The 136,932-nt window shown below is 43.6% G+C and overlaps 7 protein-coding genes across 9 annotated transcripts; 4 read left to right on the forward strand and 3 right to left on the reverse strand.

Moving 5' to 3' along the window:
- Positions 1-5,219: 5,219 nt before the first annotated feature.
- LOC142950667 (N-acylneuraminate cytidylyltransferase-like) lies at positions 5,220-10,522 on the forward strand. The gene is made up of 8 exons (XM_076092225.1): positions 5,220-5,450; positions 5,951-6,093; positions 6,263-6,418; positions 8,161-8,297; positions 8,456-8,550; positions 8,921-9,092; positions 9,180-9,345; positions 9,848-10,522. Exons 1-8 carry the CDS (start codon positions 5,227-5,229, stop codon positions 10,060-10,062), a joined length of 1,308 nt encoding a protein of 435 aa, XP_075948340.1. The 5' UTR covers positions 5,220-5,226; the 3' UTR covers positions 10,063-10,522.
- Positions 10,523-16,759: 6,237 nt separating this feature from the next.
- On the forward strand, positions 16,760-22,611 carry LOC142950670 (N-acylneuraminate cytidylyltransferase-like). The gene is made up of 8 exons (XM_076092229.1): positions 16,760-16,991; positions 17,492-17,634; positions 17,804-17,959; positions 20,250-20,359; positions 20,524-20,639; positions 21,010-21,181; positions 21,269-21,434; positions 21,937-22,611. The coding sequence occupies exons 1-8, from the start codon at positions 16,768-16,770 to the stop codon at positions 22,149-22,151; spliced, it is 1,302 nt and encodes a 433-aa protein (XP_075948344.1). The 5' UTR covers positions 16,760-16,767; the 3' UTR covers positions 22,152-22,611.
- A 1,790-nt stretch (positions 22,612-24,401) lies between these two features.
- LOC142950802 (N-acylneuraminate cytidylyltransferase-like) lies at positions 24,402-30,528 on the forward strand. Its single transcript, XM_076092400.1, has 8 exons — positions 24,402-24,663; positions 25,164-25,306; positions 25,465-25,620; positions 27,679-27,815; positions 27,936-28,030; positions 28,621-28,792; positions 28,880-29,045; positions 29,897-30,528. The coding sequence occupies exons 1-8, from the start codon at positions 24,440-24,442 to the stop codon at positions 30,109-30,111; spliced, it is 1,308 nt and encodes a 435-aa protein (XP_075948515.1). The 5' UTR covers positions 24,402-24,439; the 3' UTR covers positions 30,112-30,528.
- Positions 30,529-31,052: 524 nt separating this feature from the next.
- Positions 31,053-38,363, reverse strand: LOC142950801 (E3 ubiquitin-protein ligase TRIM21). The gene is made up of 14 exons (XM_076092399.1): positions 38,223-38,363; positions 37,374-37,620; positions 35,797-35,999; positions 35,521-35,625; positions 34,852-34,947; positions 34,087-34,320; positions 33,860-34,007; positions 33,701-33,748; positions 33,426-33,452; positions 33,276-33,340; positions 32,826-32,936; positions 32,391-32,509; positions 31,433-31,529; positions 31,053-31,344 (listed from the first exon to the last, which is right to left on the reverse strand). Exons 1-14 carry the CDS (start codon positions 38,361-38,363, stop codon positions 31,192-31,194), a joined length of 1,794 nt encoding a protein of 597 aa, XP_075948514.1. The 3' UTR covers positions 31,053-31,191.
- Positions 38,364-44,695: 6,332 nt separating this feature from the next.
- On the reverse strand, positions 44,696-51,545 carry LOC142950671 (circularly permutated Ras protein 1). Of its 2 annotated transcripts, XM_076092231.1 has the most exons (18): positions 51,494-51,545; positions 51,270-51,335; positions 49,999-50,154; positions 49,831-49,914; positions 49,673-49,758; positions 49,216-49,413; positions 48,995-49,039; positions 48,803-48,892; positions 48,377-48,528; positions 48,189-48,270; positions 47,952-48,079; positions 47,779-47,863; positions 47,229-47,335; positions 46,449-46,561; positions 46,251-46,362; positions 45,677-45,817; positions 45,225-45,318; positions 44,696-45,076 (listed from the first exon to the last, which is right to left on the reverse strand). In XM_076092231.1, the coding sequence occupies exons 1-18, from the start codon at positions 51,543-51,545 to the stop codon at positions 44,993-44,995; spliced, it is 1,875 nt and encodes a 624-aa protein (XP_075948346.1). In that variant the 3' UTR covers positions 44,696-44,992. The 2 variants fall into 2 exon arrangements, with proteins under 2 accessions (XP_075948346.1, XP_075948345.1); XM_076092230.1 differs by having other exon boundaries at positions 49,831-50,154.
- A 2,136-nt stretch (positions 51,546-53,681) lies between these two features.
- tkfc (triokinase/FMN cyclase) lies at positions 53,682-60,287 on the reverse strand. The gene is made up of 17 exons (XM_076092404.1): positions 60,224-60,287; positions 59,189-59,378; positions 58,496-58,600; positions 58,220-58,407; positions 57,663-57,741; positions 57,484-57,573; positions 57,240-57,274; positions 57,059-57,143; positions 56,877-56,966; positions 56,652-56,768; positions 55,844-55,963; positions 55,353-55,490; positions 55,150-55,256; positions 54,952-55,058; positions 54,810-54,843; positions 54,575-54,667; positions 53,682-54,482 (listed from the first exon to the last, which is right to left on the reverse strand). Exons 1-17 carry the CDS (start codon positions 60,227-60,229, stop codon positions 54,324-54,326), a joined length of 1,743 nt encoding a protein of 580 aa, XP_075948519.1. The 5' UTR covers positions 60,230-60,287; the 3' UTR covers positions 53,682-54,323.
- Positions 60,288-60,608: 321 nt separating this feature from the next.
- Positions 60,609-121,664, forward strand: exoc6b (exocyst complex component 6B). Of its 2 annotated transcripts, none has more exons than XM_076092403.1 (22): positions 60,609-60,947; positions 66,278-66,443; positions 66,572-66,619; positions 66,716-66,806; positions 66,929-66,974; positions 67,868-68,072; positions 74,887-75,063; positions 77,011-77,079; positions 80,752-80,835; positions 81,119-81,165; positions 82,317-82,437; positions 82,528-82,599; positions 83,219-83,316; positions 84,137-84,242; positions 84,477-84,586; positions 88,936-89,047; positions 89,248-89,382; positions 89,512-89,700; positions 98,458-98,599; positions 101,967-102,040; positions 109,966-110,059; positions 118,383-118,495. In XM_076092403.1, exons 1-21 carry the CDS (start codon positions 60,760-60,762, stop codon positions 110,056-110,058), a joined length of 2,373 nt encoding a protein of 790 aa, XP_075948518.1. In that variant the 5' UTR covers positions 60,609-60,759; the 3' UTR covers position 110,059; positions 118,383-118,495. The 2 variants fall into 2 exon arrangements, with proteins under 2 accessions (XP_075948518.1, XP_075948517.1); XM_076092402.1 differs by lacking the exon at positions 109,966-110,059 and adding an exon at positions 119,729-121,664 and having other exon boundaries at positions 60,625-60,947.
- The last annotated feature ends 15,268 nt before the right edge of the window (positions 121,665-136,932 follow it).

Here is a 136,932-nt window from a genome sequence, read left to right on the forward strand (position 1 = left end):
ATATATTTATATGGTACATAGGTAAATGTTATCTTAGTTCCTCTGTCCTTTGTTGTCTTTAATGTCCTTGTTTTTATATTGTTCTTGTTTATTGTATATTCCATGTATGTAAGTTGAGAGCAATGTGTAAACCGGAGTCAAATTCCATGTAGACTTACGCATACATGGCCAATAAAGCCGATCCTGATTGAATAAACAGCTGGAAGTATGACGTGAATACTGTGTAAACACCACGGATCAGATGTAAAGACACGGATACAAAGAGCACTGATCTACGGCATAAATCACCGCTCTTTGTATCCGTGTTTTAAAATTAATATTTGACTTTCGATCATCTTCAGTTTAATTTCCCTCTCACTCATTAGCAACAGTAGTTGACTACATGCAGTTTAAAATTCATTTATCCATGTACACAGTCAGATGAATTGTATTGATTGCATTGTTTGATGCAATACAGTTCGTGATATAGTTTAATCAAAGTCATGTTTGCGTTCACATAAATGTTGCTGTTCGCACTGATATTTGTTTGTCCACTGTATTGTGCTGATTTAGTGAACGCAGAGTGTAGCCGGTAAGGACACGCAAAGTAAGTGTTCACCCGTTCTACCACTAGATGGCAGTATAAGTGTATTTAAACCATAGATTTAGTCATATTTACCTGTGCTTTCGTTAATTATCTAGGTTATTGATACAGATGTATTTAATGCTGATTATTTCATCTGATATTTCATGTTTATGGTTCATTTGCATTAGTTGTATACATCATGTAGAGACAGAGGAGGAGCTTAAACTATTTCAAGTCCGTCTCTTAAAGGCGCAGATCCGTGATGCTGATTCAGCACAAAATTAAAAGAAAAAAAATCAGCTAATGCTAAACAAATGCCTGTTCAGCAAGCTGAGCCACACACTTTCCCCTTCCCACAATCACAACAGCAACAGTATTATCAGCCACCGTCTGCACAAACACAGCAATGGCGGCAGCCTCAGAGGGGCTATCAAAGACCATCTCAGGGCTTTAGAGGGAAAGGCAGGGGAAGATATATGTCAAATCAGCAAGGGGGAAGACCAGGAGGCCCAGGAGGTCAGGGGTGTTACATCTGTGGAGACCCAGGCCATTGGGTTCGTGATTGCCCACAGGGCCCCTCCCAACAGCAGTGTGGCCCAGTGCCACACTGGGCCCCGCCCAGAGGGGGAGGTCCACCACCGCCAGCCCAACAGCAGCCCAGCCTGCCTCAAGGGGCGGTGCCCACTCAGGCCTGGCAGAGCAACCACTAGGGGTGCCCAAGCAACCCCAACGCTCCACAAAGTGGGTTGAGCGACCCCATGTTAAGGTGTACTGTTTTACATACACCTGTTGACATGATGGTTGACTGTGGGGCGAGATACTCTACGATGACAAAGACTTTGCCAAAAATGACAATGTCCACTACAGCAGTATCGCCTCTCTTGACCCAGGTGGGCACTCAGACTTTTCACAAGGCATTTTCTCCCTTTTCCAGCTTTGGAAGCCCTGGGTTGCACAGCGTGCTCCATATGCTCCTCCAGCTGATCCCCTCCATGTCACCCTGAATTACTTACGCCTGACGATTTGTACACAGAGGCTTTTGAATCTGAACTTGCAGGAGGTGTTTGGCACATAGCATCACCTTGTTTGTTTGTGGGAAGAGAGGGTGTTGTTGCTGCAGTTACCTTAACAGAAGAACAGCTAAAATGGTATGAATTATCAGAAGACAGCTCCCCTCACGTCTCTCTGGCTCTGCATGAAGCCAGGCATGAAGCCAGGCAATTGGGCCCAATGACTAAAGGACTGTCTCAGTTGACAGATTAGCAGCCTACTCAGTGCCCTGCCATCATGTTTTCACCTTCAGATAACAGCTGGAAAATAACACATCACACACGTGACACAGTTGTTTTGCCACAAACCACATTGGATCGGTGTCATGGTTTCACTGAAACCATGTTTGCATCGCGTCCTGATTCTCTTGTCCTGACCCACCTCCCCTACGGATGTGGGTCACCGCACACACTCATCGGTTTCATTTGCACTCGAGGCGAATATGCAGCCTATTTGGAGGACACAGTATCCTCTCAAACCTGAAGCGGAAGCAGGTATTAAAGACACGATTGATGGCCTATTCAAAGCAGGTGTTTTGGTTCCTTGCCATTCACCGTGGAACACACCGATTCTCCCTGTCCCAAAACCTAACACTGATAAATACAGAATGGTTCATGACTTAAGGCTGATCACCACACAGTCTATGTCCGTGCCCAACCCTTACACTGCTCTCTCATCATTGTCTCCTGCTCAGTCACATTTCACTGTCACTGACCTCGCAAATGCGTTTTTCTGTCTTCCACCTGACCCAGCCTTACAAGAGGTATTTGCATTTACTTTCCAGGGACAGCAGTACACGTACACCAGACGGCCACAAGGCTTGGTTCTCTCGCCAGGACTGTTTAACCAACATTTGAAACATGACTTGTCAACTCTTGAACTTCCTGAGGACGTATTGTTAATTCAATATGTGGACGACTTACTGATTGCTGCTCCATCAGCAGAGACATGCATGAGTGCAAGCCACCAGGTGCTCGCACGATTGGCTGCCTGCGGGTTTAAAGTAAGCAAAACCAAGGTTCAACTCTGCAGACAGGTTGTTGCCTTCTTAGGCCGAGAAGTTGCTCAAAACTCTTCTGGCCTCTCTAGTGCTCATAAAACATCAATCCTGCACCACTCAAAACCTACCACAGTAAAAGACATGCTCACTGTTCTAGGCCTGACAGGCTACAGCAGACACTACATCGCAGCATACACAGACAGAACAGCTCCGTTACTCCTTGTCCGATGCTGTCTCACTCTCTGTGCCAGACTACACATTGCCTTTCTATTTGGATGTTTCTGAAAAAGCAGGCATTGTCAATGCCGCCTTATCTCAGAAAAAAGAGGGGGGTAGAGACGTACTAATGTACTACAGTGTAACGAACATAATGCTAAACCAACAGTAAAACCAACCATGGGCAGCTATCCAGTTCCTACAGCGCCATGGCAAGAGATACTGATCGATCCTAGAGACATGGGACAAGAACAACGAGTTGGGGGTTACAGGTTCATGTTAGTAATAGTCGACTGTTTCTCAAAGTGGGTGGAGGCAGTCCCCACTAAAAAAGAGGACGCCGCATCAGTAATAAAGTATTTAATAAATCAACATATCCCGAGGCATGGACTCCCTATGAGGATAAGATCAGATAATGGTACACATTTTTCAAGCAAGGACCTAAAAAAGGTAGAGGCTGCGTTAAACATAAGGCACTCTTACGGTTCAGTGTATCACCCACAGTCTCAGGGGAAGGTGGAGAGAGCAAACAGAACTCTCAAGGACAAGATGGCAGGTTTCTCTCCCCATGAATTAGTAACAGGAAGAAGGATGCCAGGACCGGCATCCAGTGGCCCTCTGAAAGAGCCTGTAGAGCTATCGTGTATAGAGGGTAAAGTATGATGCACTAACAACATTGGTAGCTTCCCTCTCTCAACAGGCGCAGAACCTAAATAAGATAACAGCCGTGGCCAGGGCTCCGGCAAGTATAGTGAGTTGCAGTAGTCCAGGCGGGAGATGACAAGAGCCTGGATGAGCACCTGCGCCGTCTCGTCAGTGGGTACTTCTCAAGTCTCTTAATTGTCGTTTCCTCGCTCCTCGATCGAGGATGGAGGAGGGACCTCGGAGGAGCCACGAGCGAGGAACCAGGAGAACAGACTTCCAGGAAGTCTTTTAACGGCCAACACGCCCCCTCATTGACTGACTGACTGGAGTTTAACACCAGAGTGAAGACGGATCACAGATTAAACTCAAGCTTTATATTTGATTAGGTTTCTGATTCAACATCTGGTTTAAATAAATGTTCATTGTAGTCTGAACAACAAAACGACCACAAACAACTTTCTTCATTTATTAGAAAGATTTGTGTTTTCATGATCTGATATTTCCCTCAATAACTTTTATTATGAATACAATTAAAGTCAGAGAGAGCTGGAGGGATGAAACACTTTTTACATCATTCCTGAGTGATGAGTTTTATCATTTAAGAGAAACAATAATCATATTCTGGGTTATTTAATAATGACGCCACAGTCACAATTTCAAAACGTACAGACACAAATTATTCGTAAATAAGACGATCGCATTCCGCCGGTAGAAATGGATCCTGTGCTTATAAACAGAACACAGAACACAGTTTAACAGACTACAGAGAGAAACACCTCTACAGTGGTGATTACTGTGTGTCTTTATTAGTTATTAGTATTATTAGTTACTGTTATTAAGTACAGTGATCATGTGAACAGACACAAACTTATCAAAAGTCTCTCCAGCTGTTAAAGCCGACTGACAGCTGATCCAGCTGTGATCAGCTGATCCTCCGTCATCAGAAACAGACGTCGCTTCACGTGACGCAACTGAAGAAAGGACGTCTCATGTTACTTAAAACATATCTCCTCGTTCCTCTCTCCTCGCATGGTTTCCTCCATGCATCCCTGGTGGGCGGGACTAAGACGCAAGGAAAGGACGCAAGTGAGGGAAACGGGGATGCAGTTAAGAGACTTGAGAAGTAGAGGAAGGGGAGAATCCTCCTGATGTTGTAGAGCAGGAACCTGCAGGAGCGTGTAAAACATATCATTAAAAATAAGTGTAGGAAGTGTAGGAAATTGCTCCTGTAGCTGTGCCTACGGTGTAGAAATAATATAGAATCTGAATTGTAAGTCGCTTTGGATAAAAGCGTCTGCTTAATGACTGTAATGTAATGTAAGTGTCACAATAAGTGGAGGATACTATTTTCTGTGACCAGTCTGCAATAATCAACATCCAATTAAAATCTGAATTCTGTCTCATGTGAAACTTCTTTGACCATGGTTGTACTTATTGTGATGAACTTTCATAATGATCAGAATACGAAAAAAAGCAAATGACACTGACACTGATGGCGATGTTTATCACTAAAAAAGAAGAAGACGTGGATTCAGCAAACTTTATCTGCTGCTCCATTTTAATCATGACACATATTGTGTGTTCTCTTGGAGGCGCTACATTTAGCGAAACACCGCAACTGCTTTTTCCGGTTTGCCTGGTTCAGAGAACTGTCTGTACTACTGTTTCACGGACTCACCGTGTCAGGTCAGATACTACCGTGTATGAGTGGCGCTCCACGAACATTATTTTTAAGTGAAATTGAGTCGTTATGGCTTCCAGGAAAAGATGCCCAGCGGGTGAAAACGGCGAGAAGGACGGATCGCAACCCGAACGCAAGCACCTGAGAGCGGACGGGAAGCGACACGTAGCTGCCTTGATTCTGGCGAGGGGAGGAAGCAAAGGGATCCCCCTAAAAAACATCAAAATGTTAGCCGGGGTCCCGCTCCTCGGATGGGTGCTCAGGGCTGCTGTGGACTCCGACATGTTCGACAGGTAGATACAATTATTGCAGGATATGATATTGACACAATGACCTTTAAACACTGCACATGACTTACTTATATGCGTATGTATTTGTAAATGTTCTTGTTATGGAATGTTATTTGGACAATATAAGCTTTTTATTTAACGAGGATTTAAGGTTTATGATGGAGTAATTTTCACCTTTTTTGACATTTAATGAACCGAATGATTATTTGAGATAGATTCATGTTGTTTTCCTTCTGTACTTTATTTATAATGGCCTCATTAATAAAGGCGACCTACACTAAATGTGTTGCATCTTAAATGATAAACTTTACAAGAAAATAGTTTGAGTTGAACCTTTTATTTTCCTTCACGACTTAAATTAATCTGTAGAAGAAAAAGATTAAAGATGAGAAGGAAAAACAAGTAAGACAAAGCGTCAAAACATGAGTTAGACAGAAAATACATATTGAAGTAATCACATATGAAGAGATTATTACAATGACGGCACACTTTCATTTCCTCAGTGTTTGGGTTTCGACTGACCATGACGAGATCGAGCAGGTGGCAAAATCCTGGGGCGCCCAGGTGCACCGCAGGAGCCTTGAAGTCTCCAAAGACTCTTCCTCGTCCCTGGAAACCATTCAAGAGTTTATGAGGCTCAACCCAGGTATGTCCCCAGACACCAGGATGTGCAACCTGTTGTGCCACATCAGGCCCGGGTGGTGTAATAATACCGCCACGACGTGTTTGATCAGTGACAAGGTCCCTCAGAGCGGACACAAAGCAGCTGTGTGATTATAGTGAATTTGTGATTATAGTGAATTTGTTTTTCACAGAGATAGATGTGGTGTGCAACATCCAGGCTACCTCCCCGTGTCTCCACCCGTTCCATTTGACGGAGGCCCTGAAGATGATCACGCAGCAGGGCTTTGATTCCATCTTCTCCGTGGTCAGGAGACACCAGTTCCGCTGGCAGGAGGTCAAGAAAGGATGTAAGCCAACAACAATATCCACATTTCTTCAACAGCACAACACTTCATCTGCAAACTCTTGTGGTTGCAAAAAGAAGTCTGATTGTGTAGAAGTCTGTGAGAAAATGACTCTACTTCTCTCTTGATTTATTACCTCAGTAAACATTGTAAACATGAGTTTATGGTCTCAATCTCTAGTTCCAAGTCTTCTTCAATACAGCATGATATTCATTTAGTAAATGATGGTCCATTTAGAGTCAAACAGACCATAAAGCAGGGGATGCTTTTCAGAGTCAAAGTGTGTTATTTCTTTCTTTATTCACAGTGACAGTGTTTTGGAAGCAGCACCTCCACAAACATTCTTGTCATTGTGGTGGAAGGGAGTTTTATGTCACTGAGCAATCCGTTGACCATGTCACTCATATGTGGCATGTCTCCAACTTGTTATTCAAGTTTTGCTTGTTTGATTCACCGTCATGATACGTCTAAAAGAAAATTGTAGACACCAGGCGTGTCTCCAAGATAAGATAAGACAATCCTTCATTTGTCCCTCAGCGGGGACATTTGCTGGATCACAGCAGCAAAGTGAGCGGTGCACCAAGAGACATCAGTAGAAAACAAAGTACAATAAATAATCAAACAGTAAAGGCATAATAAATAAGTAAACTGTTAAAAAAAAGAACTTCAAATACAATATAGTCAGCTTGAGTTGAATACACACATAAAAAGGTAACTCCTAACCAGTAAAACCCATTGTTGGGACTTCACCATGTGGTTGGAACAAAGGGAGTTGGGCTTATATGGTTCAACAGCCCGATTTGGGTTAAAATCACACCAAGCCCCACCAGACGTTAAATCTCACCTACGTGTGATTTTTGGTTCAAACTCAACACTAAAGTCCCATTGGACGAGGGCCACAGCACCACAGGGGGCTCCCTGTGGCATCACTGAGATTATAAAAATCTGCGTTACCTCCGGCCCTGTGCCATCCCACGCAATTCGATTCGCATGAAAGGGGACGCGCACAACGTTGTTGCTGTTAAGAAAACCTAGGAATAGTTCTACATTCGCTGGACGAACAATAGACTGTTTTGGACCTCGAAAGAGAAGCGGACCACTTTAACCTGCAGAAGGAAGAAGCCCATTCTTCAGAGGCAAATGTCGACTTTAACAGGAAGAGAACTTGTACTTCTCTTCCTGTTAAAGTCGACATTTGCAGGTCGTCAGGAAGAAAAAATCCATTCACAGTAACACATCGACTGCTACAAAGCCATCTCAGAGTAAGAGGCTTGTGTCTGGGCAGAGATAGGTCATAGTGTGTTTGTCACCTTGTTTTGTTTTGTTCTAAGTTACTGTACTGTGTCGTGTTATTGTGTATGTTTACGGACTTCAGAGTTCCATGCTGCTGTAATAGTGTTGTGGTTAGATCAGTCACCGCGAGAAAGGTTGGGAACTGTAACTATCAGTTAACAGACCAAAACTGCGGCTGGACGAATCGGGTTTCTGTGTGATGGAGAAACAGTTCCTGTATTTTACTGCGGCGGCTTTGTTTTGAGTGTTCCTCTTTTCTCTTCTTCTCTTTGCCTTTTTGTTTAACTGCTGTCATTGTATTTATGTAAATATAAATCTACGCATTTGGGATCATTTTTATAGAGAACTATTCTACAAGTTCTCACATTGCTTTTGCATTTTGCAACATATTAACATCCCCATGTATTGTCGAACAGACCTTTTTTTTAACCCTTACCCTGCCTCCCTTCTAGCTGGGGAGGTTACCAAGGCGTTCAACCTGGACCCGGCCCACCGTCCGCGCCGTCAGGACTGGGATGGAGAGCTGTGTGAGAACGGCTCGTTTTACATCTACCTCAAAGAGGCCATGGTGAATACGGCACTTGTGCAGGTAACTGACATGTAACCAATGTTGGATTTAATACCAGTAATACAGCCCACGGAAAATATCTCTTCCGTGAGGCTGTGCGAAAAAGCTGTAACTTACCTTCTTCCACAATTTGATTTCATACGGTTTAATGTTGCAAGTTTCTGTTTCGGTCTCTCCAGGGCGGTAAGGTAGCGTACTACGAGATGCTGCCAGAGTTCAGCGTGGACATCGATGTGGACATCGACTGGCCTGTGGCGGAACAGAGGGTTCTCCGGTGAGGGTTGGCAGATTGGACGATGATATTGGTCATCAATGTTTGTGGTCTTTTTATTTTGCCAATTTAATGGTCTGCCTCTTTGAGAATTCAACTTGTTAAATAACTATCCTCTTAAGTGCAATTCACAAATAGAAACTATCAAAATAAACGTTGCACACAGCATCTTTACTGTACAGAAAAGGATTAGTGGTGGAGGGAGGATCAGAAAAAGGGGACGGATATTGTAATTTCACACCCCAGTTATCTTCATACAGTCTTGCATAGATTTTACAAGGTATACTTGCTATGTCGTCTTTCAGCGAAAAGTCAGACCTGAGTCGATCATTTGTCTTCCCACTCTTTATCCAATCCGTGCTTCTTTCTTCAGGTATGGCTACTTCGGTCGGACCACGCCAGAGGTGGTTCGTCTGATGTTCTGCAATGTTTCCGGATGTTTAACGGAAGGAAGGATCTTCCTGTCCAAGTCCGGAGAGGAGATGGTGTCTATTAATATCAGAGACACCACGGGCATCCGCATGCTGCAGAAAGAAGCAATGGAGGTTGGAACTAGTCTAAACTCTAAAAAGCACCAGTGAGTTGGCTTATGTCATGTGGCCACACACTACCTTCTGTCTTGGCTCCACCAGGTTGTGCTGTTGACGTCCAAGTTGGACTCCGTGACCCAGTCGTTGGCTGACAAACTAGCCGAGAGGACGGGCTGCAAGGTCATCTCGGTGGGAGAGGAGCCCCTGAATGATCTGAGGCCGATGGTGGAGCAGAGGAAGCTGGGTTGGAAGGATGTGGCGTACATGGGTAAAGCCTTTTAAAGTATTTTTAAGAATGTAGTGTTGCGCTCTATCCATGACAAACCATGTCGAGATTAAACGCCACTTCAATCTCAAAGAATATCTCAGCTTTTTTTGTAAATTTATGACTTCATAATGTTGTACATTTGTGACTTTATAATCTTCCAAATTGGCATGTTCTTTATTGTACATTTACCACTTTAATCTCGGATAATATCCAAGTTTATTTTCATATCTTTACTACTTAAGTGCTCTGAATATTGCCCCTAACCCCCGGCTCTGTAATCATTATTTTTAACCTACAGTGGCTCTAATACATCGTCGTAGCTAAAAATGGTTTAGTAATCCAAAAATATTTCAGCAGAAACTTTAATTTCTTGGATTGCAAACATAAACCAGTGCCACCTCGTGGTGTGGATTTATTTTGATCCTCATGCAACAAGCCTTAATTCATAATCGGTCTTTATATTCACATGTGATGTTTATTTCTCCGTCTTGCCTCCTCTCAGGTAGCGACACACAGGATATCAGCTGTCTGAACCTGGCCGGTTTAAGTGCAGTGCCTGGAGACGCTCCGGTGGTCGTCATCAATGCTGCAAAGTACACCTGCCACAGTGCCGGGGGAATGGGAGCCGTGAGGGAGTTTGCGGAGCACATTCTCCTGCAAAAAGAAAAAGCAAAGTCGCAGATGGAGCAGCAGCGCATCGACCGCAAAAACTTTTAATTCTGAATGTGAATCAATAGAAAAGGCCCCCGGGTGTAGTTCAGGCACATATAACTAATCAAACATAAACATAAAAATATTTCAGTATCTGAGATACAACTCTGATTTTAGAGTTAGAAGTCAAATAATTAACCCTGTTTCCACATCAAGGTTTGCTCTCTTCTTGGCTTCAAAAAGTAAGATTATTATGCATGGTCTTTAGACGTTTTACGAAAATGAATTTAACCAAACATTTCACAGATTATACCTTTACCTTAAAAGAACAGTTTTCTTTACAGGACTTGTACAAAGTCAATAAAGTAATCCCTGAATATGAGATAATTATCTATCTATCCATATTATTAATTTTGTATCTGTAAAATCTCATTGGGCAACTTCTGCTTCTGTACAAACCAACGGGTTGAATACTCCATGAAAATGTGACTATTACTTTAACAGGGTTTGCAATTGTTTGTCATGATCTGCTTATTATTTGATGAATCAATAAACAGTTTAGGCTTTAAAATGTCTTAAAAAATTGACTTGACAATGTTGATTTTAAAAGAAGATCCAGGAGTGGTGCACGGTGACTGAATGAACGGTATTCCGCCAGGGCTGTCGGAGTAGTTCAGGCAGATGAGCTACCCTCCTCCTTCCTTCCTCCTCTTTTCTTTTACAACCCATTTCCTAACTGTCATTACATCGTCTTTAACCGCCTTTTCTTTTGTTTAAAACAGGTTTTGGATGTTGTATTTGCATAGAAAGATCTGTAAGCGAGAGAGAGAGAAAGCCTCAAACATCAATGTGTGACTTTTGTTTCCTCCATGAATCAGCACGCAGAGATTTAAGAGAGAGAGAGAGAGAGAGAGAGAGAGAGAGAGAGAGAGAGAGAGCGAGAGAGAGAGAGAGAGAGAGAGAGAGAGAGAGAGAGAGAGAGACCGGTCCAACCTGATGGACACCTTCATCTCTTCTCTGGTCTCTTCCAACATTACTATTATTTATCTGTCGCTCTCCCTCACACCATGTCTCCATATTAAAGGAACAAACATATGCGTTAACTACAGGTGACAATGCATATTTTAGATCCTCATTAGATTGAATTCAACTTTATTGTCACTGCACAAAGCACAGTGACAATACAGTTTGGCATCTAACCATGCAGTGCAAAGAAATACACAGAATAACGAGTAATATGTAAGCAGTTAGGGGGACAAGATGTATGCAGTAAATGACTAAATATATAGTGCAGGTATAAGTACAAGAATGGAAATATAGTGAGATAATATATAAAGATCAGTGCAGACCCATCACACCCTGGACACAAGCTGTTCCACCTCCTCCCCTCTGGTAGGCGCTACAGAGCTCTGTACACCAAAACCACCAGACACAGGGACAGCTCATCAGACACACTGCACCTCCATTCGCACTATTACCACCACACTAACATCCCAAATCCACTGTCATTGTTCTTTATGTTCATGAAATATTCTTCGATATATATTTATATGGTACATAGGTAAATGTTATCTTAGTTCCTCTGTCCTTTGTTGTCTTTAATGTCCTTGTTTTTATATTGTTCTTGTTTATTGTATATTCCATGTATGTAAGTTGAGAGCAATGTGTAAACCGGAGTCAAATTCCATGTAGACTTACGCATACATGGCCAATAAAGCCGATCCTGATTGAATAAACAGCTGGAAGTATGACGTGAATACTGTGTAAACACCACGGATCAGATGTAAAGACACGGATACAAAGAGCACTGATCTACGGCATAAATCACCGCTCTTTGTATCCGTGTTTTAAAATTAATATTTGACTTTCGATCATCTTCAGTTTAATTTCCCTCTCACTCATTAGCAACAGTAGTTGACTACATGCAGTTTAAAATTCATTTATCCATGTACACAGTCAGATGAATTGTATTGATTGCATTGTTTGATGCAATACAGTTCGTGATATAGTTTAATCAAAGTCATGTTTGCGTTCACATAAATGTTGCTGTTCGCACTGATATTTGTTTGTCCACTGTATTGTGCTGATTTAGTGAACGCAGAGTGTAGCCGGTAAGGACACGCAAAGTAAGTGTTCACCCGTTCTACCACTAGATGGCAGTATAAGTGTATTTAAACCATAGATTTAGTCATATTTACCTGTGCTTTCGTTAATTATCTAGGTTATTGATACAGATGTATTTAATGCTGATTATTTCATCTGATATTTCATGTTTATGGTTCATTTGCATTAGTTGTATACATCATGTAGAGACAGAGGAGGAGCTTAAACTATTTCAAGTCCGTCTCTTAAAGGCGCAGATCCGTGATGCTGATTCAGCACAAAATTAAAAGAAAAAAAATCAGCTAATGCTAAACAAATGCCTGTTCAGCAAGCTGAGCCACACACTTTCCCCTTCCCACAATCACAACAGCAACAGTATTATCAGCCACCGTCTGCACAAACACAGCAATGGCGGCAGCCTCAGAGGGGCTATCAAAGACCATCTCAGGGCTTTAGAGGGAAAGGCAGGGGAAGATATATGTCAAATCAGCAAGGGGGAAGACCAGGAGGCCCAGGAGGTCAGGGGTGTTACATCTGTGGAGACCCAGGCCATTGGGTTCGTGATTGCCCACAGGGCCCCTCCCAACAGCAGTGTGGCCCAGTGCCACACTGGGCCCCGCCCAGAGGGGGAGGTCCACCACCGCCAGCCCAACAGCAGCCCAGCCTGCCTCACAGGGGCGGTGCCCACTCAGGCCTGGCAGAGCAACCACTAGGGGTGCCCAAGCAACCCCAACGCTCCACAAAGTGGGTTGAGCGACCCCATGTTAAGGTGTACTGTTTTACATACACCTGTTGACATGATGGTTGACTGTGGGGCGAGATACTCTACGATGACAAAGACTTTGCCAAAAATGACAATGTCCACTACAGCAGTATCGCCTCTCTTGACCCAGGTGGGCACTCAGACTTTTCACAAGGCATTTTCTCCCTTTTCCAGCTTTGGAAGCCCTGGGTTGCACAGCGTGCTCCATATGCTCCTCCAGCTGATCCCCTCCATGTCACCCTGAATTACTTACGCCTGACGATTTGTACACAGAGGCTTTTGAATCTGAACTTGCAGGAGGTGTTTGGCACATAGCATCACCTTGTTTGTTTGTGGGAAGAGAGGGTGTTGTTACTGCAGTTACCTTAACAGAAGAACAGCTAAAATGGTATGAATTATCAGAAGACAGCTCCCCTCACGTCTCTCTGGCTCTGCATGAAGCCAGGCATGAAGCCAGGCAATTGGGCCCAATGACTAAAGGACTGTCTCAGTTGACAGATTAGCAGCCTACTCAGTGCCCTGCCATCATGTTTTCACCTTCAGATAACAGCTGGAAAATAACACATCACACACATGACACAGTTGTTTTGCCACAAACCACATTGGATCGGTGTCATGGTTTCACTGAAACCATGTTTGCATCGCGTCCTGATTCTCTTGTCCTGACCCACCTCCCCTACGGATGTGGGTCACCGCACACACTCATCGGTTTCATTTGCACTCGAGGCAAATATGCAGCCTATTTGGAGGACACAGTATCCTCTCAAACCTGAAGCGGAAGCAGGTATTAAAGACACGATTGATGGCCTATTCAAAGCAGGTGTTTTGGTTCCTTGCCATTCACCGTGGAACACACCGATTCTCCCTGTCCCAAAACCTAACACTGATAAATACAGAATGGTTCATGACTTAAGGCTGATCACCACACAGTCTATGTCCGTGCCCAACCCTTACACTGCTCTCTCATCATTGTCTCCTGCTCAGTCACATTTCACTGTCATTGACCTCGCAAATGCATTTTTCTGTCTTCCACCTGACCCAGCCTTACAAGAGGTATTTGCATTTACTTTCCAGGGACAGCAGTACACGTACACCAGACTGACACAAGGTTTGGTTCTCTCGCCAGGACTGTTTAACCGACATTTGAAACATGACTTGTCAACTCTTGAACTTCCTGAGGACGTATTGTTAATTCAATATGTGGACGACTTACTGATTGCTGCTCCATCAGCAGAGACATGCATGAGTGCAAGCCACCAGGTGCTCGCACGATTGGCTGCCTGCGGGTTTAAAGTAAGCAAAACTAAGGTTCAACTCTGCAGACAGGTTGTTGCCTTCTTAGGCCGAGAAGTTGCTCAAAACTCTTCTGGCCTCTCTAGTGCTCATAAAACATCAATCCTGCACCACTCAAAACCTACCACAGTAAAAGACATGCTCACTGTTCTAGGCCTGACAGGCTACAGCAGACACTACATCGCAGCATACACAGACAGAACAGCTCCGTTACTCCTTGTCCGATGCTGTCTCACTCTCTGTGCCAGACTACACATTGCCTTTCTATTTGGATGTTTCTGAAAAAGCAGGCATTGTCAATGCCGCCTTATCTCAGAAAAAAGAGGGGGGTAGAGACGTACTAATGTACTACAGTGTAACGAACATAATGCTAAACCAACAGTAAAACCAACCATGGGCAGCTATCCAGTTCCTACAGCGCCATGGCAAGAGATACTGATCGATCCTAGAGACATGGGACAAGAACAACGAGTTGGGGGTTACAGGTTCATGTTAGTAATAGTCGACTGTTTCTCAAAGTGGGTGGAGGCAGTCCCCACTAAAAAAGAGGACGCCGCATCAGTAATAAAGTATTTAATAAATCAACATATCCCGAGGCATGGACTCCCTATGAGGATAAGATCAGATAATGGTACACATTTTTCAAGCAAGGACCTAAAAAAGGTAGAGGCTGCGTTAAACATAAGGCACTCTTACGGTTCAGTGTATCACCCACAGTCTCAGGGGAAGGTGGAGAGAGCAAACAGAACTCTCAAGGACAAGATGGCAGGTTTCTCTCCCCATGAATTAGTAACAGGAAGAAGGATGCCAGGACCGGCATCCAGTGGCCCTCTGAAAGAGCCTGTAGAGCTATCGTGTATAGAGGGTAAAGTATGATGCACTAACAACATTGGTAGCTTCCCTCTCTCAACAGGCGCAGAACCTAAATAAGATAACAGCCGTGGCCAGGGCTCCGGCAAGTATAGTGAGTTGCAGTAGTCCAGGCGGGAGATGACAAGAGCCTGGATGAGCACCTGCGCCGTCTCGTCAGTGGGTACTTCTCAAGTCTCTTAATTGTCGTTTCCTCGCTCCTCGATCGAGGATGGAGGAGGGACCTCGGAGGAGCCACGAGCGAGGAACCAGGAGAACAGACTTCCAGGAAGTCTTTTAACGGCCAACACGCCCCCTCATTGACTGACTGACTGGAGTTTAACACCAGAGTGAAGACGGATCACAGATTAAACTCAAGCTTTATATTTGATTAGGTTTCTGATTCAACATCTGGTTTAAATAAATGTTCATTGTAGTCTGAACAACAAAACGACCACAAACAACTTTCTTCATTTATTAGAAAGATTTGTGTTTTCATGATCTGATATTTCCCTCAATAACTTTTATTATGAATACAATTAAAGTCAGAGAGAGCTGGAGGGATGAAACACTTTTTACATCATTCCTGAGTGTTTGATGAGTTTTATCATTTAAGAGAAACAATAATCATATTCTGGGTTATTTAATAATGACGCCACAGTCACAATTTCAAAACGTACAGACACAAATTATTCGTAAATAAGACGATCGCATTCCGCCGGTAGAAATGGATCCTGTGCTTATAAACAGAACACAGAACACAGTTTAACAGACTACAGAGAGAAACACCTCTACAGTGGTGATTACTGTGTGTCTTTATTAGTTATTAGTATTATTAGTTACTGTTATTAAGTACAGTGATCATGTGAACAGACACAAACTTATCAAAAGTCTCTCCAGCTGTTAAAGCCGACTGACAGCTGATCCAGCTGTGATCAGCTGATCCTCCGTCATCAGAAACAGACGTCGCTTCACGTGACGCAACTGAAGAAAGGACGTCTCATGTTACTTAAAACATATCTCCTCGTTCCTCTCTCCTCGCATGGTTTCCTCCATGCATCCCTGGTGGGCGGGACTAAGACGCAAGGAAAGGACGCAAGTGAGGGAAACGGGGATGCAGTTAAGAGACTTGAGAAGTAGAGGAAGGGGAGAATCCTCCTGATGTTGTAGAGCAGGAACCTGCAGGAGCGTGTAAAACATATCATTAAAAATAAGTGTAGGAAGTGTAGGAAATTGCTCCTGTAGCTGTGCCTACGGTGTAGAAATAATATAGAATCTGAATTGTAAGTCGCTTTGGATAAAAGCGTCTGCTTAATGACTGTAATGTAATGTAAGTGTCACAATAAGTGGAGGATACTATTTTCTGTGACCAGTCTGCAATAATCAACATCCAATTAAAATCTGAATTCTGTCTCATGTGAAACTTCTTTGACCATGGTTGTACTTATTGTGATGAACTTTCATAATGATCAGAATACGAAAAAAAGCAAATGACACTGACACTGATGGCGATGTTTATCACTAAAAAAGAAGAAGACGTGGATTCAGCAAACTTTATCTGCTGCTCCATTTTAATCATGACACATATTGTGTGTTCTCTTGGAGGCGCTACATTTAGCGAAACACCGCAACTGCTTTTTCCGGTTTGCCTGGTTCAGAGAACTGTCTGTACTACTGTTTCACGGACTCACCGTGTCAGGTCAGATACTACCGTGTATGAGTGGCGCTCCACGAACATTATTTTTAAGTGAAATTGAGTCGTTATGGCTTCCAGGAAAAGATGCCCAGCGGGTGAAAACGGCGAGAAGGACGGATCGCAACCCGAACGCAAGCACCTGAGAGCGGACGGGAAGCGACACGTAGCTGCCTTGATTCTGGCGAGGGGAGGAAGCAAAGGGATCCCCCTAAAAAACATCAAAATGTTAGCCGGGGTCCCGCTCCTCGGATGGGTGCTCAGGGCTGCTGTGGACTCCGACATGTTCGACAGGTAGATACAATTATTGCAGGATATGATATTGACACAATGACCTTTAAACACTGCACATGACTTACTTATATGCGTATGTATTTGTAAATGTTCTTGTTATGGAATGTTATTTGGACAATATAAGCTTTTTATTTAACGAGGATTTAAGGTTTATGATGGAGTAATTTTCACCTTTTTTGACATTTAATGAACCGAATGATTATTTGAGATAGATTCATGTTGTTTTCCTTCTGTACTTTATTTATAATGGCCTCATTAATAAAGGCGACCTACACTAAATGTGTTGCATCTTAAATGATAAACTTTACAAGAAAATAGTTTGAGTTGAACCTTTTATTTTCCTTCACGACTTAAATTAATCTGTAGAAGAAAAAGATTAAAGATGAGAAGGAAAAACAAGTAAGACAAAGCGTCAAAACATGAGTTAGACAGAAAATACATATTGAAGTAATCACATATGAAGAGATTATTACAATGACGGCACACTTTCATTTCCTCAGTGTTTGGGTTTCGACTGACCATGACGAGATCGAGCAGGTGGCAAAATCCTGGGGCGCCCAGGTGCACCGCAGGAGCCTTGAAGTCTCCAAAGACTCTTCCTCGTCCCTGGAAACCATTCAAGAGTTTATGAGGCTCAACCCAGGTATGTCCCCAGACACCAGGATGTGCAACCTGTTGTGCCACATCAGGCCCGGGTGGTGTAATAATACCGCCACGACGTGTTTGATCAGTGACAAGGTCCCTCAGAGCGGACAAAAAGCAGCTGTGTGATTATAGTGAATTTGTGATTATAGTGAATTTGTTTTTCACAGAGATAGATGTGGTGTGCAACATCCAGGCTACCTCCCCGTGTCTCCACCCGTTCCATTTGACGGAGGCCCTGAAGATGATCACGCAGCAGGGCTTTGATTCCATCTTCTCCGTGGTCAGGAGACACCAGTTCCGCTGGCAGGAGGTCAAGAAAGGATGTAAGCCAACAACAATATCCACATTTCTTCAACAGCACAACACTTCATCTGCAAACTCTTGTGGTTGCAAAAAGAAGTCTGATTGTGTAGAAGTCTGTGAGAAAATGACTCTACTTCTCTCTTGATTTATTACCTCAGTAAACATTGTAAACATGAGTTTATGGTCTCAATCTCTAGTTCCAAGTCTTCTTCAATACAGCATGATATTCATTTAGTAAATGATGGTCCATTTAGAGTCAAACAGACCATAAAGCAGGGGATGCTTTTCAGAGTCAAAGTGTGTTATTTCTTTCTTTATTCACAGTGACAGTGTTTTGGAAGCAGCACCTCCACAAACATTCTTGTCATTGTGGTGGAAGGGAGTTTTATGTCACTGAGCAATCCGTTGACCATGTCACTCATATGTGGCATGTCTCCAACTTGTTATTCAAGTTTTGCTTGTTGGATTCACCGTCATGATACGTCTAAAAGAAAGTTGTCGACACCAGGCGTGTCTACAAGATAAGATGATCCTTCATTTGTCCCTGTTGTTGTTCATTTGCTGTTCAATTGATGTTCATTTGCATTCATATTTGCATACCAGAGACGTTGAAGTGAACGATTCGAGAAGTTGTGGTTGTACTGGAAAGGGAAAAAGAAGTGAAAAAATATATATAAGTAAATGTTGGATTACAATTTTTGCAGCTGTCATTGTATTTATGTTAACATCCGTCTACACAAGTGAAAATTTAAACTCATCGTATTCTACGAGTTCTCACATCGCTCTTGCAAAACGCTCTGGCCAAAACGCAGAACTCACAGTCCACAAACCAACCTTTCAGAGTCGAAGTGTCTTTCTTTCTTTATTCACAGTGACAGTGTTTTGGAAGCAGCACCTCCACAAACATTCTTGTCATTGTGGTGGAAGGGAGTTTTATGTCACTGAGCAATCCGTTGACCATGTCACTCATATGTGGCATGTCTCCAACTTGTTATTCAAGTTTTGCTTGTTTGATTCACCGTCATGATACGTCTAAAAGAAAATTGTAGACACCAGGCGTGTCTCCAAGATAAGATAAGACAATCCTTCATTTGTCCCTCAGCGGGGACATTTGCTGGATCACAGCAGCAAAGTGAGCGGTGCACCAAGAGACATCAGTAGAAAACAAAGTACAATAAATAATCAAACAGTAAAGGCATAATAAATAAGTAAACTGTTAAAAAAAAGAACTTCAAATACAATATAGTCAGCTTGAGTTGAATACACACATAAAAAGGTAACTCCTAACCAGTAAAACCCATTGTTGGGACTTCACCATGTGGTTGGAACAAAGGGAGTTGGGCTTATATGGTTCAACAGCCCGATTTGGGTTAAAATCACACCAAGCCCCACCAGACGTTAAATCTCACCTACGTGTGATTTTTGGTTCAAACTCAACACTAAAGTCCCATTGGACGAGGGCCACAGCACCACAGGGGGCTCCCTGTGGCATCACTGAGATTATAAAAATCTGCGTTACCTCCGGCCCTGTGCCATCCCACGCAATTCGATTCGCATGAAAGGGGACGCGCACAACGTTGTTGCTGTTAAGAAAACCTAGGAATAGTTCTACATTCGCTGGACGAACAATAGACTGTTTTGGACCTCGAAAGAGAAGCGGACCACTTTAACCTGCAGAAGGAAGAAGCCCATTCTTCAGAGGCAAATGTCGACTTTAACAGGAAGAGAACTTGTACTTCTCTTCCTGTTAAAGTCGACATTTGCAGGTCGTCAGGAAGAAAAAATCCATTCACAGTAACACATCGACTGCTACAAAGCCATCTCAGAGTAAGAGGCTTGTGTCTGGGCAGAGATAGGTCATAGTGTGTTTGTCACCTTGTTTTGTTTTGTTCTAAGTTACTGTACTGTGTCGTGTTATTGTGTATGTTTACGGACTTCAGAGTTCCATGCTGCTGTAATAGTGTTGTGGTTAGATCAGTCACCGCGAGAAAGGTTGGGAACTGTAACTATCAGTTAACAGACCAAAACTGCGGCTGGACGAATCGGGTTTCTGTGTGATGGAGAAACAGTTCCTGTATTTTACTGCGGCGGCTTTGTTTTGAGTGTTCCTCTTTTCTCTTCTTCTCTTTGCCTTTTTGTTTAACTGCTGTCATTGTATTTATGTAAATATAAATCTACGCATTTGGGATCATTTTTATAGAGAACTATTCTACAAGTTCTCACATTGCTTTTGCATTTTGCAACATATTAACATCCCCATGTATTGTCGAACAGACCTTTTTTTTAACCCTTACCCTGCCTCCCTTCTAGCTGGGGAGGTTACCAAGGCGTTCAACCTGGACCCGGCCCACCGTCCGCGCCGCCAGGACTGGGATGGAGAGCTGTGTGAGAACGGCTCGTTTTACATCTACCTCAAAGAGGCCATGGTGAATACGGCACTTGTGCAGGTAACTGACATGTAACCAATGTTGGATTTAATACCAGTAATACAGCCCACGGAAAATATCTCTTCCGTGAGGCTGTGCGAAAAAGCTGTAACTTACCTTCTTCCACAATTTGATTTCATACGGTTTAATGTTGCAAGTTTCTGTTTCGGTCTCTCCAGGGCGGTAAGGTAGCGTACTACGAGATGCTGCCAGAGTTCAGCGTGGACATCGATGTGGACATCGACTGGCCTGTGGCGGAACAGAGGGTTCTCCGGTGAGGGTTGGCAGATTGGACGATGATATTGGTCATCAATGTTTGTGGTCTTTTTATTTTGCCAATTTAATGGTCTGCCTCTTTGAGAATTCAACTTGTTAAATAACTATCCTCTTAAGTGCAATTCACAAATAGAAACTATCAAAATAAACGTTGCACACAGCATCTTTACTGTACAGAAAAGGATTAGTGGTGGAGGGAGGATCAGGAAAAGGGGACGGATATTGTAATTTCACACCCCAGTTATCTTCATACAGTCTTGCATAGATTTTACAAGGTATACTTGCTATGTCGTCTTTCAGCGAAAAGTCAGACCTGAGTCGATCATTTGTCTTCCCACTCTTTATCCAATCCGTGCTTCTTTCTTCAGGTATGGCTACTTCGGTCGGACCACGCCAGAGGTGGTTCGTCTGATGTTCTGCAATGTTTCCGGATGTTTAACGGAAGGAAGGATCTTCCTGTCCAAGTCCGGAGAGGAGATGGTGTCTATTAATACCAGAGACACCACGGGCATCCGCATGCTGCAGAAAGAAGAAATAGAGGTTGGAACTAGTCTAAACTCTAAAAAGCACCAGTGAGTTGGCTTATGTCATGTGGCCACACACTACCTTCTGTCTTGGCTCCACCAGGTTGTGCTGTTGACGTCCAAGTTGGACTCCGTGACCCAGTCGTTGGCTGACAAACTAGCCGAGAGGACGGGCTGCAAGGTCATCTCGGTGGGAGAGGAGCCCCTGAATGATCTGAGGCCGATGGTGGAGCAGAGGAAGCTGGGTTGGAAGGATGTGGCGTACATGGGTAAAGCCTTTTAAAGTATTTTTAAGAATGTAGTGTTGCGCTCTATCCATGACAAACCATGTCGAGATTAAACGCCACTTCAATCTCAAAGAATATCTCAGCTTTTTTTGTAAATTTATGACTTCATAATGTTGTACATTTGTGACTTTATAATCTTCCAAATTAGCACGTTCTTTCTTGTACATTTACCACTTTAATCTCGGATAATATCCAAGTTTATTTTCATATCTTTACTACTTAAGTGCTCTGAATATTGCCCCTAACCCCCGGCTCTGTAATCATTATTTTTAACCTACAGTGGCTCTAATACATCGTCGTAGCTAAAAATGGTTTAGTAATCCAAAAATATTTCAGCAGAAACTTTAATTTCTTGGATTGCAAACATAAACCAGTGCCACCTCGTGGTGTGGATTTATTTTGATCCTCATGCAACAAGCCTTAATTCATAATCGGTCTTTATATTCACATGTGATGTTTATTTCTCCGTCTTGCCTCCTCTCAGGTAGCGACACACAGGATATCAGCTGTCTGAACCTGGCCGGTTTAAGTGCAGTGCCTGGAGACGCTCCGGTGGTCGTCATCAATGCTGCAAAGTACACCTGCCACAGTGCCGGGGGAATGGGAGCCGTGAGGGAGTTTGCGGAGCACATTCTCCTGCAAAAAGAAAAAGCAAAGTCGCAGATGGAGCAGCAGCGCATCGACCGCAAAAACTTTTAATTCTGAATGTGAATCAATAGAAAAGGCCCCCGGGTGTAGTTCAGGCACATATAACTAATCAAACATAAACATAAAAATATTTCAGTATCTGAGATACAACTCTGATTTTAGAGTTAGAAGTCAAATAATTAACCCTGTTTCCACATCAAGGTTTGCTCTCTTCTTGGCTTCAAAAAGTAAGATTATTATGCATGGTCTTTAGACGTTTTACGAAAATGAATTTAACCAAACATTTCACAGATTATACCTTTACCTTAAAAGAACAGTTTTCTTTACAGGACTTGTACAAAGTCAATAAAGTAATCCCTGAATATGAGATAATTATCTATCTATCCATATTATTAATTTTGTATCTGTAAAATCTCATTGGGCAACTTCTGCTTCTGTACAAACCAACGGGTTGAATACTCCATGAAAATGTGACTATTACTTTAACAGGGTTTGCAATTGTTTGTCATGATCTGCTTATTATTTGATGAATCAATAAACAGTTTAGGCTTTAAAATGTCTTAAAAAATTGACTTGACAATGTAGATTTTAAAAGAAGATCCAGGAGTGGTGCACGGTGACTGAATGAACGGTATTCCGCCAGGGCTGTCGGAGTAGTTCAGGCAGATGAGCTACCCTCCTCCTTCCTTCCTCCTCTTTTCTTTTACAACCCATTTCCTAACTGTCATTACATCGTCTTTAACCGCCTTTTCTTTTGTTTAAAACAGGTTTTGGATGTTGTATTTGCATAGAAAGATCTGTAAGCGAGAGAGAGAGAAAGCCTCAAACATCAATGTGTGACTTTTGTTTCCTCCATGAATCAGCACGCAGAGATTTAAGAGAGAGAGAGAGAGAGAGAGAGAGAGAGAGAGAGAGAGAGAGAGAGAGAGAGAGAGAGACCGGTCCAACCTGATGGACACCTTCATCTCTTCTCTGGTCTCTTCCAACATTACTATTATTTATCTGTCGCTCTCCCTCACACCATGTCTCCATATTAAAGGAACAAAAAGACGTGTTAACTTCAGGTGACAATGCATATTTTGGTGCCCTGTCACCTCATTAGATTGGATTCAACTTTATTGTCACTGCACAGAGTACATATATACATATATTTATTCATTTATAACTATCATAACGTGTTCAAAATAAAACACATCATTAAAAATAGGTGTAGGAAGTGTCACAATAAGTGGAGGATACTATTTTCTGTGACCAGTCTGCAATAATCAATTAGTTAATCAATCCACATCCAATTAAAATCTGAAGTAGTAGTAGTAGTAATAGTAGTAGTATTGTTATTCTTGTTATTCTTGTTATTCTTCTTCTTCTTCTTATTATTATTATTATTATTTCTATTAATGTATTATTAACAACAGCAATACTACCACAACTAATAATACTTGTGATATTATTGATATAGCACAATAACATAACTGAAGCATACAGAAGACTATTAGTTTGCTAATAGTTGAATAATAATGCAATTAATATGAAGCACAATAAACGACTTTATTGAATTATATTTATATTCATTGTGTTGGAAATTAAAGTAAAAAAATAAAATTAAAATGTTCTACAACAATACTAACTGTTCGTAGAATAAACAGTGAGTATTAGTAAAAAAAAAAAATGTATTATGAATAAAATAATAATAAAATTACAATGGCTTCTCTCCGGAGAAATAGGTGGCGGTAGTGAGCTCCTAAGTAGCAACCACAATTAAAGACCAGAAGAAGAAGTCCAGACTTTCAGCCCAATGCGTCTGTGGTTGTCGTAGTTACTACAGCTGTTGAACATTATGAAAAGAACGCGTAGCTGTCCTCGTGAACGCCTAATTGTTTAGTATTTTTTTATTACAAGGGTAAAACATACCTAATTATTCTACGGAGGCTTATTTTAAGGTTACATTTAGAGCAAAAAGTTTATTTCTAATAAAGTTTCTTCATCGGCCTTTTTAGGTTTTTAGAGAACGTTTGCGAACTATCAGCCATTTTAAAAATAGAAACAATGTTGCCTTCTTATTTTTCTTACCAAAATGATTCGAGTTTGTGTCATATGTTTTATTTTATTTTTACGTTTAGTACACACGTAACCCATAAACAGGCTCCAACGACGAGTATATATATATATATATATTATCTAACCATATTAAATACATCAAAATAAATTGTTTTGACATAGAAATAAAAATAAAAAAAGCAGTTGGGCATTCACGAGGACAGCTATGTGTTCTCTGCAAGAGGCGCTTGATGTAGCGAAACACCGAACTGCTTCTTCCGGTTTAGCGAAATTGAGTCGTTATGGCTTCCAGGAAAAGATGCCCAGCGGGTGAAAACGGCGAGAAGGACGGATCGCAACCCGAACACAAGCACCTGAGAGCGGACGGGAAGCGACACGTAGCTGCCTTGATTCTGGCGAGGGGAGGAAGCAAAGGGATCCCCCTAAAAAACATCAAAATGTTAGCCGGGGTCCCGCTCCTCGGATGGGTGCTCAGGGCTGCTGTGGACTCCGACATGTTCGACAGGTAGATACAATTATTGCAGGATATGATATTGACACAATGACCTTTAAACACTGCACATGACTTACTTATATGCGTATGTATTTGTAAATTTTCTTGTTATGGAATGTTATTTGGACAATATAAGCTTTTTATTTAACGAGGATTTAAGGTTTATGATGGAGTAATTTTCACCTTTTTTGACATTTAATGAACCGAATGATTATTTGAGATAGATTCATGTTGTTTTCCTTCTGTACTTTATTTATAATGGCCTCATTAATAAAGGCGACCTACACTAAATGTGTTGCATCTTAAATGATAAACTTTACAAGAAAATAGTTTGAGTTGAACCTTTTATTTTCCTTCACGACTTAAATTAATCTGTAGAAGAAAAAGATTAAAGATGAGAAGGAAAAACAAGTAAGACAAAGCGTCAAAACATGAGTTAGACAGAAAATACATATTGAAGTAATCACATATGAAGAGATTATTACAATGACGGCACACTTTCATTTCCTCAGTATTTGGGTTTCGACTGACCATGACGAGATCGAGCAGGTGGCAAAATCCTGGGGCGCCCAGGTGCACCGCAGGAGCCTTGAAGTCTCCAAAGACTCTTCCTCGTCCCTGGAAACCATTCAAGAGTTTATGAGGCTCAACCCAGGTATGTCCCCCAACACCAGGATGTGCAACCTGTTGTGCCACATCAGGCCCGGGTGGTGTAATAATACCGCCACGACGTGTTTGATCAGTGACAAGGTCCCTCAGAGCGGACAAAAAGCAGCTGTGTGATCATAGCGCACGTGAATTTGTTTTTCACAGAGATAGATGTGATGTGCAACATCCAGGCTACCTCCCCGTGTCTCCACCCGTTCCATTTGACGGAGGCCCTGAAGATGATCACGCAGCAGGGCTTTGATTCCGTCTTCTCCGTGGTCAGGAGACACCAGTTCCGCTGGCAGGAGGTCAAGAAAGGATGTAAGCCAACAACAATATCCACATTTCTTCAACAGCACAACACTTCATCTGCAAACTCACTTTACCTCTTTTTTACAAACAAATACTTGTGGTGGATACCACGCATCCAAAACGTCCCAAAGAGTTTTACAACGGCGTAGAAAGGCGTAAGGGACCAAAAATAGTGTACAAACATAACACAGGCTATACCTGGTTCCTAGAATGGGATTAAAACAGGCGGCAACCTCCGGCTTTCAAGAATGAAGCCAATGCAGAAGTGTCTTAAACGTGCATTCTCTCTAGTGTCCACCAGGGGGCGACTCCTCTGGTTGTATAGAAGTCTGAGAAAATGACTCTACTTCTCTCTTGATTTATTACCTCAGTAAACATTGTAAACATGAGTTTATGGTCTCAATCTCTAGTTTCAAGTCTTCTTCAATACAGCATGATGTTCATTTAGTACATTATGGTCCATTTAGAGTCAAACAGACCATAAAGCAGGGGATGCTTTAGGGCGGGGCTACACAGTGATTGACAGGTCGCTACCAGAGCCGTATCTCTACGTCACTCCTCTGCCGTCCAAATATGGTCACTTCCGTTCATTGGTTGCAAAAAAGCCAAGATGGCGACGGCCAAAACGCAGAACTCACAGTCCACAAACCAACCTTTCGGAGTCGAAGTGTCTTTCTTTCTTTATTCACAGTGACAGTGTTTTGGAAGCAGCACCTCCACAAACATTCTTGTCACTGTGGTGGAAGGGAGTTTTATGTCACGGAGCAATCCGTTGACCATGTCACTCATATGTGGCATGTCTCCAACTTGTTATTCAACTTTTGCTTGTTTGATTCACCGTCATGATACGTCTAAAAGAAAATTGTAGACACCAGGCGTGTCTCCAAGATAAGATAAGACAATCCTTCATTTGTCCCTCAGCGGGGACTTTGACCAAGAGAAAACAAAGTACAATAAATAATCAAACAGTAAAGGCATAATAAATAAGTAAACTGTTAAAAAAAAGAGCTTCAAATACAATATAGTCAGCTTGAGTTGAATACACACATAAAAAGGTAACTCCTAACCAGTAAAACCCATTGTTGGGACTTCACCATGTGGTTGGAACAAAGGGAGTTGGGCTTATATGGTTCAACAGCCCGATTTGGGTTAAAATCACACCAAGCCCCACCAGACGTTAAATCTCACCTACGTGTGATTTTTGGTTCAAACTCAACACTGAAGTCCCATTGGACGAGGGCCACAGCACCACAGGGGGCTCCCTGTGGCATCACTGAGATTATAAAAATCTGCGTTACCTCCGGCCCTGTGCCATCCCACGCGATTCGAACGTTGTTGCTGTTAAGAAAACCTAAGAATAGTTCTACATTCGCTGGACGAACAATAGACTGTTTTGGACCCCGAAAGAGAAGCGGACCACTTTAACCTGCAGAAGGAAGAAGCCCATTCTTCAGAGGCAAATGTCGACTTTAACAGGAAGATAACTTGTACTTCTCTTCCTGTTAAAGTCGACATTTGCAGGTCGTCAGGAAGAAAAAATCCATTCACAGTAACACATCGACTGCTACAAAGCCATCTCAGAGTAAGAGGCTTGTGTCTGGGCAGAGATAGGTCATAGTGTGTTTGTCACCTTGTTTTGTTTTGTTCTAAGTTACTGTACTGTGTCGTGTTATTGTGTATGTTTACGGACTTCAGAGTTCCATGCTGCTGTAATAGTGTTGTGGTTAGATCAGTCACCGCGAGAAAGGTTGGGAACTGTAACTATCAGTTAACAGACCAAAACTGCGGCTGGACGAATCGGGTTTCTGTGTGATGGAGAAACAGTTCCTGTATTTTACTGCGGCGGCTTTGTTTTGAGTGTTCCTCTTTTCTCTTCTTCTCTTTGCCTTTTTGTTTAACTGCTGTCATTGTATTTATGTAAATATAAATCTACGCATTTGGGATCATTTTTATAGAGAACTATTCTACGAGTTCTCACATTGCTTTTGCATTTTGCAACATATTAACATCCCCATGTATTGTCGAACAGACCTTTTTTTTTTAACCCTTACCCTGCCTCCCTTCTAGCTGGGGAGGTCACCAAGGCGCTCAATCTGGACCCGGCCCACCGTCCACGCCGTCAGGACTGGGATGGAGAGCTGTGTGAGAACGGCTCGTTTTACTTCACCGTTAAAGACTCCTTAGGGAATGAGGGACTTCTGCAGGTAACTGACGTGACCGATGTTGACTAGGATTTAATACCAGTAATACAAGTCTAAGCTATTTCCCGACGATGACTTGCTTCAACGGGTTTATGTTATATCTTTCTGTTTCGGTCTCTCCAGGGCGGTAAGGTAGCGTACTACGAGATGCTGCCAGAGTTCAGCGTGGACATCGATGTGGACATCGACTGGCCTGTGGCGGAACAGAGGGTTCTCCGGTGAGACGCACTGTAGGGTTGGGAGATCGGACGATCGGCCATCAATGTTTTTTTTTTTTTTTTAGTGATTTTTGTCTTTTGCCAATTTAATGGTCTGCCTCTTTGGGAATTCAACTCGCTAAATAACTATCCTCTTAAGCGCAACTCACATATAGAAACTATCAAAATAAACGTTGCACACAGCATCTTTACTGTACAGAAAAGGATTAGTGGTGGAGCGAGGATCAGGAAAAGTATTGTCATTTTTTGTTTTGATGAAGCAAGGATTGTCTTTGTTTTTTAGAGAGAGCAGGAGATCGACTTTCACTTCATCTTACCCCAAGATTTATTTTTAATTTCAGCTTTCAATTGTGAGATTTATTATGTAAAACAAAATCAAATCATAAATGACAACTGAAACTGAACTCCGGGGATGACCGTACTCCACACCCCAGTTATCTTCATACAGTCCCTCATTTTTTGTTTGCTAATTCATGCTCTTGCATAGATTTTACAAGGTATATTTGCTATCTCGTCTTTCAGCGAAAAGTCAGACCTGAGTCGATCATTTCTCTTCCCACTCTTTATCCAATCCGTGCTTCTTTCTTCAGGTATGGCTACTTCGGTCAGACCACGCCAGAGGTGGTTCGTCTGATGTTCTGCAAGGTTTCCGGATGTTTAACGGAAGGAAGGATCTTATTGTACAAGTCCGGAGAGGAGATGGTGTCTATTAATACCAGAGACACCACGGGCATCCGCATGCTGCAGAAAGAAGCAATGGAGGTTGGAACTAGTCTAAACTCTAAAAAGCACCAGTGAGTTGGCTTATGTCATGTGGCCACACACTACCTTCTGTCTTGGCTCCACCAGGTTGTGCTGTTGACGTCCAAGCTGGACTCCGTGACCCAGTCGTTGGCTGACAAACTAGCCGAGAGGACGGGCTGCAAGGTCGTCTCGGTGGGAGAGGAGCCCCTGAATGTTCTGAGGCCGATGGTGGAGCAGAGGAAGCTGGGTTGGAAGGATGTGGCGTACATGGGTAAAGCCTTTTTAAGTATTTTTAAGAATGTAGTGTTGCGCTCTATCCGTGACAAACCATGTCGAGATTAATCAGTTCATCAACAGAAAACTCACTCCCAACCATTTAGATTATTGTCGTATATTGTTCATTTAATCCGCACACAAACCAAAGTCAGAAAAGCTCTTACACAAGATATGTTTCATTTTTTATCTTCTGCAAGTCTGCTAAAAACGACAGGGCCATTGAAGGTAAAACTAAAATAATTACGGGGCCGGGGAAGCGGGGTAATATTCTGAGAAAAAAAAGGTCCTCTCGCTCAGAGGTCATCCATACTATAAAGACACTATTTTTGGAGCAACGAAATGCGTTTTCGTTTTCGTTTTCTCGTAAATTTGCCACTTTAATCTGAAAGAATATCTGATAAAATATTGTGTAAATTTATGACTTCATAATGTTGTACATTTGTAACTTTATAATCTCACAAATTGTCAAGTTTTACAGTAAATTTGTGACTTCATAATCTTCCAAATTAGCACGTTCTTTCTTGTACATTTACCACTTTAATCTCAGATAATATCCAAGTTTATTGTCATATCTTTACTACTTAAGTGCTCTGAATATTGCCCCTAACCCCCGGCTCTGTAATCATTATTTTTAACCTACAGTGGCTCTAATACATCGCCGCAGCTGAAAATGGTTTAGTAATCCAAAAATATTTCAGCAGAAACTTTAATTTCTTGGATTGCAAACATAAACCAGTGCCACCTCGTGGTGTGGATTTATTTTGATCCTCATGCAACAAGCCTTAATTCATAATCGGTCTTTATATTCACATGTGATGTTTATTTCTCCGTCTTGCCTCCTCTCAGGTAGCGACACACAGGATGTCGAATGTCTGAACCTGGCCGGTTTAAGTGCAGTGCCTGGAGACGCTCCGGTGGTCGTCATCAATGCTGCAAAGTACACCTGCCACAGTGCCGGGGGAATGGGAGCCGTGAGGGAGTTTGCGGAGCACATTCTCCTGCAAAAAGAAAAAGCAAAGTCGCAGATGGAGCAGCAGCGCATCGACCGCAAAAACTTTTAATTCTGAATGTGAATCAATAGAAAAGGCCTCCGGGTGTAGTTCAGGCACATATAACTAATCAAGTCTCTCTTCTCTGCTACAAAAAGTGAGATTAGTGTGCATGCTCTTCAGAAGTTTTACGAAAATTAAGGATTTTTGGTCGTACTGTGACTATTACGACAGAATCTGAAGTTATCCAATCTTTTTACAGATTGTACCTGGAACTTGAGTTCTTACAGGTACATTTATTTTTTGTAATTCTACCAAATTAGTTCTCCATAATATTTTAAGATATGACGTTATGAAACTATATTATAAAGATTTATTAGAGATACAGTTGTTATAGATACCAAAATATGAAGTTCAATGTTCTTATATATATATATCATGTTTTCTGTGCTCTTTCTATATGTTGACATTAAATCTTGTCCTTGTCATGCTCTTTGTACCCCCTTGTTTATTTTTTTGTCCCCACAGGCCCTGAAAGCAATAGTTAGTGAGAGGGAATTATTAATGATGTTAGATCGGCGTCCAGGCCACTGATCATTTAGTGCAGCAGGGCTTCGCCTCCCGAGAATAGTGGGAGTACGGTGAGTATGAAGTAAGCTTTAAACTTTATACTCACAGGAAATTTAACCTTTTCTTTCTAATGCATGTACTACTGAACATTTTTCTTTACAGGGGTACAAAGTCAATAAAGTAGTCCATGAATATGAGATAAGAGTCTATATATATATATATTATTAATCTAGTATCTGTAAAATCTTATTGGGCAACTCCTGCTTCTTTTCTGATGAATCAATGAACAGTTTAGGCTTGAAAATGTCTTTAAATAGTCAAAAATATCCGTCACAGTTTCCTCTGAAGCTGAATATAGAAATAATGAACACAGTCACTACAAGAATAATACCATTGTTTTTAATACATGATAAGCAAATCAATTAAAATACAAATGTCTCACCTGTATTTATAAACTATTCACAGTCGGACAACAAGAGAACATTTTAAGAGTATTTATATCCAAAAAATGTGAACAGTTTTGCGGTGCAACTAAAAGCAAAAAGAAGAAGAAGAAACTCTGAACTTCCAGGTGTTGTTCTGTCACTCTGTCCAGTTTACCGGAGTGATAATTAGCGGCCCGTCGTTCTTCCCAGATTTATTAGTACAGGGGCTGAAGAACGGGAAGATGCATTCACTGAAAGTGTCCTTGAAAGTGTAGATGTGAATTTTAGCATCAACATTGTAGAAAGACACCTGCAGAGCCAAGAGGACACTGTATTAAAACACTTCACTTGGCAGAAGACAAAATAAGTCAATGTTAAAAGTGTTTCTCTTTCTGCACCTGTCCTTTCTCAAAGTCCACAAATATCCCAATCCTTTGTGGTCGGAGCTTCAGATGGACGTCTGTGGAGGGTTCACTGCGAAAGGCGTACTTCTTCCTGAGGACAGTCGATTACCAGAAAAGCAAAGACGAGGAAAAAGACAATTAAATGAAGTGAAAAGCAGGAGAAAGTGGAGTGTTAAAACCATTTTCTCTAACACACTGCCTTATGTTTCTGTATAATATCTATCCATCGATCTTTCTACAATATTCTAATGGATTTTATTCCAAGATGTATTTATTTTGAATTAAGATAAACTGACTCCAAGGAAATGAAGGATGCTGGGAGGATTAAAGCTGCATTAGTTAACCTTTTGGCCACTTGAGGGCAGCAGAACAAACCGTAAACTCCACAGTGACACAGATCAAAGGTTGTATACAAGAAGTGGACGTCGGCACTGCGAAGTCGCCTGCTGGTGTTTTGGACTGCGGGTTCTCACTTCTACACAACGGAACTGTTTTCAACCAGAGTCGCCGCCCCCTGATTGCCATTAGAGAGAACGCAGGTTTATCGCACTTCAACACTGGCTTCACTTTTCAGACGCGGAGTTCGCCGCCTGATACAGATGTTGTTGCTAACATGTAAGCAAATAGTTGATTACTTACACATCCAGCAGTTACAGAACAAGATTAGCATTCGTTTGGAGTCATGATTATGTTCACCTGATGAGTGTAAGTCCCATATTAACTCCCTTTTTGCTCTGTTTTTGGTCTCCACCAACTTCTGAGGGAAATATTTGGCTCTTTAGCTGCTAAATGCTCTACTATGTTCACCAGCTAACTACTAACTTTGTCTGTCTACTGTTTGGTGCTGGACAGGTAGTGTGCAGTGAGGGGTTTTTGGGGCTTTTCTTTTGCTGGAAACAAGGCTGCTGAAAGTGGAGTTGTGGGTAATAAACTGGTGACTGACAAAACTCACCTGTCTCTCAGACTGAGGAACCAGTATCCATTGCTCGGGGTAACTTCAATCTTCCCCTTCCTGTTGATTGATTGTCTGGCTACTCCAAGATCCCAGTCCGTCTTCCCGCCCACCTCCACCTGATCACAGGAAGTAGGACATTAATACCAAACACAGAAAGAGATAAAAGGCTGGAAGGACATGGGTGTACACCTAGTTTACATATTTAAACATAAAATTCCAGAAAATAAGTTACATGGTGGTATCTATTAGTTCCATTTTGACCCTATTCACCTGCAGTGTCTCCCCTTAAATCCATATCATCTCTGCCTTTCAGCAGAAACACAACTGCAAATACCCCGCAAAAATGTGCATTTCTGTGTCAATGTGCAGTATATTTCCCTCGAAAACTAGCAGCCACATGGGGAGGCTTTCTGTGCCCAATAATGCTCTCACCTCCCAGTAGTGTCTCCCAGAGGAGATGGCCTCCCTCCCGATGACACAGACGACTCTGTCAAACCTCTCTGGGTTGTCTGGAAGCGTCTGGTGTCGATCTCCACACCTCACCTGCAGAAACACAGAAAGTTTATCAATGCCCAACTTCATAGGCACGACAGAATTACTGGTACAGAAGACGTCTGTTTTCTATATCATTTTTTTAAATAATTATTCTTGTAATATAAGTCTCCCAAGTGATTTTAGCAAACATGGGAAAAAGGCAACTGAATAGATAATTTAGCCAACCAAAAATCAATAACATACCAAGATTTTAGTCAGTTTTAGACACATTTTCAAGATTGTAAAGACATTTCTTGTGGGTTTGTGATTGCAGGATTGAAATTCATAAATGTAATGCTAAAAAAAATGAATCAACTCTTGATCGTAACTATTTAACAGGCGTCTCACACTCTTCAAGTCCTCCGACAGGATCAGTCTGGCATGAGCAGTGTGGCCGTCCAGCGTCACGTCCACTGTGTTGAAGGAAGAAGAAAACTGTGAATAAACTTCATTTATGTAATCGTGTCTGCGAGACGTGTCCATGATGCTGCTTTGTACCTGCATACTCCTCAACCCTCCTCATCCCTGCAGAAAAACAGGACAAAATGTAGTTAAAATAAACGTACAATGCGCTGTATAGATTCATATTATTAGCCTGTTTAAGGTGGACAATACTGTGTATGTTTAACTTCTTAAGGTAGGATGGACAGAGTCACTCAGTGGTTTGTATTTGAAAAGCTTTAAGGTGGATGACCAATATCATCCACTGGTTTGTGTACTGTACAAGCCTTTATGTTGAAGCTATTTAAGGTGGAGCGGGAGTGGACACTCACTGGGCTGATATCGGACCGGACTGGGCGCCAGTACTGAGGCAGGAAAACCTGGAGAGGAACAATTAAGGAGCTGAACTTCAATGCTTTAGAGTAAAACCTGACTGTCTTCATTGCTTTTTTATCTTTGGAATCAAGCCTTGTGTTTTGCATTCATCCCACCTGTCTCTGCGATTATCAACAGCTCTTCCTGGAACCTCTCCACCACAGCTGCCAGCGACCTGTAGATGGTCCCTGTTCCCAGGTCAGAGTTCACCGACACCTCAGACCAGTCTTTGGCAGGTGGAGGACTGGAGAGGACGGGGAACGTCTGGAACAAACAAAAGCATTTAAAATAACCCACACCGGTTTGCTATGAGTCAGTATATCCTCATTAGATCCTCACCAACCTTGACACAGTGCATGTAGTCATCTGATTGGGCGAGCTCGGCGAGGGCGCTTTCCCTCCGCCGCAGTTCCTCAACCTCCAGCTCCAGCTGTCGTACCATGGCGTCGGCCTGGTGCGTGGCCGCCCTCCGGCTCATCTCCATCACCTCCATCAGCTCCGCCTGGGAGCGCTCGATGGCCGACACCAGCTCAGAAAAGAGGCAGACGCTGCCCGCCGTCTCTCGCTCCACCGCCAACTGAGGAGAAAATGAGTCTGTGATTTCAAACACCTTTGTTAGGCTTCAAACGATCGGGAACACCCTGAAATCTCAAGGTGTTTCACATACAGGGTAAAAACAAGTATAGTACAACGTTGAGACTAAACTATATACTTAATAAAAGAACCATGCGATTATACGGGTTGAAATAGAAACAAAATTTCGATACCCAAATGTTGTGAATGCAAAAATGAATCTGCATAGAGCACACAAAGTCTCTCAAATAAAGGAATTAGGAAGCTGAAAAATGTAAACGTAATTTACGTAAAACATTGTGAATTTGGGTGGAGCTTCAAAACTTCAGGTAAAACCATGAAAAGTTAAAAATACACTTAAATCTTTACATGAATACAGAACAAGTAGGATGAAACCCTGAAACGTTGTGGGGGGGGAAACCAAACTTTAGCAAAAAAACAAGTCAAAGCTGATAAAGGGATGACAGGAGGATTTACAGGTTTTGCCACACAGCTCGGGTATTTACAGGAATGTGTTTGTGTGTGTTTGTTTCACCTCCAGCTCAGTCGCTGACAGTTTGATCTCCTCAATCTTCCTGATTCTCCGTCTGATCATCCCCTGCACCTCCTGCTCCGACGCACTCAGCTGGTCCTGCACACACACACACAGAAAATACATTTTGCAAGCTGAGTTAATAAAAACAGGTATGTGATGTGGATTCACTTTTAGTAACCGCACAGTACAAACAGACATCTGGGATTTGATTGCAGGTCTGAACTGATGCTCCAGTATTAAACTATACAGCAACAGTGAGGCTTAGCTAAAGAGCTTGGCGCTAAGGTTATTTGTGTAACCAACAACAACAACAAGCCCGGTTGCGGCGCTATTCTCTGTTCTCGTAGCTTGAGGAAGTCAGATTTCCAAAAATTCTGACTGGCTGACACTTTAGTAAACATTCAGTCACAGACTTCACAGTGGGTCTTATTAAATTAGGAAAAAAACGTCTTGATGATGTTTAACAAGTCCAGAACTATACACAATGCTTTCCAACAATGTGTTTTTGTATGTGGCATAACAGAGTATGGTAGAAGAAAACCTGCTTTGAAGAGCTTGTGCTTTGTTGTTGTTAGCCATTGTTCTCCGGGTTAAAATATCAAGACACTAAAGAAGTAAACGCCCAAAAGTCTGCGCTATTCACTTCAAACGTCATTCTGGTTTTCCCACCTTGGTTTCCATCCATTCGGCTTCCAGAGTCACAGTGTCGTGATCGTGATGGTCCTCGGTCTCACATTGAGGACAGATACATACTCGATCAGTCTGACAGTAAATCTGAAATCAGTGAGAGAGTGTTGCAACATCAAACCTTAAATCTGTCATGAACATATAAACCGCTGCATGTTTTCGACCTCTCTTCTTGCTCCTCGATAACAACAATTGACTTTATCTGAAAGCCTGAAAATCAATGACAGATGGTTTATAATGTAGGTAAAGGTACCGTACCACTATTCCTCTGTGGTGGATCTCACAGACAGGGAGCCTCGAGCTCGTTGCAGCCCCACTCATGGTGAACCTTCTCCGGCCTCTGGAGTAAGGGGGCAGCGGAGGAGGAGGTCCGGAGGGGTTCGTCAGGGCGGCGATCGGACTGTCGTTTGGTACCGAAGAAGCCAGTGAGGTTGTGCATGGCGGCGTCAGGATGGACACACCTTCCATGGTAGAAGATACAGGAATTAAGTGATAAAATCAAGGAAGCTGTGTACCTTTTTATCTTCTGAGCTTCCTTCATACTTTAACAATTTCTTTTGCAATGTTGGTCGGTCAGCCAGTTATTAGACCACTTTAGTCAGGATGAAACACTCAACACACAACATACTAAACTAAAATGGTGAGCATAGCAAACAGACTATGTTTAGCAGGAAGGTTACAGAAAGGTGGGACAGGATAAAAGGTGCAATTAACCCTTGGCTAAGCCCCGCCCCCGGGGCAACTCCCTCAAGCTGTCAGAGCTACGTTACCATGGAGCACACACTGTCACTAACTGCACTTCCTGAAAAACGTTACAACTGCATTTCGTTGCATAATGACAATAAATGATCCATGCATTTTTAAACCCTAAAGTCTGCGGATCAAAGTGTAAAACTAAAACCACCACGTCACCTGGAGATCGAGGCAGAAGACAATGAAATTAAGGAACAACACTGTTCCTGTAAAGCCGGGCAGGTCTTTATTCACTGTTACAATCATTAAAAAGCAAAAGCAGCAAGTGTATACATTTAGTATACCATCAGTAGCCAGCGCAGCATATAAATGCTAATGCTAATGATGTGCTAACATACTCTGGGTTACGTAGAAACGTAACATTTTAGAAACGTACATCTCCTTCCAACCTCTCTGGATAACGAGTATCACTACTACACAACGTTTAACCGTGACGAGCTCAAAATCCTCAAAACCAGCCTGAATATGAAGTAAATCTGAAACGCTTGCCGGATAGTAGTCAGACAATGATAAGAGCTGGCTGATGCTGCGTTGTGATTGGTCAGTCTGCGTTCGAAGGGACGGGACTTAGCGAAGGGTCAATTACAACATCTTTCTGCCACTTCAGCACCACGGACAGCGCCGTGTATTTATCAATACACGACACAGTTAGGCTACGGATATTTCAGGGCCATGGTCGAGGCCAGACTAACATTTTCAACTTAACAACCCCTCTGCCCATGCATTCGCTCTGCTACTAGTCGATGGAGATGGGAATGGCTGGGTAACCACTAGCATGCATTTCGATCATTATGCATTTTGCTAACAGGGGCGATGGCAGGTTTTCAGTCCCTCCTTCTGCTTTGCCTCATGTTAAATCTTTCCAACATCCCTCTACTTTTCTTAGAATCTTAACCTTCATATTCTTTCGGAAATATTGGAAGTGCAATTTGACACAATGGTCATTTCACTATTTAAGGCAAAATAACCATTTGTTCAAAGAGGAGAACATGAAGGCAGCCTCGCTTCACGTCAAATGCCTGACTCTTCATCTAAAATGAACTAAAACCCTTGTAGGCTAACACCTACTTCACCTGTCTTACCTTGGGTCTCACAGGGCATCGTTGGTGATAGTTGTAGCGGAGGTCGAGGCAGCTTCTTCTTCAATTCATCAATTAAATCATCTGGTATGCCTCCTCCTCCTCCTCCTCCTCCTCCTCTTCCCCCTCTCTTCTCGTTCCCCCCTGCTGTCATGGATCTGAACTGATCGGTAATCTCTCGCAGCGTCCTGTTGATCTGGAGCTCTGGTCGCTTCTGGAAGGTCTTCTTACATAGAGGACACTGGCAAACCTGGGAGAGGATGGATGGATGAGAGGAGAGGAGAGGAAAAAAACGAACCAGAGACGATAATAAAGTCAGAGGAAAGATGGAAGCAAGGGCAGAAAACTAGAATGACTGCCTCACAGTTAGATGCCTTTGTCAACCAGTCAAGTTTACTTTCCCAAGTTTCCAAGTGCCTCTCTTTCTAAATAAAAACAAAGATGGCAGCCCGGAACTGGTGGGCTGTCGGCTTTTCAGAATCTTCAAAGAGGAGTCATTTTTCCCCCAAACATCGCCGGCTAATTATATCGCAAAGAAAAGGATGGTGACCGCTGTGACCCAGAATGTATGCTAGTACACGATCGGCACAAATCGAGGCTACTCTGGTTACATGAAGTCACACCACACACTTACTACACACAGGAAATATACAAGCAACACAAAGACAATGCACACAAGAACGACAACGGACGAAACAAAAGAAGGGAAGAAGAAGAAGGTACAAACTCAGAAGGAGGAATGAAAGTAAGGAAAACAATGGGTAAGGAAAGACAGAAGGACAGATGGAAGATTAATAAATTTAACCTTCATACATATCTTGAATGACTTCCATGCGTCACACACTCACGGACCTTCGATCCGTCCCAGTATCTGCTGATGCAGGCCATGCAGAAGCTGTGTCCGCACGGCGTGGACGAAGGGTTGGTGAAGACATCGAGGCAGATCGAGCACAGGAACTGCTCGTCTGACAGAAAGCTGCCACATAAGGACATCCTGCGGACAGCGAGAGGGTAATATACAGTCGAATCAATACAGACCAGTCAGACAGAAGTCAGAACAAAAGCAAGTTGGGTTTTCAGAAAGGCCCTTTGAAGAAACAATCTTTGATAGAGTTTTAAATGTTACTCTGATATTGCTTCCCCTTGTTACCGTCATCCCCTGCTGTTGGCCTTAAGAGGCTGAAGACTAAGTTCCTCGGCACTTCATCACCTTTTCTCCACTGGAAGGGCATCTAAGAGGACACTTTTGCTGCTGTTTGTTCGAACATGGGGGGAACAAGGGGGGAGCATACACATGGCCCCAAAGGGATGAAGTGCCTTAAACTTGCATTCTTTCTAATGGCCATCAAACTCCTCTGGTTACAAAAAGAAGTCAGATTGTAGAGAAGTCTACGAGAAAATGACTTCTCTCTTGATTTATTACCTCAGTAAACAAGTCTTCTTCAATACAGCATGATGTTCATTTAGTAGCATTGTCTGGTCTGGGAGTTGTCCGTGATTTCATCTTACAACTTTAACCCTTTCACAGTGTGCTTTCACTTCATGAAAATTAATTGTAAAAACCAAGATGGCGACGGACAAAATGTCGAACTTCAGAACGAGCAGATTGCAGTGAAACTTCTCTCGAGCATTAACCTCGGGACGAGCGTCACACTTTTTGCCACACTACTGGTAAGTCTTTAAATACAGACAACTTGTGTCCCGTTTGTCCAACAGTCTTGGTAACGTGACAGCTGTTTGATCCTTTAGGTGGAAACGGTTACATAACAAGCAGTGTATCTATTGTAATGTGGAACAAGCAATGCAATCAAAGCAATGTTAAAATGTAGAGAAATTTGTGTGTTTTACATTAAAAGGAAGGCGGAGGGAAAGCTTCAATTCTGAGAGATAAATGGAGACATTATGTAACACAAACACAAATCACCTGTCGTCATAAATCAGATTAGGACGGTCAAAAGACTTTAGGAATGAAGTGGGGCAAGATTCTGTCCTGCTTCTTCACATTCAGTACATAAAAACACTCACATACTCCTTTTAATGTTCCAGCGACACTTTTCTTTTGTACTGAAAGCATTTTATTTTAAGTTTAATCATATGAGGCAACACATTTGAAATGTTGGAGTAATAATTACTTGTAAAAGCAGACAAAAATAACGCGGGGTTGTTTTATCTATCTGGTTTAAGCCCGCTGGATCATTTTGTTGGATTATTTCCACGGTGCTGAGTAGTTGTTGTGCGGCCCAGATGCTCGGTTAGTGGCTGGGTTCATTCTCAGTGACGGCTGAAACAATACAGATAAAACCGTCCTCCTCCTCTCTTCCTCTACTATCATGTGGTACCTACACAACGGCTGGGTCACTTCAACCCAGCTGCTGGATTGTCTGCAAGCTGCAAAAAGCAACACAACAGGAGTTACCAAGTTGACTTCACAGAATGAAGACGCGTTGTTGCTGGTGGGCAAAACAGAGGCAGCGCCAACGATGATACTGTTGAAAACTCGCCCTGATTGCCCATAAATCCCCATACAAGTTTACATAGACCACCAGATATCAATATTATATGACTTAGTGGTATGACATTTGTTAGTTTTTATCAATTGTGAAATGGGTGGATCAGACATTACTGTGATTTGACTTGGGGGAACAGGGTCTGTTGGTTGACAATCCGGTTGGAGTTTGAGTAATGTGAGTTCCCCTTTAACTGGTATATAATATAAAACAAGACACTTGGATTTGTGTGGTAATGTTATTAGCACAACCAGGCACATACTTGGCTTGTTTATGTCACAAAACTTTCAGAGCAGTTTTGTGCTCTGACAATATATTTTTACATTTACCGAGCATTATTTTGGTGAGACAGGACAACTAGTTAAGTTACATTGCAGTGTCGTTAATTTAATGCTAATCGCAATGTCTCCACGTTAGTTTGGCATATGTCGGGGAGCATTAGACCCCGTACGGCTTTCCGTTAAATAGTTAGCTAACAAACAGCTGACGTTAGTGGTTAATCCTCAGTCGAAAACGTAACAGCAAAAGTCAATACAATATTGCAGATATGTACAATTATAATTTAAACGAACGTTAGCTATTGTGAGCTTTCACAATCGCTTGTTGTTGTGATCGCGGGGGAGGGGGAGCAACCGTTTTCCCGACAAAAAGTACGCCACGCTGGAGTGAACTCCCCCCCCCATCCCCGATATGGATCGATCTATCTGGAGTTAATTTGTCAAAAAGCACCAAAGCAGGTTGCATTCAAAAATATAGAACAATCCATAAGCAATAGGTGTGATTAAATAACCATAAAAGTGTGTTATAAGCTATTTTGACGTCATGCTTTTTAACTTTGTCAAAATGTCGGTCTTAGATTAACATGACAGACTTTAACACAAACCGGCCTCAAGCATGACCTCTGCTGCACTTAAAAAAGTTTCCTGGTGATAGAGGAAAACCACATGGCACTTTCCCAAACCACCTTGCCTCTAAGCCCTTCTGTAACATCGCAACTTGTGGCTTTGCACTTTATTACCTTTAAGGAAGTTGGTTTGCAGCCAAAACATCACAAAGAAAAAGTAACCAGCTATTAAAAGATTACATCGCACATAACATAAACGTCAGTGCATTCCTGCCAACTGACTACAAGCAACAATTACAGCCAAGATGTTATTCAATTCAAGAACAAATTATTTGACTGAAGTACACGTGTAAACACAGTAGGTTGTTACAGACTCTTACTTTGAACGGTGTTCTAAAAACAACACTTTCTCTCACTGTTTAATCTATTAAACTCTTGATTTTATGTTTTCCCACCTTTCTCCAAAAGATTCTACGGGAAATTTATATTATTTTTCCAAGAGATCAGATCGGTCTCCGTCCCTTGTGAATAAACGCTGTTTCTTGAGCTCTAAGCATTCAACGTGAAATCAAAGAGTAAAGGTTGATACCTTTCCTGTTGGTCGGTCTGATTTCAAAATAGATCCAAAACACTCCAGAAACTCTTTTTGTCCTGGCCGTTGTTTCTTGATCTTTACAGGTCGTATCTTGATCGCTCACAATGTCACTTACAAAGTGCGTTTCCTTCTCACACTGTGACATATAAAAAGGTGTGTGTGTGTTTATGTGTGTGTGAGTGTGTGTCTGTGAGGGAAAGGAAAATAACACCACGCCCATTCACCTGTCTATGTTTGGCAGGTAAATGTGGCAGGACCGGTTATGGTACACGTTTCTGCCCTCAACCTTATTTCCTTTATTTATGTTTCTCTTTAAAAATACTTTCTTTAGCAATGAAAACAATTCCACCTACACCTACTTTTGTACATAAACAATTTTTTTGAGACTTGATATGAGGAATAAAATGTTCAATATCGCAATTTCTGGATTATTTTTCTATTCACAAAACACTGCATTAAAGGTGATCTAATTAGTATTTTCAAATGTTTCAAACTCTGCATTGTCTCTCAGCTCTACAGGGCTTTTTAGCATCTTTCAGCTCATTGTTTTGGTTTTACGGGCCACAACTTTACTGTTGTTAACTCAGAAAAAGAAAAAGGAAAGTCTTGGCCCGGATATCCACCGGCAACACTGGAACCCTAGAAATATAGCCCTTTGCCCTCAGGGGCTTATCTGTCTTCAAACCGATAGCTGATGGGTTGCAAGATTGGGAAAAAACATCATGGTTTGGCTTTAAATAAGTATGCTTGTCACTTAACCCAACGACAGACACAGCGGACATGTTACTCAGTGGCGTAGCTCTGGCAGGCCAAGAACCCTAACCCTAAAGCAACAATGCCCTGTATTTGCTCCACCCTGAAGTTAATTACTGACATTAACCTTTATAACAATATCTTCACTACAGTCCGAACGCTGTGTACAGCTCTGCGTAGCCGCTGCTCGGTGATGTAATGAATAAAATGAGCTCTTCATATCAGGGGAATCCTAGCTTCCTTTTGAATCACGGTCTTGTGTGTGCTTTTCTGTCAAGTCGTTTGTTTGCTTTCGCCATGCATACGTGTGTTTTGACCAGTCAGGCATCTCACATTCCTTTCAGCAAATGATGCGCTCTGTCCAAAGAGAGATAAGCTCAATTCTCAGACAGCGTGTCTCTGAAGACGATGCTGTTTGTTTTTTTAACAAAACATTGTGTGAATCATTTGTCATGCAAATGATTCAGCTTCTAAGTAATCACAACATCTGGCACATGCAAACGGCTTTGACAAAGTTGTATTGTTGACAAAATTGCCCTTGCAAGAAAAGTAGTGACAAAGGTCAGCGTTGTCACTGCCATGCAGTCTAAATGATTTATGTAGCATTTGAGGTAGCATCATTTTATCAGCATGTAAAGAAACTCTTAATCATGTAGTTTATATGAAAAATTCTAACTCAATAAATCTCAAAAATAGTTTTAATAAAACTTTCTTTGTTAATTGATTGACAGATGTGCGATTGACCTGTAATTATGCAGCCCGTTCTCACTCCCAACTCGTCAAAAATGGCAAGAAATACAGTCAGTGGCCTACAAGTCAACCTATGACGCTCTATGTGGCCGTGGTCATGGCAGGAATATAGGAGGAAGTGATGTTACGTAGTACAAAGAGCAATTAAGTCCGCATTGGCAGGATGTCAGGGTGAATTGATGGGTCCAAAAACGCAGGGTTTTTTATCCAGGAGACTCTGGTTTGTGTCCCGTGTGAGACCAAAAGTTAATGTTCACTTATTTTAAGTTTTGTGACGTCACGTATGCAACGTAGGATACTTAACTACGTGACAAACATACTTATTTTAACCCAAACCAAAATCTTTTCCGAAACCTAACCAAGAAGTTGTGTTGTCTAAACCTAATTTAGTTGTTTCCTGTGAAAATTAACGTTTGTTTTGAAAAGACAGTGTATGCATGAACATTAGCATAAACGTAAATACTCAAGAACAAGTACCTGATAATTGCACTTCACTGCAGTGCTTTTTTAAGTATATGTATTTCTATCACTTGTAGAAACTATCCGTTTCAATCTGTGTGATGATGTGCCTCACATAGAAGATTTAACTTCAGGTACATTTCCTTCACTGTGACTATTAATCAGCAGTACCATCAGTGCTTTTCCTTTTGTACATTCTGCACTGACACTTCTATGTTGTTTCACAGAAAGAGCAGTTGCACCACAGCTGCGGAATGAAGACTGTATACTTATCACACGTTTGACTGACACACAGCGGCAGATGACAGGAATGTTTTCTCTAGTGTCTCAGATGACATCAAGCTGTTATTGAATGGTACATGAAGTTTTGTGAATTAGTAAATGGAGGCTGTACAGTTAAACTTGCAACAACTGTAATACATGTTTGGGTTGTTTTTGGTCACTTGGGTGCAAAAACAACTGACAACTTAGCGAGTCAATGGCTTAGTCACACATCCAGCAGTTACGGAACAACATAAGCATTCATTTGGGGTTCTGTTTATGTCCACCTGTTGAATGTAAGTCCAAAATTCACTCTCTTTTAGCTCTGTTTTTGGTCACCACCAACCCTTGAGGGAAATGTCTGTCTTTTTAACTGCTAAATGCTCCACTTTGTTCACCAGTCACTGTGTCTGTCTGTTGTTTGCTGCTGAGCAGGTAGTGTACAGTGGGTTTTTACAACATTTTCTCTGAAAGCAGCTGCAAGCTTTGGGCACAAAGGACGCATTGAGAGCAGTGAAAGTGAACCAAAACAGTAAAGTTGTGGCTTGGACAGTAACACAATGAGCTGAGCTTCACCTCCAAGCATGTAGAACAGTGTGTCCCTCCCGAACAACCTGTTTTAACAGCAACTGTGTGGTGCTAAACTAAATTTGCAACTTTCTGAGTGTCGTCTGAACACACCATTAGTTGGTCTAGGGGCATCCTTTGCATCCTTCAAGAAAACACGCATGACAAGACATATGACTGAATGCCATTAACTACTAATAAAGCCTTCAGCAACAGCCAAAATGCACATTATGAAATGTAATCTTTCTAGGTCACTGTGCCGGGTCAGACTCCACCAATAAAACACACCCAACAAACAAAGAGCATGAAACATAACACGCATGCTCCTGAATACTAAAACGTAATAAATCATCCTACGTAAGCATGTCGATGTCAACTCACACCACAACACAAAGGAAAAACATTCCATGAAACCCACAAATCACGTCATCAAAACGTTAGATAAGGACGCATTCAGAGATACACCCGACTAGCCAACTATTCCTGTGTGTCGGTATGTATGTTTGACAAACAAATATACAGAAGGGTTATTTGAGGTGAGCATATTTTTACTGAGTATGCAGTACAATAATGATCTTATTTGACATGAAACAATCATATCTGCTCCTTGTTTATTAAGTATATTTCTTATCAAATCAAATTAAAACAAAATAAATATAGTACAGATTAGTTTCTCATGAGAGAAATTCATTTGCTTTCTGGCACAGTCTGTCTTATTTGTTTGTGTTCATCTTTGCTTTAAGTCATTTATATCTCTGACAAACTTCTTTAGCTATACACCAACATGGCTTACTATGAAATAAAGTCTCCATATATATGTGGATGACTGATTTATTTACATTCCATTCATGGGAACATTCTTCTTCCTCCTTGTCTTCTTCTGGATCTAACTTGTGTTGTTGTTGTTTTTGCCGACACTGCGGGCTCTCTTCATCTGGTACATTACCTTGGCTGCTTCATCAGAGAGAGTCTGCAGGGGGAAAGCGATGACAAATCAGTATGTAGGAAATCTTGTCAATGTGTAAGAGATCCTGGCTTTTTTATTTTGGAGCCTCTTTATAATGAAATTATCAAATATTAATTAATTGGCTTCATTGATAAATTAAGTGCAACATTACCTGGGATTCCGTGGTGATGTCATCACAGATTGCCGTCATGGTGTCCATCCAGTTGCCATAGATACTCTCTTCCTCTTGGATAGGCCTCTGCTTACTATGGGGGCGCACACACACACACACACACACACCTCCCTTTACCATCAGACCTGCTCGCCGAGCCTCAACCCTTAGCCTAACTTAAACCCAAGTCTAATCTTAACATTAAAACCAAGTCTAAATCCAAAATCCAAAGTGGTGAGGTGGACATTGGAGATGATACCCCAAAAACAGGGAAACTGGGCCAGAGTCCCCATAATGTGGGTGGGGTTATAGGTCCCCACAATGTGATGTAAACCAAAGATAATCATACACAGAACGTGTGTAAATCAAACATGTTAAATCTTATATAACCAAATATAAATGTCCTATTTAGATCGGAGGTCAAAGGAACTTCAGAGGCCAGAGAGTCATACCTGATTTGTTTGTGCAGGTCTTGCTGTGCTTTTAGTTGCCTCTGCGCTTCCTGCACTCGACCCTCCATTGTTAAACTGGCACAGAGTTGAGCACAGTGAACGCCGAGCACCGCCATGTTGAGGCTACCAGGCCAAATACGACTTCAGACGGAGGAGACGAGAAAAACACTCTTAATAACACATTTCTACAAGTGCTTTTCACAGGTTTGAGGCCTGAAAATATCACTTGTATTTGTATACACAGGCATTCTCTTGTATTTTACTTACTGTACTATTTTTCATATGTAGATCATTTTAAGTTGTCTGCCATTTCTATTTTCTAAAGCACTTTGTTTGGAAAAGTGCTATGTAAATAAAAGTTTATTATCATTAAAATTATATTATTGCAATGCATTTCTTCGATTTTTACAAAAAAACTTTTCAAACTTCAATATCTGATCAAAGAAAATGTAAATACGACTGAAAAATCTGACATAGACTGTGGTGTTAACTATGACAGTTTTTGACACTATGGACATTAAAGTCAATACCACACAAGTACCGCAAGTTCAGTATTCAACCCTACAGTATTCACCTGGCGGTGGTAATGGGTCGCTGTTCAGTAATAACTCGAGTGACTTTTTCTCTGTCTCTGGTCTTGAAGCTGAGCTGGAGTTGGAATGGAAGTGTGTCCCTCTGAAGGAAAACTGTCACACACATTGACATTACTGGGTGCGAGTCCCCACAATGTCATGTAAACCAGCTAACAGAACATGGTAAATGTTTGTCTTACCTTCCATGAATTCTGGTTTTACAGCAAACTGGATGGTGATCTCTAGCCCCTTGGTCACATTCCCTATTTCTCTCACCAGTTTGTGATTGTTTTCATCCTCATAGGGAAAATACCTGCAGATAAAGAGAGGAGAAAGTAAAAAAATCACCATGAATGAGCTACATTTTTTAAGTAGGGCTGGGTCAGATTACTTTGAAATTAAGTAAATTACTGAACACAATTTTTTTGTAATTATTAATATGATGCATTGGATTATAAAAAAAATGTAATGTAATCTGAATACTTTTGGACTACTTCAAAATCAGTCATTAAAAAATATTGCGCCGTATACAGAAAGAAAATGGACGCAGCCACTGAATATTCAGAGTTCCACAAATATTAATTTTTTTCATTATACGTCTGAAAGCATTTTCAATCAATGAAAGTTGGTCGAATCAAATGAAACTAATGCAAACAGTGTTGCTGCTGTGTTGTTAAATCAAAGGCCACATGGAGGACTTTGCTCTCGTTACGCAAGAGGAACATTTGTCCAAATGTTCAATCTTGTAAAAACTTTACAACATTGTACATAAATCCCCAATAAAAAACTAAAACAAATACTACTTAAGTCACATTTTACAAAACTGGCAACCTGAGAGAAATAAATCAATTTGATATAGAGTGGAACATATTTAGCAAGACGTAATCCAAAATGTAGTCAAGTAACAATATTACAAGTAATATTAAAATAATACTATGATCTGATTGCACTTTTTTTTTTTGGTGTCAGTCACCACTCACACTCCGTCAGGAGCAAACACGGTTGCTGTGACTCCGGTTGCAAGTATGTTGTCCACGGAGGCCGACTGGATCTCTGTTGCAACCGTACCGATGCTTACAATGTTCACCTGTGCAGGAGAGGGAACAAAGTCAAGTTTATTTATTCGTAACATTTGTACACATACTTAGATCATTTTTATGCACTATAGCATACCCATGTCTTAAAAGGCGGTTGCTAACAAGTGGCTAAATGAGATGACAAAGCGCCATCACAAGTCGGCCTTAACTTCCTTGTTGTGTTTACTCGCCCTCATGTGACCGTGATGAAGTTTGTTTATAGCCTATAATTAGATTTTTTTACTTCTTTTGATTGCATTAATTCTCCAAAAATCATTGTCTTTTTGTCGAGGGAAACAGTGTGATGCCAACTTCCTTGTTGTCATCAGAAGTGATGATCAGTAATGATTGAATAGCTTAAGAAACACCCTCCCCCCCACACCTTTCTCCCGGGACATTCATTTACATTACACATGTTCCTCAGTGCCAGCAGTTATGAGGCTTTATGTCTCACCCTTCCTCCAGTCGTGTCTGAGAGTCTCCCAACGTCTGCCAGGCGACAGTCTGTCCCTTCAAAACTCATTACTGATATTATGACTCTGGGAGAAGAAAGAGAGTATATTTCATTGGTATTCTAACATTTGATTTAATGGGATTCATTTGCACAGTAACAGCGGCGATCCTCACCCACTCCCCACAGCCTGAAGAGCCAGTTGTCTGTAGAAATATGGAGTGAGTGGAGAGGAGGACAGAGAGGGAGTTTGCTCCATCTCACCCAGTCCAATGTTGGCCCTGCCGTCAGTACACAGAATCACCTGCGGAACACAGAAGATCGGAAACTCCATTACCCACTTTTTTTGCCAATATACAACACTTTTACAAGCCAAGATGTTGTAGTATTCCTTTAAAGTTGTTTAGCCTCACCTTTGACCCGCGGTACCTCGACGCCATCGCTACCGAGGCTAACGCTGCAGGACCGAGACACGTAGCGCCATGTTCCCTGAGGCTGGATACACAGAAGTATTAAACACAAAGATTCAAGTTATGTACCACAGAGAAGTATTTGACTGTATAGAGTAATCTAAATAGTATTTAACTCCGCATTCACTCACTCTTTGACTCTCTGTACTAGTTGGTCGTACGTCTCAGCAATACAGTGTGGGATGCTATAAGCCACACCCTTCTGCCATATATGGTCGTAGTCAACCAACGCCCAGTCCCTGAGAGTGAGAGGAGTACCAGTACCATCGCCATATATCACAACCTGGAAACAACAAATGTGTGTTTAAATATGCTATTATACTTCAAAAAGATGCATTGTGCTGAAAAAATAAGAAAAACAAATTCAATTAATGAATAGATACTATTGGCCTTTTCAGCATTTAGTTAATTTAATAAAATAATACATAGTTTGAATTTATACGATGCAGTAAATTCTCAAAATAAAACCACAATAGCCAATTTTGAATTGATTCTCTCTCAACCCTTGTTCTTACTTCCTAAATAACGTTTGAAATGGAGGAAATGACGTCTCCTACCTCATCATTGAAGGTGACCAGCGCCACTCTCCTGTGGGGGGACAGCTGCAGCAGGGATGACAGCGCCCTCTGGAGGGCGTCCTGGATACCCTGCGAGAGAGAAACAAAACACCCAGAAAGAGAGTAAAGGAGTAAAGAGACTCCCGGGGTGATTTAGGAGTGGAGCAAAGAAACAACTAATTTAAATCTCACCTCTAATCTGGATATGTAAACTGGAGAGCCACTGCTTGATGTCACCTGTTAGGAAGAGGATTTGCATGATACGTCTCTTCACATAAAGATTTATGGAGATATTTTCACTTAAATATGAAATGCAGGAATTTTACTTTGAATGGAGCAATGTTTACATTAATGCATTGGTACTTTTGCTAAGGTAAATGGGCTGAATATGTCTTTTACACACACACACACACCTCTGCAGTGACACTCATACTGCCAGAAATGTCCACACAGAAGACCACCAGTGTGTCCTCCAAGTTCTGGTAGTCGTCGTCGCTCTGATTGGGCAGGTAAAGGTCGTCGCCGTGTACGCCTGCGCGTTGGCCGACACACTCTCTCTTCACGCTGTCGTTTACGGCGTTTTCGCATCCGCAGAACTCGCACATCCAAACCTGAAGCGGAGGAGGAGACGAGGAGGAGACGGGGAGGAGACGAGGAGGAGACAAGGAGGAGACAAGGAGGAGACGGGGAGGAAACGGATCTTTCATCTTGTTTTTACTGCCTTTGGTGCACTGATTTGAGATATGTATTATATTTCAAGAGAAAGAAACAGAAGTTAGTGAAGAGAAAAGAAATGCACAACACTGAAGTTTGGATTTAGAGAAACTATACGACTGCAGGAAAGAACCTGTGCAATCATGTTCCACTCACCTTCCTCTGTATGGAGCTCAGACATGACAAGGCAGCACTACATTTCCCACAAATCACTGGGCTTTGGAAACTCTGAATGCCTGAGGCTGGTTAGAAAAAGAGAAGAGTTATAGAAAACAAACATTGCAACAGGTGTGTTTGTGTTCGTGCCCTCTGACCTTGGCCGATGTCGACCAGTTTCCCAATGTTTATTGAGATGACGTTGACGTTGGCTTTCAGCCGGCTTTCTCTGTCCTTGTCCGCTGATGGAAACACGGCAGAGGAATGAAAAAGGCAAGCAGTGAATGTAACTTTGAAACACTCACGATTCAGCAAACAGACCTCACCTCTGGGTGGGACGGGAGGAGGGACGGGAGGAGGGATGGGAGGAGGGAGGGAACGAGGCGCGACCGGAGGCAGGGAGGAGGGAAGAGGGGGGAGAGGCAGAGATGTGGGCCGAGGTTTTCGGAAGCGACGAGGAGGCAGCGGTGGAGGAACTGGACCTGAAGGCATAGTTGTACTTTACTTGAGTATTCTCACTCACCGTGATACACCGTGATCTCATGAGAAGGCGTATATGCAAAAAGCAAGAACGGCGTTATTATTTCACGCTAAATGACTTACAAACTGTTGTGTCATTCACACGCCATTTGGTGAGAGCGGGCTGGTTTATACGATATGATGCAGCACAAACTACACTAAATCGGCTCCACATTCTTACGTGTATTCATTTTTGATTAAAGGGGACACGTGCTCAAATTTGTACTAGTACTTGAGTAAATGTACTTCGTTACATCCCACCGCTGTTGATGGTCCTGTAACAAGGGTCCACGCTCCCCCAAGACCACACCAATGAAATCAACCACTCATTGAACCCCGTCCTGTTCTAATAAGTCTGCATGTGACAGAAGAAGGGGAGCCAAAACCTGAACGGCTTGTTGAATCACATGTTTTCTGACTAGGTTTTTCTTATTTCACAACTCCAGATACCCAAAAGTATGTTAGCAAGTTTTTCCATGATATGTCCCCTTTAAAACGGAATATTAGAATATTCTATAATACTAATACTTTGAAAGGAGCCACTCTGCATAACGAGTACTTGATTTTGCTGATAGTACTTCTGTACTGATACTGATACGTACTAGAGGTGCTTCTATTCTTACCCAAGTAAAGATCTATGTACTTCTTCCACCGCTGTGGTTAACACATTTCATCGCCTACACTACGGGGTGAAAGTGGCGTTTTGTCCACTTGGGCCTCATTTTGATGGTGAGAATCACTCAAATATGCAGAATACATGAATTTTTCTACATTACTGTCACGCTTTTTAATACTTAAAAGAGAATTTTGTGGACTTTCCCTCGTTGAATTGCTATCAGCACATCTATGCTTCTCTGTCTCTTGCAAGCTTGCCCACACACACACACACACACACACACACACACACACACACACACACACACAAACCCACAATTAGACGCTACTGTTGAACATGCTTTCCTGTTATTTCCCTGCAATACTCTTGAGAATGAGATGAACAGAAAAACAACAGCTCAGACACGTTGACCTTTACGAATGAATGTTTTTGTGCAAACGTGTGTGAAAGAGAGAGAATCACCTTCTTGTTGTTTAACGGCCACTCTGTTGTCATACTGCTGCTTGACAAGAGAAACACCTGTGGCTGCTGGGAAAATGAGTTCATTAGCAAATAATGAAATTAAGACTAAATTAAATGGAGCAAATGATCGTATCCACCCACAATGCTTCTGAGCCATAAAGGAAAACTATTCCAAAGTTTCGGGGCAAAGACAGCAGATAAAAAGTGGATTTCTCAGCACTCACCTGCTCCACCAGGCCTCCAATTACACACAACATGACTGCAGGCAAACTCCATCTGGGACGCATAAAGGCACAGAAAGTTGATATAATGAGTCATTCAAAAGACTTTCCTATGAACTCAACGTGCGGTCGGGTTAGCGTGAGCTTCGAGAAAGAGAGAAGCGTGAGTGTAGGATGCAGAAATCTGACAGATCAGCAATAAGGCGACAGCAGATCAGCTTCCTGGCGTCGTGGATCACACGTCGTTACCGCCTTGATTTGGTTATTGTTCTAGTGAACAGGTGGCTTAGTAAAACCATGAAAGCAAACATTTCCTGTTTGAACAACTGTGACGGAAAAGGGAACAACATGGGGAGAAATAGCCGGGTAAGGGTTAAACATAAGCACACAGGGTATGTGTACTGTATATAATGTAGTACAAGAGTTTAATATAGTGCAGTGATACTTCATTTACTGCACCGGTGTTCTAACTCACAATGAAAATAAGTTGATTCACGATGGAATGTTTTCGTTTATGCTTTAAATATTAATAAGGTGCCAGAATGCATAGAAAAGATAAACTAATAGAGCTCGTTATGTATAAAAAAAGCTCCGACATTGGTCCGAGTTAAGCCCCAAATGTCCTCAAATCCTAGAAACCTGTTTGTGTATTTCACACTAAAAGAGCTGCAGTATTGAAATGTGTGCAAGTATATCCTTAGAAACAAAAAACTAAGTACGGGGTGTTTTTATGGAACGTAAAGAGATGATTCATATGCTCTCGTGTTAGGAGCAGGATGGAAGCCTTGTACTCTATGCTCACTGTTTGGGGGGTTAAAATTAAACATTGGTGATTAGTAGCTGTTGAAAAATATTTATTTAATATTTATTTTTTATATATTTTATCATCTTTTAATTTGTTGTATATGTTATTTCTTTTTTTCACAATTGTATGTCTTCTGGTGGTTCACATACAGACATAGAAATGTATTGTTAATATTGTTTCTTAACAATCTAATGAAGAAAGTGTTAAAAACTAAAAATAATAGCTACAATGTGCTCTTCATTGTGTCTCCGGATCAGTTTATGTTTATGAATGATACCAACATTTGAGTGATTGCGTGACGGAAAAATGTTCCAGTTATGTTTAAAAAAAACCCCACCATATTTCTTCCATGCAGTGGTCAACACGTCTTCTGTCAGACTAGTCAAACATCCAAAATACACATTTAGGTGTTTATTCTACTACTTTGTCTATTTGCATCTGTAGATTTCTCCTAAATTAATCCAAAGTTACTGTTAGATAATGACTCATTTGCATATTTAAATATAATTTCAGAAGAAATACAAAATATAATTGTTTTAATGTAAGTGAATTAACACTATTATTGTTTTCAGACACCAGCTTAACTATGAAAGAGTATTAAGGCCAATGCAGGTAAAGAAATATATAAATGACTGGTTGCTGCTTCATGTTCACCACACAGACACGAGAGTGGCATCAATCTTCTCATCTAAGAAAGCAGATAACTTTGGCTCAATGCACTTTTCTTAACATTTGTTTAAAGTCGCTTAAAATAGCATATATTCATACGCTGTCCATCTTAAAACAAGTGCACAAACCCACTACACTCAAGCACTTACACTGTGCTGTAAACCAACTGATCAGTCATTTCTAGAGCAGCAGGGGGATGCCACACGCTCAACAGTTCTGGTAAATGTCCCATCTGTTGTCACACACACACACACACACACACTGAATTATTGAGTCTTACAAAAATGAAAGCTCAACTGACTTTCCTCAAACCCAGCATGGCAGTTGGGACCCTTAACTTTCATCCTCTCACTGGCAACACAAACTCATTACAAGAAGAACATAATTACCTTTGCCGTTGTCAGAGCACAGCGGTGTCGCTGAAACTGAAAGCCAGCGTTTGAAACGCAGCAGGTTAATACTATGAACGTGTGTGTGTGTGGGGGGGCGTGTTCAGTCTAAAGAGCAACGCCGTGCGGTGAGACTTGTGTGTCAGGAAGTTGACACTTGGTTGCTGGTCGAGAGAGAGAGAAACGAAAGATAAAAAAGGAAGAGAAGAAGAGTTGAAAGAGAGAAGAAAAAGATTTGTATCTACGGACGCTTTAATCCTAACCAGACACACGCATGCATGCGTGTGTCTGGTGTTCTGTAAAAACACACACTTCATCATGTACTGTATCATATGTACAGTTTATTTGTGTTGCATCAAGAAAGTGCATTTAATTCATGTACAGCATTTGTTCGAACATGAAAGAGTTAAAAACAAATGAAGAATCAGAATGTATTATTATTATTAATAAATAAACACTGCGACTATTTTACAGACAGAGATCAGTTTGCTCCTCACGCTTCAGTTCTGACCATTATTTTAAAAAATGTGTCAAATCATCAAGTGTTGATTATGTGATGTGATGTCTAGTTGTTAGTCGTAACAAGGAATGTTAAATTCATGACTTAAATACTTATACAAAACTCTTCTGCTACTGTTCAAGCGTTTGAATAATTATTAAAATCAATAACAGAAATTAATTCAAGTCTTGCTAAACTTTACCTGGATTGTCAGTAAATCTTTTTCACATTTTTGACAATTTCATAATTCTAGAGAACACTTCACATCACTGCTGATACTTTTCTGAAGCACACAGTTCATTTTCACATATTTTCTGTCTTTCAAGCATCAAATTCCCCAGTTTCTATTCCTTTACTGTATGTATGGTATGAAAATGTGCTTCAAAAGAGGTCAAAATCTGTTTTTTTCTCTGTTAATGAGCCATAATAGTGTTGCCCTGTGTTGTATTAGCCATGATCTGCTTTACTAGATTACTTCCGCCCCTCCAGCGCCTCCAGCACGGCTCTCAGGATGGCGGCGACAGCCACGGCGCCGGGGTCGGGCAGGGTGACCCGCTCGGCTGCGATGTAGCTGGCTCGCCCCGCCCTTGCTGTGAGGTCACGGGTCGACTCCGCCCCCAAGGCCGCTTTCTAGGCAGAGAGACGGGGGAAGGCCGAAAGATGAGGCCACTAGATGAACTCACGAGTCAACATGTAGAGAATCAGTACGTATGTTACTGCACCTGCACGGCAGTCTGAAGTACAGCCATCTGTCCACCAGGTGGTGCTGCTGTCAGCTTCATCAGCTCGTCCACAGCGGGACACAAAGCATCCAACTAGAGAGGTATAAAGACAAAAAGGCTTTTTTAATAATAATCTCTGTGCCGAGGAGAGGTCATATAATATGTTAATCAGGAAATGCTTTTCAAAATAGACAAGATGCATGAGAAGTAGCAGACAAATGAGAGAATAACTCACCATTGTTCTGTCTCCAGGGTCAGCACCGCCGTACCTGAAGACAGTTCACAATACAGATCGTTTCTCAACTTTTTATTATTTAATTTTTTTTGCACATACACATGTAGGCATATCAAAAAGACAGACACACACAGCCCCGCACCTCCTCATGGCCTGTGTCCCAGCATGCATTGCACTAGCCCAGGCTGCAGCGTTGCTCTGCCCCTCAGTCACATGACCAGCCGCTGCCGTCAGGAACAGACTGTACAACTGACAGACACACGTAGGTGAGTGTGTGTGTGTGTGTGTGTGAGCGTGAGAGGTCAACTACCACTTTATGTCAAAGTGTGTCGAAACCTACCGCTCCCGAAGACCCGCCCATCTTCTCCTGCACCAATCCAGCGAGGACTGACAGCAGTTGTCCGGGGCAGCCAGGGACCACATGATCCTGGAGCCACTCCTGAATGGCTGAATGAGCATTTGCACGATAATTGTTCTGATTTTATTTTACACATGCACCAGCATGTCATCGTGCAGCTGTTGATATGAATCACTGTGTCCTACCTTTAGCAGCCTGTGCATGAGTGTTCCCACAGTCTCCGTCCCCCGCAGCGCGGTCCAGAGCGTTGAGTTCCTCCTGCTTCTCCAACAGCGTGGAACAAACCCTCTCTAGCGCTTTACGCATCACAGGACTCAGTAGCCCTGGCAGAGACAACAAAACAGTCCATCTATATATCATTTACTTGATTGAACTTGATTGAGCTGCAGTTTCACTAATGGCCACAAGATGGCAGTATTGAACAATAAAATACAAAAATACAAAGTTAACAAATATGTTCACAGGTCACACAGTCTTGGTTGCAGAATACATTTTTAAATCACACCATGATTTAAACTAAAATAATTGTTTTATGGAGGCATTGAGTTTTAAAAAGTATTATGACAGTTTATCGTACTCAGGAGTCGTGGTGGAAACATAATCATGTCACACAAATTCCTCACTTAATACACATGAAATATACTTCATGTACACACTGAAGAACTTTGATACTAACCGTCAGAGTACGTGTCGTCTTGTGGCCGTGCGCTCGCGGGCTGAGGGTCTGTGATGTAGTTGCGTCCGCTTACACACACACTACTGAGGTTTGGCCAGGCGGGGGCGCTAGTCTTAGCATCTGTATGGGATACAGGATGTTAAACGTGTGTGTGTGTGCTTCTATCTTTATGAGGACCATTTGAGTTTTAACATTGTGAGGACATTATCTTTTCTCTTCTTAAAAGGGCCGTCTGAGGGTAAATACTAGGTTTTAGGGTTACGGTTAGTATTAAGTTAGAGCACACATTTAGCACGTAGTTTCCCCTAAATCCACCAGTTGTCATTTTTACATACGAGTTAATGAACTGATTAAAGAAATGACTTACAATATGTTGATTATTGAGCTTTATAGGTGCCGGTAGCAGGCAGCAAGCTCCGGGTCTGACAAGTGAAGCGAATGCGGTTTAAGTGTCTTAAACTTGCATTCTCTCTACTGTCCAGCAGGGGGCGACTCCTCTGGTTGTATAGAAGTCTATGAGAAAATGACTCTACTTCTCTCTTGATTTATTACCTCAGTAAACATTGTAAACATGAGTTTATGGTCTCAATCTCTAGTTTCAAGTCTTCTTCAATACAGCATGATGTTCATTTAGTACATTATGGTCCATTTAGAGTCAAACAGACCATAAAGCAGGGGATGCTTTAGGGCGGGGCTTACTGTGATTGACAGGTCAAATTTTCCAAAACGTTGAACTATCCCTTTAAGAACAGGGTTAGGGTCCTCACGAGTATAGCAATACATGTGCGTGTCGTGTGTGTATGCTCACCAAACAGCCTCAGTGTTTCCTGGTCGGCCCTCATCAGGGTCAGCGACACTCCCGCCATCTCCAGCGATGTCATGAACGACCCCGACATCACCCTGGCCACCACCACGCCGCGACCCTCTGTAACCACAGAACAACATCCTCAAGAGATGCATCCCATTTAAGAGAGTGCCGGTTGCGTTAATGCCTTGCTCTACAGGTCGGGAGTAGGTCATTTTAATGTGGTACCCAGACAGATGATGGCTGCTTTCGTAACCACCGCAATCTCCAGACAGGACAGAGCTCCGAGGTTGTTCACACACACAACCACAGAGTCTCCTGTACGAAAGAAGAAGCACATATTTAAGAAAATGTCTGCATGCATTGAAATCAGATACAATTCGAGAGCTAACACATTGCACTTCGAGGACCTGATTTAAGAGGCAGATGTGATTGGCTGTCGGGGTTGGTCATGTGATCTAGCATGGTCCTCACCACCTCATCTGCGGACGCCACCTGATTCAACAGGATAAGAGAAGACAAATAAGTGAAAATATATGCGGGTTGAGGGTAAAAAGCCTCATAGAAAACAGCATATTGAGGCTGAGTCACCTTTGACCTTTTGATTCCAGGTTCGCCGTGGATTCCTTGAAGAAGACGAAAAAAAAAACACCAACATCGTTTTAACGCCGAGCGAGCGATTCACAGTGAGAACAAACGTAGCCTGAGTTTGCAAAGTAATACAGAGAAGCAAAGGAGTGACGTTTCTGGCTTAAAGCCTGGCTTATACTTTAATCAGTTCAGGAATGTGAATTTATGTAAATATCTCCTCCTCCCTCTCCCCATCGTCCCTCACCCAGTCCCAGCTCCATGTCTCCTGGCGGCAGGTCAAAAGAAGGCAGGCAGCCTGGAACGCTGCACGGCGACAGACTCACCCCCAGGGTGCCTGGAACACAAACGCCAAACAAAATGTATCAGAAGAAGAATCACAGTATTTCTACCAAGCTTTAAGTAAGAAGGGGGAGAGAGACTCACCGATGCCCTTTAAGACCTCTGTCACCTTGGAAACAATCTGGTCCAATGAGAAGCCTTCTTCTGCTAAGGCGCCTGCCAGCTGACAGAAAGTGCGACCAGACTTTTAATTTATCACAAACAAAACATTGTTTGTGTTGTCCAGCTGCATGATGGGAAGTGTAGGATCTAGTGTTTTTGGAGCTTGATGCAGACTAGGAAATCAAAATCAGGATATGTCGGCCTCTAGAGCTTCACTAATAACCAGATTTATGGAATTATAAATTGCGTGAGTGCTTGGCCCATTGAGGTGACAAAACTTAACCCACACGAGGGGAAACTGAGAGAAAAAGACGTGTTGCTGATGTTTACTGCAATAAAAAATATCAAAATGGCAAAATACGGTTGATTGATCATCTGTTCATCAATTCAAAAAGGCCCATTGACTTATTATTTTAGCTGCAACTTGATCTGCAAGACAGTATAAAAGGTGTAGCTTTGGTACAGCTCTCTTGAGTTCAGACTTTTTTTGTCGGACTATTATTTTGAAGGTAAAGAACGTTGTTGTCGTTGTTGTTTACCTTGTGTATGAAGATGGTGCCACACAGGCCTCTCCGCCCGGCCTTGCTGGGTTGGTCAAAGGCGCAGTCCTCTGCAACTACCACCATGTCAACAGCGATGCCGTGATTACGGGCCTGCTCGGCGGCCAATCCGAAGTTGAGGCGGTCGCCGGTGTAGTTCTTCACAATGAGAAGAACTCCGGAGGCTCCTGTGGAGGGAGGAGAGCTGTTATACCTCAATTATTGCCATTTAATCTAATCATTCTTTAAATTAACATTCACAATGTTGTGCATTACCTGCAGTGTGCAAGCTGAGAATAGCAGCCAGGATGCTGGCAGGAGGTGGAGAAGCAAACACTCCACCGGCAACAGCAGCGGACAGCATACCTGCACCCAGATAACCTGGAGACAGACAGAGATGTATGGAAGGCAATTTCTGCCACTGTGATGAAAATAAAAGGTTTTGTATGTCATTAAAATGACAAACTAGCTCAAGAAAATGAGCTAGTTTCTCAAAATAATGAGAAACTTAACGTAAATACCCTTTTTACAGCAGCTTCTTATGGGATAACTTCATCTGATTTCCCCCCAATCCCTTCAAAATAAAAGCCCCATAGCGTAAATGTATTTTAACAGGAATCTCAGGATGAGGCTTGTTTTTCAAAACAAAAGCCCCCAACTCTCACTGCATGTTAACAGACAACTAGGGAGGAACCTGGTTTTTCAAAAATATAACCTCCAGAAGGTAACTGTATCTTTACAGGCAACTCAGGACAAGGCCGTTTTTCTAAATAAAACCCCCATAGAGTAGCTTTATCTTAACAGGATGCTGAGGATGAGGCTGTTTTTCAAAACAAAAGCCCCCAACTATCACTGTATGTCAACAGGCCACCAGGGATGGGCCTAATTGTTAAAAAGAAAAGCCCCAGAAGGTAGCTGTATCTTAAAAGTCAACTCAGGATGAGGCTGTTATTTAATAAAAAGTCCTACCCCCGTGTGCCGGCTCGTGTCCCGACCCCCCACCAGACAGCAGGGCAACTTTGCCCCTCAGGTTGTTCAGGTCGGACCGAAGCACAACTCTGTGGCCCTTCAGCAGAGACAGGCTCCCACTGGCCCTCACAAGGCCACACAGAGCCTCGTCCACACAGCTGTCCACTGAGTTTATCAACTTCTTTTTGGGCTGAGAGAGATAAAAAAAGAATACACGTACAAAGTTTATAATAAGCTCACAAAATATGATGTATTGTACTGTTAATCTTGGGATTATTTTTGGTAAATATCATATTCATTCTTATAAGTGGAGAGGCAGTACTCCCTCTTTTACCATGTTCATCTATAATGTTGCTATTTCCGTTTACCTTTTTGCTTCTTTTAATTTTTAATAATCTTTTTTTTCTCTCTTGATAAATGGTACCTCTATTGTTCATAGTATGCATTGTTTTGAGGATAGCATCACTTCCACCATTGTTGATTCAATTTCATCCTTTGAATATTAATTCCCTGTCCCTAAATATAAATAAATACCTAAATTAATTAATACATATGATGTATTTTGATATTTCAAACTGGCCAAAAGTATATTAAGCATGTTTTGTACTAAAGGGCACGTTTATGCTTATTCACATTTTCTACTTTTCACGCAAATGTAATGTTAACTTAATTAAAATTCGGGAGTATTTTTGCACTGTGTAAGTTAAACCTACATCTTCTATAATGAGGTCAGAGGTGATACGAGTCCTCATTCCACACACAAACACAAACACAGTAAAATCCAAGTTTACAGAAGCTGCACAATAAAGTTTTATCTGCAAAAACAGAGTATAGAAAGTAACAATTACAGCTTTTCCTGCACTTCCGTTATCACTGCATGGACTCTGATCCTTTGGAGTGCAACGCGTGCAAAGTAATGCAGCTAAACTGAAAGAAAACCCTCCTCTGATTCTTCACGTCAGCCAATATTCACAATCACAAAGAGTCACTGCTCAGTCATCTCTTCACAATACCTTCGACAATCTATCTTTTTACCTCCATTTGGACTTCTCTTGCTTCTTTTCCCTTCCGACTGCAGGTAAACACAAGAGATGGATCAGTCAGATTTTGCAGGAATGACACCGGAAGTAATGCGACTTTGCTTACAAAATAAAAGCGTCTAAATTATCTAATAATAACAATTAAAACAAACTCTATAGTACAATGTGAGCGAAAGGCTTAAAGTCACTGTGTGGAACTTAATAACCTTTAATAAATAATTATTTTTAACAACTTTTAGAAATGTAATATTGTTCTATTTCATTGTATATATTGTGCATTTTTATATTTAATATGTTTTACTCTTGTTATTTTTATTGTATATATTGTGCATTTTTAATATTACATATTATTTACTCTTGTTATTTTTATTGTATATATTGTGCATTTTTTACATTTAATATTTTTTATTCTTGTTATTTTAATAAAGTATCTATCTATCTATCTATCTATCTATCTATCCATCTATCTAAACTCCGCTCACCCGGGCTGCCCCTGTGAAACAATCGAGCCAAGCCTCTGGTTCCTCCTGCATGACGCACTGGAGCCCGTCAACTCCGCCAGGCAGCAGTGTCCGCCTCGACTCAACAAGCTCAGCTCAAGGAACCGTCCGGGGAGCAGCAACATGCAGGATGGCGAGTGTGGAGACAGCCGCCGAACACGAACGCATCCTGCGGGAGATCGAGAGCACTGACACCAACTGTATCGGGCCGACCCTCCGGTGAGTAAATCCTCCCAGCGGCGGTTTGTCCCCGGGTTTCTCTCTCGAGACTGCCAGGGAGCTTTGCTTCAAAACTTTAATGGGCATGTGTCCATTATCGGACAGCTAGCCGCCGGCTAACTTTAGCAAAACACAAAAAGCTAAGCTAATTTACATAATCAACACTGGTGTGTGTGTGAACTTACACAGTGAGTCGTAACTGTTTACTGTTTTTTTGTAACCCGACACTATCCTTTTTTTGAGCTTTATCGCCAAACTGTTGTCAACTTGTCCAGAAAGCTTTTGAGCAACTCAAGCTAGCACAAGCTAACTTTGCTAACTTAATTGACATTCTGCTCACTGGTGTTGGAGCTTACACATGAGAGTGGAGGTTGTTAGTTTCTAACGTTATATGTTCTGTACTCAATGAATGGGTACTACAGCTTCTGGGGTCATTTGGAGTGTTTATACATCGCACAGAGAGCCACTGGCTGGTGTGTTTGTCATGTGTTTTAAATACTTATGAGTGTTGCTCAATAATTTAGTGGAAACTGAATGCACTTAAAGGCTGAATGACTTTTCTGTTCTTTTTTGTTGGGTGGGTTTGTGCCAGGCTACATGGTTTCACATCCTATTATTAGTCTGGGAGGATGCTGCATTGCTTCATCTGTGTTTGGACCTGAAATATATATATATATATTTTCTTTTTTTTTTAATTCTTTTTTTTAATATATATATATTTTCCCCATATTTCTATACATATTTCTATCTATTTATATATATATATATCTTTTTTTTTCTATATATTTTTCTATATATTATTTTTTTCTATATATATATATATATATATATATATATATAAATAAATATAAATATTTCCATAACAAAGTAAGTTTAACACACAAAAAAACTCTCGTACATGGCTGGTAAATTCCAAAGTATTTGAATGTGTGATGGAAAAATACATGTTCATTATGATAATAAAAATGATGACGACAACTAGACAAGAGCTGCAGCCAGGAACAGGAGAGCGGACGACTTGTTGTTCCATATATACAGAGAGGAGGCAGTCTGGCTTTGTATACTGCGTGTCATTTAAAAATGTCACTTTAAATGAAAAGAGATTCGTTTCAGCATCTTTTTCGTGACGTCTCAGAGTAAACCAGCTGTCTCTGAACCGATTGTCTGAAGTGGAAATAGGTAGTGAATGAACAGGGAAATGCACCAGAGGAACTGAGCTATTACTGTAAGATAAGACGGAAAGACATAGATCCCAGAGAGCGAGCCCAGAGAAGTGTTGTTTCTTTAAGATCCGTCTGTCATTCCACTTGACACCTTTGTGTGACACCTCTAGCTGCCACATTCTGCTCTCGAGTGTGTCCGTTCGGCGAGGATATTATTTTCTGTGCCGACACGCACCGTGACGCCGTGTGACGTTTCATCTCCTCCAGCTTCCTGTTTCTGTCAGACTCGGCCTCAGTATTTCCACTGCTCAGTCACACACTTAAAATAATACCACCGTCTATGTTTGGAGCTTGTCAGCTTCACCGTTGGCTATATTTGTCCCAGGGTGAAGTTTAAAAGAGATGGTTTTGATAGGCAAATATATCGGGTGATGAAGGATGCAACTGTTTCCTCTCTGGTGCTGTTTTTATTCTCTTATCCCAAAAGACTTCTGTAATTCCTGTTATGTTAAGCACATGTTCTACAGAGATAAAGACTAATAATCGCTCTGCCTTTTCCTTTTGTTTGTCAGATTGATAGGAAACAGCGAAACAATAAATATCTTTTCTTGACTTAAATAGTAGCTTTGAATTATGAAAAGGCAGCTGGCTCCTTTACGCTTTGGTTGCGTCTGGTTGCTTTAATACAGAATATCAGCACGAGTAAATATGTCTGCTCAAGGTGGAGGAATGGCTCTGGATGAAGGGAAGGCTGAAGCACCTATGGAGAGAGAGGACGGACCCGGAGAGGAGGACGTGTGTTCATTTATCCTTCGTTGTCTTCTTTTGCTTCCCAGCTGATAAAAAACGTTTTTACACAAAACTACATGTTACTACGACAGACCTTCGACAAACTGCAATTTTCTTTCCGTGCTAAATTATATTCTAAATTGACAAACGTGTGTAACTCATGGCACAATTCTAAGGGGATCAAAAAGTAATTTGTCTCCTGAAATAAGGTCCCACCAGAAGGGGAGGAGCCTTTATCTATTACGTTACTCAGTAGTAACTTTCCCAAGATCAAGACTCTTCAAACGGATAAACAGGTTGGCAGTGAGAGTTGTGTGTGTGTGTGTGTGTTTTAGTGTGTGTGTTCTCCTGCAGTGTGCAGGTCGAGGCCGGCTGCAGCATTCCTCCAGGAGTCAGCCAACTCCCTCAGGTTACAGACATTCACCTAAAAAGACGGGAAACGCCCCAGTCCGTCTACGACGTGATCCTCTAAATTCAATTAATAATCAATAGGTTCAGATAGACGTAGCTCAGTAATCACTCTCACCGTACTTATTATAAACTATACATCGTCACACACATCTCTCTGTCACTGTGTGCACATGCCTGATTCTTCTGCATCTCTGTCAGGTCATATCGGTATCAAATATAAGTTACATCATCACAAGAGCAGTCACCCAAAACATAAATGGCTGCTCTGGGTTATCAGCATTTATTTACAGGCGTCTATTTAAAACCACAATACAGGATTGGTGTAGGGAGACGTATGAATCGTGATTTGTTCCACCGCCACTATTTCAATTGTGGTTTTGGACTGTTGTCGCTTCATCCAAATACTGTCAGAAGCTTTTATTTATTTTAATGAGATGTTGTCGTGAATTTGAACCCTGTGTGTGAGTAGTTTTCTGCCCGTCGCTGCTTCACAAATAGCCAAATGTGTCACCGCCTTATCTGTGTCGGGTGTGCTTTTTGTCGCGTCGGCTAATCTAATCGGTCAACTGTAGTCAGAAAGGAGAACCCCTGTTGGTGTGTGTGTGTGTGTGTGTGTGTGTGTGAGTGTGTGTGTGAGCGCGCGCTCCACCCTGTGTGCTGGTTAGTTTCTTCACATTTAGCCATTAATGACAGGGGGCCTTTATGTGTGTGGTTTTCTACTTGATAGTCGTGGGAAATGCTCGTTTCTGATTGGTTGGCAGGTTCTCATTTATGAAAGTCTCTCACCAAAAACTACATTTTACAATTTATTACGTTTAAACACATTATGTTATAATTTACCTTGGCCCGATGCTCATTTTTACTAAACAGTCGCATCATGTTTCCCCATAGACTTCTATACCATCTGACTTCCTTTTGCCACCAGAGCAGTCGCCCCCTGCTGGCCATCAGAGAGAAGAATTGTTGAACGCACTTCAGCATCGGCGTCACTTTTCTGACTTCCTGTCTTTAGGGTACAGCAGCAGAGATGTGACGGTGTAGATGGAGAGTTTGTGGTTAGCGCTGAGTGCTTTTGATTTTAAGGCCATTGCCTTATATGTTGTATTTAAAAGCATTAGGATTTTTAATTTCAGCTCTGGGAGGAAAATATTCTCACATCTCAGACATTCAGCATGTTCCGAGTCGTTGTGAAGGGAGTGACCTGCCACAAGCTTGTTACAGCCCACACACACACACACACACACACACACACACACACACACACACACACACACACCCTGCTGAGTCATCAGTCTGTACTCTGGGGAAGACACACACACTCATGCATGCACACTCTTAAGTGGGTTAAGATCCTATTTAGCCAGCTGTCGAGCTCTCACACACACACACACACACACACACACACATCTGTGTACAGTGATGTCATAAAAGAGAGCAGCTTTCTTGAACTTTTTCGTGTCAAACTTCCCAAATCTGTCTTAACCTCCTCTTCCTCCTCTAAAAAAATATATAATATATAAATATTTTACACTTAAAGGTTTTTGTAGTGGACAACAAGTGCTGAACTTCTACATAACTCGTCTTTAGGTGGTCGTTATCTATTTACTCCCATCCCATTTAATTGAAACATCTAACTTGTCGCATTCTGTGGTTGGAAAGCAGTAAACATGTACAAAGCGTGCTCCTCTTGTCTGGGAGGCAGACAGAACCAGTCACCGCTAACACACGAGCTCACTCACACACACACACCGGTCCACGCTGTCAGGAAACCAGCTATTGTTTGGAGACTTCACGGGAGAGAGAAGTCCAAAAGCAAAACATCATCCCAACATTGAGGAGACTATACTTGCTCTCCCTTCTCTTGTCTTTCATTCATTCATTCATAGAGTTTGAAGTGAACGGATGAGGATGAATGTGACGGTGTCTTCATGTTTGTCGAGGGCCGTGGCTGCACAGACTATGGACCTTTAGTGAACATGTGTACAAACACACACACTATCTCAGCTCATTGTGTTCATTTCAGATTTATGGCAGCCTTTTTCCTCAATACTATGAATGTCTTTGTTTGATGTCAACACACACACACACACACGCACTCACACTGTGTGTCTAAAGAAAGCACTCGGTGGCGTCAGACCTGCTCTCTATTGTACAAGTCGGGCATTTCCTGGTCAACAGGAGGAAGGGTGGGGGGTTCAAGACATACACAGGTGTGCGTGTGTGTGTGTGTGTGTGTGTGGGTGGAAGGGAAAGAACACAGGAAGAACTGTGATCGCTTTTACAGAGAAGTCTTGTAAACAAAAATAATACAAATAATTTTATTTTTTCTACATCTGTGCACATATGAGACCATTTTTACAACGTTTTTTTTTTACATTTTAAATAAGTGCATTGAGTGCAGATCTACCAAAGCAAACAGAGACAATGCAGACATTGACAAATTAACTGACAAATTGACAGAATGATGACGTGAATTTATCGACATTTTGAACCTCTTACGAATCTAAATTTACTTATTAAAGTTTTCCATAATTAGTCTGAATAAAGTACGTAGATTTCTTGTTATTCTATGACATAAAGGACACACTGTGTACAATAAGGCACCGCTGTGTATTCCCCTCACTGTTGACGTACCCTTAAGCAAGGCATTAAAGTGGAAACTGCCCCAGTGGACTCGCTCATGATAAAACCAGGCAGCGGTTGGTGAATGTGTGGAAACATGGAGCAGGAAGAGTGGTGCAGTAGCGCCCCCTAATGGACACATTGTGTAGAAGCAACCAGTCCACAACTAGAGTCCCGAACCCTTTAGTTCTTGTTCCTCCTTTCCTCTTTCAAGAAATCGCTTTCTTTCCTGTCTCTTGAGATTATGCTAATGATAAAAGTGATCTTCGACCTCAGAGGATTTAAAAAGATCTCCAACATCTTGCCCCTTCTTACCCGCTGTCTTCTCTTTTTCTTTGTGCCCAGGTCGGTGTACGATGGTCAGGAGCATGGCCTCTTCATGGAGAAGCTGGACGTGCGGATCAGGAACCACGACCGCGAGATCGAGAAGATGTGCAACCACCACTTCCAGGGGTTCGTCGACTCCATCACGGAGCTGCTCAAAGTACGGGGGGAGGCGCAGAAGCTGAAGGTGAGGAGGGGGCGGGGGAGTGGACGGAGCAGCAGATGGAGGAACGCTCCAAGATTTAAAGAGCTCAGGAGGTTGTGAGCTCAATTTTCGTCAGACGGACTACTTTAATTCTTGTTTTTCTCTCTCAGAGTCAGGTGACTGAGACCAACAGGCGTCTTCAGGGTGACGGCAAAGAGGCAAGTGTCGGAAATCTCAAAACTGTCCGTTCAGGACTTGTTTTCTGTAGACTTCTTAAGTAACGCTGCTTCCTTCGCCTCCTCTTTTCTCCTCAGCTCATGAGCGCTATGGAGGAGCTGCAAAAGTGTCGAGTGCAGCAGAGAAACATCGCCTCCACCATCGACAAGCTGTCGCACTGCTTACCAGGTAACGCAAACTAGACGTGAGAGTGTACTTTTGGGCTTAAAATGTGTTTGAGACGGATCTGCAGCTCTGCTCGTATGACGCTTCGACGTGTTTTAACCTGCGTCCCTCTTTGCTTTCCCCAGTCCTGGAGATGTACAGCAGACTTCAGGAGCAGATGAGAACCAAAAGGTGTGTTAACGATTCTGTTCTTCGGGTTACATCTCACGTTTTATTTTCTGCGTTCGCACATATTTTAATTATAGTATCAAAATCATGGGTATGTAGCTGACGTTTTTTTTGCAGATAAAGGTTTATAAATCAAGTGGACAAGGGTTAGGTTTGAGGGTTGGGCTCATTCGTAGAGGAGGTGAAGGAGGGGGGTCTTGGGGTGCCCCCTCTTGACTATAAAACTGTCTCTTTGGGGGGTTGAATGGTGGGGAAGGAGCCGGAGCATCGGCTCTGGACCCCACTCAGATAGGAAGTGGACTGGGTCATTAGTAAGCGGTGCTCTTTGACCAGTTTGACTATTGTTTCCAGCCACTAGATGGAGCCAGAGCATTTGGTACAGTGACGCTCTTTCTTCTTCTTCTTCCCTCCCTGCCCTCGGCCTGACCTGTAGATAGGAGTCTGGCTGCTCATAAATTAGTCGTTTGTTTGTGTGTTTTTCTAACTTCCCTGTGTGTCCTGCGGCTGAGAGCAGGGAGAGGTCAGCCAGCAACGACTGCTCCTCGAGAGCTGCAGTGTGAAGTGACGCGTTTGGGGGATGTTGTGTTGCTGAAGGTCCCTGAGGTGTATCCGCGTGTATTTATTTCTTGTTGGTGTGTTTCTGCTTGTCTGATACGTTGTTTTATTGCTGTGTGTTTGTTAGTTTCGTGTCTCCTCCTGTAACCAGAAACTCGCAGGTTTAATCGGCATCTGCACAAAACCCACAAAGCTACATGTGTGAGGACAGGGAGGCCAAACTAAATCAGATTTGACAAGTTTGATCTGAACCTGAAGTTTAAATAAAGTTCATAAGGAATCAATAGACTGTTTGATTGAATAAATGTGTGTGTGTGTGTGTGTGTGTGTGTGTGCGTTAGGTACTACCCAGCGCTGCGGACGTTGGAGCAGCTGGAGCACACGTGTCTTCCCCGGGCCGGTCAGTACCGGTTCTGCTCCATTATGGCGGAAAACATCCCCAAGCTGAGGACGCAGATCCGGGACACGGGGATGACGCAGCTGAGAGACTTCCTGGAGAGCATCCGGAAACACTCGGACAAGATAGGAGAGACCGCCATCAGACAGGTAGACAAACGCACACGTATGACGGATTTATAGGTAAACCAGAATTGCAGTATTTATCGTAGCCAGAAGCTGTAAAAAGAGACATTATTGACGAATTTCCAACAGTCTTTGTGTGTGACGTACACTTCCGTCCGGAAAAGCAACCAAATCGAGGCCTAAAATTGTCTTACATGTTTCATTTAAAACTTTAAAAATAAACCGTTTGCACAAGTTACATCCTGTAAAAATAGAAAAATTGTGAGCTCCTCTGCGCAACCGATAAGCCGGGAACGACTCGGCTGAGAACAACTGTCACGTTACAACAATTCACTGATATTTCGACTTGTGGAATGGTAACTGTGTTATTCTGCACAAAATACACATTTGAGTTCTCTCTACTTCTTGCCATGGTTGTGCTGTTTCCATCGAGTCCATTCAATCCTACACTACCCATAATGCAACTGTTCAAAGCTGAAGATGCTTGATGTTTTTTCTCAGTTATTTTGATGTTCATAGTTATCTTTTAAATTAGTGTGTGTGTGTGTGTGTGTGTCAGCCTGATACATGTTGTAGTTGCTACCTGTGTGTACCAACATCATTGCACTTATGCGTGTGTGTGTATTTGCGGATAAGGACTGCACAGCGCTGTTTTACGAGCGTGTCTTTCTGCTCTCTTACCACAAGTGTTTTTTGTTCTCCATCATGTCTTTCTCTTTCTGTCTGTTAATCAGAAGCAGCCTGTTAGTGTGTGTGTGTGTGTGTGTTGCTCTGTGGTTCCGCTGCCAGTAAAAAAGCATGTAGGCGCTGCAGGAGACGCCATGGCCTGTCAATACACACACACACACACACACACACACACACACACACACACACACACACAGTGCGCAGAGACCTTGCTTTTCAGCACTTACCTAATTGTTTTTCTGTTTTCCGAGGCCAAGGAAGTTCTATTCGAGCGTGTCCGTTTGTGTGTTTTGTGCTCTCTTGCGGTATCCGATAGCTCAAAGTGAGGCCTCCTTGTTTATTTGTGTGCCTCCATTATTTGGGGAATGTTGCTCCGTGGGATTTCAGGATGAAGGGAACGAGGAAGGAGCGCTCGACGACAGACGGATGAGCGGATGGAGACTCGGAGAAAAGGGGCTGTTGTGTCGTACATATATATTCTAATCACGACTTCCTCTGTTGAATACTGAATCGGCACATTGACCTGGTGGACTTGGACGCCGGTTGGCCCCGGGACCTTTTGGTGCACTTTGTCCCACTCTTTCTGCCCGTTTCTCTCCTGCAGGATCAAAGTCGGGGCTTCTGTGGCTCAGGAGGTAAAGAGGTTCGATGCCCAGCTCCTCCGTGTGTCGCAAACTGTGCTAAAAAACCACAATTGAGACACATATTCTGACTGCACTGTCCACAGAGTGCTCCTAAAACCTGTATCGGCATATCCCACGTGTCTTAATCAGATCATTTGGAATATCCAAAAAGCGCTACATAGCAGCCACGTATTAAAGATTTCAGATAAGATCGTTTATTTAGGATTTTTCAGCTTTTCTTTTCTCTATGACTCTAGATTTTGGACTGTTGGTCGAACAAGCAATTTGAAAACGTAATAGTAGTTGCTTCTAAAAATATGAATGTTTGGTTTGCAGTGCACTCGAATGTCTGTCAGTCATAAGGTCCTCCTGTTCTGCACTGTTTCACTCTAAGAGTTTGTTAAGTGTCACATTATTTTTGGCTCCCAACTGTGGCATGCAATCAAAAATATCAAGAAACTTCTGGCAGGAAATATCGGAGGAAATGGTGGATAATTCTGTAGGGAAGTCTAAAATATCAACGTGATATTACAATGATCTGTCGGCGTTGGACAGCGTTAACAGCCCACACAATTTGACCCATTAAGAACTACAACAACAGACATACTACTGCATTTCAGGCCATGAAGAAGAGTGTTTTGTCCTCTAGGTGTCACTAGAGGATCACTTCTCACTCTTAATCTAAAACGTTGCTGCCTCTGGTTGACCTGTGATAGAAGGTCCTCACTCTTATTCACTTCAGTTAGAGAAACGCAGCACATGCTTCACTAACCGGATGCCTCTACCTGAAACTTTAAGATGTCCTGGAGGCGTTTAAGAAGCCCCTTTAACGTTTAATTCGTCACCCATCTGTAGGTTAAAACATTCGTTTTAACTCCAAGCAAGGAGTTTTATAAAGATCAAATGATGACACAATCTTTTATCCAAGTCATAAACACCGAGCAGTAGACGCAGAGGAGTTAGTCGCCGCATACGCAGCACAAGTAGTCCCCACGTATCACTCCGCACCCGTGCACTCCGAACCCTTCGGTGACCCTTAGGTGGGGGGTCCTGGGACCGCACTTTTGGGAATCGCAGGCGTAGAAAATCCACTTGCAGTCGCCGAGGAAACTAACCGCTAACTCCTCTAACCACTAATTACAAGGGAGATTATGGAAACCCCAGTGGTCCGGCAGTCCTGACACTGATACTGGGATTATGTTGTAGTATCAGATGTTTGGCTCGGAGCACTCGCACTCAATCAGAAGGAAGTGTGTTTATGTGTGTGTGGAGGAACAAATTAGACTTTCTTCTTCTTTCCTTCCTCTCCTTTTGTCCCTTCTTTTTTCGTTCTCTCCATCTCTTTCTCTCTCAGACAGCGTGTCTCTCTGGTGTGCTCTGTTCCAAATTAGCCCCAACTCTCTGTACCCGGCCGTCGTTACAGCTCCCTCGACCGAGGATGTGAAAATAAATAGATCTGGGGAAGGAGGAGGAGGAGGGGATGGAGGGAGGAGACGGAGGAGAGCACAGGGCTTACAATGGAGCTATTGTCTGCTGCCACATGCCCATAGAAGAGGAGGAAGAGGGGGAGGAGGAAGAGGAGAGGGGGAGAAAAGAGGGTTGAGAGAGAGGAAGAGGAAGAGATGGAGGAAGAGTACAGCAGGGAAAGGGAGGAACAAGTCAAAGAAAATGATAGAAGCGGAGGAAAAGAAGGAGAGAGGAAAGAATATGTAAAGAGGGGGATGGAAGATGGTGAGGAGGAAACGAGGATGGAGGAGAAGAGGGAAGATAAGGATATCATGTTGAAGAAGAGGATCAGAAACAGTTAGAGTGAATGGAGGATGAGGAGGAACGCTATGACCTGCTGCGGACGTATTTCAGACACCGAAAACAATCGATATCAGTCTGAACCGAAACAGTTATGTTCTCGTCGAAGCCACGAGACTCCATTGGGGGAGAAAAACAGTCATTTTACCTCGCAGAGCGACGGGAGTTGCTGTTCTACCTCTGCCTTCATCGGTTTGTTTGTGTTTTTGTGTGACTTTGGTGTTTTTAAAGGGTAAGTTTTGATTCACCAAAGTCACACGATAACACAAACAAACGGCAGAGGAATCCTCTTCAAATGTCTTTATCATTCTTTTATTATTTGTCATTTCCCTCTTTCTCTTTAACTCTGTCACGTCACATTTCCTCCTCTCTCTCAAGATGTCTCTCTCCGTCTTTCTCTCTCTTCCACTCTTTCCATCTCCTCATCTTTCCATCTCCTTCCCTCCCTCTTTCTCCCTTTCCCTTTTTTCTTTTCACTTTCAGCAACAGACGAGTTCAGAGCTTCTGCTGTGCATTCGGTAGTTCTACACACACACACACACACACACACTAATGGGAAACAGACTGCTGGGCCTGTGAAGTGGAGGAAGATTGATTACCTGTATCTAGTTACTGAACACACACATGCGTGTGCGTGCAGCGAGGGTGGCGGAGGGCACGCGCTGCGTCGTTGTGTTCAGCCATCGCAGGGAAAACCAAAACGGACTGTTACAGGTCGCTGTGTGTGTGTGTGTGTGTGTGTGTTATCTGCCGAATAATGCTCCACAGTTCACTGCCATCGGACACCATTTTTCTGGCTCGGGGTCGGCCTGCCAAAACGTGATCTATAGCCGGGATGTTCCCGTCAGGTCCGAGTCATTTAATATACAAAGTCTTTTCACGGCACATTAATTTATATGTTTTACTACATAATACAACTGTGCGGTGTACTTTGAGTACATCTCGGATGGCTTTTCAACACTCGAGTAAACATCCAACACGTGTTCACTCCCAACTCGTCAAATAGTACGAGTTTTGCACGTGTCAAAAAGGATTCAGGTTCGATATGAAGTCTTATCGTTGAGCCATCGGTTTATATTTCAAATCTTGTTTTTCAGTATATTTTGCCGTCTTTGTTTTGGAAAACGACTAAACAGCTGGCAAGAGTTTAGTTTTTTTTGAAGAAAACGGTAATTACATTTATCTATTTTTCCAAAATAAGTACGTACGACGTCACTCCACGAGCCTCTGTTCTATTGTCAGAGAATAGCGTGGACGCAACTATTTCATTCCCACAATAAGCAGCCAGTAGAAACCACCCGTCAACACGGCGATCACTGCCACTTTGCTCCCCTCGCTTGCAATGTTTGTCAATTTCCGCGCTGGTGGCCGCAAATGCCACACAGAGGACAGTAAATCGCCTTGAAGTTAGTCAGCGGAGCACACATCTGCCTCGTGGTGTTGCCACAGTGTAATATCGGATCATTTAGGGAACATTTAGCTCTAAATGGATTATAGTGTGGCTTGGATTCTGCTCCTCATCCCCGGCAGCTCGTTCTCACTCTCCTCATGCCTCCTCTTCACCTCCTCACCACCTTTCCCCCCACTCTTCTCTCCTCCTCCTTTCCCTTCTTCGTCCTGCACTTCATTCTCCATCCTCTTCATCCCCCTCTCCATGTTTGCCTCCTTTGCTCGCTCTCTTGCTCAAGAGATGACGCACATTCCCGCACTCGAGCTTCGAGTGCCGCCCCTGAAGAGAAACGCGACAAAAGGCCGGGCTTAAAAAGGGTTCTGTTGTGCCACAGAGCTCGGTGTAACCGGTGGATTCCTCAGGACTCGCCTCACATCCACCTGTTGACGAACGCTTAAAAAAGCCAAATTCGGCCGCTGAGTGGAATCCTCTGACGCAGGTGCTGACGTCCGTATCTGCGGCGTCGCGTACTGCCGGAGAGAGATGCTTTTCTTATGTCGTTCTCTCCGTCTTTCGCGGGTCGCCGTCTTTTGAGGTCTAGCTATGTTCACTTCTGTGTGGGGGAGAAAGAGAACGAGCTTTTGAGGGATTAGAAAGGAACGCCGTGCGGGGAACAAAAACCCAAGACAAGACTCTTCACTTTGTGTTTTTGAGGTCTGTGCCATTTCTCTTTCTGCCATTCATTCGGTGTTTCGCCATTTATTCTGGAAGATTTGCTGAGAAGACTCGTTGCTGAGCGTATTTCGAGTTTTTCTGTTACCTATTCTGGCCTTCAGAGGAGAGGCCACAGTTTGGCATATTCCTGTTTGTCCCCACCTACTCACCCCCCCGAACCTTTTTATCCTGACAAATGAGACTTTCCACCCATTCTGTTTGTACTTGTTGTCTGATATGACTCATTAGTCTGCCATGTGTGTGGGCATTAGATCAAAGATGGCATTGTATTCTTCCAACATCACCGATATTGTGTTTGTCCGGCTTTGTTCACATCCACACCAGTTTTTCTCATTAACTCCGTCATTAAAGGCACAAATCGAAGCCTCTGATGTATTTATAGATGTCTTACATCGACCGATTCAAGCGCGCAAGCTAGCCTACGTGCTGGCGAGGGCGTTCACAGGAAGCAGAATTCACATCGATCTGGGTGTGGATGGAAAGACGCACTTAGCTTCGGGTTTTCCCACAGAAATGTAATGGTCGCCAAGCCGGGAATGAGTTCAAAAGGACCTGAAGAGTTGGCGCTGTTTGATGAACAAATCCAATAAGTGTTAAGAAAGCTGCAAAATAGAACAGAATGGAGGAAACTATCTATAATATCTATATAGTGTACAACAATAGAAAAGGATGCATTTCCCATGATACCTTGTGTTCCCCAAACAGTGACACAGTCTTAGATATTGCATTGTTCTGCGATATTTTGGGCTGCATTTCCATTCCCTTTTGTCTTTGCCACACCCCTTTTTTTGTTAGTTTAATTTGTGAAACTTCACCAATAGGATCATTGCTGCATTATCTAAATTTTTGCCATATTAACTTATTTTGAAATGGACACATTTTGTGATATAATTCAACACGTAAACTTAACTCTTTTTAGATTCTTAGCTTATTAGCGCACCCAAATTTGAATTACATTTTTTGGCACTCAAAAGCATAAATCAAACATGGAAGATGACCCCGCCTCCCTTTTCAAGTCCTCAGCGCTAATTTTATGTGCTTTGTCTTCGGATTCATAGACTCTTCATCCTTCCTGTTCTTCCCTTCCTGCCCTTCTCCCTCTGGTGTATTCTTAGGTGCTTTGGTAAATCACTTTGTAAAGGTTGTTTCCACGAGTGTTTTTATAGGACAAGGAGTGGCAGGTTTTTTCCCCCCAAAGGTCTCGACCAGTGATCTCCTCATCCGCAATTTCTAAGCTTTTCAACGTCTTTGAAATCGGCTAAATGCCTCTTTTGTTAGCTGGCGTTTTGTTATTCCTCTCTCCTATAAAGTGTGGTTGTAGCACACATCTGCACCGCTACAGTGGAGTTTGGTTGCAGACGGTGTGTAATTGTTCTCGGTAAACATCTGGTTTTGGTGTCAGACCCTCAAAATCAAAGAGCTGCTCTGAAGTTTCGCCAAAAAAGCTAAACGCAACAAGCTCCCCTTCCTCCTCCTTTTGGCTTTTTTGAAAAGGTGTTCTGGGAAATGTAGGAAATAACTGAAGGAGAAAACAAAATAATCTTTTGGATGTGACCCGCATGGCTCGGCTGATGTTTATTCCCGTGTTGTGCTTCAGGCCCAGCTGCAGCGCTCGTTGGACACACAGCCGAGGACCCTGATTGGCCGACGCGGCAGGAAGGAGGCGGCGGCGGCGGGAGGAGCGGCGGGGACGGACAGCGGCGTGGCGGGCGGCAGTCCAGTGTCGGAACAGGACTCTGGCATTCTGGATGTGGAGGATGAAGAGGACGATGAAGTGAGAGAACTGCAACCACTCGCACACACAAAGTATTTTAACTTGTCCTTCTGTCTCCGTCCTCTCAAGCTAGACGATAAAGAAGGGATTAGACGTCACGTCCTCTAATCTCCGACATGAATCTCATCCAAATGTGTCCGTCCCATTCACATTTACTTGCTTCATGTCGCAGGCTCTTTGTTGTCTCCTCCATGTCCTTCTGTCTTCTTTCATGTCTTCCTCGTAACCCTTCTCGCCCTAGCTTTCCTCATCTCCTATCTCCTTTCCTCGTCAACATCTTCCACTCCAACAGCAGTCAGATGTCATCAGCGTTGGAGGACATCACAGTGAATATTAGATCTATAGAAGCACATAAAGCTTGGTTTGGGCCGTTGTAATCGCAGTAATCTACTCTGGTTCGGACCAAAACAAACCCTGGTGCGGTTAGATTGCAGTGAGAGCGTAATCCGACCCAGTGGACACGGATAAAAGGACAACATGAGTCCACGTACTGTATCAAATTATCCTACGAAGCACGCACCACATCGAGGCGCTGTAGGATGTTTAAGTGCTTCGGTAGCGTGTTTACAGACGGACTTGTAGTAATCTTGTGGGCACAAAGCGTTTTCGGCGCTGAACTCTTGGAGTCGCCCCGCGCGGGATCAGAAGTGCTTTGTTGCTCACGCTCGAGGAAAGCAAAGTACAATGAAGTGGAGGAGAATGGGGCTGAACTTGTCACCCCCAGTGCTGCCATTCTGTTTTCAGGTCCCTGTCGTCCCCCCTCGGCTTATTTACGTCCTGTAAACTTGACTCAACCTTCTTCACGGGAAGACCTTGGCTCGAACAAAGGCCTGACCCCGCGGCCGCCTCGGGTTACGACCGCGTTGGCGCCGATTGGCTGCGGCGATGCCAACCCGTCGGCATCTCGTCTCCTCACGCCATGTCTCTCCCCTTCCCTTCATTTACAGTCGTCCCCCTGTGCCATCCTATTTTTATTTGCTCCCTTTGTTCTTCTTTTCTTGTCCTTTTTTTATGCCTCCTCTGTTTGAGTGAAGACGGACTCTTTACACGGTGGCGTTTTTGAGCTTTTTCGGCACAAACAACGGCCGCTCGGCTCGTCTCCATCACACCAGACGAGGACGAGTCAGCGAGACATTTGTCCGTTCTCTGCTGAGATGGACGCCATAACGCTTCAACACGTGTCTTACGGTTTAATTAAAGGCTTTTTTTTTAACAATTAAGTTAATCTTTAGTGTTGTATGAAAGGCTACCCGACGAACAAATCACATTCGGGTCCAGCCCTAATTCTAGTCCGTCTCCCCCCCCCCCCCCCACACACACACACACACCTCTGTCTTTGCCTTGTTCGCCTTGTCTCAGGACTCTCTGTGTGTGCAGTCACATCAAAGCTGGCATTGTGTGTGAAATTTTACAGAAAGCAAACTTTTTCCAGAGGGCAGGAGGGCACATCCTCTTTTGCTTTGTGTGTTAAAATGGGTAAACTGCCACCGTGTTGTTCTCCGGGAGACGGAGGATGTAGGAGGGGGGGGGGGGGGGTTAGATAGATGGAGAGAAGAAGAGGAGGTGACACTGACAAAATAATGACATGATGCAGAATGTTTGCCCCCCCCTCCCCCGTGTGTCTCTCTCTTTCTGTCGTTCTCTCTCTTTGTCTCTCTCTCTCTCTCTCTCTTTCTTTCTCTCGCTCTCTCTCTGTCTCTCTTTCCGTCTGTCTCTCTTTCTCTCTCTCTCACACTCTTCTACTTTTCACTTACAAAACAAAATGGACTTCTGTCTCCACATTTTCCTCTGAAGTTACTTTTTGCTCACGTTGAAATTTCCGGTTCAACTTGCTTTATTTGCATGACATGTAAATACATGCGTGTTGTCAAAACAACGGCAGTAACAATACAAACGTTACTGTGTATGAGAGGAGTTCTGAACAGCGAGTGGTCTTTCTCTCCGTAGGTCCCGGGAGCTCAGGACTTGGTGGATTTCTCCCCGGTTTACCGCTGTCTGCATATCTACACTGTGCTGGTGAGTTCATCCACTGGTTCTTTCTCATCTCGATAACCTTCATCCGTTCATCTCGCTCCTGCTGTTTGTAGCGCAGCCTGATCTGATGATGGTGAGCTCTAACTACGATTAATTCCTGTTACAAACCACTTCTAATATCTTTATCTAACACTTTTCGTCACAACGTTGTGCGTCGCACATCATGTATTCACCAAGTGGTCATATTGATTTGTGTGGAGGACTTAGTTTTATGATGAATGGTCGGATGAGGAAGAGAAGACCATAGAAAACTCAGCGCTGTCCGCGGTGCTGAACTGTCCAGCCCGACGGACCAGATGAACCTTTACACAACAAGGAAATGTGTGAAGTCTTCAGCGCCGAGGCCGAAATGATCCTACAAAGCACGTACAACACACACGCATGACATGCATACACTGACGTGTAACTGAATAGTATCTTAACTACTCAAAAGATAAATGTGACTGAAAAGGACAACCGTGTTTTCAGTTTCGGCAACAAAAAGCTGATGTTTGGCACCAACTTTCTAAAGTTAGTGTTGCCCTAAAAGTTTCTGTCCAGAGACGTATATGATGAGGCCTGGCTTCACTCCAACCAGGCTGCTGCACTGAGTGTGTGTGTGTGTGTGTGTGTGTCTCATCTCAGTTAGAGCGAAAGCGACATGGGTGGAGGTGTTGACTGGGCCACGACTGGGTTAGCTGCACATTTGAGGTCTGTTTGTGTGTGTGTGTGTGTGTGTTTGTCTGGCAGGGGGACAGGAAGTGTATGAACTTTGACAGAAATGAACGGGTAAGAGAGCGATGGAGGGAGGGAGCAACAAAAACAAAAGGGAGAGTGAGGTTAGAGAAAGGGTAAAAGGGGGAGAGATTGGGTGAGCAAGGTTAGATGATAGAGGAGGAGGAGATGAGGGAAGAGAGGAAGTTTAAAGGGGTGAGAACACATGATGTCATGGTGGTGAGAGAGAGGGAAGGGGGGAGGAACAGAGGAGGTAGATGTAATAGATGATTAAGGCTTTTCTGCATAACTACAGCTTAGATGTTGAACAAGTGGTCGTGGTACAAAAGGAGGAGGGAGGTCAGCGGAGGAGTGACTCCCGACGTTTACAGGAAGGAGAAAAGAGAGAGTGAACCGGCTACCGAGCGATAAGGCAGTGAGGGGAGGGAGGGAGGAAAGGAGGGAGGTCACGAGGAGGTTAAAGAGGGCAAAAACAGGAAGACAAGGGTGAAAACACAGAGAGGGAGGGAGGGAGGGAGGTTAGAGAGAGGGGTGACCACGGGGTGAGAGAGAGAGGGGAGGAAGAAAACATGGATAAGGAAAGAGAGAGTGAAGGATGAGAGATTGGGAAGAAGTGTGTTTAGTCTCGGCAAGGTGTTGAAAGGTCTGACCTCTTCACCTCGGAGGTCAGCCTCCCTCTGTCGCTCAACACACACACACACACACACACACACACACACACACACACACACACACACACACACACTTTGAGTGACAGGCCATTGGGCACAGACGTGGACTTACCATTAGAAAAGAAAGAGTTAGCCGGTACCGGCCAGGAGGTTCGACTGGAAAATCCTGGCCACACACACACACACACACACACACACAGTTTGATTGTTAAATGAGAACGACTTGTACTCACACAGGCACGTGCGTGTAACGCTTTCATTTATTTTTCTAGTAAATTTGGATTTTGCAATCAAGACCACCACTTTCTCCACATTTTCCATCTTCATCCGTTCTTCTCTTTCTTCTCTCGGCCTCCATCTCTCCTTTTGGTTTCCATGTTTTTTAAAGTCCATGAGTTTTCCAGTGGTCGTAGCCCTCCGGAACAATACTGCTTTGTTACGCTCACACACACACCCACACACACCTCTGAGCTCAGTATAGCGAGGAGTTCACGGCCGTTTGATGCCGCTCGCTGGTTGAATACACATTGTTCAGCCGAGGGTCAGTCTGGGAATTGCAGAATGCGGTTTAGTCACCTCTCGACATCAAACTCAACAGTTCCAAAACACTTCTCTGGATTACAACCAGTGAAACTTTATTCCGTCCACTTTAGTGTTTTGTTTTTAACTTTGAATTTGTTTTCAATGGACATTGTTGAGCCGAGGGTCAGTCTAAAGGATTAAAGAACGTAACCCGGCTTCAGTGCAGAACTCCCCTCTGGATCTTTAGTTTTATTATTCTGCATTTGGATCCGCATAACTTCTTTGAATAGCGATTGTTTTAGGTTGTTTTAGCCTTAACTCATAGATTTATGCTCTAGTTTCACACGGATGTCTTAATAGGATAAAATAATGATGTGATGACATTTTCGCAGCATCATCCACATTCAAAGCATCGTCTACTGTCAATGAATCTGCTGCAAGCGTGCAAACGCATGCAAGGAATCTGACTTGTTTGTTCTCTTTAAATTACCTTATAGACAAACAGCAGAACAAGTTGGCGGTTAGCTCTAGTTTACTTTGGTTCAATGGCACTAAGAGAGTCTTTAGGGAGTTAGTAAAACACAAAGATGTGTTTGTTAAATGACCCCAAGTCTCTGTGATTATTCCCGTATCTTTCTACCTCTCATCTTGGTGATAGCAGGTGTTGGTCACCACACACATCTACATGTAGAGTCACTCAGAGCCCGCTGGTCAGCAGTGTAGACATGCATGCGCTGCTGGTCAGGAGCTAAGGGAGCCTGTTATCTGCCTCCTTATCTCTGAGCTCACCGAGGACTCCGGGTCCTGGTCTGGGTTCCTAGATAGGCCACGTTTCTCCCACACAGCAGAGAGGGAGATAAAAGAGAGAGCGAGAGAGCGTCTGCGTAATGGAAGGAAAAGATACGAGCTGGACAAGTTCAGAAAGCTGCTTCTGTGTGTTAGTTTTGATGTCTGACCAGCGACGCCATCCGAAACTGAACCAGTGCCGGTCATCAAAGACACTTTCTCTATCTCCCTTTCTTACTCACTCACTCACTCACTCACTCACTCACTCACACACATGACCTTATCTAAACTTTCCCATCATTCAGTGGTTCTAACCTTTTGGGTTTTTCATACCTCGTCAAATTCATCCTTCCCTGAAAGCTTCACAGTTTGGCCCACATGTTTTCCAGTTCACTTTAAAGAGCGTGAAGCGGTGATCCAGACAGCTGAAACGGTATTACATAGACGTATGAGACATAAAATGTCTTGCCTAGTAATGTGAATAACAGAGGATTGTCACATTTTAAATGTAAAATGGACAAAAATTCTGTGAAATCCTAACTTTTGAATAACTTTCTATGATTTATTATTAGTTTGAGTCGTTAAAACGGAGGGAAGATTGTGTGACGTTAGTATAGATGATTGATGATCACTTTTTCAGTGCCAGCGTCCTGTCGTGGTCTCCAAGGAAGGAAGAATTGCAAGTTGCTGAAAATGGCGAACAAAATAAATAAATGAATAATGGAAAATGGGACGAAAAAGAACCTCACGGATTGAGAATATCCAGACACGTTTTCTTTAACTAGCTACAGTTAGTTATTGTTCAATACGTTATTGGCTGCTGTTCATGTCAGAACATAAGGTTTTGCCAGCTTTGTTTTATAGCTTCAAACTGCTCTACTGTAACGGTGAGACGCTCCTCAAACACTGGAATACCTCGTGTCGTCCGTCCGTCCGTCCTGATCTCTACTTTGTGTTTTAGGGTTTGCGTGATGTGTTTGAGAACTACTACAGAAAGCAGAGGAGGAAACAGGCTCGCCTTGTGCTGCAGCCCCACTCTAACATGGTATGACCCTGCACCGTCACTGTGTGTGTGTGTGTGTGAATGCACCTTTATGCCCACACACTCCTAACAACACCCTCCCCCCTCCCCCACCTACACACACACTCCTTAATCGATAACTTCTGTTAACTGTTACCGTAAATGGGAATATTGAACAAACGGACGGTTTTATGCTTAAAAATCATATCCTATACTCTTTGGTGCCGATTGTTTTTATCTCTCTGTACAGACTCTGTTTCTCTCTCGTCCCTCCGTACGTGTTGTTTTTGTTCTTTTACATTTCTAGCATGAAACTCTGGAGGGATACAGGCGCTACTTCAATCAGATTGTCGGGTAAGTCTCTCCCCCTCCATCTTTAATCAACCTCTTCATCAGTCTTCACGGGTTTGAATATCTTCAGATTTTGAGATTTTAGCTGAATTGAAAATTTAATTTAAGACAAAATAGAAACATGTTTTCTTCCATAATGACTATTTTAATGAACAGTCTACTTCCTGTTTACATCCCAAATGCCCCCAAATATGGGAACTGTAGTTCCAAATGATTTATAGATCCACTTCTTCTGTCAAGTCATCCATTTATCATCCATCTTTCCTTCCATCCATCCGTCAGCCATCAACCTTCTCTCCAGACGTTCATCCACCCAAACCACAAATCTCTCCATCCTCGCATCCACATGTCATCCCTTTACCTCTCCGTCTCTCCATCTCTCCAGCTCGGCCTTCTGTGTAACTTGGCAGAAGACGGGGGGGAGAGAGAGAGAGAGAGAGAGAGAGAGAGAGGGAGACTTTGAGTGAAAGCAAACATTCAGCGTTTAGCGACACCTCATCTCATTTTGTTTCAGTGACTTCTGACCATTTGACATCTTTTCATCTCTCTCTCTGGCCACACTCACTTAGCCCTTCCCTCCTTATGCTTTTCCTCTCATCTATCACTCCATCCAATTCCTCCCATTACATTCACACACACACACACACACACACACATATGACGGTTGATAGAGTGTGTGTGATGGTGGTTGGCTTATTGCTGTTATTCCTTCTGACTGTCTGACTGGAGCAGATGCTTTTATAAACACCGCCTGGGCTAAACACACACACACACATACACACACACACACACACACACACACACACACACACACACACACACACACACACACAATGGCGCACACACCCCCAGGTCTGTTTTTCCCATTTGACGTTTTGGAAAATGCCATCCCATTTCTCTATTTCTCTACCATTGTTCTGAGACAACTGAAGTTGTCTTTTTGTCATTCATTCAACCTTTATTTACACAAGGCAGGCAGACACAAACATTAACAAACAAAATAATAATACAACTATCATTAAAACATGTTTCCACTATTGTTTTATATCTGCCTGCAACATAAAACTAAATGTTTTTACGGGTTTTGCGTCAATAAGTAAATCTTTGTAGTTCATTGTGTTTACGCTCCGTCTTTGTTGTCTGTCTTCCTCCAGCTTCTTCGTGGTGGAGGACCACGTCCTTCACACCACGCAGGGTTTGGTCAACAGAGCGTACGTGGAGGAGCTGTGGGAGTTGGCGCTGTCCAAACTCATCGCCGCCCTGAGGACGCACTCCGTAAGGACACGAGCGACCCCCAAAAATACCCGCTAATGAAATGCCGAGACTTTGTCAGCATAAACAGCACGCACTCCTCTGTCTCCGCAGTCGTACTGTGACAACCCAGACCTGGTGCTGGACCTGAAGAACCTCATTGTGCTTTTTGCTGATACACTGCAGGTACGTGTGTGTGATTAACTGTGAGAGGCAGAGTTTATTACCAACGTTTTTCTTTCCACTTTGGTGTTCTTGTACGGTTCGTTCTTGTGCCAGCAAAGCTATTTGACCCCAGGGCCTCATGAAACTTGTTCAAAGCAAGTTTTGGGGTTTTTAAAAAATATGGACTGCTGCCAATCACGAAAAAAGACTTTCTTTCTCAAGTCGAGCATTTTAGAAGTTTATCATCTGATGGCAGTTTGCTCTCCCGTCTATGTATCCTCCGCTGGATGAACTGACCGGGATGGATTGGGTGTGACGGATGAGAGGATGGAGGGGGGGGGGGGGGGAGATGGAGGGGATGTGGGTTAGAACCGGACGGGAGAAACGGTCTGAGATGAGTGAGAGGGGACGAAGTGATGACTGGACGGGACGATGCTCCAAAGTCCTTCACGGGAAGTGATGAGGTGCCGCTGAACGGCTGAATCCACCCGTTCTCAAGAACGTCACCGAATGTGCATTCACCACTGTTTTATTTTAAGAGGTTTTCCTTGTTTTGGTGTGATTTATTTGCAGGTAATGAGAGGTAGTTTCAGCTGCAGCTGGACACTGACTGGTTGCTCTGGTCTTCCTTCTCCTGCAGGGTTACGGTTTCCCCGTGTCGCAGCTGTTCGACATGCTGCTGGAGATGAGGGAGCAGTACGGGGAGATCCTGCTCAAGAGATGGAACGTCACCTTCAGGTACCGAGCGCCGAGAGATCACCAACCTCTGCTGGTGTGCAGGGCGGAAGCGTTTCAGAGAAAAAGTGGTGCCTTGGGCATGTTTAGGCGCTCGGTGTTTGTTTGTTAGTAGCCGAGTGCGTGCTGCACTGACCTTCCCCTTTCTAGTCGTAGGGTCATAAGGGTGCAACACACACACACACATCACTGTTGGTTTGTGGGAAGCGTCCTGGTTTTGAAGTTTTACGACCAGCCAGAGGGAGGAAGTGTTTTAAAGCAAACGTCCGGAACATTCTCTACCCTTCAGAATGGGTACTACCCTTACAAGAGAGTGTGTGTGTGTGTGTGTGTGTGTGTGTGTGTTTGTGTTTGGGCTTACATGCCATTGTTTCACCATCGCTTTTGTCCAATGACACCAGAGGGACTTGAAGCGAGAACGGACAAACAAACACACTCTCTCTCTCTCTCACACACACACACACACACACACACACACACACACACACACACACACACACACACACACGCACACACACTGGGGAAGCCACAGGAATGTTGTGTTGTATTGTTGGAGAGGGAGCGCTCTCCGGTTCACGGCCTCTCCATGGAACGTTGGAACGTCCGAACTCTGGAGCGCCAACAAGAAGTGGGGGGGGGGGGGGCGGGGTGGTGAAGGAGGGGAGGGTGGTAAGAAAACCTCAAGCATTACAATGACCCCCAATGGGACGATTTTGTGTGTGTGTGTGTGTGTGTGTGAGAGAGAGACTGATGGCATCTCCATCATTCCTGTTTTAAACTGTGAAAATAGAAGATTATTTATTTCTTTCCTTCTCCTCTCCAGGCAGGTGTTGGACCAGGACAACTTCAGTCCGATCCCAGTCTCAACAGAAGAGGAGTACAAACACTACACTTCCCAGTTTCCCATGGAGGACCCCGAACTGGACAAGGTAGAGATGGAGAGAGGGAGAGAGAGAGAGAGAGAGAGCAGATCAGGATGCTTCAGAATGAACAAACAAGCAAATAAACAGGCTTCAGGGTCATATCGTCCACAGAAAACACATCTTTCATGTAGAATCTCACCAGAAGTGAAATCTAGACTCATGTGGGGTTGCTTGTGTACTAAATGTGAAGCAAAAAAATGTAATCAAATCTCACTTCATCTTTTTTTTTTTGTCCTCCAGCTTCCCTTCCCCAAGAAGCTTCCCTTCTCCGAGTTTGTGCCAAAAGTCTACTGTCAGCTCAAAGAGTTCATCTACGCCTGTCTGAAATACTCTGAAGACCTGCACCTCAGGTACACTCGCACGCTAAACCTTTGACGTTTTTTTGCGCCAACACTCCCGTGTTGATCGGAGGAGAGTGTAGACAACCTGGTGCCTCCTCCGACACACCTGGAGTCACCAGGTTCTATGTTCATCGTAAAAGAAACAGACAGTAGATGATGGCTGACTTCAAGTTCTCCATAAACTGTGACGGGAATGGCTGCACAGTTTATGGGGAACGTTGTGGCTGCACATGGCTAGCTGGCTCCGGCTAACTTGTAGCGGCTCTAGCGATGGCATCTACGACAGGAACTGAAGCCACGGGAGTTTAACTGAACAGAGCGTCCAGATTCTGGTTGGTTCAGTCTGTCCCTTTCTGCTCAATTCAAACCGGTATCTTTTTTTTGAATTTTGAATAACAGCGTGCCAATCCGGGGTTGCCCCTGCCAGGAATCCAACTCTTGGTCGCTGCAGCGGGCAAGTGTTTTGCCCCTGAGCACCATAATACATATTTGCCCAAAACAGCCTTTTTTCTCCATCACTTTCTGCCGTTGTCTCTCTCCCCCTTTCTCTCTTTTTCTCCCTCACGCACACGCGCGCATTCGGCAGACTTTCCTTCGTCGATTCTTTCCACTCTGACCGGGGATCTTTGGCTCATTAGATTTGGCCCGCTCGACCACAGCTCGGCAATCAAGTCCAGCTTCTGTTCCATGTTCTGTCGAGGTTAAACAGTGACCCTCTGGTGTGTGTGTGTGTGTGTGTGATGTGTGTATTGGTTACGGTTGATGGAAGAATTAACTAAAACAATGCAGCCGCTTTTCTACCGAGGAGACGAGCAATCAGGAAAAAGACTTCCGCCGTCCAGAAGGATTCCACAGGGCTGGGATTCAGCCAGACACACACACACACACACGGATCAACATACATGGAGACACATGCTTGTATACATTCACATAAACACACGCCTGAAACTTGAACTGCACAGCGAACAAAGAAGCTTTCATGCATATTATACAACAAAACGCACTCTGTGAGCTTCAGTTTGATTCGTATTATTAGTGTCAAACTCTGATTTGGTTTGTGGTTTTTTTAAACTAAATAGCACTTTTTTTTTATTCATGCTCATATCCCTGAAGCTCTTGTGGCTTTTTTGTTTTAAGTGAGCCTATTTGTATCCACTGACCGCATGTTCGATAGTGTTGCTCCGTCTGTGCAAGAGGCTCACGTGTTTGTGAGCGTTTTGTGTCAGTCCATCTGTGTGTGTGTGTGTGTGTGTGTGTGTGTGTTGATTCCCCGGTGGGGGCTGTGAACCAGGGAGGTACCATTGATCCGTGACCGGCGGAAGAGAGAGAGACGGAGGCAGGAGGAGGAGTGTCTGATCAAAGGGAAGGAATTAGTATAATAGGAGAAAAGAGAAGGGATGAAAAGAAACTAATTCAAACTGTGTATTCAGTTCACTTCAGGCCTTTACACATCAAGTCCGTAGTTTTCGTCACGTTGTGTTAAAAACATTTACACACAGACTCCGAACTTTTTCGTCCGTAAATTTGTCGGAACAGGTTTGATTTTCTGCGTCCGGTCGTGTTGTTTGACCACTCAGAGCCACCGTAGATACGCACGTCATCATCCAAAAGGCCGTCTGCTCAGTGAAATCATCTTTCCCCCAACGGACAAAAGTGTCCAGACGGTTTCTCTCCGGTCTCTCGCTGACCAGACAGCACTAATCGCTCTCCTCAATCAGGGTAATGACTCCACTATTTGACCTGGCTTGATTTCTCCGGCGCTGCACACGCTGCTATCTGGTTACCGGCACGCCTTCCTGCCCGCTTCAAACGGACGCACAGGTCCGGAAGCAGACGGCATGATGGAGCAGGATTGTGGTCATTGATCCCTCTGAACTCTGACCTTAACCTCTGTTCTCAATTCTGATTTTGAGCGGAAAGGGAGTGTCTGTATGTATGTTTGTGTGTCTGTTGGTCGATCCTTTCTCCATTTTGTTTCCAGACGTAAATTACATTTGTGGGGAAAGACATCAGCAGCCTCGAGGTAGAAAAACTGGGCTTGTAGCCAAACGTTCGCCGGTTTGACTCCCGGACAGTTGCCCGCATAGCTGCCCATGAGCCACACACTGGACCCTGAACTGCTCTCCGGCATTAGAAGACGTGTGTGAACGTGTCGAGTTGTGAAAAATCGAAGCAGGGGTGTTCCTGAGAGAGAGCATGCACGCTGAGCCAGCATGTTTTGAAATGCTGGAAATGAAACTGGCGACGCTTCTTTCTCCACGATTTTTCCACCGAAGCGAAGACAATCGGCCGATTCAAAATCAAATTGCATGTGTCGATCTGGACGTTTGATCACAAACACCAGCAGAGAGATCCAGCCACGGTGGAGCTCCTGCCAGAGAGCATCTGAAGCTGGTTTGTTGCAGCCTGGCTCCCAGTTCCCGTGAGTCACAGGTGTCACGGCTTGTTTTGCAGTTGGTTCCAACGTTTAACCGATCACAGAAATGCAACCCAACACGCATGAACACTCATCTTGTGATTATACGATGCTGTCTCGTTTTCCCATCATGTTGAAAGGGCTGCAGCTATTTATTTATTAGCTTTTTAAAATTATATAAAATATGAGTGGAACTCTTATTTGCCTGCCATCGTACACACACACGCACGCACTTACATACTCACTCAAGCTGTCCATCTCCCAAACACCAGCATAGAGAAAGCAGAGCGTACTTGCAGGGCCACAGTTGATCTCTATTACATGTGGGGACGTAGCTGCAGTACGTAGCACGGTCACTGCTCCCAGCCTCCAATAATAAAACACTGTGTGTTTATTGTGTTTGCATGTTGCTGACACGCTCTCCAGAGTGTGTTCGGTGGTTCATACCTGTGGCTTCCTGGCTCTGTGCACTCTGACCTCTCACTGTTTTCCCTGCTGACTGACCGCTGTTGTTGTTGTGGTCGTCGCTCTCTGTGTATTTTTAGGACAAACCTCTTCGTCCATTCCTCAGTGCGCTGTAAACATGCCCGCACCGAAGGCTTTATGGCTTCCCTTTGACTGCATCAACCGCCGCGTGTATTTATTGCGACTGATGGCAGCATAAATATGATGAAATTCAATCCAAATTCTGCGGTGTGTCTATATATTTGTGTGTGTGTGTGTGTGTGTGCTTGCAGAGTTCACTAGCATACATTGACTATTTGCCACTCTCTCCACACACCATTTTTGTCCACTCCGCACTTCTGCAGAGGAATTTCTCTCCCCCCCTCCCACCCCCACTTGCTCCAAATCGTCGGAACGTTTTTAGGATTCCTCTGCTTTTTTGGAAACAAAGTGAGTTTGGAATTCCAGCGCTCGCTCTCCCTCAAGCGACACTCTGCGCGTGTGTGTGTGTGTGTGTGTAGGTTGAATTCCAGGCACAGATAATTGAGTGATTTGGTTGGAATGTGTTTGTTACCCACAGCGCTCTGGAATCGAACATGTGCGCTAAAAACACAGATTCCTCTTCATCGTCTCGCAGCGGGAGGAAAGCGATGGCTTTTGTTTCCGCCGATTATCTCCTGAGTGTTGTGTGTCCTCCTCTGACCTTTCTCTCTGCGTGTGTGTGTGTTATATTATAAACTGGGTTTTGTGTATTCGTGCCCTTCAAGTGCTTCCTCTTACCTTTTCCTCGCTGTCCTTTCTGACGCCCACCCTGACGAACACTCGTCCCCTCCCTCATGCCTTCGCTCTCACAGGCCCCAGTTCAGCTTCTCTTCCAGGAAAAAACGGTTATTAAGGCAGGAGGGCGGCGCTCGCTGCCATGAAAAACCTTCTGGGTTTCTTCTCCAAACATCACCCACATTTCAAACGTAACGAAAACAATTGTTATGTAAGTGGGTCTGATTAGCGCCGTCAAACATTTCGCTTTAACAGGAAATTTGAGCTCGTTTGGGATTTAACGGCCTGCTGGCTGTCTTTCTGCCTCGCTGGCTGTGCAGAGGTGGTAATTTTATGACTGTTTAAAGTCTGTGGAGGTCGGGGGATGGTAAATATATGTATAAGGACATGAGGCAAAGAGGAAAAACATATTTCTGGATCAGTCTTTGGATGTTTTATTGATTTGGGGACTATTTTTAAGTCTTAAATCGCCATTTAGCTTGATTATTTTTGAAGCTGCAGTGGAGATTTAAGGCGAAGTTTGACTTTCTAATGAGGCTGACAGCTCATAACGTGGTAATGTACTCATTTCAATTGGCTGACATTTAGACTTTTTCCAAATGGAGAGTTTTCTCGCAGACTGAGAAATTGGCTTAAAGTGTTTGTGCTGGCTTTGAGACGCAGAAGTCCCGTCTGCACAGCCACTCATTGTCTGCCCGCCTCTGTGTTTACGTGTCCTCAGCTCCACGGAGGTAGACGACATGATCCGCAAGTCGACAAATCTGTTGTTGACCAGAACCCTCAGCCACTGCCTGCACTACGCCATTAAGAAGAAGAATGTCGGGCTGGCAGAGGTACTGTGTGTGCGTGTGTCTGTGTGTTGAATTTCAAAATAATGTGCGGAGCATAAAGACAAATGCCCAAACTGAGAAATAAAACATGTTTTCTCTTTTTGTTATAAGCCAGCCTGCTTCAGCTGTTTCTCTGCAGGAGCATGTTTGTGTGAAACAGACCTAAAGACGCCATGTTTCATATCTGTGTCGTCTGTGTCCAGTTGGTGCAGGTGATCATAAACACCACCCACCTGGAGCAGAGCTGCCACTTCCTGGAGGAGTTCATATCAAACATCACAAATGTCCCGCCCGACTCGGCGAACGCTACCAAGCTGTACGGGACCTCCACCTTCAAGGTACACCGGGACTCTTTCTGTCTTTTATTGTTTCCATACTTTTATCTTTCCTTTGTCATTTTCTCTTTACAATAGCAGTCGTGGTACCAAGGTAACGCGCTGAATATTCTGCTCTCTGCCTCCTCGCAGGACGCTCGCCACGCGGCCGAGGCCGAGATCTACACCAACCTCAACGCCAAGATCGACCAGTTCCTGCAGCTGGCCGACTACGATTGGATGGCGGCGGTGCCGGGAGGCGGGACTCTGGAAGCCAGCGACTACCTGATCGACCTGATCGCTTTCCTGAAGAGCACCTTCAGTGTCTTCACCAACCTGCCTGTTAGTACACACAAACACACACAAAGCACATTATAATGGTAAAAAAAATGGGAAAAAGTTAAGATAAAACTATTCAGCACAAATTGCATACCTGGAATGTGTGTGTTTTCATGTGTTGTGGCTACATACACATAGTGTGTGTGTGTGTGTGTGTGTGTGTGTGTGTGTTATATAAGCTCCCTCACCAGTCTCGCTGCCTGTTAGCGTGAGGCATCACAGGGCAGGACAATCTGCTTTAGTTCGTTAGAGTATGGGCTTGTTACGGGTTAGATCGTTAACATGGGGCCCGGTAAGCTCATTAAAGGGTGAGCCGGGTCAGCAGCACCGGATTACACCGCGGCTCAGGCCATTGACTCCTCAGCCCGACTGCAACACACACTCATTACTGATGCAGTGTGAATTCATTATTAGGATTTTATCAACTTTCATTTATTTCAGTAATCATCTTAAGCGTTTTTCTGCTATAATAGCCGTGGCCTGAAGTTCCTGATGTACTTCTCTCACCAAAAATCTGCCTTTTTAAAGTTAATTTGTAAACTTGGAACTCATCAAATGAAGTGTTTTTGATTCAAGCTATCGAACGTGCTCTACAAAGCTCTAACCCCGTCTTTTATTTGGATCTTTCTGCCATGAACTATGGAACTATTTCTTTCCTTAAGTCCTAATTTACACTTTCCAAAGCACACGTGATCCAAGTTCCCTCTCTGCAGTTTAAAGCATATGGCAAGTTCTCATTAAACTTACAACACACACACACACACACACACACACACACACACACACACACACACACACACAAACAAAAGGGTTAGTTTTAAGATGATTGCGCACACAGATTTGGTCAAAGCAGGTCACAGGGCCACAAGGCCACGCACACAAGGTGGTCGACTAAGTGTTTTCCAGCACTTCTAAGAAGCTTTTCCTCCACCCCCGCGAGCCCCGGACATGACCCTGTCACACACACTTTAACACACACACACTCAGTGTGGGGCCTCCTAAGTAGATCAGATGCTATGGATCTAAAGAGCTGGGTGGTATGACCCTCTGAAATAAGAGCTGATCATATAAAAGTAGTGTGGCGCACAGATGAATTGGATACTGATGAAGGGAGAAGCAAGAATAAAGAAATACTTTAACAATAGCTTCTAGTTCTGCTGCTACTAGTATATGTACGATGAACTAGTACGTGTACGATGAACTAGTACGTGTACGATGAACTAGTACGTGTACGATGAAGTAGAACGTGTACGATGAACTAGTACGTGTACGATGAAGTAGAACGTGTACGATGAAGTAGAACGTGTACGATGAACTAGAACGTGTACGATGAACTAGTACGTGTACGATGAACTAGAACGTGTACGATGAACTAGAACGTGTACGATGAACTAGAACGTGTACGATGAACTAGTACGTGTACGATGAACTAGAACGTGTACGATGAACTAGAACGTGTACGATGAACTAGAACGTGTACGATGAACTAGAACGTGTACGATGAACTAGAACGTGTACGATGAAGTAGAACGTGTACGATGAAGTAGAACGTGTACGATGAACTAGTACGATGAACTAGTACGTGTACGATGAAGTAGAACGTGTACGATGAAGTAGAACGTGTACGATGAAGTAGTACGATGAACTAGTACGTGGACGATGAACTAGAACGTGTACGATGAACTAGAACGTGTACGATGAACTAGTACGTGTACGATGAACTAGAACGTGTACGATGAACTAGTACGTTTACGATGAACTAGAACAGTGCACCAGCGATTAATGAGGAGTGCATTCCTGGACGTAAAGAACAGCAGTACTAATAGTAGAAGCTCGTATTAGTTGTGTTTTTGGTGTTCGTAGAACTCTAAAAAGCCGTCCTCAAGGACCAAAACTTGCTGATTATTGTTTTCTCAGCCGACTAATCGATTGATTTAAGTTCAGAGCTTTTATTACTAATACAAACAATAATAATAATATAGGTTCATAAACAAGATCAATAAACAACATAAATACATATTACATGTCTGAAAAGGAGGAAGAAGAGAGAACACTTACAACGTCCAACCCCTCTTAACTTTATATTGATCATATATATACAACTCATAAACAACTATCCAACTAATAGAGATAAAATAATCATTTGATGTGTAAAACGACACCCAGAGAAGTTAAACTTAAAGGTAAAAGAATCCGTTATGTTTCAGTAGAACTCCAGTAGAAGAGAATAGAGGACCAGCATCCTCAGAGGGCGTCGAGGTCAGAGAAGCTTTGAGAGAGAGGAACATATCTACGTTTTTATGGCTGTAAAAAAATACACTCGGAGACGTTATGCAACCAACAGTCGGCACGCTGAAACCCAACACGCCGATTTGTTAAGTGACGGCTCACCGTGACGCAGCAACATTCCTGCTGAAGTGTCTGTGTGTTTGGGCTTACGTGGCGGTTTTAACGGCTTTTAAATGTAACCGGTCGGAAGCTCGCCGGGCTCACATTTCTTCACGGAGGGCTTCATCGTCCCAGCTCTCAGAGGGGAGCTAATAATACCGCTCACAGTTTAGCGCTAGCTAAAGACTCATCATTGAATTGAGCTCGGATTTTAAAGATGGGACGGGGGGGAAAAGGCCCCCTGGAGTGAGGATGATCATGTGAAAGTTATAAAGTAAACGTTGGACTCTCCTCTGACCGTAGTGCTGCAATTTCATGGCTCATAAGCTGCTCGATCAGTTTTTCTTGATGTGCACCGAGCAGGTTTTCTGGCGGCCCCGCTCTGCCTCTGTGTGTTCAGGACTTACCGAGTCCTCCACGGTGCTTCAGCGCCTCCGATAAAGCCAGAACGGCAACATCTCGAGAGCCCATGTGTAATGAATACTTAGAGGTGGAAAAAGGGATTTTGATCGAGGAGTTTTCCTTCCACGCAGCCGTCACACTCCTTATTGTCTCCCAACAATAACACACCAGTTTTTCCTGTTTTTGCCATTCAGCTAAAATTCCCGGTTTATGTTTCTCACCGTAGGGATCGCCGGTAGAACACGCTACCTTACCGGTGAGTATCTGGGTTGTTGTGTGCCGATCCCTGACTGACCGTGTTAAACCCTCAACTTTGGCCCCTAAAAATCTCCCACTTGAGTGTTTTACGAAAACCAGCATGCGAGATGACGAGGGAGTGATGCACGTTTGCCTGAATCTGTGTTCATGTGCCCAAATCTCTGTCCCAACCAGGGAGGGAAACCCTAACCAGCCACCTGCCAGCGGTGCCGTTATTTGTCTGTGTTTGCGATAACGTACCAGAAACTTTGGCAGGTTACGACATCATTTGGATAACTTTATTTAAATGTACAGACAGACGATAGTTGAGACTTGTATTTGATCCCCAGTCTTGACTGGAGAAGACGACAGCGTGTCTGGTGTCGTTGAACACATTTATAGTCATGAAACAGTCACGGAAAAATGTGTTTTACCGCTCGTTCTACGGAAGCCCTGAGAGAGGAAGTCTAAAGAAAATGTAAAAAAAAACAGGTTTTACTTGGATAATCTTTAACTTAATTATTTATATTAAAGTTAACTTATCTAAAGTTAATTAAGTTAAGTTATCCGTAATTCATTTTTTTACTTCTGTGAATGTGAAACCGGTGGAGGAAAAGGTTTTGCCAGAATCATTTTTTTAAGATAGTAAAATGATCCTGACAATAAAACAATCTATTTTTAAAGTCTTTGATGTTTTAATACTCATGGTCACAAGAGGCTGAAGTGCACCACTACATGTTCTAAACAGGACTAAAAGGCAGTCATGTTTTATACCAGGTGAGGTTTTAATTCATACAACTTGCTAACGCACAATATTTGCACCCTATGTTTAGAGTGCGAGGAGGAATTAAAACTAAAAACAATCCAGAAACTGGATTGCCAGATTTTTTTTCTCTCTCTTTTGCCTCTCAGGGCTTCCGTACATCGCACTAAATCAAATTTCCAACCCTGGTGTCTGTCAGACCACAACGTTGTGTGTGTGTGTGTGTGTGTGTGTGTGTGTGTGTGTGTGTGTGTGTGTGTGTGTGTGTGTGTGTGTGTGTGTGTGTGTGTGTGTGTGTGTGTGTGTGTGTGTGTGTGTGTGTGTGTGTGTGTGTGTGTGTGTGTGTGTGTGTGTGTGTGTGTCAAGGTTACGTTCAAAGACAAAAAAATGCACCGAAAAAGTCATTTTTGTGGCGTTTCTTGAGTGACATGAACAAACACCTTCCATAACGCAGCGGACGGCGATTGTTCCGCAAGACTGAGCCTGGATCAGTTTCCGCTTCGGAGGTGATTTGTTGGTCCACCGTGTGAATTAAAGTCTCACTCACGAGTAGATTCCCATTTTTTTTTCCCCACGTCGTGAATCAGAAGGCAGACCCCTTCAGATTCACTCTGAAGATTACGTCATCTTCTGTCACAGATGTGGTCGAAAGCAGCGCGGAGCTCTGCGGTGTCGCCGTGTCGCCGTGTTGCACATTTCAATTTTTTTTTGCTGTGATCCCACCTCTTGACTTTTGGCTGCCCGGACTCGCCGTTTCATTTGACTGACAGCTTTCTGGATGGACGGAGAGCACATTATACGCCGTGTCGAATCCCTTCCAGGAGTCGTGAATCAGTGCGTTCTGAAGCGGCGACTTCGCCTCGCCGCTGTGCTTCTAACTCGAACCTGCTTCTGGCATTATGAGGCCTGAAGCTCAATTCAGATGGGAGTGCTTCAAAACAAGCTGTGTCCCACAAAAAAATGGCGGAGATGCACAATCAATCTGTTATTACACTGAACACTTTCACATATGAGGTTCTGGTTGTTCTAACAAATTTGCCCGCAGTCCTTTGAGTCTTTTAATTTGAACTTCTTGATTACATTTTTTTCAGCAAAACACGTAAAACTGATCCCTCATCGTGTTTGCTCCACGTGTGCAGTACCTTCTGCTGCAGCATTTGTAAATAACGTGTCATTATCGATGGCGGTCGCCGCTACAGCTAAGTGAACAGGACGGCCTGCTGCTGTGCGTTTGACCACACACAGGCGGATTATTTTACTCTGAAAATACCATGTGTTTGAGTATGAGAGACCGCATTCTTTTTTTTTTTTTTTTTTTAACCACAATCACATTTTTCTCTTGTTGGAACAAAGATGGTCAGGATCAGTTGGAAGCTTCATTCAACTTGTTTCAAGCTTGTAAAAACTTTAAAAATCTTAAAGCTGCACGAATCAAAGCTTCTGTACCAACAACTGGACAGTGTGTTCATCGACTAAGGACCCCCCCAAATAATACTTTTATTTAGCTAAAGCTTTTTATCCAAAGAGCTGAAAAACTCCAGCAGACACAGAGCAACATTAGCATCCAGTTTCAGTTCAGTGCTCACGTCCATTTATAATAATAAGTCCAATATTCATTCTCTATTGAGCTCTGCTTTGGTCTCCACCAACTGCCGTGTCTTTAGTTGATTGATGTAACTTTCCCTGAAAAATAAAAGTAAATGAAGAACAGTTGGATAAAAGGTTTTGTGGAGCTACTGTTTAATAGTAATATGAATAGAAACGGTCCATTTTCAGCTCCTAAACGCTGAGACAGACGGAGATACGTTTGTGTTGAGTAGCATATTTTACTGTCATTCTCATCTGTCTGCATTCCTTTCCTTACTCCTCCTTTTCCTTCCTCTTCCCTCGTTCAGTCCTATTTCTCTGCCTGACCCCTCCGTCCTCGTCGCCCATCCTTTCCTCCTCGCCTCTCTCCACCTCGCCTGCTTTTCTTTCTCTCTCTCTCGTCGTGTTTGTTCAGCCGTTAGCTGCTGAGTAGCTTTTAATGAGCGCTTTGATGAACGTCCCTCGTTTGCTGGAAGGACGGAGGGAAGGATTCAGGGACCGAGGGAGTGAGGAATGGAGAAGGAGCATCACTTGATTCTGGGTCCTCCCTATCTGTCTCTCCTTCCCTTCCTCTGGCCTTTTGTCCTTTTCACCTTCGTTCCCTCTACTTCTTTCCTTTCCTACCTCACTTCTCTGCTCGTTCTGTCCTCTACTCATCTTCACTTCCTTTCCTTCCATCAGTCTTTGCTGCTGTCCTCCCCCTCATGTTTTTATCTGTTCTTGAACATATCGCTTTCCTTTCCTAACCTTTCATTTCGTTGCCTTTGCTTTTGTTGTTGTTTATATTTTTTCCCTTTCCTTGCCCTCCTTTCCTTTCCTGTCATCTTCTTTTCTTTCATTCCCCTTTTTCATTCACTTTTCCTCTTTCTTTCCTCACCTTTCTTCACCTGTCCTTTAGTTACCTTCCCTCGTTTTTCTTTCCTTCCCTTCCCTGCCTTCTCCTTTCCTCACCTTGCCTCCCATTTCCCTTCCTTTTCTTTTCTTACCTGTCTTTTTCTTATCTTCATTTTCCTTTTCTCTCTTTTCATTTCACTTCCGTTCCTCATTTCCTTTAGTTTCCTCATCTTTTGCTTTACTCTCCCTTTCTCGCCTAATCTCTCTTTCCTTTCTTTGCTTTTCTCATCTTTCCCTTCCACACCTGTCCACTCATTTCCTCACCTTGTCTTTTGTTTCCATTCCTCTCCTTACCTGCCCCTTTCACTTCTTTCCTTTCCTTTCTACGCATTTCCTTTCCATTCAATTCCTTTCCTTCCTTCTCCGTTCCATTGCTTTCCTTGTCCTTTGCTCAACTTTCTTTCTCCTCACCTTTCTTCAACGATGTTTTTCTTTCCTTTCTTCTCCTTTTCTCACCTTCCCTCCCTTTTCCTTTCCTTTTTTATTTTCCTTTCCTTCCTTCTCCTGTGTTCGCTCCTCTTTCCTCCCTCCTTTGTGCCTCAGGCTAATGGTTCCCAGTTGTCTGTATTGAACTCTGAGACAACACCGTTTCTGTCAGACAGACCCACCTGTGTGTGTGTGTGTGTGTGTGTGTGTGTGTGTGTCAGCCAACCAGTCAGGTTCGGGACATGTAAATAGAATTAGCCTATTTCACGCTCAATCTCGCCCTATGATAACTGACCCCTGGGGCGTGTGTGTGTGGAGACAGAGTTCAGAGGCCAGCATCGCATTGGAGGATATCCGGCCAGTCGTAGGTGTGTGTTTCTCCAACATGTGTGCTCGCACGTGTGCGCCGTGTGTGTATGTAATTTGATTTCCCTTTGAGGTGAGCGCTGCCTCCTGAATGAACTGCGCTCCAGACTCTTTCCTGAGGTTTCACTCCCGGCTACAATGGGATCTTTTCTGCCGCTGTCGGGTTTGTTAAATAAGATAAGATTCATTTAATGGATCTCGGAGGGGAAACCGGTTTATTACAGCGGCGGGCGGGCTGAGCTGCTGTCTGGAGAACAAACAGAGGAAATTGTATGAAAGTATGTCACTGAAATGATCACTTAATTGAATTGCACTTCTTTATTGTTACGTTGTATTCCAGGAACAGTTTGACCGCTTCTCAGAATTCTAACGACTGGATCACTTCACAGGAATATTAGTGTGTCGCACATCTTGCTTTATTTGTTAATCTCTTTGCATTAGCTGGTGGTTTTCAGAGAGTGATGGTAACGGCATTGTTGTCCGATGCAACGGGATGTACAACCGGATGTTATGTAGCTTCCTTAACACCGGAAAGGGTTGTTTAAGTTTGAATAATAAGATAAAGCTGCCTTTTATAGCTACAGGCTTTACTATAATAATTCCATAAAATAGTAGACGGGAAATAAGTGTATTTAATATATTTGATTCCATCATCATAGCAAGTTGTTGTCCGTCTACAGGCTGATCCCATGTGAATGCAGCACGATGTGGCGTTTATACAGAGGAGGCTTAACAACAACTGGATGGTGCGTCACAGCTAATAAGCTAATAGGATAGCTTCATCCATTCTGAACCCTCTTGCTCTCTGAAACGGCGGCACTATCGAGACTGCTTGCTGTTGCTCAATCAGAAAACAAATCCCATATTTTAACTTAGAAATGTTGGAGTTTAAAACAAATAATGGAGCTTTTTAATTTGAGTCAAAAGAGTTAAAGTCAAAGCACAGATTTCTGGGTAAAATACATTCACAGTGACAACATTTACAAACACAAGAAACAGAGTCTCATATATGTGATTAGAGCACAATTACACGATTATCTTTGTGTCTGATTGTGTGTACATTTGCACACGGTGGGTTTGTGTGAGTAATGAAGGCTCCGGTGTTTGTTAATCACATGTAGGTGTGTTTGTGTGTGTTCTCTCTCTCTCTCTCTCTCTCCTTTTACCTCATTTTCATCTCTTTGCTTCATTCTGTTGGAATGCAGACGTCGAGGTCAAGGCCACGGCTGGTCACCCAGACTTCACACACACACACACACACACACACACACACACTCAATCAAACCCACACAAACACATGTTTGGGTTTCTGTATTAATGCGTTGTCATGTACTTCCTCATCCGCTGCTTTTATTCCTATTATGCTACTTCATCATTCTGACTGCACCTGAACGCAGCACACTTGATTAATGCTCACTGTGTGTGTGTGTGTGTGTGTGGGGGGGGGGGGGGGGGACTCCTTCTGATTACCAATGTGCGTGCATGTATGCATGTTTGGTTCGTCACTTTCATTCAGTGTTTATGTGCAGTTCATGAAAGCTTTTGCTGTTCTCAACTGATAAAGTATGTCTGGAAAATAATGCTCGGATGTACACAGGAAGTGGTTTATTTGTGGTTTGTTTAGATTAAAGAGAAGAAGAAGCGTTGTCACCGAGACCTCACCCCTCTCTCTCTGCCTCCCCCTCTCTCCCTCTCAGGGTAAAGTGGCCCAGACGGCCTGCATGTCTGCCTGTAAACACATCTCCACCTCCCTGACGCAGCTCCCGCTCGACCCGGAGGTCAGACAGATCTCCATGGGAGCTCTGCACCAGCTCAACACTGACGTCAAGGAGTGCGAGGGTGAGTGTCGTCGTCTAGTTTCGAAATAAGCACACTTGGCGTTGACCCTCTGAACCCCAAAACACGCCGGCAGGACAATAACAAACACTGTATCATAGCCAGAAGATATGAAACCATCTGCCATAAATCAAGTTTCTTTAATACTTTATTCTGGGGGGAGTTTTTAATTAAACATCAAAATTAAAACTTAGTTTTGGCTTCTGGCTCATATAAATTATTGTTTAAAGAAAACATGCTTTTCAATCCCGCTGGTGGGTTTTGGGGTTCGGAAAGTTAATAATATTTACCCTCCCTCCGTCCTTCATGTCAGACCCATCAGTATTTAATTTACTGTATCTTCACTTATTTCCTTTGTTTTGTCCTTTCCATGTTCCCTTTGTCGCCTCCCCTTCTTCCGTGCTTCTGTCCTTCTGTCCTTCTTTAATTCACCGACGTCTGTCTTCTTTCCTCACATATTTCGGCCTTTTATTCATCTCGGATGGAAAGTAGCAAGTCTAAACGTGCCTGAACTGAGCACCTCCCCATCAGTGGCTTCTGTTAAAGCGAACTCGAGTGGTGCCGTGTGTGCAGTTTTCATTTAAAAGCGCAGGGGGCGCTATGCATCAACTGGTTACAGTTAGAGGGGGTGGGCATCTTCTCTAAAAGTCTTTACATGTCACTTTCTCTTCTCTCATCTTCTCTTTTCCCCCCGTTCGTCTTTGTCCTCCCTCTTTGCTTCTTTCCTCACATCCTCCCGCCCACTCTTTCCTCCATCTTTTCTCCTCTCTCCTTCCCCCCCTTCCCCTCTCTCATCATCTCTACCTCCTCTCTCCTTCCCATCCTATCCTCGCTGCTTTTCTCTTCTTCCTCCCTCTCTTCCTTCACCTCCCTCCCCTCTCGCCTTGTTTTCTGAGACTTAAAGATGCAGGGCGCTTGCAGATAAAGAAGGGGGGAGGAATGAAAGGGTGCGAGGCGTCGTTGGCTCAGTTTTTACATGATCAAGGTTCTTAGAGTCACAGGGCGGGTCGCACGGTGTGTGTGTGTGTGTGTGTGTGTGTGTGATGTGATGAGCAGTGACATGCGTGCAGGGCTGCCGAGGGGTTAGGAGGTTACGGAGTTACTTATTCAGGCCAGACGGAGGGAAGACAATCGGGGAGGACGGAGTGAGACGAGGGTACAGTAGAGGGACGGGTGAAAAGGAAAATAAGCTAAAAATTTGAGGGATGTGAATAATTCAAAAAGGAGAAAGAAACCACAAGACGGTGGGAAAGAGGGATTACATTTAAAAAGGATGGATGAATGATAGAAAGAGCTTGAAAGAGGAAGCACAGAGAGGTGAGAGAGAGAGGAAAAGAACAAGGGATTAGTAAAAAAATAGGGGGGGTGAAGTTAAAAGTGCAAGGTGGATGGATAGATTAAGGGGGAGAAATGGGAGGCTATGAGCATAAAGGGGGAGAATAAGGGGCCGTTACACTACATTTATAAAGACGAAATGAAGAATGGAGTCTGATGAGGGAAGAAGCAGAAGAATGAGAGCGATGGATTCAATTTAAGGGGGTGAAATGAAAAATGGAAGGTAAGAGACAGTACAGCAAGAGAGGGAGTATTTGACAGAAGAAGAGCAATGAGTTCATGAACAAATGGATGTAAGAAGGAATAAACCAAATCAAATTGAAAATGTATCAAGAAAAAATGTCTGATATAAGAGAACATTATTCAATGAAGGAGAAGCAAATGTATTCTGTTGGAGTGTTAAAAGTGAGAAGGGATTAAATGATAAAAGAGGGTAATGTAGAAGGATGGAGTCGAATGGATCAAAGAGGTTGAGGAACAAGAGGGCAGAGAAAATGGGATTAAATGAAAGAGGTGTGGAATAAAAAAAAGAGAAGTAGAAGAAAAGCACAAGTACAGAAGGAAGCAAGGGCAGAGGAGAGGGCAAAACATGGATGAGAGGAGGGATTAAAGGGTGAAAGGAAGGAAGTGACGGGGAGCACAAGAGAGAGGAATTAGAGATTAAATAAAAAGAGGAATTTTAGGATTGTGTCGGATGAAAAGAAAAGGAGGTACAGATGAAATGGATCCGACCACGGGGGGGAATCAGACGAGGAGGAACTGATACAAGACTGAGGTGACAAAACATGACAATGAATATGACACCATGTTCTCACTGGTAGCGCATGTGAACGTGCACTTTAAAGTAAGAAACAAAACTGGTCAAGAGGAGAAAAAGTGGATCGTAACAATATCTGATTTTCACCACATGGTCGTGTTTGGCCAAAATAATTCACCGAAACAATATTATCGTGTTATTTGTGGAAGATTTTGACAATTTTGACACCATCACCGAAATATTCCACTGATGGGTTTTTTGAGCCGAATCTCAACCGAACCCGTGACGCACCAGGAAATGCTCATAGTGATCATGTTTGTGACGGTAGAGGGAGAAAAGAGTGAAGAAGAAGGTAAAAGTTAGCAGGTGGGACATGGAGGTTTGGTTGGAGACCGAGATTAAAGGTTAGTTTAGCACGGCCCTGTGTGTGTGTGTGTGTCACGGGGGGTGTGTGTGTGTCACGGGGGTCACTGAAGATGGCAGGCGTGTAATCAGGGCTGTGGTGTGTATGGCCTTGTGTGTGTGTGTGTGTGTGTGTGTGTGTGTGTGTCCTGAGGTGAAAGAGATTAGCTACAGGCTTGCTCTCTCCCTCTCTTCGCGGCACTCCTCTTTTCTCTCGTTCCCTCGCTCAGAATACCAGTCGGCTTGTTTACGGGGGCCAACTGACGCCAAGACCCCAGCTCACACTCCGTACGACCCCGACGCACACACACACACACACACACACACACACAGACACAGGCGTCACCCTGGGTTCAAAATCCAACAGTCCTCAACTGTTCTCAAACATGCAGGCGAAGCCCTGTACAAACAACAAATAAACACACACACACACTCCACAAGCCTACCAACTGTCACACACACTCTCAGATACACACACACACACACACACACACACATTCAACAAGACAAATGCTCGAAAATCTCCACACACACATTCAACACAAACACACTGCAAAACCTTTCACACCCACACACACACACACACACACACACACACACACACACACACACACACTCACACTCTCTTTCTCCCTTTCAACAAGACCCAGCGACATGACTCTAACACCCTGCCCTCCTCTCCCCTTCCTCCCCCCTCCTCCCCCTCCTCCTCCTCCCCCGGCTGTCATTTGTCTGCCAATCTATCCCGATGCATAGCGAATCCGACCAGGTCTTTTATTATTCCGTTTTTCACCCTCTTTTTTTCCCTCCTCCTCCTCCTCTCTTCCCTCTCTCCGGGGGAGGACTGGGGGGGGGCGGGTTTGTATTTTCCCACAGGTTTTGCCAGAGCCGGCCCGGTCGCAGGCTTCCAGGGTGACACGTTGCTTCTGGCCTTCAGTGACTTGAGACAAGTAGGTCTTTGTCTCCCTCGTGGTCCTCTCTCCTTCGTTTTCTCTTTCTCTGTTTTTTTTTTTCTCTCTCCACTATCTTTTTTTTCTACCTCCTCCTCCCCCCCCTTGTCCTTTTCATCCTTCCTCCCATTCTCCCTCACACCCCCCCCCCCCCCCTCCTCCTCCTCGTCTTCCTCCTTCATTTGGTTTTCTGATTTTTTTTGTTGTTTACCCTCTTCTCTTTTATTCGACAACAATCCCCCTCCATCTCATGTCATTCTCATCCTTTGTTTGTCGACTTCCATCCTTCTTTTTGTCTCCTTTTCTACCGTCTTCTAAAATTCCCACATTCTCATCTTTTCAGACTTAACTTTATTTTGCATCCATCTCTGCTGTCGTCTTTTCTCATCAGATCCTCTCGTTTGTCCTCCGTCTTTTAGATTAAAAGCACCAAAATGCAAAGAAATGTCCCCAAAGAAAATACATACGTTGATCCACAAGCTTCAAAGATGCAAAGAAAGTTTACAACAAAACAAACAAATGCAAGATATGAATAGATCAACTTGTCAAGGTGCAAACAAAAGAAGATTTACTGTATTTAGGTGAAGCTTCTTATCTGCAAATGTCTGATGTTTGACAACGAAAACGCAACAGACGGCGCCCGCCTCGAGCTCAGCGAGGTGAGGAAAGTTCATCTTTAAGCGGCAGAGAGTAGTCGCACCCGCCTGAAACACATGAAGAACACGGCTTCCCGGTCACGGAAAAATGTCATTATTATGGCGAGCCACGCTTCGCCTCTGTCTGGTGTGTTTTTAGAAGACTAGAAGACTTTAAAAAGACTTTTAACAGAGTCCGACACCCTCTCGCATCTCGATAGTCAGAGTTTTAAGTCACAGGCTAGAAGACAATCTAAAGACGATACAAATAAACATTTCAGAGTTTATCAGAACGTCAGGATGAGAAAAAGACTGACTTAAGACCGCTTTCATGACCTCGAGATCACGGCCTTACTTATAGCACAACTTGTCTTTTCTGACATTGAAAACATCTCCTTCGGAGTCAAATTCTACACAATTCTGACGGGATCTCGAGTTGTTTCAGAGCAACAGGTGTTTCAGTTCAAACAGTGGCCCGTGTTAACTGGTGACTCTCAGCCCAATGGTTGCTTGTGCTTGGTGTAGATAATAAACTCGGATGAGTTTGTATTTCAAAAGGATTGAAGTTTTGTTCTGTTGGTGTTTTCAACAGCTGCCGACATCACGAACACCGGACGCATTAGGCTGAGAGTCACCAGTTAACACGGTCACAAAGACGTTTATGGCTGCGAGACAATAATCGTGTTGACTGATCAAAAATACTTGATGTTCTGTACATGACCACAGATAACGTCGGAAGCATCTAGTGACTTGTATGCTGACTTGTGCTCGATTCAAACTTTGTTTTGGGGTTTTAAGGATTAAAAAACATGAATTCTTAGCTACTGCGTCTTTACAAACACTCGTCCTGCATCGTTGAACAGGTGCAGTAATGTGCTGTTAATCTCGACAGCAGCTTCAGGACCGCTGTACCAGTTTCACCCCCTCCGTGAGCCGACCCAGGTCCACAGACCTGATGTTTAGAAACATCCGAGTGCAGGAAGCGGTCCCGGCTGTGTACCGGAGCGTCTTGTTTCGGGTCCTGGGAAAAAAAACCCAGAGCGGAACCAGTCAGAGGAGGGACAGAACTGGACGTCTCCGCTGTGTTCAGGATGTTGGGCGGAGCGTGTGTGCGTGTCTGTGTCGCATTTCGACTTTGTGTGTTTGGCAGGGATGTGCGTACGTGCATGAAAGCGCGTGTTTTCCATCGTCGCCCTCGAGCGTATTCTCTCCGGCAGCGACTTTAGTGTGTCTGTCATCGTCGCTGAATGTGTGAAGCAGGGCGGAGAGCCCAAGTGAAAGTTTGTGTGGCTTTCTGGCTTCAGTGTGCGTTTGTCGTCGTTGCTGTGAAAGTGTGCGTGTGTGTGTGTGAGAAACTGAGCGTCGAGTGTGTGTGTCCGTTTCGTGTCATCGGAGTGAATGTGTGAAACAGGGCGGAGAGCGAGTCGAAGTTTGTGTGTCCGCCTGCCCGTCTTTGATGCGTGTGTGTGTGTGTTTGTCATAGTTGTTGTTGAGTGTGTGAAAGTGTGTTTAAAGTGTATTTTTCTGTGTGTGTGTGTGTGTGTGTGTGTGTGTGTGTGAGACAGCAGATGACGGATGGGCCGGCAGGACGGAGCAGGGGACGATGAATGAGGTGACAGACAGAGACGGATAGCCCTTTATCCCTCCGTCACAATCCCTCTTTCTCTCTCCCTCTCTTCTCTTTCTCCGCCTGTCGGGATGATGTAGTGCCTCTTGTTCTCTCGCTCGGAGGAGGAGAAGGAAAGGGGGGAAGATGGGGAGAAGGAGAAAAGGGAAAAATTTTATTCATCCAGCATCGATGTTTACTTCAACCCCTCCTCTTTGCTCCCACCGCATGCTCCATCCTCCTCTTCCTCATCTCCATCCTCTCCCCTCCCTCCCTCTTTCTTTTAGCCGATCAGAATCGGTTGACTCCGTCGCTCCTTTTGGAAGTTATTCAGCTCCTTCGCTCTTTTATTTCCTTCTCTTTCTTGCCTTCTCGTCCATTGTTTTTTTTTTTTTCTTGGGTCGCCATTCTCATCATATCAAAAGAAGCGCGCGCCCCTCCCACCTCCCATACGCGCTTTCATACGCAACTTCTGTGTGCACATCTGCCCGAGCGCATCTTTTTTGTGTCCACATTCTTTCAGGTAAATGTTTGACGTTTGACAGTCGACAAGCTTTCATATATGAGCTCATTGATGCTGATGTGTGTGTGTGTGTGTGTGTGTGTGACCTGCCGGTGAATGGCCGATAAATCACGCTGACGGGGCCGTTTGTTTTGTGGTCGGTTCCCGGTGTTCTGGAAGGTTCCGGGGTCCTGGGACAGCGCCGAGACAGGAGTTCCCCAAGGACACACACACACACACACACACACACAATTCGATACTTAGATGGACACACACACACAGAGATGATCACATAGTTTGTCTCTAAGCAGTTTGAATAACGGAGCATGGACAAGATATGTTGTTTTCAGTCTCATCGTCAACACAACTAATTGATTAATCAGGAAAATATTTGACATATTGATCGACAATGAAGTTATTATAGCGAGTTAGTTGCAGCGCTACTTTCTAATACTCTCTGCTGCAGACACGCTGCTGGTCACTTTGCACAAAATATTTAGGTTTCATATTGAGCTCTAAATATCATCCTCTCTTTAAGTCTGAAGTTATTTCCACTTGGCCAGAAAGACAACATGACCTCTTCATGCTTCTACAGATGGGAAAGTTCTTAAGTTCCCATCGCATGAGATAAACGTAGCCGTTATAACTCTGCAGAGTAAACTGCTTTTTGGCACTTGGTCTGCAAAGAATGAATACTTAACTCCTGTTTTGTACAAACAGAAACTTTGAAATTCTACTGTCATTTAGAAGAAAAAATGCGGTAAAAAGCAGGAAATTGTGTAATTTGTTCTTCATTTAAGACCTAAACAATTAATTGATTATTGAATTAGTTTGGGCTGTGTTCCGTAGATGTCGAATGCAACCGAAACAGATTGACTCTCCGGATCCGTGTACGGTTAGTGAGTGTGTGGAATACATTAGCAAGTGGCCCAATATTTAGGGACCACATATACACGTGTGTTTGGTGGAGAAACCGAGCGTAACGTAACGTAGACGTCTTTTAAATACAAACTTGTTCCAAAAACGCCACTTCCACGCCACTTCCACGCCACTTCCACTGCCAACACGCGCACACACACACACACACACACACACACACACACACACACACACACACACACACACACACACGTCTTCTCTAACAGGGTCTCGAGCAGATATGACCCAGGATTAACTCTGCTCTCTCTACTGGCTCCTCCTGCATCAGTCCCAGACTCATGAGCAGCACACACGGGGAGCACATTTGTATTTCTTCACTTTTATGTCAAACTATTTCAAACTGTCTCGAGGAACGGCTGATTCACTGCAACTGGCTTATCTGAGCTGTCAGCGGCTTTCTCCCGTTCTCCACCATTGCTAAATAATTTGGTGAGCGTAGGAGGCTGATTGTGTTAGTGTGTGTGTGTGTGCACTCCCCAGGCTGCCCTTTTCCACAGATCCTATCAACCCTCCTATATTTAGAACATCCAGAAGTCTGTGGTTACTTCAAACCTTTGGCTGGCCATCGTGTGTGTGTGTGTGTGTGTTTTGCGGTGTGGCGTCCCCCCAGATAAACGCTTGCAACATTAGAGCTCCACTCATCCCCTTCTCTACTCGTTCGTGTGTGTGTGTGTGTGTGTGTGTGTGTGTGTGTGTGTGTGTGTGTGTGGTCACTGATTGGTCCCGGGTTCATTCCTTTGGTTGACCACAGACAGTCAGATTCCATCCATTCATCAAGTCGCCTCCCCTCCACCCGCCTTTCCTCCTTCTTACGTCTTTTTATTTTCTCAAAGTCTCGAGTTTATTGAACTTTTAACTTTTTGTTTCTGTCACCTTCTCGTCTCAACTCTTATTTCTTAATTTCCCCCGTTATTTATATATCTCTTCATCTCTCCTCTCCTCCTCTTTTTGCCCCCCCTCAACATCTCTGTGCTTTTCATCTTCTGTTCACATCACATTCCCATCTTCCTCTCGTTTCCTTTCCTTTTCCTCTCCCCTTTTCTCTGAATTTCCTTGACTCCTCCCCTCTTTTCTCTTCTTAACCTCCCCTTCTTTACTTTTCATTTTCCTTCCATCAGGCATTCCCATCTTCCTTTTCTCTCCTCTCCTCTCTTCTAACTTAAGATTCTCAGTTTCTTCTTTCGGCTTCACGTTGCTTTTCTTTAAATGGATCCTCTCTTTTTGTCTCTTTCATCTTCCACCTTGTGATTACTTGATTTTTCTCCACTTGTCATCTTTTATTTCACTTTCATCCTTAAGTCACTTCTGCCTTTACTACAACAACAACATTGGTCAAACTACTTTCCTTTCCCTTGTAGCACACACAGCCACACACACACACACACAGCCACACACACACACACACACACACACACGTTTGCTTTCAGAGCTGTCTGCCCTCTGTCTGACGTTTGTGTGTCCCAACCATTACCTCACGAGGCTTCCCTCTCCGTCTCCAAAAGCAACATGTCACAGCATGACAACTGCTCCCCTCATCCTGACTCTCTGTCTGTGTGTGTGTGTGTGTGTGTGTGTGTGTTAGACAGGCTAAGGGATGAGATGAGGCCCGGTGGGGGGGGGGGAAACCTCCATCTCACCTCCTCGTAACCCAGACTAACGAGGCAGCGGGAGGGAGAGAAGTGAAGAGAAGGTGGCAGATGAGGAAGGCATGCGGTCACATTTTAGGGAAATGTATCAGTATGAAATGTCCGACAAAATGATTTTTCCTTAATTATATTTTTACCTTCTTGACACTTTTTGGAACGCAGCTGAGTTTTGAGTATCAAAGGAAGGGAGAGAGAGCCACACAGCCATAACTCCAGTGCCGTCTTTTCACTATTAATTCTATTAAATTCTGTCTATGAAGTTCTATGAACCAAATTTGATGTCTAGAGGACAGCAGTGGCTACTTCCACTGACAAACATGGATTGAACGAACGGGTTTCGATCTTCTTTTTGGATGAATTTCCACTTCAGCTCTCTGAATAGTCCAAGACGCATGAAGTAGACGAAGTGTAAATGAGGGCGAAGAGTCCATAATAACATCATTTTCAGACAAAAACAAGCTCCCGGTAGCTAAACAATGGAAAAAGTTACTTAAAATAGAGAAAAAGTCATAAAGTATGAAACCATCCTGCATTCAAATTGAGCTACAAGTGTGTAAAAGTGCATTAATATGCGTTTAAGTCACAGAACCATGAAGAGTGATATTGACGCGACCGTATCGTTCCTTTTACCCGGCTAGAAGAACCAGACAGGTTCACAGAATAAGCCAACTAAAGATGCAAACGTGAAGGTCCTGTTTCCTCCTTCATAGAAGCTTTTCTTCTTGTACAGTCTGGAAAAACAACTCGCACGGAGCAAGGCCACCCGTCAGCGTAGAGCAGGAAGCCTTCACTTGATTCTGTCCGCTTGTTTGTGGCTTCATTGTTCCAGAACTCGACTGCACATGCTCCTTAACGCTGCTTGCTTCCTTTCCGTTGACTCCCATTGAAAGAAGTGATGCACTCCTCCAGGATATAATCCCTCAAAATCGTATTGTTTTCAAAAACCTCATTGTTCATGCACGCATTTCTTTATTTGATGATATCAGGTTTGCAATATGCGGCTGTAATTCTTGTGCACCTGCCAGAGTTTGGTTTCTGCCTTGAAATGAGGATGAATGGGAGTTTAATTTCAGCTACTGCTTGGCTCGTAGCCTGTCGGCGTGATTTATTTCCCCGAGGTTTGATCCAGAGGTTCGTCTTCAGCCAAGTTGACCTGAAACGTACACCCAGATGTGGGGAGATGTGAAGGGAGGGGGAGAGGGAGGTTAGAAAGTGAACGCGTTGGGGAGGAAAGAGAGCGAAGGGTTAGGAGAAGGGTAGAGGGAGGTGAGAATGAGGACAGGAAGAGATAGAGTTCAGGGAGACAGAAGAATCTGCTACCGTCACATTCCTACGGGCTGCGGTCGCGCTGGGACAGCTGCAGCATCTGTGTGACAGGTCGGGTTCAGGAAAGGGACTTGCTGACAAGACAGACGATGAACTGTACGTACGTGTGTCGGGCCGGATCGGCGACCGTTGACCTTTTCAACTCCTCACCAGGCTCGGACAGATTGGGCAAGAGAGGAGACGGGCGGAAATGTAGCAGAGGAAAGACGAAATCTGAACTGCAAAAGGCGTAAACGAGGGAGAAAAGTTGATACCAAAAGAGACCGGAATGAATCTAAAGGAAGATGACAGGAGGAGATGGGGGGGGGGGGGGGGGACAGATTCTGAACTGGCCGGGAGAGAAAGCGAGACATGAATGCGTGAAAATGTTGATGGAGCGGAGCAAAAAGCGAGGGATGGCGAGTGAAAGAGTGCAGTCAGGTGAAAGTGATACGGCGGGTGAATTGGGACGTACAGGGTGGTCTCTCTCTCTCTCCCACTGTCTCTCTACCCCTCTCTCTCTCTCTCTCTCTCTCTCCTCGGGAGGCTGACACTTCCCTTCATCCGTTTGACCGCTCACAGAAGGGGGGATGAATAGCGGGGTGGAGAGGGGTGAAAGAGCGAGATGAGCGGAGAAGAAAGAGGGCAAAGGGACGATGAGCAGCAGACGGACATCTAAATGCTCGCCCGCCGATCTATTGGAAGAGAGAGAGGGAGAGAGAGAGAGAGAGAGAGAGAGAGAGAGACACATTCGCACATAAACACGGATGCAAACAGTTCGAGTTAGCGCGAAACGCAGCAACACATTTGCTTTTAGTGGACACTCGTGCGCACAAACCTTCGTGCGTAGAAGCACAAAACTGCTCTAAAAACGATTAACTTTTTGTCCGTCCTCCACAAACACTCATAGAAATGTTGGTGCATGAAGCGTCCCGGTGGCCGAGCGGTCTGACAGACGTCCCCGTGTTACTATGCGACCGTGACGTCCTGGGTCCAGGTCTGGCCGGGGACTCTTAACTGTGTCCCATCCAACTGTTTCTCTCGCCTCACGCTTCTTGTGTGCGTTTCACAGTTGATCTGACAAAGTCAAAACTCAAATAAAAATGAAACATGACAAAACGCAATCCTCCTGGCAGAGATGTGGTAGTGAAGAAAGGAAGACAAAGGTTGCGTTGTCACTAAACTTGCTCATTCCAGTAACGTTTATAAATCTTCATCTGAGCTTCTCCTCTTCCCCCTCCCATATTCTCCTCTTCCTCTAATTTCTACTTCTTCCTCTTTCCCCCTTCGAGTGTGATTACCAGGCGTCATGGAGGCTGATTGTCTCTGTCAAACACACCGAGCGCAGAACGAGGCTTTACGCGCACAAAGTGGGTGCAGCCTGAGGTCAGTGGGATAAGTATTGGTGCCAGGGAGGGGGTGAGAACACCGTCAGGCCCCCGAAACACCCTTATCTGATCACACACATTCACCACACACACACACACCTGTCTCTCCTCTCTGCTTCACACACACTTGTTTATCTTCCTGTGTATATATATCAGAGCTAACTACACACACAGACGTGCGCAGCGTGTAGCGTAATGAAGCGGTCTGCGATCCTGCTGCGATCAAGATAACACCGCAAACAAAAAAAGCTCGAAATGTGTGCGTCCATATCCGCAGATTTATGAGTTGTGTGTGTGTGTTTGTGTGTGTGTGTGTGTGTGTGTTTCTCGGCCCCTGTCTCAACTTCCTGTCCTGTCTGTGGCCGGCCTTATCGACGTGACAGCAGGTCAGGCAGTGGTCACAGCAACACAGCCATTCAGCGACGTGATTGGACGGGGTGGTCAAGTAGTGGTCAGGAATTTGGGGAGGGGGTTCAAGGTGGTTGAAAGACACGCACACACACACACACACACGCATTAGTAAATATATTTGACTCATGTAATCATAGATATACACACACACACACATACAGTGACCGTGTGCTGACCGGGTCAGGTCATTGTTCTGTGTTATCAGTCTCGACCTCTCTGTCGGTCTCCCCGATACGACCCACATCTACACCCCTTCCTGTGTGTGTGTGTGTGTGTGTGTGTCTGCGCGGTCATTCCATGGTCAAACCAAAAAAGTTGAGAGCTCTCACCTTTCAACTGTTTCCTGTTTTGGGGTTGTTGAGGAGAAGGGGAGAGAGTGATGTTAAATGTTGTGAAACTGTTTTCTGTGCCTGCAGTTTGGGGCCACAGATGTTTTTGAATTTTTAATTATTTGTGGGTGTCTGGATTTCAGCGGGGGTTTGAACTGGTGGTCTTAACCTGTTTTCGCTTGTGAAAAGCAAAACAATTGTAAACAAACAAACTTCGTCGTCTGTCGTTCAGTTCTAGTCTTTGTAAGGAAGGAGGGGGGCTTAAAGGGACAGTTCTGTTCATTACTGTAGATTGGGTTGGTGTGAGTTGCACAACAAGGTCTGTGGATTATCTTGATTTCTGGAAATCCGGTTGAGTTCCCTTTTATATTGGAGAGAATTTCTACGGGGGTTATCTCCAAAAGAAATCACACCAAAACAATCTAGATTGATAAATAGCACAACAGGTAAGAGGACAATCATTTAGATGTTGAGCTGTACTGTCCCTTTAAGTTCTCATATCCAGTTTGCCAAAGTGTTGGAGTATTTATTGACTTTATTTTAAAAAAGTGCCCATAAAGCACTGACCTCAATTGAGTTAAAAAGGAATTGAATCCACATAAAAATGTTGTTTAATCCCCAAAAAAAGTGATTTCATCTGATTTGCCTCTTTGCAAAGGAATTTAATCAGAAGCTTTTACCAAAGTCTGAAAAAGCGGACGAACCCAAAATGAACCGCCGGCCCGGAATTAACCTCTCAAAAGTGTCTGGACCCAAATTGACTTAAAAAAAAAAAGTGGCTGAGGCCCAAATTGACCTTTTTTTTTAAAAATCTAAATTGAGCTCCCTGCGCGGCTAAAAGCCGCTGTTTTTCCAGCCCTGTTTGTTTTGGAGTCTTCCGTCTTTATTTGCTTTATCAGCGCACAGAGCAGCTCCCAGCAGGCCCCTCTGACTTCAGCCTGCACTCGTTTATCGTCTCCCCGTTCCTCACTCGCTCCTTCTTCCTCCTCCGTAACGTCTAGTTAGCCTCCGCCTGACCTCCTTCGCTCCCTCCTTTCCCTTTTCTCCTGCAGTCCTGTAATATTTCCCCAATCATTCTTTTTGAGTTTTCTCTCTTCCCTCTCATTTACCTCCCCCTCTCTCTCTCTCTCTCTCTCTCTTTCTCCCACTCCGTCTCTGTCCGTCTATGCCTCTCACTCGCCCTCTCTCCATCTGTGCAGTGTCTAATTGACAGCAGAGACCCCTGGTTGAACCACCAGCACTCTTCTCTCTCTCTCTCGCTTTCTTTTTTTTTTTTTTTTTGTTCCACTCCATTTCAGCCCTGTCACTTTTTTTTAAGGGGACGCACAACTTTTCTGTCACTGCTGAGGAAGAGAGAGGGAGGTGAGAGACGGAGCAAGTGAGACAAAGATGGAGGGGGGAGAGAAGTGAGAGAAAGGAACAAAGTCGGCAGAAGAAAGAGATCATAAGTTAGTTATGGAAGTAAGGTAGCTCAGAGTTCAGAGAGGATGTAAATAAGTCGACTTTAGCGCATTCATTTTCGTAACAGCCTGACTTCGGGCGTCAAAAGGTGCAGCACTCTGCGGCATGGTGGGGGTGGGCTGCCCCCCTTTCAGCTGTTTATTAGATTTATGTATCCGGCTCATTGTTCAACTTCTTGCTGCTGTCAGAGAAAGTTGCTCCTTTTGATTTCCCCGGGTGACTGTGAAGGAGTGGATTGGGAAGATGGAGTAAAACTTTAGAAAAGAGTCCCCGACCGAATCTAGGCCTAAAACCAGCGAGCGTTCTTTAAATGATGCATCTGTCTTCCAGAGAGCTGCTGTGTGACATCCAGCCCGCTGAAGTGCCCTCGAGCAAGCTCCAGCGGTGCTGTTCTGTAGCCAGCCTCCGACCTCGCCGTGTGGGGGGGGGGGGGGGGGGCAACACAAAGGATAAGTTCCCTACAGGGAGCGATATCCTGACTTTATCTGTCCTGCGCTGGAGGTTGTGCTGCGTTTGTGGTCGCATGAAAACGAGGCTGCGGGCAAACCTACAAAGACACAAGCTTTTGCTTTTAATTTAGTTTTTGGCCCTCCAGTGAGGGAGGAAAATGAGTTCCCTGTTGCGAAGCGATAACATCCAAAGCTTACTTCATTCCAGCCATAGTTGAAGATGGAGCGATACTGTTCAAGCTGCGGGGCACGTGTGTGTGTGTGTGTGTGTGTGTGTGTGTTGTAGTTCCTCGCACCGCGTCGCTAGAATACAGGAAAGAGACAGAAGATAAGTGGATGTTTGTGTCGTTGGAGCTGAGGTTGAACTGGAGGCAGGTATTGTGAGCAGCAGTAGCCTGTCAGCGTTGAGAGATAACCTTTGACCTCTTGCTTTTAAGGGTTAGGAGCTGACTTTTTGGGTTAAGTGTAAAATCCTTTTTATCTGACGGCTTCTCCTGCAAATGAGACGGACCCAGAAAAGGAATTCTGATAATCAGTCGTAATAACAAGAAATAAATGTCAAAGACTTTCTGGTTCCTGAGTATTTTCTGCTTTTGATTATATATAAATTGGATGTTTTTTGGTTTGACAGTTTAACTAATTGGACGACGTAACTTTGAGCTCAGAAAAAGTATAATTATGAGGAATTTTCCCCAAAACAAAGAGTTATTTAAAGAGATATTCAGTGTATCTGTATTAATAAGTGCTGCAACAGTTGGCTGATTAACCGATAGTGGATAAGACATTTTTAAAGCAAAGATGCCAAACAAATGTAACACCTCGTAAGTCTTATTAGTATCAAATGCAGCATTTAAAGTAGAAAAGTTATCTGCTCTGTTTTTCTTGTACTGTCTTGGTTTTGCCCTTTTGTTATCCTTTAACCTCTGACCTATGAAAGCACCATGATCCATCCTGTTTCTTTCGTGGCCATGAGGAAACTCCTCAGTGGCCTTCCGACCCTTAAAGATGGAGAGAGAGAGAGACGTAAGCGACGAGAAACAAAGATGCAGATTGTGTCAAGAGAGGAGGAAGGAGTTGAGCGACGACAGATACCCACTTTCTCTGCTTTTAGTGAATTCTTTGAAAGGACGGAGAGATTCAGACGTGATTGACAGGTGTCGGCGTGGTCTGTGTGTGTGTGTGTGCTGCTGGTGACCTCTGAACTCTGACTGCAGTGATGAGTGACGGTGAACAGGTGTCAGAGCAGTCAGAAGCAGTCTTTCTCTTGAAGGTCTCGTGTCTGGAGTCGATGCGTTAAGACGATAAATGGATGGGTGTAAATGGACGGATTGGTAGATTTTGGAGAGAGAGAACGGCAGAGATTGACTGGTGCCAAAATGTCTCCTTCACTTGATAAAAGTCGAATCCACTTTCCCTGCTTTTAGTGACATTTGACCTCTTAGCTGTCAAGGAGGTGGACGGCTGAGAGAGCTGACGTGGAGACGATAACGGACGGACAGTTCGTAGAAGAAGAGTTCGTTTGAATCATAAAGTCACAGTTTCCCTTCTCCTGCAGAGAAAGACGGTCTTTGGTTGACTGCGTTGGGTCACAGACGTCTCTGCTTCAGAGCAGGAACATTACATAATCACAACTCGTGAGTGTAAACATGATGGATTCTGGGAGACCCTGACATCGGGCCGCTAGGAATGGGAACACGATTCCCAGACGGTCCCAAACAAATAAATCCTGCCCACAGCCGGAATAACCATTAACAAACGGTGGGAGAGAGGGGGAGGAGGGGGGAGGAGAGGGAGAGGTATGGATGCAGAGGGGAAGAAAGAAGTGATGGAAACAAGAAGGAGTAAAGTTGACTTAGAGAGAAGGATAGGAGTTCAGATAGAGAGGGAGAGAAGGGAGGGATGAAAGATGGAAGGAAGGATTAAAGTTGACATGGAGGGTAAGGAGAGAGGGGGGAGGTAAGTGGAGTAAGGCAAGAGATGGAGAGAAGGGAGGTAAAAGAAGGAGTAAAGTTGAAAAGGGGATAGGAGGGAGGGAGTAATGAGGTAAGAAAGAAAGGGAAGAGATGAAGGAGAGGGAGAATAAATTGAATTGGAGCAGTATGAAGTTAGGAGGGGGGAGGAAAGCTTTAGGGATGGAAAGTGGAGTAAAGTTGATTGACAGAATGAGGAGAGTGCAAAGTAAAAAGGGATGAGGGGGAGAGAGGAGGAGCAGAACGTAATGGAGGAGAGTTGAGTTTGAGAGAGGGGGGAGGAAGAGATGTAGGACAGGGAGAAGAGGAATAAACGGAGTAAGAGAGGGATATAATATAAATAAAGCTGATGCAAAGACTGAGGAAAGAAGGGAGAGGCTAGAGAGGAGGAGGGAGAGTGGGTGAGGAGGAAGAGGTAAATGATGGAGGGAGGAGAGGGAAAGGTTAGGGAGAGTGTAACTAGAGATGGAGAGGAGGGATGGAAAGGATAAATACTGTTGAAATACAGAGATGGAGGAAGAGGAGGCAGGATGGGGAGGAAGAGGGATGGGGGGTGCAGAGATAGGGAAAGGATGGAGGAATGGAAAGACGTAGAGCTGACATGGAGAGGATGGACAGACAGAGAGAGAGAGCGAGAGAACCCCATTAGCGGAGAAGAAATGTGAGGGTAACGCGTCACTCTGTTTTTCTGCTCCCTAGAAGTGTGTGTGTGTGTGTGTGTGTGTGTGTGTGTGTGTGTGGGGAGCGATAGCGCGGGGGAGGTCATGGCGAGGTGAGAGAGGGGGAGCGAGACGGAGAGAGAAGTTCAGCGAGAGGTGAGGAGAGAGACCTGCCGTTTTCTCTCCGTGTGTGTGTGGGGGGTGAATCGGGGGTCAGGTGTGTGTGTGTGTGTGTGTGTGTTCACCAGGAGGACCTGCTGGCTCATGTGTGGCTTGTTTTTCGGAAAGCTCACGCTTTCTTTTTTCTTGTCTTTTCCTTTTTCATCAGTCTTATCTTCCTCCTCCTCCTCCTCTTCTTGTCGCACTTCTCCTTCTGCTCTCACCCTCCATCGCTCCTCCAAACAAACTTACCTACTGACCTCAAGTTCACCCAAAACTCCCTCTGCTCTCTCCTCGTCCTTGTTTTCGTCTTTTCTCCTCTTTTCTTTTCCCTTCCTCTCCACTTCTTCCTCAGTCTCCTCTCTCCTTTCAATTCCTTCTCCTCTTCTCATTCTCTCCCTCTTCTTTTTTCCTCTCCTCATCACATTTCCTCTTCTTCCTCTCTTCCTCATCTTTCACCTCTCCTCTTCCCTTTTTCTCCCCCCCCCTCATATTCTCTTCCTCTCCCTCGTCCTTTTCTCTTCTTTACTCTCCTCTTCTTTATCCTTTTCTGTCCATCTTCTCTCTTCGTTTCCTCTCTTCTCTTTTTCTTACCCTTCTTCCATCTCTCTTAATTTCCTCCTCTTTCCTCTCATCAATTTCTCCCCTTTCTTTTTTCATTACCTCCCTCATCTTGTCATTCCCTTCCTCCTTTTATTTTAACTCTCCCCGTCCTTTTCTCTTCTCCGTCTCTTCTTATTTTTCCTTCTCTATTTCCTCCTCTTTCCTCTCTCCTCCACCTCTTCTACCTTCTTCCTTTCATTCTCTATCCTTCTCTCACCTCCTTTAACTTGTCTCCGTCCTCTCCTTCACTTCCTCTCCTTTCTCTTGTTCTCTTGTCCCTTTCCTCGTCTCCTAAGTAAGTAAAGTTACAGTAAAGATCTCCTCTAAACCTCATGAACCTCAGCGTATCTCCGAGTGTGTTTTTGCATGTTGTTTTGTGTCAACACGCCCTCTCGGCTCCAGTATTTATCTCTATCCGGCGTTCCTTCACCTTGTATTCACCTCTCACACACTTGAACCTAATTAACTGGCCGAGATTTGTTCCCGTAACCTCCCAGCCGGGGATTATATTTGTCCTTTTTATGTAACTGCCTTTTATTCCTACCTGTTTATGCGAGAGCCTGTTTTCCTGCAGCCCGAGCGTGTGTTTGTGCTTGTTTATACGGGCAGATTAGCGGGTCAAACCTCGGCCGTGCGGAGGGTGAACTCGGGGACAAAGGAGAGAGAGGGAGGTGAATACAGAAGCGAAGGCACCGGAGAGGGAGGGATGGAGGAAAAGACGAGGAAGTCCAAAGCAGCGATTCGTCTTGTGCTCTCCCTCTAAAGACACATTTAGAGGAAACGGTTTTAATAACTAACAGAAAACATTTAGGACACTTCCTGTTTTTGGGAAAGCTGTGAGGAGGTCAGCTCAGGTAACAGCCATGACCTCGTTACTCTTATTGCTGTGGAGGTTTACGCTCCAATTCAGTCATTCAGTCCCTCGGTGTAAATGCAAACTACATCACTTTAAGAGTCTGTTTTCAGTGCCGGGATTATACGTGATCGGAGGTTGTTTCTTAAGTAAAATAAGTGCGGAGTCATTGCCTCCACTGTGTTTACTCAGCCAGCAGAATGTGGATTATTTTAAGTAGCCGGGTCATGATTTCTGGATATTTATTTTGGAGCTTTAAGCACCACAATCCAAGTGCCATCTAGTCCCATTATGTTGGAGAGAAGGCCGACAGGTGAGAGGAACAGTGTGTGTTTGATTTGGGGGTGAATTGCCCCTTTTCATATCTGTAGTATCAATACTTTAGGTGTCATTCCGCCCTTTAGATTTTAACTTTTGTAACTCTTCATGAGTGTTTCTGTGTAGCAGCAACTTCAGTACAGATTCCACCAACAGGACACTAAAGATCTGAATCAAATGGCCGCTTGTTGGCCGTCTATAAACGCTGACACTGAAGCTTTTTGTGAGAGGCAGTTTTTTTTAAAGACCAGGTCGCTCCTGAAGTGCCACGGATCCTTTGCGTCGCCGCCCGGTGGGGTAAACGGACCCGGTTCTGTTTCCTGTTGAGCGACCGATGGACCTGCAGGTCGGCTGAGTCAGCAGGACAAAAACGAGGCATCGCCGAGCAGTCGACGAAGCTTTTTCCCTCCTCCCTCACCTTCCTGAATCCCATCCCTCCTCTGCACACTTTGAAACGGCTTCTGACCTCCTTCCTGTTTGTCTGATGGCGCACCTCCTTCACCTTCTCTCTCTCTCCTATCTATCCATCTTCATCTGCCCTTCCTTTACCCCGTCTCTCTCTCTCTGCGCTGTTATCCATTTCTCTCCATCTGTGTCTCTTCCCATCTTTACCTTCTCTCATTTTCTCCCCCACATGTGGTTTTGCTCTCCATCCCTCCCTCCCTCCCTCTACTCTCCTCTTCTCTTCTCTCATCCCTCGCTCACATATGGTTTCTCTCTCTGTGTGTGTTTGGTGTTACCCAGAGTTCACTGGGGCTCCCTGCTCATATGTATGTGTGTGTATGTCTGCAGGCTTGTGTGTGTGTGTGTTAGGCAGAGTTCAGAAGGGCAGCAGCAGGTTATGCAACAGTTTTAAATGTGGAAGAGGAAGACTCCACCATCATCTTCTTCAGTCTCATTTCCTCCCTCCTTCCTTCTCTCCCCTTTCTTTATTTCTTATTACCAAAAAAGAAAGACAGTTCTGTTAAGTCTGGTTTCTAAATCTTACTCGTGTGTTGGCGTGATGTTGGTGTTTATGCTCTCGATGCGTAACGGATGATTGAATCTCCCCAAAAACTGTGAGTGTTCCTGTGAGTCAACTGTTTTTCTCTCTGTTTGCATTCATCTAGTTACTGGAACTGTTCACTCAGTGGGATTGGTCGACCTACCTGGCTGATTACGGCAAACCCACCTGCAAATACCTGAGAGTCAACCCACAGACTGCTCTGTCCCTGCTGGAGAAGTAAGCAGCCCTTCATCCATCTGCACATCTGTGGTGTTTCACACTCTTTCCTCATTCTGGTTAATCTGTCCTTCCGTTCCTTCACTCCTTATTTACCGTTAAAATAGAGCCGGTGCAGCTATTTCACGGTGCGGTTAGCTTAGCATAAAGACTATAGACAGAAGGAAAGAACTAGAAAGCTTTCTAAACCTCACTATTTAACCAGTGCATGCACAGAAATGGGGAAAAAAACATTTGTTTCTTGTAATTGATCAGCTTCAGAGAAGTTTAACCTTCTTAAAGCTCGCCGGTTACACTCTTTATGCTAAGCTAAGAACCTTTAAGTTGATCTTCTTGTCTCTTTATGGGAGAGAAAGCAAATAAGCGTATCAACCAGAATCAGAACTCCATCTTTACCTCCATCTCAACTGCTCTCTCTGTTTCCTGTCTGTCCTCTCCGTCGTGTCTTGACAGGTTGTTTAAGCCGTAAGTATCGTCTGCTGGGTGTGTAATGTTGGATTCTGGCATGTGTGCAGACTACTTCACTACCAAAGCGTGCACGTACAAGAGAGAGGAATCATCGTTTTGGCTGTTTTTAATATAACTTCAGAGATTTACATGGTTAGATGCACGCACACAACAAACACATGACGTGATGATACCGATGTTTATCAGCGTAGATCCTGAGCTGCTGTGCAGATAGTGACAAAAACAACAAAGTACACAGAAAAAATGTACGTCTTGTGAAATTCTCACACAGATATACGCGCTCAAGCACACAACGTTTTATGATCCAGTCCGCCTTCCTTAAGGGTCGGTGTTGTCTCTCCAGTGCACCAGAGGGCCCAGGCCCCGGTGGTCCCTCTGTGCCCAGGAGGAAGCACCCTGCTGGGGCTTGTCTGGTCTGCTGGGCCCCTGAACTTCCTGGAGGTCCGTAACAGTCCAGTGTTCTGCGACCAAACGCACACCGTCTCATGTGACACTGAGGACGCACCAAACTTTAAAACCGAGACTTCTTCTTCAGCAGCAATGTGTGTGTGTGTGTGTGTGTGTGTGTGTGTGTGCATGCTGGTACAGTTATGCACTCGTGAGTGTTTTCCTGACCATCAGATGAACTAATCAGTGCATACTTGTATACTTACAGCGTTCACACACAGAGAATGTTCAATGAGATGTGAACCACTAAAACAGCCCGTTCTTATTCTTTATACTCACTGATTTCTTCTTCCTCCCTCCATCGCTCTCCATCTCCAGGATGAGGGAGACGAGCCGGAAGAACAACGTCTTCGCCCAGTTCAGGAAGACGGACAGAGACAGACAGAAACTCATCGACACCATCATCAAACAGCTACGCAACCTCATCGCACAGCACCACACCTAGAGCGAGCCACCCCATTGGCCAGCGGGCCCGAATTCAACCATCCATCCTGATGAAAAGCACGACGTCATCCGTATGTTCAACCATTCGCTCATCTATGCACCTTAACTTCGCCGGGCTCGACTCGACCTCCGACGACCGCAGCCGGTTCCTTTCACCTGCAACAAGATCATTGGAAAACAAGGTCGTTCTGTTTAATTTCATTGGTTAATTAAAGCCACTCCTTCCAGAATAACGTAGTTAATTCCCTATTGAAACTCTTGCTGTACTTATTGACATATTTGTAGACGTACAAGGTGGGAACTGGGTGCGAGAATTTATTCTTTGTACTTTAAGCTTCCTGTTTCCTTGTCCTAAACTCAAACTGGCTGGTTCAGCGGCCTCTCCTCATCCCCTTTATATGTTTTTTCGCAGTGCAGAGAACCTTTAATGTCTTCCACATTGCTCTCTCTCTCTCACTGCGGCACAACGACAGAACGTGTTGAATGTACTTCAGAGCGTTTTAATGTTGCAGCCAGAAAAGCACTGAAATCGAGATCAAGTCCGGAAACAAAGCTAAACGATATTGGTGGTAAATGAACAGAATGTTCTTCAAGTATTGTCTGAAAAAGGGGGATATACACGCAACATGGCAACCATTTCCCTCTTAATATACAACCTGCGTACACTTGAATGGGCAACAGTCGTCCCCCTTCTTAACGCCTGAAAGCACAGTGAGTGCTTGGGATTTAAAAGGGGGGATGTTGTCCAAACATGGCAACCAATTTGCTCCGCTTTCAGTAAAACTTGATCGAGGTTGTTGCCTGAGCATTTCCTACTCTACCATGTATAAATAACTGGGTCTTAAAGAGTGGGATAATGCCCCAATCTGGCAACCGCTACAAAGGGTATAGTTTTGTTTTCCTGGTCGACCAGAAAAAGACAAATTTCTATAGAAATCATCGCACTAACGCCAAGCACACACACGCCTCCACGTCTTCCATACAAACAAATGCCGAGCTGTGTGTGTGTGTGTAGTACGTCTACTTGTACACACAGGTTTGTTTCACTGAAGCACAAAATTACATTTACACTAGATTATATATTTTTTAGCTAATATTGCTGTTTGCTTTTTTTCTTTTCTTGAATGGGGGCAATAACAGCGGTTTATAAAAGGGATTCAAACCCACCGTGTGTGTCAGAAGGGAACGTAAGTCTTTCGATGAGCAGCCATGTTTGTTTTACTGCGCGAGGATCGCGTCACGTGACTTTCTTTATCGTTATCTCCATCCATCCTCAGCTGTGAATTATTTGTAGGTGTCGGTAAGGGAACGGTGTCGTCGTTATTGAATGTGCCTTTGCTGTATTTTGCGTTTTATTTTGTATTATTTTCGTGCCAATGAAGCAGCAGCACTGTGGTGTTTGGAGTCTGGACACTCAAAGTCCACTTGCTTGCTTTTCTTACAGCGCTGTCGACCACATCTCAGTCTGTTTGTTACAGATTATAATGTTTACGCTGTTCTCTGCAGAAACAATTATTCTCCGACCTGGATGATGAACAAAGGGAAAACTAAGCACACGTAACCAATAAAATCCGTGTATGGTTAGTTGAGTTTTAGTTGTAAACCGGATCCACTTCTCCAACGCTGTGTTCCAGAGTCCTCACACTGCAGCTGTTGCTCCTTTGTTTTGTATTTTGTGAGCAGAGATCTTTACTGAGACAGAAGCACTGTTGTATTAAACCACTAACCAATGAAATTAAAGTCAAAATACTAATTAAGTTGCAAAAAATGGCAACAGACAAATATGGAATAAAAGAAAAACTGTTGAGAATATTTTGTCCCGACTGTTATTTTATTGTTTTCCGTCACTTCGTTGATGTTTGGATCATTTATTGTTTTTGCAAGAGGAAGCATGTTATTTCTTCTGTCAAACGTGACTATTTAAGTATCACAAGTAAGTACTTGTGTATTGTGTTGGGTGGTTTAATCTATAAGAATGTGCCGTATTTCATTTGTTCTTTTAAGTAAATCAGAATACACAAAGTAACTACAACTGTCAGATACATGTAGTCGAGTCAAAAGACCATTTTCCTCTTAAAGTTAGTGCAGCAGACTAAATATAATGGTTTTATGCTGTTATTTGTTTTGTCCAGTCATGGTTGGAGAAATATTGTGGTTTTAGTTCTACTTTTATTCACTGATTTATTATATATTTTTTACAGTTAGCCGTTTTCCCTGTTTCTAGTCTTAATGCTGAGCTAACAATCTCCTTCAAATAGTATAATACTTAATCACCCTCAACCCTTGGAAGCCAGTGGAACGTCATGGACTTCATCTGCGTGAGCTGTCAGACGCTGCTGCTGTGAGGGATGTGATTAACAAGGAGTGTGTGGGAGTGTGTGTGTGTGTGTGTGTGCGTTCACTGGAGGGTAGCGACTCGAAGCCAAAGCAACACAAACTCTCTGCATGCTTCAGGTTTCCTCGACTGACTGTGTGCGTGTTTGTTCCCAGCGGTCTGTAGAGGAGCCATGGAGCGCTCAAAGATTAGGGATGCCTCCCAAAAACCTCCCTCTCTTTCTGTTTTCTCCTTTTTTTTTGCCTTTCCAGACCTTTTTGAACTCGCTCTTCTGTTGTACATTTTAATTCTCCTGAAACATTCATGCACTGATTATTCAGAGGTCCTAGCAAGCCTGGTTCTGTTTCATGTCGTCCTGAGCACAAGAGAAGAGGCTCAGTCTGTAGCATAGCATGTCCAAACAAGTCATTTTATAACATTACGTCATTGCATTTTGAGTAGTATGTCAAAAAAAACATTTAAAAGTCACAGCATAGATTGTTATAAAGAAGTCATAAGAATGTAATAGTCTGTCATTAAAAATGCTTAAGAATAATATGCCATAAAGAATCTAATGAAATGAGTTTAGTACGTCGTTAAAACATAAAACAGCGCCGTGTTTCATGTCATTCAAACGTCGTGTGAAGGAAACAGAAGAGAGAAATATTAAGAGCAGATTTGGCAGCAAACGAGAAATGAAAGTTCAAGTCGCTAAACGTGTTTGCTGTTCAGTTATTTCAAAGTCGACAGGACACACACACCGAGCACCACAAGATGTGCTGAAGTACATTTGTTATCTCGTTATTATTACTCGTCTGACAGCGGTGTCTCTCCGATTCCTGTGGTCTGGCAAGTGTGAGAAGAAGCAGACACACACACACACACACACACACACACACACACACACACACACACGAACGAGTATTCAGACTTCAATCAAACCATCGTCACGTTTCCTCTGCTGTCTTTTTAAGAAGAGCCAAACGCACCAAGAGGCTGGATGAAGCCGCGTATAGAGAACACATTCTATATTAGTGTGGTGTGCACTGTTGAAGTAGACTATACCTTGCTGCTAATAATCACAATCATGACTTCTCTTATTTATAAAGTACTTCCTTCCTTCTCCTTTTAACGTATTCTACTTTACCTCTACATTCAGTCTCACAAAGATCTTAAAAAGTTAAATATAACTGATATATTAAAGAGATAAAAGACTTTCTATAAAGGGAAACTCATACATGTAGTTTTATGTTTTATTTTACCGTTCTGCTTCTTCGCTGGTTTCATTCCACTGCTTTCTGGTGTCACTGACCTGCAGAGGTTAAAGGTTATCCACGGTCATCTTGGGGTTATGGGAGGTCATTGATGTCAGGACCACACACACACACACACACACACACACACACACACACACACAGAGGCAAAGCATCTCATCTGGAATCAGTGTTTCTCTCACACTGAACGCTACACAAACTATCTGCTCATCTTTTTTTTGTCAGATTTGTGTGTGTGTGTGTGTGTGTGTGTGTGTGTGTGTGTGTGTGTGTGTGTGTGTGTGTGTGTGTGTGTGTGTGTGTGTGTGTGTGTGTGTGTGTGTGTGTGTGTGTGTGTGTGTGTGTGTGTGTGTGTGTGCGTGTGCGTGTGTCAGTTTTGATGGTGTGTTCTAGCAGGCGAGGAAGAGACAAACTGCTCTACATAGAAGCAGGAAGTCACTGAAGTTATTCTTGTATAACATACAAGAATAACTTCCTCCGAACACACATCAACTACGAGGAGGCGAAGGCAGGTGAAAGAAGAGAGGAAGGAAAGCTGGAGGGAGAAATCTCACACACCTGCACCGGTGAAGCTTTCAGCGCCAACATCACTTCCTGGTTTCAGTCTGGTTTGCACATCATTTGGCTCCTGTGTGCGAGATGCAGAGTTGAATAATCGGTCCGTCTGTTATCTGTGTTTAAATGTTCTTCCTCCACAAACACGGAGATGAACGGCTGATAAAAAGAGACAGAGAGTAAACTGGCACAACGTGCGTGTTTGGTGAAAGAAACCTCGAATGGGTTTATAAAAGTTTAAAAACGAAACAAAGTATCAGTTGTGTTTTCAAAATAAAAGCGTATTTTTTTGTTTTTCACTTCTTAACCGACCGTTTCCTTCCATTGGATGAATCTTACATGTGTGTATTCACTTCAACTACGTGTGCAAGACGACGCTCACACACACACACACACACACACACGGAGGTCTAATGAAGACGAACGAGACAGCACACACACTTCTCCTGGCCTCCTGGTTATTGATGAGCCTGAGGGGTCAAAGGTTGTAGAAACACCAACTGTGTGTGTGTGACTTTCACTTACTCTCTTTCATCACTACCGGCTTTTTAGGATAAGAACAAAAATGTTTAGGTTTTTCTTTATATTTACTTCCCTCCTCTTCCTTAAATCTCAAGTCACTTTATTCCCGCTAGACACTCAGACTAATAACATAAAAAATAATAGTGAGGAAATCTCTGTATTTCTTCACTCTTTATTTTGTCAGATCCCCGACTCTTTCTCCACCGACTCACATGTTCCCATTCCTCTGATTAATCTACTTTAACTGCATTCTTTCTGTCTGCTTCTGCTTCAGTTTCTGTTGCATTGACTATTAAATGTTCATCCTTCTCTAAGCTGTGTAGTTGAACTCTTGACTTGCACACACATGCTTCTGCTTTATTTGTATTCTAAGTAATGAAAAGCAGATTCGTTTCCAGCTGACTTTATAATGTTTCCAGTTGATTCTTTTTACATTTTCAAGCAGTTTTCTTTACTTTTAACTGAAAAGAATTTGAGGACAAGGACAGATGAGTTTGGTTAGTGTAACGCTATCTAGTGCTGGCAAACCAAACGACATTAGCATAAAACCCAAACCCCACAAACTGTTGTCGTTCGCCAACATGCCTCAGCTGCCTTTGGAAATAATGACTCAGCTGGTAGTTAGCTGGGTATGCTAACGCTTTCAGCTTACAATAGATCAGAAAAACACGCCGTTTAATTCATTCCTGATACTTTCTGCTCTCGTGGTTTTGTAAAGCTAGAAACAGAGACCACCACCCCCCCAACTCTTAAGATGCAGAGTATCAACGCATGAATCCAAAGCTTTGCCTAGTTAGGCTTGCTAAGCTGGCCATCACATAGCATTTCAATCCACGTCTGAACATAGTCGTTTGCAAATATTGACATTTGCTTGTGCACATTTGGCATCTTGTTTTCTGTTCTGAAAGGATCATTGTAAGCCCAGAATATGGAGCGAGGAGTTCGTTTTTCAGATTTGGACGTTTTTCCACAACAGCAGCGAGACGAGCCAGAAAATATCTGTTGAAGTAAGTCGATTTAAAACTGGAAATGTCCTCTGAGCTGCAGGACGGCCGCATTGTTCGTCTCTCTCTGGATGCCTGTGGTCCGGTCCTCTGAAACACACCATCTCTTTTTCTTTCCTCCTCGCTCTCATCTCGCTATCTCCTCATCTCGCTATCTCCTCATCTCGCTATCTCCTCATCTCGCTATCTCCTCATCTCCTATCTCCTCATCTCGCTATCTCCTCATCTCCTATCTCCTCATCTCCTATCTCCTCATCTCGCTATCTCCTCATCTCCTATCTCCTCATCTCGCTATCTCCTCATCTCGCTATCTCCTCATCTCCTATCTCCTCATCTCTTCCAGTGAGCTTTACATATGTTCCCCAAAAATAGCTGCGGCATAACCAGCCACTTCTCTTTCTTACTGGAAAACTACTAGTGTGTGTGTGTGTGTGTGTGTGTGGCTCTGCCAGTTTTTCATTCCTTTTTTAGTTTCTGACCACATATGAAGAAAGTTATGAATTATTATGGAGCCCATTATTAAGGATTAGCAGAGACCTGATAGCTCTGTGCTCTGGGGATTGTTAAATAGTGTGTGTGTGTGTGTGCACGTGCGCGCGTGTCGGGTGGCATTACCGTAATTGCCATTTTAGATCTGATTTGATACAGACCTCTCTTGGGAATTTTTTGGAAGTGTGTGTGTGTGTGTGTGTGTGTGTGTGTGTGTAAGAGAGAGAGAGGCTCCGTTATACAGCTGGGAAACTGACTGATTATCGTTATGATTTCTGGGAAACGAGCAACATTTGTGAACACAGATTAACTGTTTAAAGCTAATTTGTTCTTTTTTTATTATTATAGATTCAATGTGGTACATTTAGTACATTGTGTTTCTTTGTATCAGCTGTGTTTAGAAACATAAGATGAACTAAAACTCACGACTAAATGTTCACTAGACGACCTTTTTAACCCTTTAATGCTCGTTTAAAGTTGGTAGTTTTATGTTTACCTTTGACAGTAGTGGTTGTAGTTCTTTCCTTCCTTCCTGTTTATTCTTCCTGTGGTCAAAACAAAACATTGAATGTTCAGAAAAGCATCAGAATGTGAGGAAAGGTCATCAGCAGAATGACAGAAGGAAGTCTGTGCACATCCGAGACATTCTAACTACGCGGAGGGACTGAGACAATAGGTAACTGTCTCAGGGTTAGGATCACACGTGTGTGTTTCTATCGAAGTCTAAATTCAGCGGTGGTACCTGTTGCTTTCAGATGTGTCCGTCCTCTACTGGTTCTCTCCCAGCTCGGCCTGTAATAACACAAGAACGAGAACAACGATGAGCGTCCACAAACGTAAGTATTCAATACTTCCGTTTCCTTTTTGCGAGTACAGATTTGTTGTTTGGAGCAAACACACGTCTTAATAAACTCTGTGCCTTTCAAAGAAATCAAGTAACCGATGTGTTTACACTTCCCACGACTGGACAAGAGTTCAAGGCATAAACATTAAAATATGAGTGTAAGAGAAACAAAGTAAGAATGCGTCAAAGCACACACAGCTGAGTCATTGCGCCCAGATGTCTTTATTTGCCTCCTCACCTCCGTACAACAGAATGACTGCTGAAGTCAAACACTCGTAAAAACATGATTAAACACACACACACACACTCTAACGAAACCTTTAAGTATACACTCATACACACATTGCATTGGCATGAACTCACTTGACTGTTCACACACACACACACACACACATACACATCACATTGACCTGATGAACTGTGTTTTCTAGCTCACAGCGGTGTGTCATCATCGGAAACTGATGCTACATGTGTTGTCTATAAACCGCTGATTAACAGTGTGTGTATCACACAGCAGAAGAGTGTGCAGCACATGATGTCTGTGGGAAATAGGTTGTTGGACACACACACACACACACACACACACACACACACTCTGCAGAGCAGACCAATAGTTTTGGGATGCGTTGGCACCGATCTGTGTGGCTGTCAGCAGGAGATGCGACACCTGGAGGGCACGGAGACGTTTCACAGACGTGTCGGCGTTACGAGCCGATCGGTGCTGCTCAGTAAAAAGATGCCAGTCTGCGGTCAGACGCTCCGTCAGGCGTAGTACACCGCCATCCATCAGAGAGGAGGAGGAGCTTTTGTGGCAAAATCATACTTGTTGCAAGAAAACATGTTTATTTGCATGATGCGGTTGATGTTGGCCTTTTCTGTGCGTGACCAGAACTTTCCACTGATCTGAACCAAAGTAAAGAATTCACAGGCTCAATGAACACCGCATGAAGCTGTGTAGGAGGACAGCTTATCGCCTTAAACACGAGATACATCTCAAGAGGCTCCATGATGACATGACATCCTGGAGACTGGTCCATCTCTTGGTGCGGTGTGCATCAGATATGGACGTAGACTCGGTGACGTCACCCTGAAGAGGCTCCGTCCGTCAGCCGTCTCGGCGGTGACGACACAAAGTGCAACTAAAGGTGATGAAGGCAAACGCCTCGTTATGCAGATATCTGGTCATAAACCAGACTATTGACGATGAATAATAAGTTATTACAGTTATTACACGTTCAGTTTTCTCTCTCTTATGTGGTCACATTTTCCTCTCCTTACCTCAGGTCATTTATCACGTTAGCTCGTCATTAAAGCGCAGACACTCCCTCTCTGTCCCCTGTTCTCTTTGTGTCGCTGCGTCATCGCATACCGCCGCGACGGCGGATTAAGGTCCGTCTCTCACACTCTTCAACACAAAGAGATGTCTTCTTAATTTAAACCACCAGCAGCGGTAATGGTTCCCTGCGGAGCGTTTGACGGCCAGAGAGTCAAAGAGTCAAAGAGTCAAAGAGTCAAAGAGTCCTCTCAAAGGAGGAACGGAATTTGGGTTCAATGACTCAGAAATCACAACAAACGGAGCCAGTGGCTCCTCGTAAATAATAATGACCTCATTTCATGTTTGTTTCATTTTTGGAAAGTCAAGAGTTTAAAGGTTTTCTCAAAACATCCTCGTCTCATCCTCTTAGATCACAAAGTGTTCTGGAGAAGTATTCCCACGAGCTGAGACACTTCGGATTCACTCGTTGCAGATTAATTAAACACAGTTGTCGGGTCATGACTCTTAACTTAAGAGTCATCTGAGAACTGCGTTAGTCACAACAACTGACTTCCCCCACGAGAGCAGGACGGTGGAAAGAAACTAAGTACATGTACTCAAGTAGTACTACACCTAAGTACAATTTTAAAGTACTTGTCCTGAACTATTTCCACCTTCTGCTTCTTTATACTTCTACTCCGCTACATATCAGAGGGAAATATTGTGCATGTATTTGATAACTTTAGTTTTGCAGGTTCAGATAAATAATACATTTAATCAATACATAAAAATATACATACAACTTTAACAAACCACCCGGCAGTATGTCAAGTATTACTGTGGTATTGTCAAAGACGTCGGGCAGGAAAGGCACAAAAAACAACCCAAAACAAACAAGATCCTGAGACTGTAACCAGAATACTACACCCTTGCTCAAGGGCTCATTAGCAGTGATGACTGAGGAAAGGGGCATTACCCGCTCACTTCCCTCAGGCAACACCGAGGGTTCGAACCCGCAACCTTCACGGCCCGCAAAAGCAGTTAAAAAGAAAGAAACTGAACTGAACCATCTTCTGTCTTCGCCCCGCAGACATGGAAACACACGGTTGTGCTCAAATGAAGCCTTAATTAAGTTGTCGCACACCAACCTTGTGGAGCTGCATAAAAAAAACAACAACCACCACATCCTGGTTTTAATCAGAAGTCTTCCCACAAGCCCCGATCCAGAAAATTTGGCGAGGAGGGGGAACGGCCACTTTGTACTAAACTAGTTCAAGGAATCCTGTATTGTTTAACCACAGTTAGTCACTGAGCCTGTGCCCCGCGGCCATCAAACCAGCACCCACAGTTCTCTTACTCCTACTAAATGTATCCCCAAAACGTCTTCTTCTCGGCTTTGGCATTTGTTTATATGTAGACAAAGGTCTTTAACCGCAAAAAAAACTTTAAAGTGCCGTGAAAACATCTTCAAACGAAAGCAGAATATTGACCTTCTGAAGCGGACCTGCCGCCGTAGCGCACAACAACAGCTGGAACCATAATTAATGTTCACAAAGTGTTGGTTGACTGTGTGAGGAACACGCGAGGAGACGGCTCATCAGCAGCCAAACAAAGAGCGCCACGTCTCCAGTAAAACCAACCATTAGAGACATCTGTAACTACTGAGCGGCTTCAACGTTCCACTTGGTGTAGTTCGTGTATCGTCTTCTCTGTTGTCGAGCTGTTGTCCTCTTCAGCTCTGCCAGGTTATTGAGATTGTGTGTATTCATCACCTTATAGGTCTGCAGCTGCCCGGCTGCTGGAGGTCACCTAAGAGGCACGCGCGATGGCGAAATGTGCAGCGCTAATTGGTGCAGCCTGTGATCACATAGCGAAAGGTTTACTGATACATTTCTAATTAATATAATAAAAGCCTTTCCGATGATGATCTTTTTCTAAATCCTCTTTACATCTTAAATTCCCCATATGTAGCTTAAAATATGAAAAAGAATATCACGATATCTGTTTGTTTCACACTTTGTTGCAACGGTTGAGTGAAATATTAAAGCCCAAGACCAACACCATACTTACAATAATTAGCTTTCTACGTGCCAAATCCGTCCTAATTCGTAAATAGCTTGCCCTCCAGCATTGACCGATCGCAGTGGCTAAGATTTCCCATAATGCATCACACCGGAACACCCAGAAATAAGAATTAAAGAAGCAATGCAAATGTCCGACTGTGCTGCCTGTAACTCAGTGTGGATCTCGCTGTAAAGTGTGTGACACCTGTGAGTCACTGGGCAGCGTGATGATGTCACAGCTCAGTGAGTGCTCGGATATAACCCGGGCTATGGGGTCGCCAGGGTGCCATTAATGTGTGTGTGTGTGGGTGGTAGTGAGGTCATTATTGACTGTAAAAGCTCCGTCTTGTTCTTGACGCTCTCGCCTCCCCTTTTATTATGAGTCAAGTTAACATTTTATGCATTTCATCTTGACTGAATTTCACGCTATTTATTCTTTTTATTGTTTTCTGCATTTTAGATTTTGTCCTCAGGTCACTGTTGTTTGTTTGTCTTGTGTTTTCAATGAAGACCTGGAATCACATGTTACGCTCTTAATTGATCTATTGTGCAACTCTCCCGGGCCGTTCACTGGTTTCCTCTTGGATGAGAGATTCTCTTGCATTCCCGTGTCGGCGCTGTTTGCTGATTATTATTAAGTCCTGATTATCTGGTGTACGCAGACTGAGATCTTATCATCACCACAGAGGACAAATACATCACAAGTTATCCTGCATTCAAAATCTTACTCAAGTACAAAACTATTAGCATTAATATATATTTAAAGAATCAACAGTAGAACTCATTATGTAAAATCGATTATGTAAAAGACTTGACTTAAACTTTAGCTCAAAGACCAGAGACTTGCCTTAGACTTGCAAAAAATGACGTATGAGCATCTCTATGTCTGACAGAATAAAACCGAACTAACTTCTCGCTCTCATTCCTTCTTCTTTCCTGTGGTGTGTGTGTGTGTGTGTGTGTGTGTGTGTGTGTGTGTGTGTGTGTGTGTGTTCACTTCCTGTGTCCCACTAAGCCCTCTAAAGCTTAAGCTAAACACCTCAGCTGTGAAAGGTTGTTCCAGGGTCAGAGGAAATTGAAAATCCGTTCATGAGCAGAACTCACAACCATCACATCACACACACACATACACACACACACACACACACACACACACACACACACACACACACAGGTACACTCGTTTCTTTCTGTCACTGACTGTCTGCACTCGCGCTAACTGAGGTAAGTGTGTGTGTGTGTGTGTGTTTAGGTAAAGTGTTAAAAGCTTAAATGGACATCGCTGTGGAATGTAAAGATAAAGCTTATTTACTTATACAAAGAAGCGCGCACGCACACACACACACACACACACACACACACACGCTGTAATTACCTAACTTACACACATAACGGCTTTAATGGGCTAAGCACCGGCAAATCTTCCCGTTCCTGACCTGGAGCGGGAACAGTGGAAGTCTGACACACTATACAAGAGGTCGAGACCTGGTAATGGAATGGATGAGGTCACCTAAAGCTCCAGTGGAGGCTGCTTTTTAGGAGGGCAGCTGTTTGGTTGTGTGTTTACGAACAGCTGCAGCAGCTTTGAACGCCTCGTCACAATCTGTTCAATCAGAGGTTTGAATCAGAGCTGCTTTCTCCTGCATCATCGACTCTCCTGCTGAACTCTGAGATTCATCTCTGGACACACGACTCAAACCCGAGCTCTTTTGATGTCAACCGAACTTTTGAATGAGCAAACGTTGATATTATTGACTGATGTTTCATGTCAGGATATCTAATATATATTGACATACACTTGATAACATACACATAATGTCTACAGGGTAGAAGCCTCAGAAACCTCTGCTGGGTCACAGAGGTAGTTATTAAACAACTTTGGAACCATTTATGATGGAGACAAACTTTAAATAGTCTCTGAACAGTGAGATTTGCAGCATGTGAGTCTGTGTGTGTGTGTGTGTGTGTGTGTGTGTGTGTGTATTATCCAATTGGGCAACCTGCGGTGGACAATATCCACTAAAAGGCTGTATCTCAGGAAAAGGTGTATTTGCACCAAAACGTCACATGGAGTTATAAAACACCTAAATACAAATTCTTATGGAATTACTCAACAACACAAGTTATTTTCACTGCGCGTACAATATGCCAACACAGAGGTAATGCATGACGGTAATGGCCGATATTAGGAACCACTGAACTAAACTTCTGAACTGTAATAAGTTATAACTTGCTCCACCTCAACAGTAAAATGATTCAGGGGCATTTCCCTCTGTGATTATGGTTTCTTTAACGCTGCCAACAGTGGCCATTGCATCACTGTCATACCCATAACCACAGTAAGTCATTTCTGCCTGGGTATTAGTGATATAATGCATGATCTTCACTGTAACTCCTAAATAACCATGGACTGCATGTGGTCAAGTGCTGTGCCGGGAAGCTGAAACTGATGAGTCACAGAGCCAATCCGCATCGACCCTCTGATACAATCACGTCTCCGTTGCTTGGGACTCGGTGCTGATCTGTGGAGTGCTGCCTCAACAACAAATAGAAGCTGACTTTAGAAACATGGTTTGTCCACTAAAATAACACCGCAGTGGAAGTAAGAGGAAAGAGAACGTGCAGTCTTCCTACAAACTGCTGAGCTCCGTTTTACTCTTTATTTAGTAATATTAAGAGAAGACAGTGGTCTGTTTCACTTCAGTAAAAGTATTATTACAACAGAGAAAGAAATGTTTCAAGTAAAAGCCCTGCATTCAAAATCATACTGAATGTATATTAGAGAAGCATTCAAATATACTGCAGCTGGTAAAGGATGAGCTGATGGTAGTTAATTGATATACTGCAGGGTAACTTAACCATCATCATGTAGTATTTGCCTCTGAGATGTAGTGGAGTAGAAGTATAAAGTATCATAAGATGAAAATAGACTTGTACTTCAGTAGAGTACCAGAGTAAATGTACTTAGTTACATTCCACGATATAAACAGCCTGATTGTGTGTCTCTGCAGCGCTACGACGCTATCCATGGTGCTGACACGCTCACCGGCTCACCTACAGTCACGGAGCTCGCATTCAGCGAATTTTTATGCTTTTTTATTTCTGAAAAACTTTTTATAAATGTACTTAAACTACGTACAGCTTATTATTGACGGGCACCAGACATATTACATGATGAGGGTTAAAAAGCACCACAAAAAGGCACAAATAGTATTTGTTTTGAATTAATTTACAGCATTAAAACATGAATTTGAGTGTTTGGTTTTGAGCATGATTTATTTTCTGTGATAAACGCTGAACATTGTTTGAACAAAACGGACGCATCAACAGCCACTTAGAGTATAAACTAATTACAAGAGTAGGATATCATTCAGTTATTAGAATCAGAATGTCAAAAATGAACTTTCAATCCCAATTATTTTCCTTAAATTGCTCAAAGGAAAGTGAATTTAAACATCTACAACTCCAGCAATCTCCTGAAGAAGATTGTGCGATATGATCAGAAGCCTCGGATCAGCTATTAAAAGTTTCTTCAAAAGTATGTTTTTCATGTTTTCAGATTCAACAAACCACTTTCTGATGAATGCCAACAGCCTTGAAAAGCCACAAACAAGCAGCAGTAAGAATCTAAAAAGGTGATGCACTCATCATAACCTTTCTCTGATTCAAGAGGTATCAGTGTGTGTGTGTGTGTGTGTGTGTGTGTGTACACACCATTAACTCAAACAAAGGAGAAATTAAAAACAATGCCGTCTTTTCTGTCCTACAAATGTCCCTCTCTCCTCTTCTCTTTCTGGCCGGCTGCCATGTCTTTCTGCTCCGCTAGGCGGCAGCATTGGGCCGCTGTCAGAGAACGAGTACGGCACGCTGAAAAGAAGAGAATGAGAGAGAAAGACTTGGAGAAACATCCCAAAGAAGCAGGAATCCTGTTGTGACTTCTTCTCTTATTCTGCGCTGAAATGAGGGAATAAAGGGAGGAAAGGAAGAGAGACAGGAGGACAAGGGTGAAGGGGAAAGATAGAGGAGGCGCTGAGGAGATGGGTTATAGTGACAAAAGAGTAGATTTAAAAATGAAAAGAAGGAAAAAACAACAGGTCTGAACGACCTTTCACAGGTGTGTGTGTGTGTGTGTGTGTGCGTGCTTTATCTGGGGTCAGGGTCTCCGCCTGCCTCTGTGTAACATAACAGCCGGTAATGTCCCTGATCACAGTCAGAGGACCTAATTGAAGCCAGTCATATTCTTTGGAATGGAGGTGGCGCAGCAGCGTGCCGAGGACAGCCCCGACTTCTCCCAGCGCCTGATTGATCAGATAGTTTCTTAGGAAGGAGAGGGATGGGCGAGACGGGGGTCGAAACCTGTGACCTTTCGGGTTAGCGGACTCTTGGGTCAGTCAGTTCGGCTCGCAGGTCGTAAGAGTTTAAGTCGTTTTTTGATTCAGGAGGAAGTAGACAGAGGGGAGTGATGGGAAACAGAGGAGAGGTGGGTGATGGGATGATGTGAACCCACTGATGAGAGAACATCCACAGGGAATTTATGCTTTTTAGATACAAATATAAATATAAAGAGGACACAATGTACAGGTGAGCGGAGGAGGAGACATCTGGGAGAAAGTAAGAAGGGAGGGCGCGATGAAGGATGGAAGGAAAGAGGGAAAGAGAGAGAAAGAAAGAAAATAAAATGAAACTGAATGAGCAGGACTCTCCTCTCTGTGTGTCTCTCTTCGGTGTGCTTAAGAGTAAAATATGGATAGAATACGGTGATAATCTGTAAATGAAATGACCACTGAAAGGTTATGAATCAACTTTAAACTGTGAGACCAACATTTCCACTCCTTCAGACTGATTTTAGCCATTTGGCACAGAATCATTTCGCAATCAAATTATGTTAAGTTTCGGTCCAGAGGTCCGCGGTTCGTGTCCCATGATGCACCGGGAACAAGCACGGAAGAAAACACGTAAGATATTTAACTGGACACGCAGCTTATAAACTACATATGCGCAAAACTCCGTGCGTAAAGGCGCATCGCGGGTCCCTGGCAAATCTGGAGTGATCCTTTTACAGCGGTAACTTTTTTTTTTACTGTGGAATTTGTTATTGATTCTAATTGAGTCTAATTTACTAGCCGGTAAAAAATGGGTTGCATTAATCCTGATGTGTGCGCAGCGCTGTTTCAGTCTGCAGGTGATTAGTTCAAGAGTGCGCACGTCCTGCACGGAGACAGAAGTCATAAAAGTAACTGCAAAGCCCCGTTTCGCTCCCTCTTGCGCGCGCTCTCTCTCTCTCTCTCGTTGGCGCTCTGCCAGCTCCAGCACGCTCCAAGCCTCCTCTCCTCTTGCGCCGCTTGCCGCTCACTTTACACCACCCCTCCTTCTGAAGGGAGAGAGGAAGGGGGTGGGAAGGGAGGAGGGGAGAGAGAGAGAAAGAGAGAGGGGGGGGTCCTCCAGGAGCTGAAAGAGGTGGAGCAGAGGGGAGGGATGGAGGGAGGAAGGGGGGAGGAGGAGGAGGGGAAAGAGAGGGGAGTCACTCTAGCCGACGCTGGGAGTGGGGTGGGGTTGGAGGGGGGCGACGGGAGCCCTTGGCCGCCTATTCGCCTTCCAGTTGCCTCCGCGCTACATAAACAGTCATTGGTGCCTCTGGTTCGACGCACACACAAACTCTTTACGCACATCCACATCCACATCCACACACACACACACACACGCACACACACACACACACTGAGGGTGACTTGTATAGGCAGCCAGCAGAGAGAGAGAGAGAAAGAGAGAGAGAGAAAGAGAGAGAGAGAGAAAGAGAGAGAAAGAGAGAGAGAGAGAGAGAGAGAGGAGCGCTCTCAGAAACAGAAAGGTACACAGAAAAGAGAGTGGACGACATAAAGTAAGAGAAGCAGAAGGAGGACGGTGGCTACTGAGAGCATCTCCTGCGCACCTTTTCATTCCTGCACGCTCACGGATCTTAAAAGTCTACACTTTACTTTATCTTCCTCGTGTTTGCTCCCAGAGAGAGATTACAACTTTGGTAAAGAGGCTTTTTTTCAAATTTTTTTTTGGAGTTGAGAGAGACGCGATTCCTGGAAGAGTTTTCATCCCCCCCCCCAAAAAACCAAGTCTTTCCATCCCTCGAGAAGTTTTAAAAAGTAAAGCCCTTGTTAGTTCCAGGGCTCGGCTTCACTTTTTCCACGTGTCCCGGCTTCTGACATAAACGTGTCACCTTGAGATTTATTTTTTGCTGGCCTTCAAGTTTCAGACTTTAAAAAAAAAGAAACTTCCTTTTAAGTCACTGACCCACAAACGAGACCAAAAATGAGATTCCAAACATCAGGACCGTCCCCAGTCTTGTCTGATTGTTGTTCTGAATGCTTACATTAAAGCAGAGTGAGTTCTTTTTTCACTTTACAAGCTGAGGTGTCATACTGAAGATACGGGGAGCCCGGCAGCACTGCTCACCTGTAGCATCTCCTCCGCGCAGCCGACACTTTGATTTGCACTTTTACGCACAGAAACGCCACTTTGTGAATATTTGTAAGAGGTCCACTATCTGAAAGACAGAATCGCACTCCACACAGTTCATTAATTCTGGAAACACAACTGCCTCGGGTCTGGACTGCGTAAAGGAGCATTGCGCTTTTACGCAACAAAAAAAAAACCCCAAAAAACTTTTAAAATCATCCGGGGATCGTATACCTATTTTTTGTTGCGAATACAGAAGTTCAAAGAAACTATAGTGCAACTTTCACCAGCTTTTTTGAAAGTCCTCC

This window comes from Anarhichas minor, unplaced genomic scaffold (assembly GCF_050575085.1).
Source record: "Anarhichas minor isolate MPS153535 unplaced genomic scaffold, ASM5057508v1 ptg000016l, whole genome shotgun sequence".
In the NCBI taxonomy this organism is placed as follows: Eukaryota; Metazoa; Chordata; class Actinopteri; order Perciformes; family Anarhichadidae; genus Anarhichas; species Anarhichas minor.

What these genes read in the sequence shown, in the direction of transcription:
- LOC142950802 (XM_076092400.1), top strand. Translation starts at nt 24,440, where the DNA reads ATGGCTTCCAGGAAAAGATGCCCAGCGGGTGAAAACGGCGAGAAGGAC. An exon ending in GGAATGAGGGACTTCTGCAG is followed by an intron (nt 27,816 to 27,935) that starts GTAACTGACGTG and finishes CGGTCTCTCCAG; the next exon opens with GGCGGTAAGGTAGCGTACTA. An exon ending in GAAGGATGTGGCGTACATGG is followed by an intron (nt 29,046 to 29,896) that starts GTAAAGCCTTTT and finishes GCCTCCTCTCAG; the next exon opens with GTAGCGACACACAGGATGTC.
- LOC142950667 (XM_076092225.1), top strand. Translation starts at nt 5,227, where the DNA reads ATGGCTTCCAGGAAAAGATGCCCAGCGGGTGAAAACGGCGAGAAGGAC. An exon ending in GACTCCGACATGTTCGACAG is followed by an intron (nt 5,451 to 5,950) that starts GTAGATACAATT and finishes TCATTTCCTCAG; the next exon opens with TGTTTGGGTTTCGACTGACC. An exon ending in GCAGGAGGTCAAGAAAGGAT is followed by an intron (nt 6,419 to 8,160) that starts GTAAGCCAACAA and finishes CCTCCCTTCTAG; the next exon opens with CTGGGGAGGTTACCAAGGCG.
- exoc6b (XM_076092402.1), top strand. Translation starts at nt 60,760, where the DNA reads ATGACGCACTGGAGCCCGTCAACTCCGCCAGGCAGCAGTGTCCGCCTC. An exon ending in TGTATCGGGCCGACCCTCCG is followed by an intron (nt 60,948 to 66,277) that starts GTGAGTAAATCC and finishes CTTTGTGCCCAG; the next exon opens with GTCGGTGTACGATGGTCAGG. An exon ending in GAGCAGATGAGAACCAAAAG is followed by an intron (nt 66,975 to 67,867) that starts GTGTGTTAACGA and finishes TGTGTGCGTTAG; the next exon opens with GTACTACCCAGCGCTGCGGA.
- LOC142950801 (XM_076092399.1), bottom strand. Translation starts at nt 38,363, where the DNA reads ATGTCCTTATGTGGCAGCTTTCTGTCAGACGAGCAGTTCCTGTGCTCG. An exon ending in ACTACATGCACTGTGTCAAG is followed by an intron (nt 34,008 to 34,086) that starts GTTGGTGAGGAT and finishes TGTTTGTTCCAG; the next exon opens with ACGTTCCCCGTCCTCTCCAG. An exon ending in CTGGGAGACACTACTGGGAG is followed by an intron (nt 32,510 to 32,825) that starts GTGAGAGCATTA and finishes TCCTGTGATCAG; the next exon opens with GTGGAGGTGGGCGGGAAGAC.
- LOC142950671 (XM_076092230.1), bottom strand. Translation starts at nt 51,545, where the DNA reads ATGGAGTTTGCCTGCAGTCATGTTGTGTGTAATTGGAGGCCTGGTGGA. An exon ending in TGGTCACCTTCAATGATGAG is followed by an intron (nt 48,529 to 48,802) that starts GTAGGAGACGTC and finishes TGTTGTTTCCAG; the next exon opens with GTTGTGATATATGGCGATGG. An exon ending in ACATCACCACGGAATCCCAG is followed by an intron (nt 45,077 to 45,224) that starts GTAATGTTGCAC and finishes TTCCCCCTGCAG; the next exon opens with ACTCTCTCTGATGAAGCAGC.
- tkfc (XM_076092404.1), bottom strand. An exon ending in ACACGAGCCGGCACACGGGG is followed by an intron (nt 58,601 to 59,188) that starts GTAGGACTTTTT and finishes GTCTGTCTCCAG; the next exon opens with GTTATCTGGGTGCAGGTATG. An exon ending in TCTCAGCTTGCACACTGCAG is followed by an intron (nt 58,408 to 58,495) that starts GTAATGCACAAC and finishes CTCCCTCCACAG; the next exon opens with GAGCCTCCGGAGTTCTTCTC.
- LOC142950670 (XM_076092229.1), top strand. Translation starts at nt 16,768, where the DNA reads ATGGCTTCCAGGAAAAGATGCCCAGCGGGTGAAAACGGCGAGAAGGAC. An exon ending in GTTTATGAGGCTCAACCCAG is followed by an intron (nt 17,635 to 17,803) that starts GTATGTCCCCAG and finishes TGTTTTTCACAG; the next exon opens with AGATAGATGTGGTGTGCAAC. An exon ending in GCGGAACAGAGGGTTCTCCG is followed by an intron (nt 20,640 to 21,009) that starts GTGAGGGTTGGC and finishes TTCTTTCTTCAG; the next exon opens with GTATGGCTACTTCGGTCGGA.